Genomic DNA, 102,382 nt, shown 5'->3' with positions numbered 1-102,382 from the left:
CTTTTTTTCAACTCCATGATGCATATTGTCAAATTTTGGGTCGCCAGATTTCATATTGTCAAATTTTGTTTCACAAACTTTCGTTACATCCCTATAAGCTAACCTGTTGTACTACGCTTTCCACATATACATCGTTGAAGAAGTATACTGATAATGTAGGTTTTCTAGGAGTGCAAATTCTTAGGCAGCTGTCTTGTGTTTCCCAGTCTACCTTAGAAATCAGCTCCTTGGCCACGACAGGTGTGCTACAATAGTTACAATATACGCTTAACTGTAACATGAAATGTAGCCAGTGATAGCCGTGATGCAGTATCTTCCTAGGTCTGGACTCAGTGTATAATATATTGAGATGTAGAGTGGTTATAATGACATATTCCACATTAAACTGGATAACAAATGAAGCAGTAGTTGCAGCCCTAAATTACCACGACAAAATGGTGCCACCAACAGAGATAAAAAAGAGTGTGTAATCTGTAGGACTGTCAGTCTGTCAGCGAGCCACATAGATAGTGGGATCAAAGTCTGTAATGTCAGTATGAAGCCCTTCTGTTCATTAGTCCCAGCTCAGACAGTTCGCTGAAATATAAGTGTGTGTAGCCTACTAATTGCAGTCAGTTAATCAGTCACAGACCCAGTCACAACACAGATCCGCGAGTTAGTTAGTATGACTGAGCGAATTCCCGTCTTGTCAGCCAGTCAAGTCAGTCAATATGCATCAGTCAGTCAAGTCAGTCAATATGCATCATCATCAGTCAGTCGGTAGTTCAGCCTCGTTCAGGCAGTGGTCTCACAAGAGTGAGCGCATGTATGTCTGTTCAGTACCTCGGGCAGCTCACTGAAGTCCCCCTGGCTGATGTCTCCAGTGATGCGGTGGTAGGTCTTGTTCATGTACTGGCCCACAAAGTGAAAGGCGTAGGCCGTAGCCAGCAGGGGGAACAGCTTGTACTGCTGGGTTTGGTAGTCCAGGATCTGGGGCTCTGGCTCTCTGCAGGACAGGAGAACACAGGTCTTTCAGAGTTTTCACCAACAGCTTTTGAACAGTAAGGGTTGTACTTTCACTTGATATCCACAGATGTGATCAGGAATCAATCTTTCCAGAAGAATTAGTTGGAAGTGTAATAACCCAAGCTTGAACCTGGGTTGCATCAAAGCCCCTGACGTTGGCCACTGAGACTTGAACTTGTGAATTACCCAATAAATAACAATTGAAAAATAACTTCATTTTATTTATCTCAAAGCTGTTTTTTAATTGGCTAAAATTAAATCCCCTTCCTGAAGCTTCCACTCACAAGATAAGTCACTCCTATCCAGTCAGTCTGTTATGAGAACAAAAGTGAAACTTGTGTTTCTATGCTCCAAACTGATAATTATGATAATTAAATTATATGTTTCTATAGATTCATGCATTTTATGGAAATAATTAGTGTTGATACATGTTTCCATTTTCCATATCTGGATATAGACTACATCTAGAATATAAAATTCCAATCATTTTACAACATTGTCTATTTTTCAATTTTTTTTTCCAAAGGGCTCCTTAAATATTCTGGGGTGCACCTCAAGTTTTGGAGGTTGGGAACAAGTTAATTTAGAGCCCTGTACAGGCATGTTTGTTTGGTTGAGCATGCATAAGCATGAGTGCGTGTGTGTTTGACTTTGTGCAATGTTTGTGTAGCTGTTTGCTTGACTGTCTCTGTGTTTGTCTAGCTGTATGTTTGACCGTCTCTGTGTGTTTGTGTTAATGACTAACCCTGGACGGATTTCAGACTGGTGCCGGACGGAGCTGTAGCGGATGGCGATGGTGCAGGACTTGGAGAGGGCGCGGGCCGACTCGCCTACGATCATGGAGCGGATGAAGACCATGGTGCCGTAGGTCAACTTGGAACTAGGAGGCTTCACATAGCTGCCGTCTGGCTCCACCTAGTGGACAAAATAAACAAAACACAGTCAATCTGACTGCAGCTGCTTGAGGGGCCAGAGTACAAGTCGCACCTTAAGCAAACTCACAGGCATACAGTATACATAGTGCACACTGATCTCACAAACGCATTCAGGGCAGATGAACTGGCAATTCATATAGCAAAAAAAAGAGCAGCACACTGTTAACTACACTGATAGCAATGCGCTCACAGAGAACCAAAACTACAGGACATAGAAGACGAGGGAAGACGTGTGATACACATGCTTCATTAGTTCAATAAACAAAAACTTCAAATCAAATGAATCTAATAAGTTACCAAAACCCATAGAAGCACCTTGTTCTTATCTACTCAAATAATAATGGCACGTTACCTGGGCATATTTCATCAGCATGTTCTCACGTGGGATTCGCACATTCTCTAGTTTCAGGAAGCCGTTGTCAACTTCATGAAAGCCAAACTTGGGGCCGATGTCTCCAACCACGATCCCTGAGAGCAAGAGACACAGAGAGAGAGAGGAAGATGAGTAATGGTAGAGAGACAGGAAAAGTGAGGCAGAGACAAAAGGAGCGACAGAAAGATAAATGAGGGCTGACTTTTCCACCAAAACCACATCCAGAGGGAGAAATAATCAAAGACAACCACAGGGCAGCGGTTACCTGGCAGTGCTTCATGGGTGCTCATGTTGCGGATGGGTACGATGAAGGCGTGCAGACCGTGGCAATTGCCCAGAGTGTGAAGCTGGGCTAGGACTATCGCATGGTTGGATGTCTTTCCAACTGGAGAGGGAGGGAGAAGGTAAAAAGTGGTTAATCATGATTAATAATCGTGATCACAATCTTAAGCAAAATAATCAGGATTATAATTGTGGCCATAATTGTGCAAGCCTATTGCAGAGTGAGGGTACTTACGCCCTCCAGGCCACCATTTGATGGAGCTGACCGTGGGACTGTTCAAGACAAACTCCTGTGTGGCTGGGTCGTATGTGGCGGTGGTCTCCAGCCCTCTGAGGTGGGTGCCTAGAGGAAAGGGAACACATCAAGACCCACCAAACACACACACACACACACACACACACACACACACACACAGTGTACACAATAGCAAGGCAGAAAGCAGGTTATTACTCATTCTAAGGCTGCAGTGGTTTAGCCCATAAATGTTTTTGACAAATCTGACAAATGGTGTCATCCATTCATGAATAAAATAGTATCTGAATTCATTACAATGAAATATATGAATCCAAAGCAGTGACACTTTTCAATTAGAGTTTGAAAATGAAGGAGGAAAGTAGTGTCCCTTGCAGGTGTTTGACAGATCTGAAAACCAATGTAAACTGCATCATATTTTTTTAAGACAATCCATTTTGCACTGTTCCTAGTACACATCACTTGCTTGACCAGCTGGGCATTTGCATCTACTCCAAACAAAATGGGGCCCGAGGGGGAGTGAGAATGGGTTTCCTAATCTGTATTCATTCTGAAAGGCCCATTTCAGATGGAATGTGTGTTGTATCCGGTTCTGGCTGCAGGCCAGAAACGGATCCAACACCGAGCTCAAGGGAACATTCAAGATCAAAGTAATCCAGCGCACACCGGGATTGTTCAAATCGACTTTTTTAGTTTAATTCATATAAAATATTGGGGCGAGCAACGCGTTTCGCATTGTGGCTTCTTCAGGTTCGCTCTTCACTTGATTGGCATCAGGGGAACATATTTCATATAAAAGTCTAGTGAGGTTTTTAGTAAAGCGGCATTTTGCTGGCCAACTGAACATTTGAGTCAGTTGAGTCAAAACAAAATGCGGACAAAAGGGGGCAGGGAGGGAAAGAGAGGGGGTTAGTCTTTAGAGGGCGACCTGACGCAGCCTGGTGGCCAGGCAGCGTGACGGCTGGTGGCAGAGCCCATCCCAGAGGTTGGACATGCAACGTCATGCTGCGCTGAACAAAGTCACGATTTCTGACTGCTGATTTCTACCTGAGAACTTCCAAACCAAGTTTCATGCAGTGTATGTCACCTGGCTACAGGAGATATCAGACAAATTATCAGACCACAGAAAAAGTAGACCAATATTGATAACCCCAATTTATCTTCAGATGTCAATGGCACATTCTTAGAAATTTAACCCCCAATCTGTTTTTGCAGTATGGCGCCACCTGTCGAAACGCTATCACACCACTTCATGCAAAACGTTGCCGAGATCGGGACTGCTGGTCTGTTCAGTTTACCGTGGCCCATCTCAGTCTGAGCGTAGGTGCCGATGATCTCCAGATTCCAGGCCGCCATGAAGAAACGGTCCATCTGCTCTGGGGTGGCCTGGTTGAGCAGTGTGGGCAGGAACATCCCTAGATGGATATCCATGGGCGCCGACCGGTCACGGTGCACACAGCTGAGCCAGGGAGCACAGGGTAAATGGAAAAGAAAAGTAGAAGGAGGAACAGTACGAGGAGAGATGGCAGGAAGGAGATAGGCGGGGGATTTTTGATGGAAGCCCTCACAGGGAAGGGTTGAGCCAACGGAACCACAGATGAAGAGTGAAGTTTGGGTTAAATTTTAAGAAATGAAAAGATGACAGGGATGACAGGAAAGAATTGATATTGTTCAAATCAGAGAGGTTGGAGGAGTAGATAGATATAGATGGAGGTTGTGCAAGCGTACAGTAGAGAAACAAGTGGAAAAAGACAAAACAAAGTTGTGACCATGTCATGCAAAGTGATTGCAAAGTGCTGATTTTGAACACCTTTCATAGGTTGCCTTGAATCCGAAATGGGTGATTATCTTCAATTATTCATCCATAATAACATCATTATGTTTGTGATAATCTCTGTTCATGTCCCGCATGCTACAACACATTCATTTTTTTCCCAATAATCTTTCAATGAGATAAAAAACATATAATAAAAAAAAACATTTGACTGTGGATCATTATTGAATTAAATTTGGGGAAAGCAAAGCATAACATTAAGCACCCCCTTAACGTTACTCCCATAGCAACACATAGCAGGTGTAACGCCACCAAAAAAAAAAAAAAAAGAACACTGAAAAAACATTGTATATTAGCAAGTTTTACATGACAATTACGCAGGGCATGCTTCTACACAAACTAGCATTGAAAACTGGTAGGGACATATTTCTATAAAAAAATATATATATTATTTTTGCCGGTAAAAATTATTCTTGGCAGGTATTTTTTTTAGTTTTACCAGTTCTTGGCAGGTGAGTTAAAAAGCTGATTTCAGACACTGGTGTGCCAACCTCATCCGGCTACTGGTTCCAAGCCTGGAGGAATGTAGAGCTGCAACAATTAATCGATTAATCGATTAGTTGTCAACTATTAAATTAATCGCCAACTATTTTGATAATCGATTAATCGATTATAAGTCAAAATTCTCTGATTCCAGCTTCTTAAATGTGAATATTTTCTGGTTTCTTTACTCCTCTATCACAGTAAACTGAATATCTTTGGGTTGTGGACAAAACAAGACATTTGAGGACGTCATCTTGGGCTTTGGGAAACACTGATCGACATTTTATAGACCAAACAACTAATCGATTAATCAAGAAAATAATCGACAGATTAATCGACAATGAAAATAATCGTTAGTTGCAGCCCTAGAGGAATGTATAAAGCATAATAGCTTTTGAAATCAAAGCCCAATATATTATGAGAGAGTGTGAATGAAGCAGTTAGTCAAGGGCATATCAGGTCATGACAGACGAGGCTCAAGGACCTTGGCCCAGTGTTGGCCCAAAAACACAGGTAAACAAAATGCAATTAGTAAGCCCAGGGCCATCAGTCCTAAGAATGCAACATGGTCATGGACAGATGGGACGGATATCCATAATAATGTCCACTTGGCTGTGTCATAGCAATGCAACAAAAGCACACATTGCTGGCTTGGCCTACATTCTCTCTCTCACCACAGATTTCTCGGCCTCTCAGATAACAAAGGGATATTCAGGAGCTGGAACTCGATCTCTTTATAGGCTCCCAGACTGCATGTTTTTGCAGCACAGCTTGTATCTTGTCTTCCTTTTGAGACAAGATTAGGATGAACAGGAGAAAAAGCTTTGTCTTGACCAGTTTCATCTATTCATTCGGGCATATGACTGCCTACCAATTCAACCTCTTTCCCACACATTGACTTTTGGGGACTAAACCAATGAAGAAGGTAATTTGCTAATTTGTTAAGAGTAGATCCGATTTAGAAATGTCAGAGTTGGAAAGAAATTAAGGCACAGAAATCGAAATACACACATGCTTCATTAGTTACTAACCAGTGACTTTCATTACATAAAAGAGGAAGGAGAAAGTTGTGAGAAGGAAAGCAGTAAAACTAACACCTAAACTAAACTTGTTGCAGTCTAGTTGCAGCATTTTAAGCTGCTACACCAGTTCCGTTCTTGTTCCGTGGCAGTTGTGTTGTGCCTATCTATGTTTTACCTATGGGTAAGTAGGGCTGGGTGATATGGCCAAAAAAAAAAAAAATGCATGATACAATTAAGCAATTAACATCCTATCATGCTCTGTGGCATGTATAAAAATGTTGAGCAGGCCCAGCTGACCTCGATTTTGGATAAAGATGGCAAGAGGAAAAGATCCAAGTGACTTTGAAAGAGGGTTCATTATTGGGGCACGGATGGCAGGAGCTTCAGTCACAAAGACTGCTTAACTGGCTAGTGTTTCAATAGAAACAGTGACTAAAGGGACATCTGCATTTAGATCTATGGGAAAGGCATCAGTAAACGGGGTCGGAAATTGTGGTCGAAAGCGCACATTCGATGACCGTGATGCTCGTGCATTAGTGCGATATGTAAGGAAAAACAGAAGAGCAACTCTTCTTCAGGTGACTGAGAATGTCAATGCAGGACGTGATCAGACTGTCAGCAAGAACAGTCTGTCGACAACTGCATGGAGAGGGATAGATTTACATAGTCTGAGAAAAACAGAAGCCATGCACATCTCAAAAGTTGCGGCTCTGATCTGGCTCCATTTCAGATCCGGCAGCGTGCGGCGTGCGCAGCCAGTGGTAAATGGCTGAAGTAAATGGCTGCATATCTGAACGGACATAACAGAAACACATCTGGGGTTGCTGAGCCTTAACTTATGTTGATGGTTAGAGTTCTTGTAATAAATATGAGCTGAAATTTTTGATACCTTGTCTCCGTTTAGGCTTTAGCATTGAGATTAAGGCTATGAAAAGCTATAATGAGGAACCAACGCATCCTGAGGCTAACCGGGCAAACTATTGTGGCAGTAATGTTAGTAATTCAGCTACAGCTACTGAGCAACTACCATCTCTTGCTAGACCAAAGTAAAACGTAGACACACTCGAAGCAAACAAGTAAGTACTTTCATGTTTCTAAATGATTGAGATCTGTCAAACACCTACAAGATATCACAAAAGCCTACTCTTAGGAACTTAGAAGTAGAAGTATTTGAACAGCTTTCCACACCTGTTCAAATAGGCCTACTTTTCCTCCCCCAAATTGTGGAATTTGTGTATTATTTTGGCTAAACATGTAAAAACACAAATGTCATTTTATAGCGTGAGGATGTGTTTGGAGGCACTGAACAACAAAACAGCGAGTAAGTTAAAGGCTAAGTCCAGGACTGACCGTGTCCCATCTCAGTTTGGGCGTAGGTGCCCAGGGCCTGGAAGGACTCTGCCAGAGGGACCCATTTCTTGAACTGCTGGGGGTTGCACTGGCTGTACAGGGTTGGGATGAACATGACGAAGTGCAGACCCAAGGCCTCATGACGGTTGCCCCGAAACAAACTGGATGAAGGGAAGGTATGAGATACAGTACTGAACTTAAGTCCAGGCTTTGCCTATTGTCTATTTAACAACTTCAGAGGGCCTCAAAACGTTCTTCAGTGTTCTCTAATTTACCTAAATGCTTTGGTGTCAGACAGAAGTGTGAAACAGGGCGAGAGACATTTGCCTTGTCAACCCACAGTCCAGCGAGGTCTGTTACCCTGAGCCCTTCAGCAGGTGAATAGTTTCAGCGCTGAGCATGATGTCATTGTCCCCATCTGGAACATTGCCAGAGTTCGACACATCCCCAAAGATGGAACCGATGTGCTCATCTTCAGTTTTTTTTCCTCTCAATAGCACTAGTTCAATTTCTGCCTCTCTGAAGTTTACACCATTACTGAATATGTTAGCTAACCTCGCTGGAGAAATTAAATTTCATGTTTTCTAATTTATTAATTTGTTATCATGCTCCTCCGCACAGCGGGTAGAAAGAACGTTGGACCAAGGTCCGTTCCAATTGGCAATTTTATTACTAAGTGGTCAGGTGTTCCGCTAATCCACCACAAAATCGCAGTGGGCATGTGTTTGAGGAGGGGCCAAGCATTGTATCTATTTTTATTGGTTGTTGTAATAACAACACGGATCGATAGCGGTCAGCATTGAACCAAAAAATACATGCAAACCTTTTAAGATCGAAGAATGCACGTCCCATTTAAGCGTGGTATTCATCAAAATATGCACGTGAATACAATTGATAAAGGCCCTGTGTTTATCGACACAGATCTGTGTCAGGGACGTGCTGTAGCCTAAAAGTAGTAAAAAATGTTTTATTGGTTTCAGTAAAAAACAGAGCAGCAAAATCCTACAGCGAGAATGTGTCATGATCTGCTCTCTGTCATGATCTGCTCCTCAGTTTTGCTCCTCAGTTTCCTGGTCGGCCACTTCTTCTACTCCCCAGTCCTGTCATCCTCCAGACTTCGACCAGGACTTCCCTCCAGCTCCGTTACCCTGTGTTTTTGCCTTAGGCTGCCAAGACCTGTGTTACCTGTGTTATCCTAGCCTGCCGGTTGTTGGATTTCTGTTTCCCTTCGCCTGCCAGCCAGTTTGTTCTGTATGCCTTTTGGTTTACCGGTTGTTTGCTGTACAATTGCCTCAGTTCTGTTATTAAAGCTTCTTGCTTCAGCAAAGCTCTCTGTCTCCCGACTTGCATTTGGGTCCAGTCCCTGAGTTTACATACGTGACAGAATGATCCTATAATAAACACCCAACTCTTTATATGATATCAATTTCTTGAAGAAATGAAGTGACAAATCAAATTACCTGGACAGTATCTGAACTTGTTTTACACAGCAGTTCGTCACTTTACCATCCCTCTTAATTTCACAATACCTTCTAGTCATGTAGATTAGGGTTGGACTGGACCTTATTACAGCATGTACAGTAAAGTGGCTCACTACTCTTCGCTAATAAGCTAACATACATTCATCCATCTTATACCTGAATGTTAAGATCTTATTCATAAGTGGACAAACACATACAGATGTGGATTCATGAGTCCAGGCGACATTTGACATAACTTCCCAAAATACACTACTGTATGTACGCATTTGTGTCTGATGCAAAAGGTGCTTTGCATAAACACCAGATAAAAGCATCATGCTGCCCAGTACAGCTACAGTAAGCACAGTCAGTACTTACTCAGTAACAATGCGTTGGTTCAGGGTGCTGACACCAGATGCACAAACTAGTTCACTTCACTACACGAGACCTTTGATAAACTTTCAACAATGCAGTGGATTTATTATCAAACTAAAATATTTAAATTAAACAGCTTACACAGTTTGGTTTTCCCAAATCAGCTTTGTGTTAAGATCATCGTACATATTTTATCAAGCATGCAAGCTTTAGAGAGCAAAGATCTTGCATACCCTCTGACACAGTTTCAATGGTGACCTTTGCTCTGCATAGAAGAGTAGCTGTGTCATGCTGTGTTTCATGACTGGCTCATTGTGGAAACTATCGCTGGACGGATAAGAAACCTAAAGTCTGGTTTTGTTCACTACAAGGCCAAACACAGCTAACCAGAACTTGGGACAAGTTATTATTTATGTAATTCATTTTATTCAAGGACAAAATTCATGTGATTCTTTGTATTTTGTTATCATCAGAGGCTATTTCTTTAGGTTAGTTTCAAATTTACAAAACATGTTATTGAACTTGTGCCATGAACATGTGAATTGGTCCAGACCATGGCCCATCTGTGGAAAGAAGCTAATCACTGTCCCTGTAAATACACGTGGGAGGACAGAGCATTGTAAATGCCCCATTTATTTTAGATCAACTGCCATAGTTATTGGATATGCTGATATCATAGTACACCATGGGCAGACCTAAGCCCTTTCTGGACAGGATCAGTACTGCAGGACAGTGTTGTTTAGTACATTGCATGACAGTGATTTTAATTAATGACTGAGATTTCTGCAGAGATGTAGTATCATTCCCTCTAGATAGGTTGAAGAAGAAGAAACACCTGTATCTCTCGGAAAAAAAAACTGTCTTGAAAGATAACAAGTAGTACATTAGCATGGGAAAGCAGGTTGCTATGATGTTTCAACCTGGTGAAAGGGTAAAACTATGGGCCACCACCTACAAGAATGATTAGCCAGCTGTAATGATTTAACAACTGAGTTATGTAAGCCTGAATGGATGATAAAGAATAAAAGGTAACAACTTAAACCAAGGTGTGAGTGATGAAATGTGAGAGGGTAAGATGAATGAAACTGTTCCAGCACAACAGTTAGGAATGCAATGCAGCAAAGTTTTTTGTTGATGTCAATACTATACTTTTAATCGATAAGTCTAGGCACTTAATTGTGATGTAATTTGTTTTTTCACAGGAACTCTGACAGCCACATTGTACTGTTTTTTCAACTGTTTCCATTTGGACAATGGTCAAAGCGCCAAAAGCTACAAAATTTGATTGTAGCTCCATTGATTGCTATAAAAATTAAACAAATCATTAATTTTTGGAAATTTGAGGAGGGTTGTTTTGGCTACAGTCATCCGGCTGTGCACAGTTTATGTGAATGACATGAGTTTTGTTTGTTTTTCTGTAGACTTTGTTTGCTCAGGCTTTTTAATATTTGACACAAATGCACTTAGGTGATACATGTGAGTTCATGTTTTACGCCAAACCAAACATTGCAATGTCAAGCACGAACAACAAAGTACAAAGTAGTTATGTTTCTCCATAGCAATTGTAGGTTGTGATCACAAAATGACTTGGGTGATGAAAAGCCTTCATTTTGTTTTACTTGAAATTAACATATCATTCCCTACAATCGACTACAGGTATTTCCTTGTTGGTGGCATCAGAATTCAGTCTGAAAAATTGCCGTCCATCCTGGATTTCTAAATCACATTATACCCTTTTTGTATCCACTTTACCTCTCATAACAATGGATTTCCACAGTCTGTGAGGCTGTACTTCCTGAGCCTTGGAATCAGATGAATCTATCTGGATCTATGCAGGCCATTTTCACACCAAATACAATCCTGAGTTGACTGCCTCACATTCATCTACCACTCCAGTTCTGTCTCTTGTGTCTCCCACATACCTCTTATAGCAGTAGATCTCCTCAGGGTCTGCAATGCCATATTCTCTGAGCTTCAGGATCATCTGTGCACTTTTTTTGACGGCCAGGTCATAGCGCTCGCTGCGGGACATGAAGTTCGGGTCCTCATGTTGAAAGTCTGGGTCATTGATGACCAGCGACTCTACAATAGATATTGGAAATCAATTCAGAAATGTATTTTTGATCCATACGACTCTTGCCAGCAAAGACACATGGTGGTGAATGGAGTTAAGTAAGCAATAGCGTTGGGTATCAAGAACCGGTTCCAAATCAGAACTTGTTCCAAATTGTCAAGAACTGTGGATTCCTTAAGAAACATTAAACAAAATGTTTGTTTAGACTTCTGTAAAAGAGTGCCCAGTAGGCAGAAGATTGGTTATTTTGGTTAACTAAACATTACAAAGACAATGTTTTTGGATTGGCATGGCAATTATACAAAATGCATAGAAGAAAAACAAGCATTCTGAGATAATTAATTCACATAAACTCAATGCAAATAAGAGTCCTCCTATCATCTTTTTTTAAAATGATGTTAATCCATTATCTAGGCCTAACGTTAGTTAGCACCGATGCGTTCTCCTGTACTGAGAGAAGGTTTACCCAAACTCCATTCAAAAATCTGACAACTTGCCTTGCTTATTAGCTAACCTCCATACCTGGTAGAACATGACTTAAGACCTTAAACGAATCGTGAATGTCTACTGGTAAATTCGGCGTACATTTGATCCAACAAACAGCTTTTCTTTCAATTGCATTTCCGCTTTCAGAAATGGTTCACGTGCACGCAACTGCCCACTACGTTTTGTTTTGGCAGAAGAATGTTGTGGGAATAACAAGTGAAACAGCTGGTTGAAATGTTATTGAAGCACGAGATGCTCTGGTGGATTATACTTATGCCGACTTCAGCAGTGTAATGTTCTAGCAGGTATGTATGTCTACTGATAGCAAGAAAACCTTAAACTGACAGGTTTTTAATGGAGTTTGGCGCAGCATTCTCTCTAAAAAGACGAGAACGACACCCATCACAGCTAAATGTTAGCTAGCTGCTCTAGCCAGCGTTGCTTGTTGGCGAATATTAGGTAATAACAACATTGTTTGGGAACTCGTTTTTTTTGGTTTTCATCACCATTTTCTCTTCACAAATAGTCATCACAGCTATCTCTTGTCGACATTGAAGGTGGCAATAGCACAGAACACTAGTCGGGCAAGGAGGACATTTCAAACTCACCAATTTCTCGCCGCCTTCGGGTCTTTTCAGGTCCACCGTCCAAAATGTGGGTGAGCTTCTCGACGTCAAATGTGGCACTTTGCCGCTCTTTTAAAATGTCAGGATTCATCGCTCAACGTGCCAGACCAAAAGCACCGTTTAACCTGGATGGATACGATGGGAACGGTATTGTATAACGTCCCGAGCCCTCAGCCTGCCCAAGGGTTTAGATGTCAACTTCCTCGGAGGTGTCGAGAGGCGGGACCTGGGGTAATCACGTGACACCTACCGGAAGTACCGAGCCTTCCCTGCTCACAAGGAAGAGTACCAACTATAAGCCAAACTTTCCTTAACATTATTCATGTTTATCAGATTTTGTTCCAGTTTTGTTTGACTGTCTTTTTGGACATTTTGAGGATGCTGCCTGCAGCTGCGGTCTTTCATTACCCCTGGGAAGTGAACTCCGGTGCAGTGCAGGAAGGAGAGTCAGTGAGAACATTTGGCAGGTGGGTTGTTGTGTGTGTGTGTGTGTGTGTGTGTGTGTGTGTGTGTGTGTGTGTGTGTGTGTGTGTGTGTGTGTGTGTGTGTGTGTGTGTGTGTGTGTGTGTGGCTCAGGCTCCCTGTGTGTCCCTTTGGCATCACCATTATCATCACAGTCATCATCAGGTGTTGTCTGTTTGTCATATCTATGTTCTGCCATTTGTGGTGTGAAATGGATTTGCTTGATGCAACACAACTTCAGACTTGTCTGAAAATAAATTAAGCTACTATTATTGTCATAACTGACATCATTATCATGATCGCTCACCAGTGTATGGACATTAAACCTCTTGTTCAATCTTCCAGACTGGTGTGCTATCAGCCTGAAGAGTCCAGGGCTACACTGTCAGCCCAGCATGCTTCAGCACAGCACCAAGTGCTCGTCCACACCTTGTTTGTGGAGCCCTTTGACCCCATAATTGGAGCCCAGTACATAGTTCTGGGTGAGATTGAAAATATGGAGGGTAAGGACCAGTTGATGTTTTCTGAGCTATTATAACTCAGTCATGTTACATATTTTGTGGAATCATTTATCAAGATCCCCAATAGGAGTTGCATATCTTTCTTGGGTCCACATATCAAATCGTCAAAATGAGACACATTCAAACAATGAGCAGCAATCTGAAAGGCCGATTGTCACTGGAAGTACAAATATTTTAAATATGACAAATATAAAAATTGTAATTTTAAGATTTTGTCAAGATTCTAGCTGTATAAAATAATGTATTTTTGGACTGTGTATTTTGCTTCTGCACTTGAATTCTACTAGAACTTGTAATCATACCTGTTGTTTAAATCACCAGTGTTTTGATTCTCCTAGTTAAGTTACTTGCTGTTAGGGCAAAGCCTTTAAATTAGACCTAGCCACAGTCTTGCATGTGAATACTCACTTAATTTCACTCATATTCATTTAATTAAATCTTGATTATCAGGCTCTTTTACATACATCCAGGGACTCTTGTCATGTGGGAACCTAAGAAACAAGCCAGCGATGAATTTTGGGTTCTAGTCTACATCTTAAAAAAAACAGGCTACTGTGTTGAATTGTTGCATGTGCTGTACATTCCTATACCACTATCACCCACCTTATTTTGTTTTTCCTCACCTGTAACAGGGGTTGGTATGATGGTCCGTGCCCGTGTTCTGAACTGTGTTGATGGGGTAAACCTTGCACTTCTACAGAAAGCCATCAATGAACAGAGGAGATTCTTCAAAGAGAGGGAGAGCAAAGAGGCTGACGGTCCACCAACCTGACCAGGGTCTGCACTCATTTCCCAGACTGCTTATTGATAAAAGGACAGGTCTACAGCACTGGCTCTTAACCTGTGTGCCATGGTGCATTCGAGTGTTGTAAGCTTTTCTCCAACAAGAACAACAAACCCTTGCCCATAGCATTTTTCTACCCTTTATGGGTTACAGGCTTTGGCAATTCAAGCCCCATTTACAATAAAGTTTGATGTTTGGTCAATGGAGAATTGATAGCAGATGTTTCATAATGTGCCATGATGCATTTCTATGTATGTGGTGCATTTCTCAGGCATATCTCTCACATGTCAAGACTTCCAAAATGACACAGTTTTTCAATGATGCGATTTTATTTGGTGGGAAGCTATGCACACATTCTGATGTACTTGTGTGGTCTGATACCATTCAACTTAAGTTATGACTGGGCTAACAGATTGACCAAGCAGATAGATGTGTCATATATGCATAAGGAGTTAGCTAGTAATGTTTTCTTACTATGGATTAAAACCAATATATTCCACTGACAGTATCAGTAAAATGGCAAAAGTTGAAAAGTTGAGAAATATAGATTCTGAATTCTATATGTGCAACCAGCATTTTCATATTGTTCATGTGCGCTGTATGGAGCAATGCCCATTGTTCGTCATATGATATCATATGACATATCATATGATGTATAGGGAACACACCCTCTTCCTCCTGACACACTTGTGGTGAGTGTCAGGTGTATTGGGTCAGAAGAATAACTACTTAGCTCTGGTTAATTTCATCCAAATGGTGTGGTTTATGAGTGTTCCTTAAAACAGTGTCGAATACAGTGTTATTTTCTTTAATAAAGCTTGAAAGACAAATAAACTCTCTACTATAAACCAATCTGCTTCTATATTCTATTTTACTGACTTTACACAGCATTGAAAGTGAGGGAGTCCACACACTGTAACCATATAATTTAAATTTATTGATATTTGTTTCTTCATAAAGTATCAAACAAGATTGAGTTTAAAGTGAACAGTGACAAGGAGAACCCATGAATAATACAGTAGGAATCAATCTTGGTAAATAGCATTGCACCATGTCCCAATATCCCTAATAAAACAAAGAATATCAAGGATAAACAAAATATCACAAACCTGTATTTATATTTTCTTTTTCTTTTCTTTTTTTTTTGAAATTAAATCAAAAAATACATTTTCCCACATCAGACATGTTTGGTAAACAAAAGCATCTCAGCAGCAATCTTTTTGGCTACACAGTAAGCTTTGCAGGAGAGTTAGACTTAACCTGAGTCAAAATGTACATTATATTTAATGTATTAGATTTTATTTCATGAGGTTTGTACAGCATATCTCATTGTTATTGTCATTACAAGTAATAGTATCATTTGGTATCTCATTAATCACCCCAGAGACCAGATAACTCTTAAGTATGCTGTAAACACATCTAGTGTCTTGAGTATCTATGAGAAGTGTACATAGGAGTGTAACCACTATCTTTAGAAGAGGCAGGCAGCATCGACAAGCCTGACAGCGGGTCTTTCTTGGAGCGATCCAAAGCCTGTTTGTAGTTGATCTTCTCCTTTGTGATTGGGTCTACAATATCCTTGGCGTAGTTTGTGTCGGCCTGCAGCTCCCTCATCATTGTGCTGTCAATCATTTTGGCCCCAATGGCGTCAAAGATGTTTACTCGGCTGTTGGTGTTGGGGTTGACCAGCCCTCCTGTCAGGTGCTGTGCCTCCATGTAACGAATGGCAGTTTCCTTGGGCATCCAGCCTTTCTGAACAGCCTCTCCCACGGACAACCGTTCCCTGGTCATGGGATCCTCGACACCAGTGTAGGCCTTCTGTGCGTTGAGCAGCCTCTGTAGTTGAGTTGCGTCAATGAGGCCTCTATCTGCTGCCTTGTGGACTGAGTATTTCTGTTTGTTGCTGATATCAATGATGCCTCCTGTTGCTGCCTGAGCTTCGAGAAGCCTTTGGGCTGTGGTGGTGTCGATCAGTTTACGCATGGTGGCACTGCGTATTGTAAAGCAGGTGTCAGTGTTTGTATCCATTATACCAGCAATTGGGTGAATTTCAGTAGAAGTAGGGGGGTTAGAGGGGGCCGATTTCGCAGATGTGGTGGACTTTGGGATGATTGAGTTAAATTGTGGTTGCTTCTTATTGTCACCTGCAACCAGTAGGGCAAACTCCGAGATGGGCATTTTGCCATCTTTGTACTTTTGTAGGTCATACTGAGTCAGCCTGCCATCCTTCAGGGCATTTTTGATGGAGTACTGCTTGCCACTCTTGCGATCCTGGAGTACAGTTGTCTCACCATCAGGTCCCATGGAGGTTATCTCTTCCCAATCACACTCCAGCTCCTGCAGATGAATGTATTGTTGACGGTCAATGAGGCCCTGCAGCAAGGCATCATAAGGAGACATGTCCTTGCCTGTATCTGGATCCAAAATGGTGATTTTAGTGGAGACATTGGTCTCTTTGGTCCTAGTTTCTGCATTTTCCTCTTTCTGCAGGCCCAGTTGAAGCTCCCGGATGGTGCTGTCTCGCAAGTGAATCTTGTCCTTTTCATCCAGGATCTCTCTCTCCAGACGCTGGATGTCAGATTCCATCTTAAGGCTCTTCTGCCTGCTCATCTGCGTTCTCTCACTCATCATCCTGCTGTGCTGCTGGAATGACAGGCTTATGTCATGTCTCTCAGACTCCAGGGTCTTAAGCTCACGATTGAGGTTGTCCCTCTCCCTTTGTAAGGCATCTCTGTTCAAAGTGAGGCTGGTCTCCTCTCTTGAAGAGCTGGACTTGGTAGTCTGCAGAAAATTGATTTTGTCAGAGAGACGTTTGATTTCATCCTCCAGGTCCTGCCTGGCAAATTTCTCCTGGGATACTTGTTCCCTCAGGCGATCCCTCTCTGCTTCCACAGCCTGATCTTTCTCAACACGGACCACCTCCTTGTACACTGTCTTCTCCCCAGACTTCTCTCGCTGTAGGATCTCAAGCTTGACATTGATGTTGCGGATGTCTCTCTGGAGACGGAGGACGTCGTTGGTTTCCTTGTCGATGTCTGACCGGAGACCATTTGTCATCCTCTCCAGTTTTGGGTCTCTCTCAACCTTCAGTACCTCCTCAACAACAATACTCTCCTCAACAGGAGGTGGAGCATTTTCCAGCTGTTTGATGCGCAGCCTGATCTCTCTAAGTTCAGACTCCACTAGAATCTTCTTTTGGTGCTCATCACTCTCTCTGAGGATCTTCTCTTTATCCTGCACCTTGGTTCTTAGCTGTTGCAACTCTAGCTCTATCTGGCGTCGGGACTTCACTTCATCATCAAGGTTTCTGCTGAGCCTCTCATGCTCAACTACCTGCCTTGGGTCCTTCTGTAGACGCAACACCTCCTGCACAACTACCTTCTCCTCAGGTTTCTGTCTCTCCAACAGGATGTATCTGTTTTGCAAGTCGAACACCAGCTCCTCAATGGTGCGCCGCAGCTGTGCCTCCTCCCGCACATCTCTTCTCAAGCGGTCAGCTTCTTTCTCCAACAGTGGATCATCTTCATACTTGATGACATCCCTGGTGACAAGCTTAGTCTCTACTTTGGACTTTTCAGCCTTCCATTCATCTCTCTCTTTCCTTAGTAGTCTCAGCTGGTCCTGGATGGAGTTATAAGTGCTGTGTAGATGGTTCACCTGATCATTTAGCCTCTGAATCTCTCTCTCATTTTCAGGGCTCCTTTCCTCCTTCACCACCTCTTGGAGGACTTCCTTCAGCTCTATTCTGGGCTTCTCAGAACGCAGGACATTCACTTCAGATGTGACCAGGCTGATGTCACTATCCAGATCAGAGCGCTGCTTGCTGGAGTCTTGTATGTCTTTCTTTAGACGCATTATCTCCACCTCTGTGTTCGGGTCTATCCGGTAGATCTCATTAACTATTTCCTTTACCTCAATTCTTGGTTTCCAGTCTTGCACTTCACGGTAACGACTGTGGAGATCCGTAACCTCTCTGAACAAAGTGTTGTTTTCAATCCTCTCTTCTTCAAGGCCTGATCGAATCTTCTTAGATTCATTGATGAGGTCTGGGTCTTGTTCAATCTTTTTCACCTCCTTGGTGATGATCTTAGGCTGGACAGTTGGAATGATCCTCTCCAGCGCATTAATCTGGCTCCTTGTCTGGAAGATTTCATCATTGATGAGCTTGCTCTTGTTGCTCTCGTCAGAAATTTCTGTCTCGAATGTTCGTACTGCGCTCAGCATCACCGGATCCTTTTCCACTTTCACCACTTCCTTCTTAACCACCCTCTCTTTGATGGGGGGCCTCTTCTGCTGAAGAATTGTGACTTCTGTCTTCATTTGAATGGTCTCCCCATCTCTCACTCGAACGTCATCTTTCATCCTTGCTATTTCATCTTTCAACTTTGCTGCCTCTACATCTAACTGAGGATCCCTCTCGAACTCTGTCACCTCTCTGGTCACTAGTTTGGGTGTGGTGTTTTTTAGGGTGTCCTCCAGGATTGTGATTTTCTTGTTAAGAACTTCGACCTCACCCTGGGTGGTGCTGCGCTTCAGGGCCTCTTCGTGCATTTTGTTCTGAAGATCCACCAAGTCACTCTCCAGTTTAGGGTCACGGTAGTACTGCAGCACTTCTTTTTCCTCAACACGCTCCACTCCCCTACGGCTCTTCAGTGACAGCATCCTTTCCTTGAACGTTCTCAGGTCTGTTTCGGTGTGAGCAACCCTCTCCTTCTCATCCTCCAAATCTTTCTTCAGACTATTTACCTCAGAGAAAGTCCTTTGCTGGCTTTCAAGCTGCACTTGTTGCTGTGCCACCAGGTGAACTTTCTCTTCATTCTACAGTGGGAAAAGTAAATGAATGGATGCCAAAATGAATTGTTATTAAATTATTTTGTATGTTTTTCTTTTGTGTTAATGTAAACATGTTATTAAGTTTAAAATGGACTTAAGAAGAAGGTTATTCATGCCCTGTCCTCTTACTTGTGCAATTAGATTCTTAGCCAAGCCCATCTGATTGAGGCGCTGGTTATTTTCCGCTAATGTTTCAGCATAACGGTTTACCAGAGCCTTTTCCTGTAATAAAAGAGACACATTTATCAACCATCGTGATCTTTTAATGAGTTTGATTTATTTGTTATTGTGAAAACATAAAAATGTAAATGTTACCTGCTTCTGAACAGCATCGGCAAGTGTGGGGATATGAGGCTTCTTTGCAACAGTGTCTCCAGCATCATCTAGGGTACTGTTGTATTTATCAACATTGGTGTCATACTCCTGCAGATGTGATAAAGAATTGAGTTATGTTTTCTGGTTTAACAATCAATCAATCAATCAATCAATCAATTAATCAACCAACCAACCAACCAATCAATCAATCAATAATTAAATAAATAATTCCATTCATTCATTCATTCATTCATTTATTCATTAAAGATTCATTCTTTTATTATTTCCAAATTATTTAACAAGGGGGAGTTACTCTCAAGATTTCCTTTAATAATTTTTATAGCCCCTCTAATCACTTTCTTGCCCTACTATTGTATAGAATGTATGGTAATCCATATGAGTCTTACATTAAGCAAATTCTGCAGGTCTTGAGACAGGTCCACCGCTCTGTCCATGTCATCGCCCTTCCTCTTCAGGTCATCCATCACCCTCTACAGTAAAAATGTTTCACAGAAGTTAAGCAGTGTATGGTATTAATATCACTTTTATCATTTTCCTACACTGGTGGATTTCTACAGATTTACATAGAGCTTAACATCACATTTAATAAACCAAATAGTATCATTAGCCAGCCACTCCAGACAAATCATTTCCAAAGGAAGACTGACAAGCAGATTGACAGAGGAGTGGAATGCTCTGATTGTCCTGAAAAAAAAAAGATAAGGTACCATTCCACTATTGTCCTCATGACACTTGTGTAAGGGCAGTGGACCATCTTACCTCTTGGGAGCTCTGCTTGGCATTGACCTGAGATAGATCATCAGTGGGGTTCATCTGGTTTTTAGGCAGATTGTCCAGGAAGGAATTCAGGGATTTGTTTGTGCTCTGGAACTCCTGATTTTTAGCCGCAGCTTCTTGCAAGAGATTTTCTCTGAGAGGATACAGCAATATGATAGGAAATGTAAAATTTGACATTACAAAATAGTGCATATAGCATAGTGACATAACCTGCCATTTTTTTTACCAAATATAATATAATGGTTCTTTATTTTAATTAAGGCATGGGTTATATTTTAGATCAAAAAAGGGGCTGCCATCCCCTGTCATTGCAAGTCAAATCACCCCCTGACCCTTACCTTACAAATCTGTTGCTGTTTTACAATTAATAAAATATTGCTAAATCATGTTTTACATAAGTCCCTGCTTCCCACCCAGTCCAAATAAGATTAGTATTTGAAATGGATTAAATCACCTAAATCCAACTGATTGATCCTGAACTGACTAATTGATCATCTGGTGTAACAGATGTCCGTGAGAGTGCAAAACCTCATTTGGCTTTCTACCCAAGCTAAAGTAAATCCCCAAAGTGGTTGAAATGATTGGTCTGATTTGCACCTCTCCTTCAGCTGGTTGGTAACGTTTGCGTAGCGGTTCTGCAGCTGCTTGACCTGGGTTCCCTGGCGTCGGATGTCGGGACAGTACTCGTGGTGGCCCTGCTGGAGAGAGCTGCACAGCTGCTCTGTGGTCTCCAGGTCCTGACCCAGCTTCTTCATGTCATCCTGGGCCCCTGCCACAGTCTTACGCAGGCTCTGGATGGAGCAAAGAAAACATGCAGTTTGAGATCAGATGGAGTCAGAGTCACTTTAATCTCCAAGCACATTACAGTACATCACAGTACAGGATTTCGTCTTGGTGACATTGGTGCAGATGCATACTGACAACTTATTACACTTTCTTATCTACACTTGACTACTTTGAGTTTGTGTCCAAAGAGCCCAATAGAATAATTCAAACAGGATTGCAATCTCAGGATCAAGTTGTTGAATATATCTTTTGCCTTTTATGGAGTAAGTTTCTGAAAGGATGTGGAATTGCAAGTTCCTCACCTGAATCTCTTGAGCTTGGGACGGGATAGCATTTGGGGCATCAGGGATTGCACCATCTTCACTCAGCTTCTTCTCAAAACCAGAGACGATGCCGTCCACCTTCTTAATCTGACTCTCCAGGTTGAGAGATGCATTAGCTCTGAGGAAAAGGCAGGGGATGAATGCAGTGACAGTTTGTGTGGTTGTCATTTTTATTACATGTTTACTGAGATTTTTCAATGCAGTTGCAGATGAGAAGTACTCAAACTTAATTCCCATCAACCCACCCACCTCTCTTACATCAAGATCTGTTGTATGAGAGGGTACTCAGGATAAACATGTACGCAATAGCTATATCCAGTTATGCCCACACAAAACATAGGCTTACTTCTTGGTGTAGAGGTCGGTGAGGGCGCTGATGCCATCGTGCTTGTTGTTGGCGGCGTTGAGTTTGAGTGGCAGAGCGGAGGAGGTAACGCTGGGGTCTTTGGACAGCAGCGGCTGCAGGTCAGCCTGGGCCGCCGCCTTCTTCTGCTCTAGAGCCTTCAGCGCCTTGGCTGCTTTCTACAGGAGACACATATAGATAGTATGTAGTTACACCAATATGTGCATTTTATTAAAAACATGTAATGCAATGGAGAGTTTTAGTGTCATGTAATGGTCTAAATGCTGTTTCAGAGGCTTTCTGGCATGAAAATGATAGCAGTACATTTCCCATGGTGTTATCTAGTAGAAATTACGGGCATTTAACCAAGAAAGTACACATTATAATTACAATAATTACAATACTTACTCATTATTACCAGAAATTACCAGTAACTTCCTGATAATTTCTATGTAATTACACAGTAATTACCGTGTAATTTGTGTACCATAATGTAAAGTGTTACCATAATGTTTATTGCACATGGAACTGATGTTTTGTTGATGGAGGGCCAAAATAAAATTCTTAAATTAAAACCTATACCTTCTATCTTTGTTTAACATTTGATACTACTGTATCAATATGCAATATCATACTCGAGGATGTGCTATATTGTGGGCATTGGCACTGGTGTGCAGCAGAATGAGGACTCCCTTGTTCCTCCCTCATTCCTTATAGCTTAATTATAGATATGGTATTCATAGAAAGTGTTATTAAAATTTTTCTTAAATGAGATTGATTTTTGTCTTCTCATTCATTTTTGTGAATTCAACCAAACTGCTAAGGCTATTATCAATACCATTGCCTACACATTTTCTCTAAACCTAAAGAGCTAACAAAGAGAATTCTTGCAAAAAACGTGCCAACAAGGACAATGTAATCCTCTGTCATCCCGACTCAAATTGCCCCTGATGTTTATCACTGCAGTATCTCTGCAGTGACCTTGTGATCTTGATTTGTGTCTCTCACCTCCTGCTCCTTCAGCCTGTTGGCCAGATCTGCGGCCGGGTCGCTGTGGTTCAGCGGAGCTCTCAGGCGGCTCAGGACGTCCTGCTCCATCTGGGCCAGGTCTCCGTCCAGCTGGTCTAGCTCATCAGCCAGGGCGGCCACTTTGGGACTCAGTGGGGCAGCGGACACTGGGGCTGATTGAGGAAACAGGACGATTGATTGGTTGACTGATTGATCGATTATGGCCTTAAGATAAATTTCTACTTTTGCAATTAGTAGAAAGTAATTGCCTTGGTTTATGAAAGGAATTAATGATATTGTAGGGTTTTACAATTTACGATTTACAGTTATCTGATAGATAGATTGATAGATTGGTAATGACCTGCTTGTTGGGCCCTGGAGACGTCTGTATTGTGATTCTTCAGGGACGCTAACAGAGCAGCTCTTCTCTTCTTGATGTCTGCCAGTTCACCACCCAGCCTAATCAATTAAAAGCAGAGAGAGAGAGAGAGAGAGAGAGAGAGAGAAAGAGAGACAGAAAATAAATAAATGCTGTACATATCTGCACACAGGGGTACGACTACCATCTGCCCCATCCTGATAAGGGCACATCAAACTCACTATTAGATGAACAGTGCCACTGATATATTCTCCAATAGCTCATTAAAGTCACATAGTGAGGTAGTGTTGCATTACTCACAGGTCCACTTTGTCAATGGCCTCTGGGTCAGGCGGTGGGATCTGGAAGCAAACTCCTGGGAAGGTTTTGGTTGCCCCATCACTGGAAACAACATCCCAGTTCTCAATGTCTGAGTTAGCTTTCAGGGTGAACCTTTCCCCTCTTGACAAAGACGCCTAGAAGAAAAAAACAATGATAAAAAATCATTCTAAATATGCCAAAAGTATACTATAGAAACATTACTCTGGTGAACTTTGAGAGCGCAGAGTATAAAGCCCAGTGCCAGCAGTCTCTCTAATAAAAGGTAAAAGTAATAAAGTTGTGTTGTTCCTTATGCTTTATTAAGCTACTTCACCAGGTTCAGAAACTGATTATTCTACTGTTGCTTTTATTGTAAGATGCTACACAGCAAAATCATACTTTTACTCTGGGAGTGTAAAAACCACCATTATGCCAGTGTTTCTATCAGTCCATCACCCAAAGGTTAAAGGTTAGGAAGCTGCACCTTGTCTGTCTCCCAGTCGCAGAGGGACTCCACTGTGATGGGTCTACTGGGCGCGAGGCGGCGGAGCTTCAGGGGGGCGATGGTGGTGCTGCGCTTCCTCAGGTCGGCCAGCAGCTGCTCACTGCGCTGCACAGCCTTGTCCTCCGCCTGTGGGAAAGAGAGAGGGAGACACATCTTATGAACACAGGAACAAATCCTCTTCTTGTCCTGGATTGTTGGATCAAACATGTTTTTACCTTTCATAACACTTTTTTTTCTTCTCAGAACCCCAGTGCAATATTTTCTGACTTCCATAGCTTACCATTAGTGCAATCAGTCAGGCTCCAATAGAGAACCATGAGCACACTGTATAGATAAGAAACCTATTTCCATTTTTTATATACTACTTATACTTTTTATATACTGCTTATATTTGTATACTACTTTTAAATACTACTTCTAAAAGAGGCCTCTTCCCTAAATGTCTACTTCTATACTACTTTCTATACATTTTGTGCTGTTGTATCTTTAATGTGACCTACAGGAGCAACCCACCAAGTCAAATTCCTTGTATGTGAAAACCTACTTGGCCAGAAAAACTAATTCTGATTGTGATGTCTGTTACACAGTTGTAATCCCTGTGAGCTCCCATGTACCTCGAGCTGCAGCAGTGTCTCTGAGTTGCTCTTCTTGCTGACAGCCTTGGGGTCCAGGCTGCTGTTGAGTTTGGTCAGCGTCTCTGACAGCTGCTCTGTGTCCATTTGGTACTGGAAATGGGATATTAAACATATGAAAGCATTAGGATGTTTTGTTTGTATTATTTGTGATTTTCAGTGACTGGGATATTTCTGGCATTAGTTGTTAAGGATACAGATTGTAAAAACAAATAATGTATACACGTGCAAATGTATGAAGTATAGTATATATACATAAAAAAAAAAGCACACACAAAATGACACACTTAAGTCACTGTCTCACACACACATTGTGATAAAGACAGATTGCGGTGTATTATATGACCACAAAACCACAAATGCAACAAAGAATGCCTGAATAATTAACTAGTTTAATAACAGACAAGCCAGGCCTATAATGTTGAATAGGGTTTAATGTTTAAAGGCTATATGGGAGCTAATCACACTGTTTTTGAACTGATGAAAGAAGTATTTCACCTTTTTGAAATCCTCCACATTGTCCAGATGAGTCTCTTGACAAATACAGATATTGAGGAATTTCTGCCACTCGTTCCGGACGGCATCTCTCTGAGCCTAGGAATGGAAAGAATTCAACATTAGTATAGAGCCAATACTGGAAGCCTGGATCTGAATGCCATTCAAAATATAACTTTAACTGAAAATAATGTTTTGGCTCTCTAAGTGTGACAAGAGAACATGGGGGAAGATTTTGCTATTCACACAGTAGGAGGAACAATGACAGGATTTCTGGGATGAGAAGTAGGGGATTTGTTCGAGACAGGTTTTGGCCTTTTAAGCTTTGCATCTTCTAGGTAATGACCTGTACTGTGGCGCTGGCAGGGTGCTTCAGGTCTATGAGTCGGTCTCCGTCATCCTGGAGTTTGTTCACCTCGGTCTCATGGGACAGTAGGCTGTTGTTCTTGAAGTTCTGATTGAGGTCAAATCAAAAGTGGGATTAGTAATGCCTTTTCATCCCAATACAGAGCAAACATCTGAATATAAATCATTTTGGTCAAGCAACACCAACCCTTTCTATTCCAATAGCTACTTAAAAGTTCACCTTATCTGGAACTATGACCTGCTGCACTGTGGTTGGGAAACCAAACATCTACAATTCAGCTAAGCAAATATCCACCTGGTCATGAGAATTATTTAGACTCATAAAATCACAGAAATATCATCTTTTACTGCTACAGCTGTCATCAACCTGAGAGCCCTGACCTCATACTGCCTGCGGACGTCAGGCGGGTCCACCATGCGGTCGCTCCAGTCCTGCCTCTTGATCTTCTCCTGCTCTTCTCCCAGGAAGCCAAGCTCCTTGTTGCAGCCCTGCATGTAGTCGTACAGGCTGCTCAGGTAGTGGCGACGCCACTTGGAGTTGTCCTGGGAAGAAAGATAATAGGACAGTGTAAAGCTTTAGAGGTCCTGAATATAGACGGATCAAAGCTGCAACCTCAGGGACACTTGAAGGCAATGAAGTGACAAGACATTCCTTAAAGATTTCACAATAAATGTCCATCTACAGTCTTTATAGTCAAGACTTTTTTTCAGCATAAAACTCAAGAATAAGCAATAAGCAATAAAAACTATTAAATGCGAACACCACTTCATTTAATAGTTATGGTCACAACTCACCAGCAGGTTGTTGTATTGCTTCTTGATCGCTGTATATTTCTCCTAAAAGACAAGATCACCAGAATTTCCATGATTGACATCATCATAACACATTTGCCAAATATGACAGCAACACTTCCTATAAGACACTAGGGACTTTTTTCATTTAGATCAAACTGAGTAACAACGACAAGCGGGGCATTAAAACTTAGATTAGCTCCATTCCTGTTTCTTTTTATGCAAACGATGGTAGCGTTTTTGTTTAAGTGAAGACAGCCAAAAACAGACTGGATGTCTTTCCACATGGCCAGTATAGACATCCTGGAGCGTTAGGTCACCTTGCTGCCAGCGGAGCTGACGTTGAGCTGGGAGCTGTAGGCCTCGATCTCCTTGTGGAGGATGTTGTGGGCGGCGATCTGCTTCTTCAGATCGTCCATGGTGGGGCCGTACTCCTCCGTGTTCACCTCTTTCTGAGAATGCACACACCAGAGGGAGACCGTTAAAGGTATGCATACACACACACACAAACAAAAACGGCAAGGGGGTCCTACAGGGTGAAGAACCCTTTTTATTTCCCGTGCCACTGACTTGTTTAACTCTGGTTCATGTGTTTTATTATAGGGCAGTCAGGAGTCTATTGTTGAGGCTGTTTATTTTACTGCTGTTCTATGGATGGATGATGATGTTCTTAATATTTTTATGATTGATTGATTGATAGATTGATTGATTGATTGATTGATTGATTGATTGATTGATTGATTGACAACCATACACAGATTGTTAGTAGAAATAACTAAGAAAAAGGGCTGTGTTCTCCTATGTCTGTAATATAGCACGAAGCAGTTATGACTTATGTACTGTGAGTAGATCAGTAATGCAATTGGACATCTTATGTCATTATGAGTTTTAGCTGTTAGAATAACATCAGACCAGTTGAATTTCCTCAAAAAAAGGGGCACAGTTGTCTCCGCTGCTTTTGAAATACCTATAAGAAACAAAAGTAACACCACTAGTTGGGTCACATGACCATGTGAACGTCACGATGACTTATGAGACAAACTGGTTATCACATCAAATGGCATATGCCACTTGGTGGACACTTTTATCCAAAGCACCTTACAATACAATGAGTGTCAGTTTTCAATATGGGAATCTGTCTTGTTCCCCAGTCATCAGTCCTATTATAGTCCAACCCAGTATTTCACAGTCTAAGCATTGTTAAGCCTACTGCCCAGATGTTTAGGCAGTATTAGTATACATACCTGCTTCTGGTTGATAACAGGAGCCCAGTCGATTCGGGGCATCAGCGACACATCGTCCACCTGCTCATAGACGTCCCGGTAGAAGGCACAGTCCTTCAGCCAGCGCTCATGGAGGTGGCTCACACTGCAGTCACCAGAGGACAGACAAGAAAAAAATACATTTGTTAGTATTAGTGTTAGCTTTAGGATGGATAATGGATGATAAAATACAGGTATTGGTAATCATTGATTAATATCCGGAGCTGCTCTGTTCATAGTGGCTGGGAAACTGACTTTGTGGACTTGGCAATGTTTGTCTTAATTTTTACATCCAAAGGAGCTTAAAGGAAGCTTTTGCCAGCTCTCTGCACAGGTCACTCCTGATTCTCGTGGATTTATACTGTACACAGACTCACTCGTTCTCTATGTCCCGACCCTGCGGGTGTTTGAGCTTCTTGGCCTTGTCGACGTCCAGGAAGAGGTCCTTCAGCAGGCCCTCGGCCTCGCCCAGCCGGTCCGCGATCTCGTTCTGGTGCTGGAAGGGCAGCTCTTGCTTTTCGTTCTCGGCATCCTAGAGAAACAAATCGAACAAACAGATTCGGGGAGTTTAAGAGGAGGCAAGAGAGACATTTGTGCTACACGTGAAAAGCGATGAAGCGGGCTGGGATGAGAGGATGTTCATGCTTGTGTGTGTACGTATGTGTGTGGAACTCTCACCACAGCCAGCAATTCCTCAGCCCTGAGGACGTCTTTCTCCACCTGGTCGGCATTCTGCTGCATCCGGACGATCAGCAAGGCCAGGTTGCTAGCCTGGGTCCTGCAGGGGGGGGGGAGAGCAGGGGGTCAGAAGGTGTTGATAGAGGTTAAGGCTCAGTTTAAGCTGAGGAGGATCTGAAGGGAAACGACTTTGACCAAATGCTTTGGCAGCTTTGAAGCAGAACATTAAGTCTGGGCCCTAAACTTTAAATGCTGAACTTCAGAAAGATGCATAACCAAAAAGACTGGGAAGAGACAGAACAGGGAAGATTTGTCTTTTTTTTTGCATCATCAGTTTCTATATGAACTAATCGGGAAGACTGGGCAGACAATGCTGTAAGTGCTGTGACTGAGAATTTCACTGTCAATTTCCCCGAGGAGAGTCTTAGTTCTGAGGCCGTTGTGATGTGCATCTTTATTTTTCCTGCATTCTTTTTTTTCCCTATACGTTGTCTTTTTCCCACTGGTTCCCTTTTATCAAACGTGTCACATGCCAAGCCATCTTAACGAGCCCGAGGGCTTTCGGGTCGGCCTCGGGTCAAGTGTGAAGGTGGATCACTTCCCCAATCCGAGCCGCACCCTGAGCGTTCCCAAAACGCTCATCATTCCACACCGGCTGACTGTGTCTGTCACTCCCTCTCTGACTGTCTGTATTGTTCTCTGTCAGTGCCACTGTTTGCCAGCAAAAAGGTTCAGTGATGTTTCCGATGTACAAAAGAAGGAGGGGATTCTGCACGGAGGGACGAACCACACCCAAGAAACTAGGCCGATTTGTGGTTTTGGAATCAAAAGATTGTTTTTGTTTTTTTTAATGAATAAGGGTTAGAATGTAAATAAAAACAGAATAGAGTAGGATTGTATAGTTTGAGTAGGAAAGACTTTGATGAATGATAGACCATAACAAGTGCCAGTTTTCTGTGGTAGAGGCTTTGTGCCAACTGAGCCGGTTTTCTGAGTTACAAAAACATAAATGGAAAGTGACTTTTTCATTGATAGATTACAGACTGACAGACTGTGAATGCAAACTATTCAAACCATTTGCAAATGGGTGATAAATCAAATGAGTTTTCACAAGAGACAGTAATAAATTAACATTGCAAAGTGTGATTCATGCGACGTCTGTGGTCCATACAATCTGTCTCCCTTCATCTGAACATTATGCTTTGTCCTTGGTCCAAGTGAGCAAATACATTTGATACATGCCAAGCACACACAAGGAATAAAGCTTGCTGCAAAATGACTATTTTAACACTAGCATAATTTACCCTAAAATCTGTTTCACATCAGCTGGAAAAGGAAAGTGAAGCCACAGCCAAATAAAGAGAGAAACCGTCCTCAAAGACCTCCCTTCTCATTGGGTTTTTATTCATACAAGCAATAAAACATAATCTCCCCACTGAAATATCATCTGTTATTAAAAAATGTACCAGTACAGACTCAGGTATTCATCATAAAAAGCTTGCTCTTGTCCCCGGGTGTATTTTTCAGTGTGGCTTTTCCAACCTCATAATACTGAAAATTTATGACTTACACTTACTAAAAAACGTTGAAGAGCAACACTCAACCGAAGAATGTGGGCGAACCCAGTTAGTTACTTGAACTGCATACCAAACACTACCTCAAAGAGTGCAAAGTCACAGACGTCTCCTATGAGAAAACGAGCGAACGTCATACTTTTGCTGGGAGATAGATTTATGATGATCAAAACTTCCATAGTAGTTGTTAATGGTGGAGTGACAGTGGAATGCAGTAGAGCGTGAGACACCCTGTTACTCATCCCCCTGGCTGACTGACGGACTCACTTAGCGGGGTGGTATTCTGGTTTTGCAGCAGATGGTGACAATGGCCTCCCTATTCCTGCTCATTCAGCAGGAGCGACAGGTATGTGCCTCAGGCACAAACAAGCATCATTCCTTAATGTTTCAGATGTAGATTCACTTGTAAGCTTGTAAGCACAACCCTTATATGAGCCTGCAGCCTAATTTACATGCTCTGTGAGTGTATCTACTGTATGCTGATGTGCCGAAATCAACCTGAACAGTGAATCCACTACCGTATCATTGCTGTTATCAAAAGATCACATCTGCTAAATGTTCCAGAGGCACAGATTATTTTCAGATTGACCACCATGCATTTTTCAGTTTATCCAATGGGGTTTTGAAAGGTTTTCATAAGACTAAAGGTCGTAGAGTTTTCTCAACCCATAGAGGAAGCATGTAATCCTTCATCTCGAATTAAAACTAAATTGAATTAAAATTAAATTGTATCGTCATTCATCACCATAGCAGATCCAACACAGGAGGTCAGTGAATTTCTTGGAGGAGATTAGAGGACAACTCGCTCTATTGGCAAAGAAACCCACCTGAGAAAGAGATAGTGACCAGGACCGATAGAGACCCGAGTGAGAAAATATGGTCTGCATGCTCAAACACCTTCGTATTTTAGTCTGTGTGACCTATAGGAGAGAGCACCAAGGTCAAGATCAATCAGTCTTATCAGTAGTAATACAACCCAGGTCTGATTATGGTACATCACCTGCTCCAGTGACCGACTTTGCTTTTGAAAGGACAATAACTTGAATGTTTTTTTCTATGTCATCCAGTTTGGGTTTTGCTACATTTCCTACCTTTGAAGAAATTAGAACTATGTCTTACTATTACTACTGAGAACTAGGAACCATGGATAGTAAGAGAGGTTGGTCAGGACGTCTGTTCATACATCCATATGTGCGTATCTCTTTGTATGCAGCATGCGTGCGTGTTCCCTATCTTTGATCTGGGGCGTATGCTCCCAAGGAGAGTGTTGATTTTCAGGGGGTGTCAGGAGTGTGAGAGCAGCGTGCGAGCGTTGAGTCCAGGTATTCAGGTGAGCAGAGATGTTGTAGATAGTATGGAGCTCTTCACAAGCAGCACTGGCTCAGAGCTTTGTGCTGGAAGGGTACATGTTCCTTGGAGAATACAGTACAGCCTTGTTTAGCTATACCCTTTAAGAATGAGTGCTGATTAGAGCAGTGATTCTCAACCTTTTTCATATCAAGGAGACTAATTTAGTCCACATTAGAGCCACAGACCCCCATTTGATGAGATTTTGTCTTTCGGACCCAAATCTGAGAATATTTTTATTGTTAGATATGATTTTGTCCAGAATCCCATGACTGTCTGTATTGTAGGTAGAGAGATAACAGAGAAACTATGATCAAAACAGTCATTCTTCTACATTCTCTCATTGTGTTAACTTCTTGTAAATGAAATAACGGTGAAGTTTAACAATTCATCAATTTGCCGGGGACCCCCTGGAACCCCCTCACGGTCCCCGGACCCCACGTTGAGAACCACTGGATTAGAGGAATGTGTTATGAGTCAAAGATGCAACAGTGTGAGTGTACTGACTTTCTTTTGTGTTTCTCTATACTTTTCTCCCGCTGACCATAGATTGCAGTTTCAGTTCTACTATGTTTCTCGGAGGCAGAGCTGCTATTGGTTGAGGTAAACCTCAGTGGGCGGAGCCAAAGAAGCACAGTTTTTCAGAGCGCAAGTTAGCTAACTGGCAAACTTGAATGACAAAGAAGGAGGTCTGGTCAAAATATAAATAAAATGTAAATAGAAACCATTTTTTTCATTCATTCATGACGATGCAGGCTAGCTAACTAACTTACCTATAGGCTAGTATGGCTAGCTTGAACTTGGAAGGTCAGCTAGGCTAACTAGCTATTTTTTCAGTTAGTTGCAGAGCGCAAGGCTTCATAACATTTTAGCTTCCTCCTCTCTTCAACATTATCAGAAAAAATAGTTGTTCTCTGGCTCAGCCCATTGAGGTTTAACTCAACCAATCAGATTATTTCTGCCTCTGAGAAATGTTTGTAGAACTAAAACTATAATATGCTTTATGAACATTTACAGAGAATTCTAAGAAGTTGACCTTGAATGCTGGGATGTCGCTCCAGTCTACCGTCAATGAGTCATTATCAAGTCGCTGTGTCGCCAAACAACACAAGCTGTGATGTAACTGACAGACAGCACCCGCAGAACAAGATGGCTGCCTCTGTAATCCACAGGCGACAGTGCTTAGACATCACGTCACCTGCCCCTATCCACCGTCCCAGCACCCACATGCTCTCTCTCTCTCTCACACGCACACCCCACCCTTCTGAAATGCTAAGATTCCATCAGCTGAATGAAAATACAACACTGTAAGGCACTGCGCTCCACCTTTCCATGTTAATGCAAATCATAAACCACGCTTTTAACTTTAGACTACAGCACCACTCGTCTACATTGTGAGCGGGGGCCAACACTAGATGTCAGTCTATAAAAGTAAAGGTGTAAAGTCCAGCAAAACCATCCATGGCTTCATCAGTTACATTGATGCTGCCTTAATACTTTTAATAGGTGGTTGAGGGTTTTTAACTGCCAAATGAACGGAGAGGACATTCCCTTTAAATGCCAAGTTCACAACAGAATGCATGGTTGGGAGCCATCGCCCACATAACAGAGAGAGAAACCCTCATCACACCTCAGCAGTTAGACAACATGTGCAGGGCGGGAGCAAGGTGAAAACCACCGGCTGGTCACCATCTACCTCTAGATCTTAGATACAGATGAAACTATTAACACATGCAGTATGGATTCGGCAGGTTCAAAGTACATCACTCCAGGTTCTCTCTAATCGCTGACTGGTCTCGTCACAGATAAGGTTGAGTTACAATTAATGAAATCATCTTTTTTTATGTCTGGTCTCAAGCAGGACCTGCCCTGCCCTGCCCTGCCCTCATCACACCCCACTTCAGACAAGAAGAACAGGGCAGGGTGAAACTGAAATACCTGTATCCTTTATTACCTCTTTATCTGCAATTAAGCTCAATAATCTAGTGTTTAATACAGAGGCTGATCATTAGATATTCAGTGAATCCAAGGTGATTACGACACTTCAGCATATTGGTTTTCATGTCTTTTAAAGAATCCCTCCAATAAAGATGACTAACAAAATCTTACTGAATAAGTCCTGCGTGATGAGTTATTGAGAATTGTGTTCTCACACAATGGGAGACATATGAAAGACATGTAAATATTTGCTCTTAAGAAAACTACTTTCAGTCTTGCTGCACACTAATTCACAAAAATTCCAGTAGTCTGTAAGTCGCCACACCTCAAAGAAAGCTTTTTTTTTTGAAGTTTCACACTCACTATAGCTATAAATCAAGCTACGAGCACGTCGACATGTCTCTCCAATAGCAGTCACCTTTCTTGCCAAGTTGTATTAGTGTCACTCATTCCTGCATTATAAACAGTTGCCAGAGCTGACAGCGCCCCGGGACCCAGAACAGGCTCACGGAATGCAAACTGCATGATCATCATTTGATTTTCAAATCATGACTGGCCCTTTAGTGGACTGGAGATTGTCTTGTGTTTTTTCTCATTGGATAATAATCACTAATCAGAATGTGTTTCTTGACCAGGGACATTTCTCTTGCTTTGGAACATCGACGATAATTTGCCATATGACATGACAACTTTATCCTCTTTCCCGATCAGATACAAGAGGATTCTCCCGAGTCTCAGCTATAGTCCCGAACACACACATTTCAGCAGCTCCAACACACAGTCTGACCTCATGTTTACAAAGTAAACCTGGCCTCAGGCTCTGTAACACGCTGGCAAGCCTCTCCGTAAACCGGAGCCATGATCCCAGAGGATTAACCTGACATAACTCAACGCCTGAACACACCTGAAGTCCCTGAGCACATTCACATCAAATCTCTTCAAAAATGAATGAAGCAAGAGGGAATCATGCAACAGACACACACACACACACATAGAGAGAGGGAGAGAGAGAAAGAGAAAGAGGCCAACAACAGTCACACGAAATATGACACAGTTCTCGGCTTGGGAACGAGAGGAGGGGGGAACATGACCGAGATAGCACCACACACACACACACACACACACACACACAAAAACACTCACTTGCTGATCTTGCCGGAGACCTTCAGCGTACTCTCCTTACTGTCCTTTTTCTTAAACATCCTGGAGGTTGTGTGTGTGTGGGGGTCGAGCCGAGGTCCCACAGAACACACTCACTGTCTCTCTCTCTTACACACTCCTTCTTCGTCTCTGTCTTCCTCACCCTCTGGCTCCCGCTCTGCCTCTCCTCTCTCTTTGCTCTCTGGACACACACACTCTCCCCACCTTCTTGTCTTCGGTCGGTGTGTGTGTGTGTGTGTGTGTGTGTGTGTGTGTGCGCGCGTTGCTCACGTCAGTGCTAGTGTTAACAGCAGAGCAGCTTCTCCACCCCCCACCCCCCCACCACCACCAGCGGGCCCCTCCCAGACAGGTACCAGGTGTGTCACCGCCCAGACATCCACCTTGTAGAGGAGGACCGGACCGACCTGTTCCACGCACTCCTCCTTCCCTTCTCTTTTCCTCTCCCTCCCTCCTTCCTTCCTTTTGTCATGCCCGGCCTTTTTATTAGGGCCCCCTGTCACACACTCAGGCCCTCCCTGGGAGCAGAGGCCCTTTAATTAGCACAGATGTGGAATTTCGAAGGGCCTGGATGGACATTGAGGGGGACATCAAATAAAAAAGGCAATGGTGCATGGTACCCAATCATTCACTTATATGGGAAACATCATAATCACAGACTAATGGCATTAATAGCTACCATTGTAATTTGTAGGGGGGGGATGAGTTGAAACTGCAGGATAACTCAAAACCTTATGAACAGATTTCCATGAAATTTGGTGGACAGATAGGCTTTTTTGGTGGCCGCATTTCAGACTTGATTCCAAATGCTAATGGAATGTTCGCAGGGTCAAGAAATCATTTGAACTTAAAATTGAAGCGATAGGAATGAGTGTTTTGCTTATCCACAACTTTACACTGGTTCTGTCCTGCAATGAACCCTGAGTCAAGACCTTGATAAACCTTAATTACTTTACAGACACATCCACAGCCAACAGATCAAAAATTGGAGAAGGGCCAAAAAAAAGATAGTCCACCACATAATGCCTCCATATAGAGACGCATGCCACGGCTGTGACTGAAGACAGCTCCATACGTCTGCATCCGTGCCAAAGCCGGAGAGGCGTGAGTCGTTCAGGATAAGGGCGTCTCTCTGTGTAGCATATCAACAAAGGGAGAGCACGGCGAGGAATGCAGCGGGGCAGCTTTCATTGCAACAGACTGGAGAGGGGAGCAGAGCAGGGAGCACACATTTTTGATGAGCCCGGTCATACGTGTGTTTCTGGGTGCGTCCGCTTGTCGGGCACGGGACATTCTGATTTTAGATGGCAAAAAGATTTCTGTTATCGGAGGAGATATTTGGGAAGCATATTCGTCTAGAATGCAAATAGCCGGAAGTGAAACCTCAGCTTTAAACAGTATCAATCCCATCAAGGCTGATATTTCTGCCTTCAACTCCTGCCAAGTAACCTGTGGCTGTGAAGCTGCGTGGAAGTGATCTCCTTCTGTTTCCTGACTGAATATTTTGGGGGGGGCAAGATGTACTGATCCTGTTTAAATGTCAGAAGAGAACCCTCTCACTTACTGACTGCACTGACAAAGCAGTTTGTGCGATATACTTTCTCTCATGGGTTCTTCTTCCTCGGGGGCAGCAGTAGCCTGAAGGTTTGAACCAAGTTTGTAATGGGAGCATCACTGGTTCAAATCCCTGGAACGATGGGTTCAAATTGATACGAATCAGGGGGCAGGGGGAAGGGAGTGAGAAACGCACTCCCTTTCTTTAATAATGAACTCCTGAAATACCCATCGAGCAAGACACTGAACCCCCAGCTGCTCCTCCTTTAGATAAAACTGTGTGAAACATTACATAGAAACACCTGTAAATCTAGATCTAAGGTTGCACCCAGGTTCATGAGGGCTTTACAGGTCAGAGATGTAACTGGAGGTCAAACCTCACTGGGCTTTCAAAGTGATCTGCAAAATCTTACAGTTGGGTTTTATGGCCCAGTATGTAGAGATGAGGGCAAGGTAAACCTGGCGAGAAATGATCCTCATGCTGCCATATTCCATAACAGCAACAATTAAAAGATAGAAACACAAGAGTAAGGGTGTGTCAGATTGTCTCATTCACTGTATACACAACAGATATAAACACAGGATGGTTGCCTGGTTCATAATAAATCTGATGTGACAAAAACCTAGAAGCTTGTACTTTTCTTGTACTTGAAAGTGCTGTTTAATTCACATAAGAATGTATAAGAATGTATAAAATAAGCTGTTTTCACCTGCCTGTGTGGTTTTAGCAAAGGAATGGTGTACAAATCTTTCAACAGCATTCTTGAGCAACGCATTCAGCTGTAAGTAAGCGGTACTGTACATGTTATCACCACCGTCTCTTTAAGTCTCGTCCTGCAGATGGGGATTTATCTGTTTGGAGTGACAAGGAATGTGAAGAGAGAGGAGCGATGACAGGCCGCAGATAAGACATCAGGCGGAGAGGCCATGAATAGGGGGAGGGACAGCTAATTCATTATTATTAAAAAGATACTTGTGATATTGTGTTGTTGAAATGTGGCGGCAAGTCTCGCAGGATGCCCGCCTGTGTTGAAGTAACAAAACACACCTATGCAACTGATTCATTCCTATGAAAATGCATGTACAGCAAGTTAAACCAAACACTCACACCCTGCTGAGGCATCCTATGCACTCCTCGCTCATCCACACCCACAACAGAACTGCACACACACACAAACATCTTAACTTGTGTCTCTAACAAATCACTTCAGGATTCACTTCCTTGATTTAATGATTTTAAAAATACATCTAACAAAATTGAGGATGGCAGTTTTCATTTGAGAAGTGAATGAAGGAGGATAAGGCCAAGGATGGAATAAAAAAAAGACAGGATACAAGCAATGTTTGGTGCAAATGTGTTTTTAATTAAGAGGCCTGGAACCCAAATCAAATCATACATTCTTATCAGTCATTTCATCGCTGCTTCAGTTCACCCTCACTCTCATTTTCCAATATTACTTATGAGTAATAAATCATTTCCCAGGCCTTTCGAGGTAAAGTGCGTGGAAGTACTCCAGCACGCCCGACTTAACCCTGTTTAACATAGAACACTGGAGGGGGGAAGAAATCTAAAACAAGAAATTTGATTTAAAAAAAAAAAAAAAAAAAAAAAAATTAGTAAAGCTTACATTAAGAGTGTGTAGTGGGTAGGCGTGACACTGAAACAGTCCTCCAGCTAGCATATAGCCAGTTATCACAGGCAAATGAGGTCAGTTGAGGATCTTCAGAAACCGGTGGCTTTGGTGTGGGGATACGGCTGAAGAGGTGATTCACATTACTGACTGCCGAACCGTTTTTCAACAGCAGCGGATCACAAAAGTTTGTATTTCCTAGCAATTCCATATTCCTACAGAGACTCTTGTTGATAATGACCTTATTGACCTTTTATACTATTGATGGCAATGGACAAACAGGCTTGGTGGCATGGTGAATGGAAAGCTACTAAAAACTCTCGCTCGATGGCTGTCTGTGTTCTGTGGCATAATGATGGATATGCCTCGGCTCAAATGTAAATAACGCATCAAAAGGAAAATATTACATATCTAATGTACTGTGCCTGCGATCATACTTTTCCCCCACCTCGATGTTGATATAATCGGCTCCTCGGCCAGTAGCGCCCTTGTAGATTGCACTTCCATGTGAAATTTAAGACCGATTGATAACTGGGAGTGCCTTGAAATCCTTCCATTTAGACAGTTGGACACCATTAGTATCATGATGCTCAGAAGTTCAAGCAGTTGGGAGCGTTGTCTGACATGATAGTGTTATGCCAATGGGTAGATTATTCCTCAACTTGAGAACTGTTGTGGATGATATTGTTATTTTCTACAGTTTAAAGAACATTGGACAGTCCAGGTAAAGAACAAAAAAAAAAATTCACACTGGGACTCGAGTGTTGGTAATGAGGCGGTCATGTGACGGCATGGCTTTGTCGTGCGTCATCCTGTCCCTGCGCTTTTTAGTCACTGACACTTCTTTCTGACACTATCATGATTGATAAAACGCATGGGCCAGGCTTTCTCCAACTACAGGTCAGGACTCAAAACGGATCGCAGGCTTATTTCTGGTGGTTCCCCACATTACATGAGCACTACTGTGTTTTATTCATCAAAGTGGGTCCAAAGACGAGACTGCACTCACTAAATCAGGATCCTGGGTTTCGAAAGGTTTAAGAACCTTAACACAGATAATTGGAACCTCTCTCATTTACACACACAAAAATGGAGACTTAATTACATGAAGGCGCTTACATATGTTGGAAAGAAAAATTAAAAAGCTAACAATTATGCCAAACTGGCGTAGTTTAACTTAACAGAATTATGAGATTGAACTTGGCTGTGTAAGCCAAAAGAACAAGGCATAGAAACCTGTAAAACTTGAAGGTCATAGAGCCATCTCCATAGCTCAGATGGAGGAGGGAGCCAGTATGCTAGGAGCCCATGCAGCCTGATGTTATTACTAACGATGGCAGTTAGACTTGGGTCATATTGCTACTTGAAACGGATTCAATTACTTTTCTACGATCTTGCCTGGAAGACTGGACCCAATCTGACTGCCTCAAAATTGCCAACTCCGCCCATCTTGCACGTTAGGCAGTGAAAAGCAAACACTAAAAGTAACTGAAGTGATTCTAACTAACAACTGACCCAAGTCTGGTTGTTCGCGGTGGGACTGAGGGCCTTGTGGTCTTCCTCTGCAGGCCTTGCCAAAGCCTGGGGCTCGATTTAGCTGCCAAAGCCAAAGATGCCCTTGATGTAGCCGGTCAGGCCGCCCTTGCCCTTCTGCTCCACCTTGTCGTCCAGGGGCGGGAAGGCCACGTGGTTGAGCGCGAGGTCGAAGAACAGGGGCTTGCAGGGGATCGGCTGGAAGTCAGGGGGGAACTGGACCAGATTGGGCTGCTTGCCCACCAGGGCGGGGTCAAGCCGGAAGGTCTCCAGGCGGTCGCAGAGGCGCTGCAGGGAGGGGAAGGAGTGAGAAGGAGAGGGGGTAAAGGACAAACACCGTCACATCAATATATCATCCACTTCTTTCAGTGATGCGAGAAGGAACTGGCTTCCTGCTTCTAGTTGCTCAAGTTGCAAAGGCCTTGAACGCCCAGGGCAACACTTAACTCTGCGGATGTCTGCAGACTGTACTGTCTTATCTTTTACACTGATGTTGTTAGTTTATCGTCTTGTATTCAAAGATATTTGTCCATGTCTGTTAAAGCCTGTTCTGATGTTTCTTTTAACAGCAGCAGCACGAGACAAATTCCCCTTTGAGGGACAATAGAGTTCATCTTAATCTTAGTGGTGTGGAGGCACCAAAACTGTCAACTGATTCCCACTGGCTGTAATGAGGTTCTAAATTTGGACTTATTTTTACCAAGGACCATCATGATGTTTTGTCCTCTTACCGTGTTGTCTTTCACCTGTTGCTGGGAGGGAACTTCAGCCGTCTCATCAGTGTCTAAAATGAACAAATGAACGCATAACCTCAGGGTCACTCACACACTCAAAACAAGCAGAACGGTAAAAAAAAAAAACAGAGCAGACGTCTAAACATTCAGCTCAGTTGAGGTTCAAGTGTGCTCTCACCCAAAATGGCAGCAGCCTGAAGGGAGTATTTCTCGGCGTTGACCTCAGCGATGAGTTCCTGAACATCAGGGAGATCCTGTAGGAGCAGTTAAGTCAGTGGTGAAATACAGACACCAGCACTGCTTTGATCCCATATCATTCAGGCAAGTTTCAAACTGTTCAATTCCCAAATACAGTTAAATAGAGAATCTTAATGCATGAATGTATGTGACATTTGAAGAAGTAGAGAGCATTTAAGGTGCTGTTTGTGTGTGTGTGTAGATGATCAACCTTGAGACTGCTGTTGAGGCTCTTGGCCTTAGACTGGACCTCCCTGGCGTACTTCAGCACCCTCTCATACAACACCAGCGCCTCGCTCCACTTCTTCACCAGCACATAGGACTGGGCTATGAAGAAACACCTATGAGGGGGAACAGAGGAACGGCACAAAACATGAATCAAGATTTTTTTTTTTTTTTTTAAAAGAAGGGAGGAGAGCAGGGACAAGGGGACAGAGAGAGAAGATGCTAGTTTTTCAGAGAACTGAATAGTCAATAGTCATAATCTAGAGAAATAAAACAGAGGATAGCAGTGATGAGAGGAATACAGTGTGTGATTGTCTGAACAGCTAACTTGGCGCTACATTTCAGTAAGTAAGTAAGCTTTATTTATATAGCACTTTTCAAAAACAAGTTACAACATGCTTTACAAAGACATAAAAACACAAGTAGTCACTGGTAGCCTGGCCAACTGGTAGAGATGATGCTTTATGCAGCCTTAAGAGTCCAATCATTATCACTATTTGAATCGTGTATGTAGCAGTTGATTGGGCGATGCAGATAAAGCATTTAAAATATGTGCATGCCTGACCTGTAGGCCTTGTAGACCAGCATCTTGAGAGCCACCTCCTTCTGGAAGGTGTGGTCTTCCTCCAGACCCTGCAGGGTAGACAGCTCAGCCAGACTCTGGAGAGATGGAGGTTAGAGGGCGAGGGGGGGGGGATGTAAACATAAATACACCGAAACGAGTGAAAGACATTCATCCAAATCCTGCTTGAAAGTTACAGTTTGTTACACTGTGACAAGGAGGTGACAGAGTCCGTTAAACGAGGTGAAGTTCTCAGCCTTTACTGTTGACACAGATCATACATCAACACAGATCAGCTCATCACACTTAAGAGCTGCTGTGAACCTGTGAATGAGAGGCTGTGACTAACAGCAGATTCCTACTGAAGCGTTTATTAAACTAACCACTGCCACGTGCCACTATTATGGATGAGTATTTTAGACTGAGGTGCAAAACTCATTAAACTTTGCTATGACATGAGCTTGGAATTATAAGGTTCTATCTGCCTTTTTTTAGCCAAGTTATCCTCATATTCATGATCTTCCAAATCTCAGACCTCCACTCCATGCAGACAGAACCTTCTAATTCAAAGGTCATGATATATCTACTGACCGGACAATTTTGTTGTGTGTGTGTGTGTGTACCTGCAGGATGATGTCATAGAGGCGGATGAGGTCCTGTGGGCGGGGGCCCCTCTTGTTCTCGTCGGCCTGGGGTTCCTTCAGCTTGGCCTGCAGTGTGTGGGCCATGCTCTCGTTCCTCTTCACCACCGTACACAGCTTGATGTAGGTCAGGTAACTGGGAGAGAGAACAGCAAGGACTGAATTATTCACTTATTAAGGAAACCTCAGGGAGGAATAGTAGGGGAGGGGAAGAGTCTGCAAATAACTAAAAGCCAAATAAGTATTCAGTGTTATCACAGGCAAGAACCTACGTCTGTGGATGATGCAAAATGTATCGAAAGAGTTACTGCAAAAACAATAAAGAAAAAACAAACAGTTTTCTCTGCAAGATCTCTTGATCCATGCTTCATGTGCAATCATAACCCAACACTTCTTGATGTGGTTGAATTATGTAAATGCTTTTTTTTTTTTTTACCTGTGCAGGAACTGCAGGTTGGACACCTTGCTACTGTCTGCATCAGAGCCCCTCTCTCTCTGCTTCTGCAAGAACAAGCAACAGAAAAAAATAAAACTATCTTCACATTCCTGTTTGTCAGCCCATACCCATACATCTCAACTCCAAAACTTAAATGCATCAACTCTTCTGGCCTCAGCCTCGCTCCTCTTACCGCCTCGGTCTTGAGTTCCTCTCTCACGGCCTGGATGGTGTCTCTGCACTCGGCCAGCAGGGTCTCATACAGATGCTCTTTGGTCTCCTCGTTAGCTGCCTGCGCAACACAAACGCAAAATAAATCCCATTACTTGATAAATACTTGTGTTAATACAAAATGTTAGCTACTATTTCTAACAGCATTTATGCAATTTCTTTATATTTTGTACTCAAATTTGCACAACAAAAGTGACAAAATCATGATGTGATCAGTGCTTTATGTACAGCATATCTGCAATTTTGTCACTGACATGAACTGACAGACGACTGATGACTGGATTATGAGCAACAGAGACAGCGATTCAGGTGCTGAATCTCTTTTTTCTCTTTTTTTTTTTATAAACAGCAAACCTGAACTGTAGTCTCTGTTAACTGTTGAAGTTAGCAGATAAGACAAAATCAGGCATATTTACAGGGTCTAAATAATGTCCCCTGTGTTGAGTGGTTGGACAAACAAAGCGGAAAAAATGAATTATTCAACTTTAGTTCAAACCACACTACATTAAAACACATACTTGTGCCCCAAAACCTCTAAGCTTGTAGACAATGGTCTGATTAGTTGACTGTCGCTACACTTTCAACCCATTTAAAGCTACACTTTACACTAATAAACGTCAATCATGCCGATACGATTAAATGTTTCACCCTTTTAAAAAGACAGATACAACCGAGAGTAAAACAAAGCAGGAATGTGATTGTGTCCGAGTGGCGGAGCCAGAGGTATGCAGCTGAGCAGGTTGCAGATGCATTCCTGTATACAGCAGATCAACAGTCAGAGGCTCTAGAGTTACACAGCTCAGGTCTGTGAATAAGAGGATTGTTCTTTACATCCCATATACTTTTCTTCCATCCACACTCTCACAATAGGCCTGTGTTGCCCTACTGTAATCCAGTTTATGTGGTGCAATATGGGAACATTAAATATGGCTATGTGCAAAATATATAAATACACAGGAGAAATGTCAGCCACTGAATGTGAGGAGAAGGAATGTTGTAATCAAGTTTGGATGATGCAGCTCATGCATGAGTCAGTCAAAACTATGTAATATTTTGATAATGACACTGCTGATGTTGTCACATCTTCAAAAGGGGCAGAAAACTCTTAGGCAATAACACCGTGGAGAACAAGAGGAGGAATGCTACAAGAAAATTCCACGTAATAATATTAATTAACAGGCAGGTTATAAGGCATCTCTCATCCACCCAGAGGGTTGCTGTTATTAAGTGCCACATAAACTCATGCCAACACCCTGGCAACGCCTAGTGCGACTGGCTCAACCTGCTAAGCATCTTCTGTTGTTCAGAGGGAGGGCTGGATGGATAGACCGATTATTGGAGGGAGGAGTAGAGAAGTCTCTGAACGGGCCGATCTATGACCCAATAAGGCATTTCCTGTCCCCAAAGGCCAGAAACTGATGATCATGTGTAACGCACAAGGAGGCTTCAGCACTTACTGGATCATCCTCTGACTTTCTACTTTATAATCCAAGCGAAGTGGCAACCAAGTTTGCCCTTTTGCTTTTTTTTAAATCTTTTTACTGCTTGCAATGATAGTTAATGAGGGAATTATTGTATATTGCGCATTTAGGCCTGCAGATGATAAAATATAGAAGCGTACATAAAAATGTTCATGTATGAGACATACATATGCATTGTTTGGCAGGAGCTTCAAAGTGGCTTCCCAAACAAAGTCCGTCTCATCCACCAGTGGCTTAACAATGGCCTGAAATGCTACAGGTGAGCGCCACAAAAGGAACTGAAAGGCATTTAGCGATGCTGATGCTAATCTGTCCACAGAGACCTGCTGGGTGTAGTCCCGTATTCATGTGTGGGCTGAAATGCACAGAATGCAGTCATGCGATGAGGGGCTGCATGCCAGAGCCCTGAGTAGCTGTGGGTGTGACAGGTGTGTCTGCAGGGTGAGGCGAGCCTTCAGGTGCAGGAACCCAGGAGGGATCGGCATTATGGCAGTGGGGGGCCACAGCTGACTACTGTGATGAGTGTCACCTACTGGAAGTTTAAGGAAGTGCGCAATTTAAGTTACTACTGTTGTGAGGAAGAGGTGAAATGAGATGTGAACATTTTACCCCGTAAAACTGAAACTTTGGCGACACCTTGAGTCCCTTAGTGGTACTGTTTTACATAACTGCTGTAAAGATACTTGCTACTAAAATAATATTTGTACATTTTTTACATTATGATATGGAGAATTGGCCAACAAGGTGAAGAAAGTCATTTTTCATCTCTTTGTGACTTCAACTTGTTGAGGGCAAAGCAGTGGCTGACCTGAGCGATGGTGGCCTCATTGTCTGCCAGACCCAGCAGGAAGATGCGGGCCTTGTCGATCTTGACCGGCACCGTGCGCCCCCGCCACTCCACCTCACTCATGGTGGCTGCCTGCTTGGCTCTCGTCCGGGTGATCAGGGTCTGCCGGAAAAAAAAAACACATTATGAAAGACTGTTTTATGGAACATTATTGATTTTCCAATAAACAAGCACCAAAGCATACAGGACAAAAGTGTAAAATGTGTTTTAACATCCAATATCTTTGGATTTCACCAATTACAAAAGACAACTTTTATAAAATCAAGAGCGCATTTCTGCCCATAATTTACAAAGGTTAGGTCCTTTTTCTTTTTAAATCAAATACACATACGCATAAAATTAAGTGTATTTAATTTATATTTAGAGCCAGCACGAACTGTAGCCTACATACAGCTGATATTTCACAGAACCTTCCTCACGATGTCTTGGTTTTGTCTCAGCGTGTGCTTCCCATTTGAGTGACACATGCTACTGCATTCTATGCGGAAAGAACTTGAAAGTGTTTTTTTCTGGACTGCGAGGACTTGTACTATAATTTAAAATACAAAATGCTTTCAATTCCTCAGTTCAGACTGTTCACCTCTAGCTTCTCAGCCATCATGCCTCCACCCCCTCCAGTCAGTCTCATCTGCATCAGGTCATTGATGGCATTCTGATCACCTGCAATCAGGAGGCGGGAAACAGTCACATATCATATACTGTATGTGTGTGTGTGTGTGTGTTCTGTGGGACATGTGCTGTATGCATGCTTGTGTGAGAACTGTGAATGATTTACTGTGATGTTTATGGGATTCGGTTTGGGTTTGTAATGCTCACCAATGTTGTAAGCACAGTAGCGGATGTTGGGCGATATCTCCTCCACACGCTGATGATACAGCACCGCTAGCTCCTCAGTGAAAGCACTGGCCAGTTTCTCATAGATGGTCCTGACAGACAAACAGAGCATTGACTGGCAAAGAATCTAATTTGTGTTATGTGTGCTTGTCAACTGTTTGTGAAACATTGGCATCAGGACAAGGTAAACTGACAGATGTGAGGTCGAGCTGTCCTACAGCCCTATTAATAAAGAGGTAGAATTTACAAGACTGATTTACAGAAAAGGGGATTTTAAAAAAAGCCATCCTATGTGCATTAAATCTCTTCAAAACACACAATACATTGGTGACTAAATATACAACGGGGCCAACTTCATATTCTTACACCGTATAAAATCCACACCAGCCCAGAAAATTAAGTAATGTCAAAACTCACTTGCACTTGTTGAAGGCCTCCATGGCAGGCTTCCACTCCTGCAGCTCAAACTCCACCATGCCAGACAGGTAGGCAGTGTAGGCCTACAGTAAACAACATTAACCTCTGGTTAGTGGGGGTCTTAAGAATGAGGAGACAAACTCGGGCTAAAATCACTGCCCCATGTCCCTTCAGTTGGATCCAGACCCTTCTAGGTTGAGCTGCATCAAATTCAGGTAATTAAGACTGAATAAATTACGGTTTTGTCCATTGCTCTACATGCTCCTCGGAATACAGTCATATATGTAAATACATTAGGTTCTGTATATCGACAATGTCAAGGATTTCGCTTCACTAGAGGGCAGACAGTGATGGGTGACAAGAAAAATGGAAGAGACATGGGATGACATGACAACAGTTGTGAACCCTGTTTGAACCTGTAGCATTGTATGCCACTTATTCCATGCAGCCACCAGTGCCTCAGAGTCCAATTTAAAGGTGACCTCCCTCCTGTGTACCTGTGCCTCCAGTTTGGTCTTGGCGTCCACACAGGGGCTATCGCACAGCTTCTCCAGCCTCTCGCCGTGCTTGGCGGCCTTACGCAGCCGGGCCAGCAGGTGGAAGCGCTTGCGGGGCTCGGTGTTGGCCTCCTGCTTCAGCTGCATGGCGTAGCTCCACGCCCGCTCCGCCTCCATCAGAACAAGCAACAGGTACCTGAGATAGAGAGGTGGTCGCAATAGTTATGTACAATTTTACAGTGACATTTCAGGCATTTAGACACAACAGGTGTCTTGTGTTGCTTAAGTTCTATTTATTATTTAAATTCCTATTTGTGTCATTCTTGGTTCCAGCAGCTACTCTTCCTGGGGTCATAAAGGTCACTTCTCATGAGACTAAGTCAGGGAGATGCAAAATAATCAAATGTGTCACAATTCTCCAAGTGCTTCATTGAAATACAGACACTTCATTTACTGCTCAAAGTCTTATCAGAAAGAACATAATCATGAGACAGAGGACCATACTCAAATAGTGCTGAATCAATTACTCAATTAATCATTCAACAGAATTATCAACCGATTATAATTTTGATAATCAATCATTTTAGTAATTTATCAAGTAAAAACACCAGCCACTTGCCGCTTACATCTTGCTACAGATTTTTGGCTGCTGGTCAGACTAAGTAAGCTATTTTAAGAATCACTTTGGGCTCTGATAACTTGCAATGGGCATTTGTCATTTTTTACATTTTGTAGATTAAGTGATTAATCAAAAAAATAATAGATCAATAATGAAAATAATTATTTGTTGCAGCCCTGCAATGAACTACAAACATGCCAGTTTGTCAGTGTAAGCGTTATCCATAACATTATTGTGGTAGAATGCCCTGCCCAGCCTACTGACACCATCCACCCCTCACCTGTTGTCAGAAAGCATTTCCACGGTAATTTTCTTCCCAGTGAACTTGTGTCTGTTGCCCATCTTGAAGCCCAGCGTCTTGCGCAGACGACGCAGGCGGCGGGAGCAGTATCCCCTGGAAGGAGTGATACAGACATGATGGCATTACAATTCACAGATTTATTTCCAGTGTGTTCCTTTATAAAAGTACTATCCTAAAATTATGCACATCTTTATCCTCTTTTCAATTATTATTCATCATCCGTATAGAATTTAGACTTGGGCCTATCTAAAACAGCTGAAATGCTGATAATGATAGAGTGTAAAGAACACCCCAATACTTTTTGGAATACACATTAGTTTCCAGTGGGTTTTAGTCCAGTGAAACAGCAGCACATATGTTTCACATGAAGCACGTGGCAATAGCTTCCTCCAAGCATAGTGCTTGTTCTTGAGGTACTAAACAAGAATTTTGGTCTGCTTGATAAAAAGTATGAATATTTGACAGACACTGATGAATGTTGAAGGCCTTCACAAATCACCCAAGACCTCTGAAGATGTTCTGGACTGTTGTGACTGTTTTGACTGTTAAATGACTTCACGTTCTGCACTTCTAAGCTACAAAGACCCTACACCCAGATAAGTCTCTGTGGCCATGGGGTCCACACAGTGGGGTAATGAGGCTCCGGAGGCAGCAGTCTGCACCATTGGACCATCTGTAGCCATAGCTCACCTGTATCTCTGGTAGTCTCCGTGCCTGAGGCCATGCTGCTGCTGGGAATCCTTGATGATCTGCAAAACTGCAATTCATTGTTAAGGGACAAGCTTGGCTACAACTTGTTCATCACACATATGGGACTCCAGGGGAAGTTTGTTATTCACAAAAGTGTGCTGTCATGGCATTTTATGGATAGCTCGATACAGTACAGTACGAGTCCACTGCTGTGACATATTATTGCAGGTAACGTTAACGGCAATGTAATGTTAGCTAGAAAAACTCGCTGGTGACAACAGCTGGCAAAAGCTTTTAGCAGGGGAGTGGGCAAATGAACACGTGTATCGCTATACAAATCAATTCATATCCTGACTGCAACAATTAATGAACATTTATTTGACAAACTACATAGGTTTATCCGCTTTTCATAGTTGCTACCGACAGGGTAAGCCTGCTACACTATGACACGTAGCCTAAGTTAGCTATCCTCTATGCTAGCTCGCTAATGTTAGCTAGCGTTCAGCCACTGTCGTTGGGGCAAAGATGCCAACTAACCGCACAGCGGCGCTGAGCGTACAGTCTGTTTTTGAGAAGGATACTTTCCAGTCCAACTCCTCCGTCCGTTGAATTTTCTTTATTTTCGTCCATGTTGGCTAATTTCGCCTCTTTTTGCTTGTCTGCGGCCATGTCCAAATGCTAACGGCAGAGCAGCACACATGCCCTGGAAGAGAAGCCAGGGACCAATGACTGTAGAGGGAGGGGCTTATGTACACCTACGCTCGCGAGATTTTGACCCGTCATCGTCAGAAGTAAAAAACATTTGCGACTAGCGCCCCTGCTGTTGGTCTCCTAAAGAAAATCTCCAATCATTCCAAGTATTTTCCCCATTGAGAAATACACAATTTGGCAAGGGAATGGGGTCCTTACCATGTTTCCATCGAGTATTTTTTATAGCTTATTTCCCATAGAGAATTCAAGCTTTCTCACACAACTTTGAAAGCAGCACCAGAGGGAGACAGGACGATTTACCACAAAGATACTGGAAGAGCTTTGCCACGTCATTCCCCTCTACTCCCTACTCCATTCTGGCATGATTCATTGAATTATACTTGCACAGGGAAATCACTATAATTAGAATTTAACCTCTGCCATCATCCCAATCCATCACCCTCTAAAATGACATAATACTAAACTCAAAGACACAATAAACAGCACTGTCCCACACATTATTTTGAAGGGCTATCGTGCTTTGCTTCTGGAATCACATTACAGACTCTTATATTGCTTACCTCCCTATTCAAAACCACTGTCATACTTGTTTCATTGTTTAGAAAGTGTGGGATGATTTGAAGCACAAGTGTCATTCATAATCAAATGTAATCCACAACAGCTACCGTGAAGCACAAAGACCATCACCACAAAAAAAAAAAACAATATTAAAAAAGCGAGATATTTTAATGGAAAACATATACTTTGAGATATTCTTTGCAAAAACAGACAAAAAAAAAAGACACCAAACTAGACATCTTTCCCCATCCTCCACCCATACGACCAGCACTATTTAACACTGCAGAGTACAGACGGTGATGTAGTTCTTATCACATATTATACACATTACATAGTTCAGATGTTGTCAGCAGCAGAAATGTATCTGCTGAGGAAGTTCTTGATCTCGGAGATGTGCATGGTCTGCATGATGGTGGTGTCTCTGCTGCGGACCTGCAGGAGGCCGCTCTCCAGTGTGTTCTTGCTGATCACCACAGTGAAGAGAACTCCCATCTCATCATACCTGGAAAACACACACACACACACACACACACACACATACAAAATGAGCCCACAGGAAGAGGAACTTCCATAATTTGCTCCTCATGAGCAATCTACTTGCCACAGAGCCAATCTATGTAATTGTTTTGAACCCTTAGAGAGGTTTTTAATCAGTGTAGCATCAAAACGCTGAGCAGCACTTTACTTGGCGTTCAGCAGCTCCATGGATGTGGATGTTGGCATGGTTTCCAGATATCCAGGCCATGCAGAGATCCTATCCTCCAGGAACTCCTGCAGCAGGCCTTCACAAACCTACAAATGAAGTAATCGCTCATTATTCCACCTGGAGAAATGCCCACACAATCAAAAACATAAGTTTAATTGTATAACTTTATGCTGACTCTATTGCATTCACGTGAATGTTTGTTTTCTGCACAGCACTTGTATTAAGTTTTTAGATATCTGTATTCACATGGAGTTAAGGAAGAAGAAATTAATGTAACATTATCATCAGGGCCGGCGCTCCCTCCCTCACGCAGCCCTTTTTTTTTTCTACAGTCGAAAAAAACCCCAGTTCTTATTGGATAAATGACTTGCAAGTGATCATAAAACCAATCAAAGCACTGATTCTGCGGAACCATTGCAGTGGCATTTCAAATAATTGTGCATTTACACTAATTTAGTTGCTTCATCTGCAGATAAGTGGTAGCAGTGCAGTTAACACTACTAGCTATAGACATTAGTTCCCTTGCTATGCAGTGTAGGCTAATATAACAGGAGCTTTGTTTAGCTAGACAGCAAAATATTCAATCAATCACTAAATTTAGTCCAGGGAAGTTTGAGATAGTAACGAAAATAGATGCGAATTCGAGATGGTTCCTGGCAGTTGGTTTAACTGATTTGTACTATTGTGTTTTTTGACTGCATGTGGAGATCAAAATAATGCAGCCTTGTTCAAGGAGATGTAATTGCAATTTAAGTTGTAATGGTAAAATTAGTTTTCTGTTAATATTTTACTGGATTCTAGTCTCAGAACTTTGTCCATGAAAATGCTAAGTTCATTTAGGCTAGTTGTAGAGAAGGTAAAGTATGTAATGATTTCCAGTTTAGAGTTGTATTATGTACAGTCAGTGGAATTTCACTTTTTGCTCTCCAGTCTGTTATTTTCTGATATTTTAATGTTGACACATATGCTACATTTCGTAGGAACAATGTTGAAACTCTTAGACAGAACTGAGGCAACAGAACCACAAGCCACAAGGACAGAGAACCCAGACAGCAATAGTGAGCTGGACAAAACAGTGCCAGTATTGGTCAAGATAAGTGACATCAACGTTCATCTGTTAACAGTTCTAAAGCCACTGCAGTCTTGAAAGTCCTCATTTTAAGCTCATGTCCACACAAGAGGAGAGAGCCACACTCACCTTTGTATTTATTACATTTTATTTTGATATTCATGTGCTATATCTTATAATAGCTAACAAAAATACAGTGCTTAAACACACATTTTTGCCTCAGTCTTTATTGCTTGATGGCGGGGAGGATTCGTCCCAAAATGGGACCTCCAAATAAAATTTTGCCAAGGGCCTCCAGCAGTTTAGAGCCGGCCCTGATTATCATTTATGTGTTCAGTCAACACAAGCTTCCTACCCGTCTCAGCTCCATATTGGCTCCCCCGCCCATGTCCAAAGCCACCTTGACTGGAGCCAACACGGGATGCAGCTTCAGAACCTGAAATCAATGGTGAACCAAACTCAGTGAAGAGTAATGCATAATCTAGGAAGACCCTTATGAAAAATCACAATAAATGAGAAGTAAATGAGAATGTCATAATTTCCCCTGCTATTGTTCTGTATACAGGCACAGTTGGTATGGATCGTCACCTTTCTCTGCAGCAGTTTCTGCTTGCTCTCTTCTCTCTTCAGCTGCTGTAGTGAGTTGTACAGATAGGCCTTCACACCACGGTCCATGTTGCCGGTTACAGAGACAACGTGAGGAACCACTGCCTTCTGCCCATCCCGACACTGAAGCATGTTGAGAAGGACATAGGTGCTGCTCAGTGGGACTCAAAAACAATGCAACTGCCTGACAATGAATATCAGAGCGGGTCATTTCACCATATGATTGACTTTGTGTTTACATAATGTCAGCTTGTTAGCTAGCTAACTATCACTGTCTTGTCGCAAACACATATGGTTTGCTACTTAACTTATCTAGTTGAAGCTAGCATTAGCAGTGGCCAGTAGTTTCATGTTAGCATTAACAGCAGTTGCTTTGCTACATTAACAAGCCTAATTAGTTAGCTGGCTAACAAAGACAAAAACTAACAGCGTTACAGAATGGACCTACTCTGACACCATCACAATCTTTTTTAACACATCTCTATTTTTCCAGCCTGGTTGTTATATATTTAGGTGTTATTTGGATATAGTCATTTGTCCAGTGGACCTCCATGACGGCACCAGCTGTGGTTGCTAGAGGTATGATGCAACTGCAAAGCCTCTATAACCTCAAACCTACTTTTCAGCAATGGCTGCTTAACAGCTGCAGTGCAACAATGGCGTGCAGATGCATCACCAAAAACACATCCACATTAAAACACTGAGCTGAGCGCGCCTGCTGACCTGCAGTTTGTTGCGGACTCCTCTGTGCGCCTGCACCAGCTCAGTGTGTCCTCGGCTCAGCAGCGTCTCCAGCGGCTCCTGTCCCCACGGGAAACCGTAGAGGATCCTCACACCGCGGGACGCCCCCGCTGCCAGCTCGTCCTCTGGGATGTCACTGCTGCTGAAGTCTGATGGACCCAAGGCAAACTGTAGTAGGAAGGATGGATGGATGGATGGATGGATGAACGCATGCATTGACGGATGGACACCGGGATAGAGGGGTGGATTGATGAAGGGAGATGATATAGTGGAAGAAAGAGGGATGACATGATTTAATCTACTGAAGTTATGCTGATGTAATTTTAATCTTAAGTAACCACAATAAAAACCAAAGATGGGAACCAATACTTTAGGACTGAGGCTCAAGACAATATAATGCTGCTTATTAGATGGGGAAAGCCATTCCACAACCCATTCTGTGTTCCAGCTACTGATGCACGATATTGATACTAATACTTAGGATTTTGTCAGTTTAAATAAAATGAAAGACTTTCTCTGACATGTAACTTGATTTATAGACCAATTCCTTGTTTACAAAGCTGCCTGAAACCCTCAAAGAAAAAACTGCAGCCTAGTTATGCATAAATTGAAGAAGTCAGTATTTTGATACAGAGTAGGGATGCATAGAAGCATGGTTCACTGATGTTAATTACCAAAAAAAAAGAAAAGAATCTGTGTTGCTTTAAAAGGAGACTTTTTGTGTCATAGATCTGGAGCAGGATTTTTGACATATTTCTGTGGAGACGCTGCCTCACACACTCACCTTCCTCCACCACTGCAGCCTCTGTTGTGCCCAGTGGTCCAGCCACTGGGAAGAGGTACGGGGGGAGCAGAACCACACCAGAGACGTCTGGGTGATTTCACCAGGGCTGGCAGAGACAGACACTTTATTATATAACAGTTAGCTATTAGTTTAATGTTTACCAATTCACAGGGTTTGATGCAACGATCACTTGTGTCATTTAGATGTGATAATATTACATTTTATTCATACAGAAAATGGTGTAAAGTATGATAGAGGTTACTGTTTTAACCTATTGCAGAAGCCATGTCCAGTAAATATGAATTTGATGTTGATCTGGTCAAATTAAGATGATAATTGAATGGAATCCATTCTGTAGCCATTACCACAGACTTTGTTTGCTTAGCACAGACAAAATAGAATTAACTGCTGGAAATATTATTTACACTATGAATAGTGTATAATATCCTAAAGGCAATCAATTAGTGACATCATGCCCAGCAAAACTGATGATGACTGGTAGATCAGCTCATCTACTCTATAGGGGGAACCTGTGGTGTATGAAGTTTCTATCGTGTATTGTTCTTGAGTTATTGTGTCTACACACAGACAGACAGAGACACAGACAGACAGACACCATGACAACATAACTTCCTGTATACCATGTACCAGGGTGGAGGGACAGAAAAAGGATGAAGCAGATTAGAACAACAGAGAGTAGAAGAAGCCTCACCAACCGGAGCCATCGGAGGGCTGGAAGCACAGACCGGTCTCAGCCAGGCCGAAGGGTAACTTTCTGTTCACCAGCTCCAGTGAGGGGACGTACTGCTCCAAGGCACCTGGGACGACACAAAGCACAACACATGTAAATATTAAATATGGTTTGATGTCATTTTTCCCCAACAAAAAGGGGATACGCGCCATCAATCATGTTAACAAATGTATGGCCATCCCCTTTCATCCCTCTTCAAATTGTGACTTACAGCACACCTGTGAAACCATAGCATAATAATCCTATGTGCCTACTGTGAATGCTTCTAACCTCTGACATGTGGTGTATACAGCACTCTACCTTGCAGAAAGCTTGTTCTCAAAGATGCCGAGCTCTGAAGAAGCAGCTGCACCTGCTGGATGAGCTGGTCCTTGCTCAGCTCTTTCAGGTCAAGCACTCGGTTTAAGCTCTCCATGTCAACCACCTTCAGCTGCCCGTCTCCCCGCACAGCTCTGTCCTTGCTGCAGTTCAGGGTGCTCGTCCCAAACACCTGAGCACTGGACCGGGTTACAGAGAGCCACCACTGGTCCAGGAGGTTTTCCCTCAGCTCCATGCCCAGGGGCCCATAGCTGCAGCTCATCCCACGTTGAAATGAGTCTGTGTGAGTCTGGCCGGGCGAGATGTAGTACCTATCGGTGCAGAGCTGTAGTAATGTCCTGGCCTGGTCATAATACTCTTTGGTAGCTCCTGCCGTACTAAAGCGTCGCCTTATGTGTTGCAAAGCCAGCGCGACCCCGCACTGTGAGCTTTGTAGTGTGGGTTCACGCCTCGTTAGGAAGCGTCTGACACAGTAGGATAACATATCTACGAGTCGTTTATCCCTGAGTGAAAGACACAGCTCCACATGGGTCAATCCAAAGATTGCCTATTTAAAGATGAATGACGCAATAGTAAAAACATGGCCTGCCATCTGGTATGCAAATGTGGTATTATGGTTTTGACCATACGGTATTAGCCCTGACGAATACGTTGTCTGTAACACTAAGTCGACTCTGGTAACTTTTTCTTTAACTTCACTGAGAGAAAACTGGTCTGCGAAGTTCTGTGGTACCCGAAAATATTGGCAGAGTGAGAGGTCGCTTCTTCCCCCTCTTGACGGATGGCTCTTTAGCTAGCTAGTAGCAGTCTCTGGATAATCTTCTTGCGAGCCGACCAGTACGCCTGTCGTTACATGTACAAGAATTTACACTCGCCTGACAACGCAACCAAGAGTAATGTCCACAACTGTGAAACTTTCACACCGCAATGGACAGTTCATTTGGCATTAGGCAAACGTGAAAACATGACATGAACCCGGAACTAAAACCTATACCTCCGGGTTACAGTCGATTTTTTTCCTGTGAAATATGCTTTTTCAATAATTAAAATATATATGTAAAAAACATTTTTGGGATTGAGCAACAATTTAAGTACGTATCTTATCATTTCTCATTATGGCTTTTTTTCAAAACGCACTATATGTAGTCTCACAATGTTGGAGCCAAAATTATGATTTTGATATTAACTTTATTATTTGATGAATTATGCATAAATACAACGAAATATGAGGAGTGGAAATAGACTCATTATAAACTATTGGAATGTGTTAATAAATTGTGCCTGCTTTTACAGTTCACATTAACTAACAGTCTAGAGCTTTATGAGTAAATACTGTTAATCATTCATTAGGGTGCATAAGGCAGCGGTTCCCAAAGTGGGGTGCAGGGACCTCCAGGGGTCCTTGAGCAAGTCCCCAATAAAATGTGGAATGGTTTCATGCAGTATCGTGTCGTTTCTCAGTCAGCTCAACACCAGATGGAATGCATGTCTTTTTCGATCATGGGTTTCACACTCCATCTCCCCACCAACAGTAAGCCTGACGTGTTTCTGCTCTAAATTGTGTAACATCAAAAATTGTTTTCAGAACTGGGTCTCAGGGCCCTGATGTGGTTTGGACATTGTAGTTTAGGGCCGCCAAGGTCCACATCAAAAAGTCAAATTCCAGCAATTCTTCCAACCCAAATTTCCCACAGTGACAAAAGGACACAAGATTTCCATTTTCTTCTTTTATTTAAAGGGCCATGCAAGCCCTTTATATATGATCTTCATAACATCACTTTAAACATACCACAAACTCAAAACATTGCATTACCTAGTAAAAATAAATTACTGAGGAATGTAACAAATAAAAACAGTCAAGGAAAAGTGCAGCAATTATAGTTGCACTACAGGAGACCTGTCTACGGCTCCTTTTAATGCTCTGGGTTTACTGAATACTTCCAACCCTGCTGTAAGCAAAAAAAAAAGTTAAACAGTACAAAGGATAATAATAATAATAATAATAATAATCATACTGTAAGATACCAAGACAAGAGAGAAACAAAAATCAAGTTGGTTCCGTATATTGTGCGTATATCATATCTACTGTGGGAAGGGCGGTGGCATGGGGTAGGGCACCATCGGTGGCGGGGGTGGAGGCTGCTGGGCCTGTGGTGGTGGTGGCTGAGGGTTGAAAGGGAACGGCGGGTGGTTCATGCCGTTCTGAGCGGCCCTCTGCACGCCCCCGAACTGAGGGGGGCCCTGGAAGCCCTGGTTACCAAAGGCACCCACCTGGTTTGCGGGAGCACCGAAATTACCCTGTCCGTTGCTGTTGCTATAGTTGTTGTTGCCATAGCTACCACTAGAGCTACCACTGTTGCCTCCATAGCTTCCGCCATTTTGGGCCTTATTGCCGCCAAAGGCACCCTTCGGTCCGCTGCCGAACCCCCTATCGTTGTCCCTGTCCCTGTAGCTACTACCACCAAAGTTATTGCTCCTCCCACCCCCGGAATACCTATCCCGACGGTCGTCCTTGTAGCCACCTCTTCCCCCCCTTCCTCGACCTGTGTGAGAAGAAAGAAAAGAGAGAGAGGGAGAGAGAGAGGGAGGGAGGGAGGGGAGAGTGGAAATGGGTTCACATGGTTACCACTTTGATGTGACAACTGAAACAACAAAACGACAGTGATACTAAACCATTGAGAAGGTCAAGGTTACATAATTCCAATGTTGAAAATGCATCAAAACCCTCTAAGAAATCCACATGATAAAGAGACATCACATCAGATTTGACCTATAAATCGAATCAACAGTGGACTTGACGAACCCCCAACCTCACCCTTGTTCATCTAGTCTGAGAATGAAATCCCTCATTAGATACTAAGTAATGCATTGTATCTGTCTCATTAACGTTGGACAAATATGATGGGGAAAAAAACAATCCTTATTAATGTAAACAAGTAACTCCGTTTACCTCCTCTGTCCTCTGCCATCTGGATCAGCTTAGGGTTAATGGCCTGGTTGGCCTCGCGGAGCACAGAGATCAGGTCGCTGGCCTGTTTCATGTTGTTGGGGGTGAAGAAGGTGTAGGCCGTGCCCGTTTTTTGACTGCGGGCCGTGCGTCCAATGCGGTGGATATAATCCTCGGAGGAGTTAGGGTAGTCATAATTGATGACAAATTTCACATCCTCCACATCTGTGAAAGTGTTGCAGTGTGGCAAAACAAAAGGAGGCGGCCACATGGGATTTTGCACACCACAACAGCCAGATCAAAGGGACAACAAGTTAGCAACACTGGAGGCTAGGGGGAGGAAGTGGTCATTAGGCTGCGGAGGAAATGCGTTAAACAACATAGTAAAGAGTACGTACACAACTACTCCATGGGAATACTACTGTGGGAAGAGAGAAACGATGCACACTCCAATTGCTTACCATAATAAAAAAAGATCCAAACGACATTCACCCTCCCTTTTTTTACCAAGGGAGAAGAAAAAAAATGGATTTGAAGTCTTACCATAAAGGAGTATGCATTCACTAGTCCTTTCCCAATGCAGCGAAATCCCCCACAAATTGTCAAGTGACATCCAGGAGCTTCTACGCAGTTGGGCCACTATGCACTGGGGCCTCCTCATGTGCCAATATAGGACCGTTCAGTGGTACATTTCTGCAGGTCCTTTTTTCCCAGTACACTCTCATAAGAAGCTTGATATTAAAGGCCGCACTGCGCGTCTTGCCAAGACCGAATAGACCAAGTACTAATTTGACAGGAGCCCCGAAAAAAGAAAATGAAAAAGGCCCAAGTATTGATCCCTGTGGCACCCCTCAGAGAGCACAGTACAACCCCCCTCCCCCCCTTCCCTCATCAGTCTCGTCAAGGCAAGATCTTCCCAGAAGCCAGTGTTCACTTGAGAAAATGTCTCTCGTTGGCAGGTCTCGACATGACTTTAAAACGCAGGCGAGGGAGGAACTTTGGTTTGAGCTGTCTCACTCTCTTTCTCCTCTCACTAGATGTCCCCACAACCCCTTAAACGCATGTGCCAGGTCTCCCCAATTTCAATGACAAATAAAAGGGATTTAAAACTGCTCTCTCCATTTCAAGAAAACCAGCGCTTTGAGGGGGGAAAAAAAACAACAACGGAAAGCTTAGACAGGCTCGCAAACACCCATGCTATTTGGTACAAGCTCCGACAGGTAACAATTGTTCCAAATCTCAAACAAGTGACTTGCAATACAGTGCTCTCTAACACAACAGCATGCAAGGCAAAAGTCACAGCATCAAGCATATCTTTTTTTACGTTTGAGTTGGAAACAGCTGGCTGGCTGGATGGCATTGGTCGGGTAAAGTCCATGGACAGAGAACAGATGTGTGTGTAAACAACTTATCAGAGACAAAGGCTTAGCCACACCGCCTTTTGAAGATCACTGGCACACAAGAGCTTTCACCTCTCTAGGCCCACTGGGTGGCAAGCCAGTGGAGCACTTCCAATATGTCCTCCTTCTCCCTCTCGAGGCCTGGGACTGTCATGCCTAGCGCCTGCCACAAAGACTCCACCTTTAGGTGAGAAAAACTCAGAAAATGCATAGAAAAGTTAAAGAAAGCAAAAGCACTTTCTTTAAAAAAAGTGTAACATTGAAGAGATATTTAGTGGGGCTAGTCAAAGGCATACTGACCTAGGCCACGGGAGGCCACATCGGTAGCGATGAGGATGGGGGCCTTGCCATATTTGAACTCTGAAGGGAGGGGGATAGGATTTAGTTTGATTACAGAGCACAGTGTATAATGACAATGACAGATCCCTGAGGTGAATGTTGTATTAAAACACAGCTTGCAACGTGATTAATTAAATCTTACCATTGAGGACCCAATCCCTCTCTTGCTGGCTCTTGTCTCCATGAATGCCCATTGCTGGCCACCTGTGAGACAAAAATAAACTTTATTTGTATAACACTTTTCTAAAAAAAAAAAAAAAAAAAAGGGTTTGTTTTCAAAGTGCTTTAGTTGCTTTAGCTACAGTGGCCTGTAGTAGTTAGGGATCTACGTCAGGTTTCTTCAGGAAGGGTTGGACTCTTACGTATTTTAAACAGGATGGAAAGAAGCCGGCAGCCATTGAGCTGTTGATGATAGACAGAATGGAACGGCTAACAATGTCTAAGAGACAAGCGGAAGGTTTCATCTCCCTACCATTCTTTGCCACGAATGGTAGGGAGATAGGATGTAAAGTGGGCAAATTGAGCCGAGATTACAGGAGATATAGATAGATCATTGGTAGTGGTACAGATTTGTAGCCTTATATTCAACTTTCTGGGTGAAGAATTACAGGAATTCTCCACACATTAGTGAGGATAGTTCTAGAAAGAAACTGGGAGAGTGGTTGATGACAGAATTGATGTCATCTCTTGGAGATAAGATTAGAGAAGAAACACGCTCTAGCTTCCGTAACCACTACCTGACATTTTAACATTTGTTTTCTCAAAATTTCATGGACTTGTACAGGTGGAGCTGAAAAGAGTGACTAGTTCCTCTGTGCCCATATGCAGTGGGGGAGAATTCATAATCTGGGTGCTGGGAGATCCTATGAAGGCCTCTGAGAAATACAGAAGCAGTGGCTGAGGCAAGGAAGCAAGAGCGCACAGGTGAACAAAGGGTAGGAGTGGACTGATACAGAGGCTGGTAAAAAACAATTGCCTTGTGGTCAGACATGCAGATATTTATCATTTCAAGTGAGTGGGGAAAGGCCAAAAGACAGAACTAAATCAAGAGTATGACCTTTTGACATAAAAACTGATTGAATGAGGTGGAATGATTCAATTTTTCTTTTTTTTTGTTGGGGGGGGGGGGGGGTCTTGCAGTGGGGTCTTGCCCTTAACCAGGAAGCAGAGTGATTCAAAGGAGAAGAAGGAACGAGGAGAGATGGGTGAACACTTAAAATCATTACTGTGGATCACTGCTGCACCACCACCAGAGATTCTAGGCTAGCGGAAGTGGACAAAATGGACTCAGTAATCTTAAAGAACTTGAGCTTGAACAAAATATTCTATGAATGTGACCAAAGTAACATTAATAAGTATGAATTTGCAATGGGAACGTTCTGTTTTCATTTGGTATAAATGTGAGCCTCACGTCTGAAAAAAGGAGAATTCCCTCTGAGTAAGAAAAAAACATGGGGTTGGGATGAAATAGAGGACCCTTACCCATCTCTTCTCATCCTCCGGGTAAGCTCATCACAGCGCCTTTTGGTCTCCACAAAAATAATGGTCTTGTTCTCCTTCTCGCTCATGATCTCCTCCAGCAAACGGATCAGTCTGATGGGTAGGAGAAAAAGGAAAAGAGTGAGACAAAACTTCATCAAATTTAAAAAATAAGAAATCTTTACATCAGTCTGTCACAGCCACAGACCTAACGATTGTATTGATTCGACAGATTCAAGATTCAGTGAATAATGAAGGTATTGAATATTATTCAACAACTGATGCTACAACATAGTCAGTAAAACAATGTACAGTGAGATGTTTTTGCAGTAAGGAGTTGGGAGCCATGTACTCACTTGTCCTCCTTCTCCATGTCATTGCAGACATCAACTATCTGCAGGATGTTGTGATTGGCGCTGAGCTGCAGAGCTCCGATGTTGATCTGGACATAGTCCTTCAGGAAGTCCTCAGCCAGCTGGCGAACCTCCTTAGGCCAGGTAGCGCTCCACATCAGGGTCTGACGGTCTGGCTGGGAGGAGACACAAAGGGCAGCAACACCCAAGTTGTCATTCAATCCAATGTTTGGGTTTTTTGCAGCTTCAAGGTACATTTAAGACTCACACTTGGTGGTTAAAAATTATTGTTCCACGTGTCACAAACTTGTACTGTAGCAATGTCAGCAATGTACTCTAATGTAATAATTATCTCCCATGTGTAAGGAAATAACATAGCTGCTACATACCCGGATTTGGTCCACTATCTTGCGGATCTGGGGCTCAAATCCCATGTCCAGCATGCGGTCAGCTTCATCCAGCACCAGGTAGGTGCAACGCCGCAAGTTAGTCTTACCACACTCTAGGAAGTCAATGAGACGACCTGGGGTAGCGATGCAAATCTCAACACCTTAAACAAAATCAGAAAAAACACACAAACATGCAATATGGGATAAGCAAAATAAACTGAAAAGGACAATTGCAGAGTATCAAAACAAGAAGAGAAAAACGTTCTTCCAAGACAAATGCCCTGTAGCAAAGGAATAGTCAAAGTGCATTAAGCAAACACACTATTCACATGTGCAAAATTAAACATACCTCTCTCAAGGTCCCTGATCTGGGGTCCTTTGGGTGCTCCACCATAGATGCAGGTGCTCTTGAGGCGGGAGGCCCTGCCGTATTCAGCAGCCACTTGTTGCACCTGCTGGGCCAGTTCACGGGTCGGCGCCAGCACCAGGCACTGAGGGAAGACATACAATTTGTATAAGGGAAACGAGTGCACCACATGCAAGAAGTACAGATTTATTTAAGTCAAAACACAAAGTCTCAGTCACATTGTATCCTTCACATGAAAGAAATGGATTATGTATGGATAACAAGAATAATAAAATGAGCAGTAACAACAACTTCACGTGTTCATCAAGTCATATGGGACCTTCCACAGAGCCATACAACTTGGCAACAATCAAGAAAGAATGGTCCATGCAGACAGGGATTACATGAGTAAATATTTAGTCATATTACAAAGTACTTACAATAGGTCCATCTCCATGCTCCAGGAATGGCTGATGTTGGATGTGCACAATTGCAGGCAGCAGGTACTAAAAAAGAAAAATAAAAGATCCATAATAGGTCAAGATCCACAATCGGCTACAGACCTATTTCTAGTGGGTTTGCACATGGCAAAAGTGGTATTACTGTATGTCTAAATGGCCCTGGGGGCAAAAATTTATTCCATCCGAGTGCCAGGTAGAAAAAGTTTGAAGAACCCTTAGTCAAAAACACTTTACTTACTGCAAGGGTTTTCCCGGACCCGGTTTGAGCGATGCCAACCATGTCTTTGCCGCTAAGTGCAAGTGGCCACCCCTGAGACTGAATTGGAGTTGGTTCGGTCCAGTTCTGTTTGACGATAACATCCATGACGTAGCCTGAAGGACAAATTAGATATGGCAGTTAAATCATTCAGTCAAAATTAAAATAATCCACATTCGTTTGGCAATGAAACATTAATTTCAACTCACTTGGGAAAGTGGCTTCATGGAATTTCATAATTGGCTTGGGGCAATCTCTGCCCTTCACTGTCACTTCTTTACTTCTGCGGTACTGCTCAACCTCTTGCTGGAATTGGAAGAAGGTAGGTATTAATAACTGTAAACACACACACACACACAGTACACACAAGCACAAGAGGCATTCAGGTCTTACAATTGCTCTGCGAGTGACATCGGGGTGCTCCTGGTAGAAGTTCTTCTGAAACTTTGGAAGCTCGTCAAGGTTCCAGTGTTTCTTTCGCAGCCTCTCACCGGGGTTGCCAAACTTTCCTGGAGGAGGTCCACCCCTACTGCCTCCACCGCCGCCACCAAAACGAGGTGGTCCTCCACCATACCTTGTGTAAAAGAGAGGGCAACATCATGTAATGCACAGCCAGAAATGAGATGGCATAGTAAAGAACACTGCCTCACAAACCATATGTACCCCTTTCTAGATTGAATCCCTCCACTCATCTTACCCATTGTCTCCATGAAGCAAAACACTGAGGGGAAGATGCTGCATAACATTTGTATGAGCTTAAGACAGCTGAATCACTATTGTGAATGAGAACAACTCTCTTCCAAAGCCAGAAACCAGAGAACTAAGGTTTGAATCCAATAAATTGGGAGACTGACTTTGTGGGCTCTGAATATTTATTTGAGCTTTTACATCCACTGATCATCTCTAGCATTTTAGCTTGATGACTGACATGACTCTTATTTCTAGTTAGAGAGAAACATCATGCATCTCTTGTATGGAGAAAACGTCACGCCAACCTCAGTTAATAAAATTCTGGCAGTCAATTCTGTGGCCTTGTTTATCGGCAAAGGTACATGCCTGGCAGAACCTGTTTGCAAATCGTTAGGGCCTTATGGTTAATCCGGATACAGATGAACCATCAAGCAGCACATGACTAAATAACCAGATTTTTTTGATTTGTCTCACATTGCTCGGTATCGCCCACCACGTTACATTCTGTCGTAAAAAGACTGATGCGATAACAAGCGTATCAACTCTAAAAGTTGCCTTTTTATTGAAATAAGTGCTGCTCGGTGTATTGGGAGCATGCCGAATTGAAAAGAGGCTTCGGAGGATCCAGAAGAGGTCTTGAGCAATATTTCATAAGCCGTGTATCGTTTGACAACAAACAAAGCATCAGTAAAGTACCAGATTATTGAACTGAGTTTGGCGTTAAGTCCTCTCTTTACAAGAGAAACGAACGTCTCAATGCTACGTTTCCCACCAGTGCAATGTAAATGTCAATACCAATTGAAATCCAGTATTAAAGACACTAATGATGCTAGAGAATTGTTCAGGGATGCACATCCGCAAGTTTCCTCTGCGTCACATGTCTAGATCGGGAGTCAGGCATACAAACTAGTATGCACGGCCACCGACATAGCTGCCATTTTAATTCTAACCGGCAGAGAAACTGAAAACATTTTAGATACTCCAGGAAAGCCTAACCGCATCAAAACACTTACTCGCAGTTTTCAATCAACGACAGTAGTTCATTGCCACCATATGGCTGCATCAACAATTTAATAATTTTCTTTATTTTGCAAATCAAATCGATATCGCCAGAACAGCTAGCTTGATAGGCTACAGCGGCCGTTAGCTCTTTAGCTGAGCTAGCTGACGACCTAGAATCGACACTTGACTTACCCCCTATCTCTGCCACGATCTCTGTCGGAAAACCCAGGCATTGTGAAGCAGACTGTCGTCGCAAAAAAGTCAGCTGGTTAGAAAACGTTCTGTCGGTCAATACAAAACACAGACACTCTAACTACCAAAATCTGCACCCAGAAAATAAAAAGAAAATGCCGGCAGACAAAAGTCTGGCGAAGCGGATGTGAGGTCAGACAAGGCGGTTCACATTATTGTATCAATGCGCGTCATACCGTACTACTTTATGCCGGCTTTTGGCCGATAATGGAAATATTAATATGGCATGTGGGTGAACATGAGATGTGGCAGTTTAGTACATCATTGATTAACTGTACACGCATACATCTATGGTAGAGATGGTAAAATCCTTCTGGTCCTTCAGACGTCACTATTTAGCTAAATTCAGCTCAGTTTATTTCCAATACCAATGTAGCCTAACCAACATGAAATTAATCAATAATTTTACCCTTATAATATTTTGCACTTCTACTCCTCTGTTATTATTGGGGCACATAAACAAGAGAATGTCATAGAAAACTGAGACAGACTGAATGCAGCAACTACATTACATTCTTAAAATATTAGAATATAAAGGCACAAAGCAGTAAATACAAAGTTACAATAATTTGCCACTGTTTCCTAACATTGTTATAGTTGCTGCATTTTTTTCACACTAAAACTGAGGTTTAGGCTTAAGATATTAGAGTGAAAACATTTATACACAAAACAGAGCAGGGGCAGAAGTACTTTTGAGCTTTTCAAACATGAGAAAGTTTTTCACACAAGAAAAAGTGCATTTCTGTCTCAACCTCAACTATGACAGTGACTTCCTATTTTGTTTATCTTCTCTCTTTTCTCTTTTGGTTGATTTCTTATAGGCTATTTTTTGATTTTCCATTTGCGAGTAAGAGGCCACCGAACCTTGTGCTTAATAACCTCTGATTAGTGAAGTGACCACAGCTCAAACATCATCAATCATCAAGCAGATCTAGAAGAGGGAACAAGGAGAATCACTTGTTTGTATAATTACATTTGACTTCCTCTTTGTCTGCACTTCCCTTTTTCATGCAGACTGTCCAGTCTGTCTGCCTCACACACACATTATATACGCACATTGAAATACTGATTTATTAGAGGTGGAGTAAAGAACAGCTAAGACAAGTCAAGTGCCAAAAAAAAATATTTTATTGGACAAAACAAGAATAAGTGTACAGTAATGTCAGACGAGCTGTACAGTGAGCTGGACGACGTCAAGAGGGTCCACTTTGATCAGGATGAGAAGGAGGAAAGGACGGTGGACATCTATGTCAGCGCAGGCAGCCTGACAGTGTATGACAACCCCTGGGTGGAGGAGATATCGCCTCCGAATATACCAGGCTCTGCAGGGAATCAACACCAGGTAGGCCTGCAACAAGCATACTGTGCACATAGTCTTTCCTCTACACAGGGCTGGTAGAGTTTGGGATTTTTCCATTAGTATTTATTGTTATATAGTAGTTATGGCAATAGTTATTTCAGTTTAGGTTTAGGTAGTTTTCAGTGTGGGTTTGGTAGTTTTACTTTAGTTTTTATTTGTTTTGTTTTTTGTTTTTGTTTTTTTTTTTTGCAAATATTAGGCCTAGTTTTAGATTATTTTTCTTGTATCAGTGCTATTTTTGGTATGGGTGGCATTTTTTAAAGGTATAATGACAGAAGTTCACAACATGTATTGTGTTTATGTTTGCAACAGGTATTGTGTAATACAAGCAATACAATCAATAATTATTTTTTAAATTTATTTGGATACATTTTTCAATTACTGTTGAGTAAAAATAGACAGAAATTCTCTGCCAAAAAGTTATTCTCTTTTTTACCCTACACATGAACAAAAAGAGGAAAACTAAAAACCTTTCATATTCTTATTTTATTTTCATTAGTTTTAAAAGTAGACAAGGTAGTTTTAGTTCAGATTTACTATTTTTTCAGTTTTTATTTTCAGTTTCTGACCTAGTTTTCATCTTATTTTTACTTTACAGTAATAACCTTCAGACACACACACACTCACAAAGACATACATAGTTACAATCTCTTCATCTCTCTCTGCCATCAAACAAACATGCGCTCACACCTCAACCTCTCTAACTGTCTCTGATGTTGTCACTTCATTTTCAAAGCGCCCTCAGTTACTTCAGTCACAGTAAGCTCAGAAAAGAGGAATCCTTTCCGAGCTGCTGCAGTGTCTCTGGGGCTGCTGTGTCTTCTCCTCCTGGCTGGGATCATCGGCCTGGGAGTCAAATGTGAGTTTAACTCATTCAGTTTGCTGATGACTCCAATGTGTTGCTTGCAAAGTGAGGAGCGTTCTACATGCTATTTTCTAATAAACAAATGAGAGTCTTTAGTCGCTGTTTGTTGTTCGCGTCGGTACGACAGCCATTGAAGACAAAACCAGCTGGAGTGAGGAGAGAAACCAGCTGTGGGTGCACAATGCCAACCTGACCGAGGAGAGAAACCAGCTCCAGTCTGAGAAAGACCGGTTAGAAGCCACTAACGGTCAGCTCATCCAAGAAAGAGATGAATTGCTGGAGAAGCTTTGCAGTGAGTGAAATATCACCACTTTTACTTGCATCTTTGTTCTCAAGATTCTCATCTTTGTCCAAATTGAGATATTTAGTAGAATTCCTGTGTTAATTCAACGCAGCCAAAGCCATTTCAGTCAATATTATTGATCTATTGTTTTACCCAAAGAAGTCATCTTAGGTCCTGTTCACCATCACTGTTCCCATCTATTCAAAAACAGAGCTGTGCAGCAATGTCGCATCACACACAAACTCCTTTGTATTCTGTCTATTGTAGAGCCACCGCAGCAGCCGCAGGGCATTGTGATAACATATTTGAATACTGGACTCTTTGACCGCTCTCTGGGTTGTGTTGTGCTGCATTGTTGTATTGCAATGTATGTTATAACCATGCCATTTTGTTTTGTCCATCAGAGGAAATATGCGGCTCCTCCTCCTGGCAGAGGTTGGACTACAGTTGTTACTCTTTCTTCAAGTCAAAGAAAACCTGGAGGCAGAGTAAACAGCATTGTGAAAAGAACAATGCACAGCTGGTGATCATATCTAGCAGACAGGAACAGGTGAGCTGGATTAAAATGGAAGCTTGTACACTGGTTTTTGATCTACCTCAGTTAACATCTCTTATTTTAATTTACTGCAAACAATTTAAGACTCTCACAAGCTACAGATAAGTCCCTCTCAAGCATCCCCCCCCCTACACACACACACACACACACACACACACACACACACACACACACACACACACACACACACACACACACACACACACACACACACCTTGCTGCTCACCTCAGTTTCTTCTACACTACTGTCATTTTCAACAATAGGGTCCCCAGTCTCACCAGTAGGACTGTGGGACTTTAGAAGATTATCCTTTGCAGAAGTTGTAAAATGCATTCAGCTTCATTGCCAGCTGCCTGTGAAGCTTCTGACTGTCTCCACCCTGTGGCCTCTGATGCCCTCCAGGACCTTCTTTCTGCTTCGAAGCTCCTCCAGCCTCTGCTCCTTTGCACCAAGCTCCAGCTTCAGTTCACCCCTCTGTTTTAGGCTTGCTCTTGGTAGAACCAACAGACCGGTAGATCTCCTCCAAAGACCTGGGAGAGCTCGCCGAGACATACTCACTCTTATCTCCTCCAATGGTGCAGATCATGGGATCAGAGTTTCCAGTGGTGTCAATACCAAGCATGGTAGAGAGTTTGTTTGAATGCAATTATTCCTCAGAGAGACAGAGCTTGCTTCTGCATCCTTAGCTTAGAGGAATGAAGAGTTTGCATCAAATGCTGCTGGTTACAGTCTAACCAAAACATTTTGCATTCAATGCATTCATACATACATATCATTCAAAAATCATTAAAATTTGAATTAGTCAAAATGAGAACATAATGCATTACCACGTTTCATTCCTACTTCACTTCCATAAGTTAAAATGTCTGAATAGGCTCTGGAATGGTAGTCATGTTTAAATCATGTTCTTATAAAAGACATATCATGTTATGATAATCTGATGTTATCACTAATCTAGCTGTAATGTCACACCTGTGTTATCTCTAACTTGTATTCATTCCAGCTTGCACTATTTAAAATGTCTACACAACCCTGAGACTTACAGCCTCAAGAATAAGATATATTCACCTGATGCTTATATTTTCCTTTCATTTATTCTTCCATTTATTCATTTTATTCAGCACAAATCCCTCATGGATCACTGGCTCTGCACTTCTGGTCACTTCCAACTCTTCCCTCTGCAGCTCTCACCATACTGTATGCCACACTAGTCAGACGTACTGTACATATCTATAGAACATTGTCCTTGTACCATTTGTGTCAGCATGTAAGGTGCATGTACCGAAATTCATTACTGAGGTGAATGAGTAGTAATGAGTAAATAACAACAAATATTGTCAATCATTGTGAGTGAATCAAATGTCTGTCCATTTGAAACACAGGAATTTGTCATCAGTAGGGTTCTCCCTACTGATCCCAACACGAAAGCCTGGATTGGTCTGACCCGACAAGTTAAGGTTTGGACATGGCTGGATGGGACACCGCTGACCACAGACCAGTAAGAGGCTTATTAGCATTACTATTCCAGGACATTTACTAATGATTTATTTTACTGGGTTCAATGCTTCTGCATTGAGAAACAGTCTTTTTAATTTTTAATTTGTTACATTATGTATCTAGTGCTAGTAACCATTACAATTTTGTTGCTTTTATTGGATTGGTCTGTCATTAAGTGGGGGGGGGGGGGGGGGGGGATGATCTCTCTTTATTACCAAAGATGTCACAATAAAACATACAGATCTGTCAGATTACCCTTTTTACAGTCTATGGTTAGAACATGCATTAATATATTTTGTTCTATCATGATGATAGTGTGTAATGCTTGTCTGAGTAGTTGTTGCTTGTCCCTGTAGGTACTGGCATAATCCACAGCCTGAGGATGACAGTACATCACAGCGGAAAACAGAAGACTGTGCTGTGATAGCAAAATCACGGATTGAACCTCTGCATCAGGAAGACTGTATGGAACGTAAAACCTGGATCTGTGAGAAAACAATTCAGTGAATACAACCAACCACCTTTGTCTCTTTCTGTCTACTGTATGTCCTAATGACAGTTTTTTGCCTTAAATTGGTACACCGTCTGTAGTAAATCGCTTCACTAGGACATTTTGAACAATTGTGCTCCTTTGTGAAATGAATGATGATATATAATGTGGTGAAAATGAAAATGATAGCAGAAACAATAGTCAGGCATTATACAGGTTACAACAATCCTGTATTGCAGTGTCACATTTTATGAAAAACTTTATAGCACATATCACAATTTTGTTGTCTTTCTGTGCACCTACATGGTTTTCCTGATCTACTCAGTCTTATCCAGTATATATTCAGTGTTGCTTTTGGTAGATTTCAAATCATCAAATGTAATGGTTTCGAACATGTGCAGCTTTCCACAGCCAAATGTTCAATATTGAGACATTAACATTTAAGTGAAGTCTATAATTGGTGGTTAGACTGATCTAGTAATCTAGGAGCCACGGATCACACCTTGTTATGGTTGAGGATGAATTGGAGGTGGTAAGTGTTTCTCTGCCCGTGTTTCTTCAAAAGGTCAAAGAAAAGAAAAAAAAAAGCCATACAAATTCCCCCCCACACACACACTGTGGGGCCTGTCTTTTGAAAGCCAAAGCTCAGTGCACTCCACCCTAATTGAACTTACTTTAACAGTGATTGACAACAGAGGAGGAATTCTTATAGTCCATTAAATCAAACCCACCTCAGACAAGAGCCTCTCGTTGTATCTGACAAGCTCTTTAGCCTGAAAAGTGGAAGGAGAGGCTGGTACAAAAACATTGCAGCAGTGAGGGTTTCTTCTAAGGTTCACCAGAGGAACTGAAAGGTGGATTTGGTGGAAAGTTACACTGATATCTTTAGTAATGGCCATTGAAACTCTGTGAAGTGAAGGAGAACTCCAAAGAGGGATGGGGCTAAGGTCGGTCCAGGACATATAGGGGGACAGGGGTCAGTGTTTACATGTGAAAGAGCAGTGAGATTGTATGCAATCCATCTGGTTGTGTTCAGTAACTTTACAATCAGCTTGATCCAAACCCACTAGCTTGACTGTGGAATGTAGAAACTATAGAATAAAGTGCAGGGTTGCAAGTTCTTGGACCGATCTAGGAGCAGCAGATCACACCTTGTTTGGATATAAGGAGGAATCCAAAGTGCCTTTACTGCATTTATTTGATTTGCCAGTACAAGTACAGAGAAGTGATGTAAGCTGGTAACAGTTAAGAATAAGCATAATTAATAAATGTTGAATTTATAATTTTTTCATACTTATTCAATGGTTAACAAAGAGCTAGTTGAATATTATTTTGAAATTGTTAGTCAATGAATAGTATAATCATATATAGTCAATTCTATTCAATGTCATAACTGTTTACTGTTCACAACTTATCTGTGGGTTTAAAGCTAGAAATACTTTAATAAATATTTGTAAACATTAGAACTTGTTAAAATGTTGTTTAGACCACATAGTCATTCAGTCATGACCTTGTCTTTCTCTCTCTCCCTCTCTCTTTCTTTCCTTTTTTCTTTTTCTTATACCAGGTGATCTCTCTCTTTTTCTTCTCCTTCTCTTTCTCTTTCTAATATACTATCTTTGGTATTATCTGTCTTATGTTGACAGTGTCCTTTTGTGTGTGTGTTCTATATCTGTTGTATTCTATATCTTTTGTAAAAAAAAAAACGTTTTTACAAAATTGCAAATTAGCTCAGGCTATAAATGTTATGATATGTGACATCAGACTATTTTCAATAAAATGCTTTATGTCTATGTATCTGTCTCTATTCAAATAAACATTGAAATGAAATAATAAAGTTACAAGGGAACTGTACAATACATAGTAAAAGGTTAATCGGAGAATGTGCGTGTGTGTGTGTGTGTGTGTGTGTGTGTGTGTGTGTGTGTGCGTGTGTGTGTGTGCGCGTGTGCGTGTTTGGGTGTGAATGTGTGTACATATCTGTGTCTTACAAAACTCTATATCTATAGGCCTCAAAAGACCAAAGCATGTGTTACTGGCTGCTCTAGTTAGTAAAGACTAGTCTCTAATAGTCTCTAATTGCACAGCATGACTGCTTCACACATCAAGCTATTAAAGGACAGTATTTAGTCAATTTAACAGTATTCTTTTACCCATGTTTCAGCCAGTACAGGTTAAATGTGATTACAGTTCAGCTGAATCTCTCAGATAAAGGCATCTCCCCACATCGCATTTTGTCCTGGTTCTTCTATATTCCTGTCTAGTGGCTTTACGGAGGAGCCGCCTTTTCGCAGACCCAGAATCTGCGACTTTTGCACGTTTCGTCGTTCCAGCTGTTTTCCAACGCGTAGAACCTGACTTCCGCGCAGTCTTCTTCCACGCCTAGGTAGTCGTTCGGCTCCCCGCGGCCCCAGTAGCTGAAAACCAAAGACGAGATTGAGGATTACAGCAGGCCAGTCTGGTCTCGTCTGATTAGGGATGACGTGAAAGTGGATGACAGGTTTATCTCAGCACTAGACAATGTTACCTAGTATTCAGCGGTGAGCCGTCCACCCACTTCCATATCCGCTCTCTGAAAGTGAGTCCAATCCAGTAATGCTGCCTGAAATTCCCCAAGAACTCCTGGCATGGAGGCACAAAAACTGTAACGGACTCTATCTGGATGTCAGTGGATTTATTCATTTTGCCCCCTAGCCTCAGATGATGCTCACACACACACACACACACACACACACACTCTTTCCTCCCACCTGTTCCTCTCTGCTGTTGATGATCACCAGGTCCGCTTGCTTGCTCAGACAGTCCTGCCTGCTCTCCTCCCAGCTCTTCTTCTCAGTGGAGAGGTAGTACAGCCTGAAGCCAAACCGCTGCCAATTTTTAGGGCAACTTTTCTCTGGAAAGAATATGTTAAAAACATCTTTATGTGTCAAACATAAGTAACACGTCATGGCGAGAGCCCATGTCATTATAACTGAAGAGAGGTCTTCGCTACTTACTTTCGAAGCAAACTCTGATGCGCAGATCATCTCTTTCCCACCGTAACTGGTCTCTCTCTTTAGTCAGGTTGTTATAACTGGTCTGTAACTGGTCTCTCTCCTCAGTCAGGTCGTTGTAACTGGTCTGTAACTGGTGTTTCTCTTTAGTCAGGTTGTTGTAGAGGGTCTGTAACTGGTCTCTCTCTTTAGTCAGGTTGTTGTAACTGGTCCGGAACTGGTCTCTCTCCTCAGTCAGGTTGTTGTAGAGGGCCTGTAACTGGTCTCTCTCTTTAGTCAAATTTGTGCAATTGTTCTGCAACTGGTCTCTCCCTGCAGTGAAAAGTAAATAGTTTGTTCACAGAAGATGCAAAAATAGCAGCAATCTTTTTCCATAGACGTCCACACTTCTGTTACCTTGAGGCAGACTTCATATCAGACGCCCAGCGATATTTTTATCTCCTTTTTCTTGCTCTCCCTCCTCTCTCTCTTTCTCTCTTTGCTCTATTTCGATTCAGCAGCTCTCGGTATTTCTGTCTAGAAGATACATGGATTTGGTCTGCTCACACTTGGATACAACCCTATTACACACTATATATTTCTTTTCAAATCCTGAGCTTCCATTCATTTAATTTATTTTGACTGAGAAAATAGTTAGGGCTCACTTTGAAATGAAACATTTTCAAGATGTAGAGCAGATTTGTGACACTTTGACCCCGTGACGTGTTGGAAGCACCATATCTTTTTTTTTAAATCGGTTCCAGTGTGTGTGTGTGTGTTTGTGTGTGTGAGAGAGTGTGTGTTTACAAAAAGCTTAATACAAGCAGTTTGCCAGAGTGACAAATATCATATATGGCTGTCTCACTCCCACTTTTTAAAGATATGGCTGCATCATATCTGTGGTTATCTGTGGTTCCATCTGTTATAGCTAAGCAACCAAAAAACTATGTGTACAGGCAACAACAACAACCACTTCCGTATTTGGTTACGTTTTGGGTCATGGACAAACGACTTTAGTTATAGTTAGGAAAAGGTTTGGGTCATGGTTAGACATTTGTTTGTTAAAAGACAATTTAATTCTTGTGGATGTTGAAAAGCATCACTGAAATGGGGCTTGACACCAGGGAGGCAGGAAGGAAGTGTGTCTTTGAAGACAAGTGTAAAAAAAAAAACTATGTCAGCAGAGGAGGGGAATCGCACAGTTGTGGCCAGATTGAACACACACTAGTACCAATGAAATGCCGATAAAAGCATGATCCATAATCTAAAGATTTTATCCTATTTGAGGTTTTATGTTTAAAGCAATATTGCTCTTTGGGGTTATTTGGCACTTGACCTCCATGAAAACCAGAATATAAACTAATCACTCAAGATCAGATGCAGCTGAAGGAGTTTGTAGCATTCTGATTTTTACTTCCCATTCATTTGAATGAGGCAAGAAAATAGCCTGAAAACTGACATTTAACATGTTGGTGAACAGATTCCACAACAGATCCTGCTTTTAAGACAACAAAGCAGTCCTGGGTCCTTCATCCTTTACATTAAAATTTGTATTTCAAAATAAAAGTAGATCCGGTCTCCCAAACAGGAACTATCTCTCTGAAATGGTATTCCTCCACTATGTTCTCTTCTATCAATAAAAATGCTATTTGGTGAAATTATGTTCTAAAACGTTGGACCAACAGTCAGTTGAAATAGCAGGATCTGTTGTTGAATCTGAGTCTATTTTCATGACCTCATTCAAATGAATTCAAAGTAAAAATCTGAATGCTACAAACTTGTCCAGCTGCATCCAATCTTGGTGCGTAGTTTATATTCTGGTTTTAATGGACAATAACCCCCATGTTAAAACTAAGTGAATATTGCTTTAACTGTCTCAGATAAACAGTATGATGGTTCAAAAATAATTAACTGGTGTTGAGCTGGGTCTTAAAATGTGACTTCTGATTGGTGGAGCTCACTACAGACTTGCATACCCAAAATGGCATCAAAGTGACAGGAACAAACTACATTAGAATGGCTGAACACAGCGGTAGAAACTAGATGTAAGACAGGATAAGATTAAAAAATGAACTACAGCATTATGAGGGTGTGCAAAGAAAACAGCAGTAGAACATACTGACATAAAACACAAAATATGAAATATCTGCATCAATCAATATGCTGGAAAAATGTAACATGTATGCCAAAATTTACCAGCGTCCAAGATGCTTCACACTGATTGTATTACTTTTCCCATTCAAAGTTCTCATTCAGGTTTACGTCACGAGGGTAATTTACTTTTAAAGCTATTTCTCATTACTATAAGAACAAGCTGTTTTTTTTTCCATGTGACTGGAAACTTGTTTCACACTTTATTCAGGGTGTTATAAGTTCATTACTGGCTTCTCACTTTAATGGGGTTGCTGCATGTGGTTTTTGCTTTTTCCTGTTGATAAACTGAAAAGGAAATTAAGTTGACAGCACAGATGGTGGTTTATCACTCACTATCAAAATAAACGCATGAACTTTACCCTAAATGTTCAGAAGCCCATGTACAGTATGTACTGTAAATCAATAAGTATCAGTATCAGTAAGTTCGCCGTTTAGCTATTTAGGTACAGGGTGGAAGTAAATGACATTTACTCTCATTACTGTAATTGAGTAACTTTTAATTGAGTAATTGAGTAACTTTTTTGCATACTTGCACTTTTTTGAGTACGTTTGGAAATCAGTCATTTAACTTTTGCCTAAAGCTGCTGGGTGTAGAAGATTTACTTCAATGTATCATTCTCAAAATCATTTTAATTTCACAGTTCGAATAATGACATGAATTTCATAATCTTATTTTTAGAATACTCAGTATAGTCGATCCCTTACAAAAAGGTCACATGTGAAAACCCACGTGAATTCAAAACACATGTGCTTTTTGGACACATGTTGGTTTTCAAACGTGAAATTATTTCCCTTTCCCTATGTGAAAATGACATTTGCACCTGTGAATTGTCTCTTTGCCTATGAAATTAAGTTTTCACATGTGAAACAAATATTGTCTATGTAATGGCAGGTGAACATGTGGAAAAAAATGTTCACGTGAAAAAAAAAACACTTTACAACTATGAATTGAAATGTTCACATCTGAATTAAAAACTGTCACACGCGATGCCAGGATACAATGTGAAAAAAAATGTTAACATATGAAATCCAACATGTGTCCAAAAAGCACATGTACTTTGAATTCACATGTGGGCTTTCATATGAGGGATAACATGTACAATATCACATGTTGATCTCTCTGTCCTCTTGTCCTTTTTACATTGCATGGGAAAGATCATTGGTAACAATGTCTAATTTTGTTCAAAGTAACTCACCCAGGACAAGCTCCAACCACCTCCAATATTGTCATTTAAAAACCCAGCATAACAAATTGCGCAAATTTTTCATTTTACTTTCATCATTTTCTGTCACGACACAGAAGCCAAACCAAATGCTTCCATCTGAAGCTGGACTCACTCACAGCAGGCAAAGCGCAGGGAGATGGTGAGAGTGGTTTGGAGGATGCACAGCAGTCCAAAGCTTAGGAGAACCGCTTGAACCACTTTTCCACCTGCATAAGCAAAAAGGAAGTCACACATACACACACACTTGTATGTACAGCTAGGTATACGTGACACACAGACAACTGTACATGGCGAGGCTGAGTAAATTAATCCATGAACTCCTACAGCAACTGAATGGACGTTCACAGGTATTACCCATTACTCAAGGGTTAGGGTTAGGGTTAGGGTTAAAAAGGGAAGAAAGGGTTAAAAGGACTATAGAGAATAATACAAGATAGAAGTAAATCAAAGGGAGAAAATAAAATGAAGGAAGAAAAATAACAAAAAAAACATGACAACCTATGCTTAAAGGAGGAAAAAAGAAATATTAAATACAGGAAATAGAATGATTGCATACTTACTGTAGCATAATCATGTAGATAAATAAACAAAGACAAGAATTTACAGAAACCTTGACATGAATGCACTCATGTTTAGAAATAAGGCCTATGGGACAGTGGGACATAAGCAATATTGATTACAAAGGTCAATAAATATGAGAGTCCAGTTAGTAAGCGTTTCATTTTTAGCACCATTGATCTTGGCTATAGAACTTTTCAATATTGTCTTTTTAGCAGCCGATGATGCAGCCAGAATTATACGTTTATCTTGGTAGGACAGGGTGATTTCAGGATTAAAGTCCAAAGAAAAGAAGGGATGGACATTTTCCGTCGTTCCTTTATGAGGAGTTTCTTCTGTAGTACTAGAACATATGCATGAAATGAGAATGGACGTTTGAAGCATTGATATGAGTCTATTCTAAGTCTGTGTGCGGGGGTAAAGTAGGCTGTATGAGCAAATTTAAAGTGAATTAGGTGGTGAGCAAGGTTTTTGGAGGAAGAAAAGAGATCCTTAAAAACCTGACATCACTCAAATTACAATGCAAGATTCCCTTTTTCCCCATTTCATGGCATTATTCATGAAATCTGGATGGAATATTTTTCCATCAACACCGGCTGTTCTTCAGTTTCCTCAAAATTTTGTGAAGCTTTGTGGGAGATGGTGTGAAATTTTGCGTCTAATAGCATTTTTCACTGACCAAGACATTTCTGCTATTGAAAATGTATTGAAAGTGTTTGCAATGTGAATGCAGTCATATAAAAAATATTGTCAATTATCAGAGGTGATGTTCAGAATTACTGCATTTTTCATGTAAATGAGTTTAAAAAGTTACTCCTAAAATCTGCTCAAGGATAATATTTGGTGTAGCTTGGCTTCCACCTGTGAAAGTCAAGCAGCTGTCTTCTTACCACAGATCGGTGCTGTCCGGTGCCTGCGCTCCACTGTGTTGGTCTCCATGTCATCATCACCGGCTGAACCTTTAGGAGAGTTTATAAAAGTCTGTATGATTTCTGACTCTGCTGAAGGAGCTGACATGGCCATCTGCTGTTCACCTGTCGGAGCTTTAACTCTGCCCTTTCTAACCCAGCTGTGGAAAGGAAGGAAGCAGTCAGATTTACGCTGACACTGTGCTTCTTCTTCTATTTCATCTCCTGGTTCTTCTTCATCAATCTCTTCCATGATGAGTTCATTTTACTTTGCCTTGACATGGGTAAGGTTTTGATAAATGGAGAGTTGGGACAATCATGATAATAATAAAGTTTATTTGTATCTGTTTTTCAATAGATCAGGATTTTGACAATCAAATAAAAGAAAAAATCATACAAAAATAAAAATAAAAAGTACATTAAGTAAGTAAAGTTTATTTATATAGCACCTTTCACAGAGCAAAGTCACAAAGTGCTTCACAAGAGTAAAATATTTAAAAACAAGAGGGCAAGATAGACACAAGAATGCACAAGATACAAAGATAAGGATAGAGGGTAACAACAACAACATAATAGCAAAAATAATAAGATAAAAGACATATAAAAAATAAATTAAATAAAAAACAACAATTGACAGCATGCGTAGATGAGACAACGTAGTAGGTTTTGTTGTACAAAGATCAGTCAATCAGTTTTGTTGTTAAATTGGATTCTGAATTTTAAAGGCAGTAAGATGGCAAATCTATGTAATCAAGCAAAATGTATTTATTCTGAGTGAGACTGATAGAAATGTAATTCTCCTTCCTATAAATGCATACATCTGTTATGCTGTCTTATAATAGACGGTATGTTAAGTCTGCATAAGAAATAAGTAAAACTTAAAGAGTAATTAAACCCCAAACCCAAATCTGTGTAAAACCTGACAACTAATGATAAAAAGCATTCTACTTAAATTGCCATCTGCTATTGGCTGGTCTTAGGTGCCGGGTGATTTCACCTTGTATAGAGTACATGACCACTTATTATGACAAACATAATAAGTTAAAAAAAACATTGAATTGTTCTTCTTGAAACATAAATTATTCAATATGTTTAGGATCACCACAGCGACAGAAACAGCCTGTTCTTGGTAAGGCTCAGAGAGATGCTGGAAAATGGATTGAGAGTGTTTTTGGTACATGACACCACACACACAGCTTTGAATGGACCTCAAGACATAAAATAAAACACTGCAAAGTGTAGACCATGGGACCTTCAAAAGTATTAAGTGTTAAAGGTAAAAGTGGACATGATCGATCATGATGAAGTGAAAATAAATTATTTTCAGCAACAAATATTTATGAGTATAGATGCATCTTACAGAGGCCTTTTAGCTCAGATGTTTATTCATACCTGAAAAATCTAATTTATGTACAGTAAATTTTGCTGTGAGAGACAGACAGAGCTGTGGAAGTAGACACAACAAAATGATTTCATAGAATGTTTTTCTCGCAGATCCACTTTCTTCGTGCCTTGCAGCTTAAATCATTCCATTGCTTTAAAACATTATATGTGTTCGCAGTCTCTACACAGTCTTCTTCATTATGCCAATTATCAGGCTGATTATAATACCAGTACCTACAGAGATAAACAACAACTGTCAGACAATCACCTAAATCATTGCCTCATAAAACTTTTAAAATCATTAGAATTGACTTGGTATAATTGTATTGCTTGGAATCATACGGTTCTTTCTGAGTTTTTTTTTTTTTAAATCAAAATGTAAAATAAATATTTATCTACATATTCATGACTTTTAATAAAGAACCTTTTGTGGTTAAATATTTAAAAAGATAGAAAGCACATAACAGTTTTGCCAGCTGGAATGTCAAATTTTGATGCTCATTATCTCAGAGCTGCACTCCACCCAGGTAGAACCTTATAAGTTCACAATTTCTCATTTTGGTGTAATACGTATAGTATAGCATAGGACAGAAAATCTCTTCCTCATCTGTGTTGTTCCCTCTGTTGTTTCTACTTTTAAATATAGTTTGGAGGAAGGAGTGTGGTGAGAGTCAGTAAAATACAAATTTGAAAACGTCATACCCTGTGGTCAGTGCAGTTCCATCTACCCATTTCCAGGTATCTTCTCTCTCTTCATCAGTCAGACCAATCCAGGCTCTCACGTTTAATGAGGCGATAAAGTTCTAGGTTTCAAATAGACAGACAGTCAGTTTGCTATAAATAATAGAAAATTATAGGATTTGTTGACGGTAAGAAATGCATTAAGAAACACCAGCGTTATCCTTTAATTTTTCTCTACTGCCCTCCCAGCCACATTGGATAAAAAAAAGAGTGTAATGTCCGGCCTTCACAATATCACTATTCTTCATGAGGTGAGATACTAAAGAATGAACAGAGATGACCATGGGAAAAACTCATCAATAGCGTAAAGATTTGCCATCCTTTTCTATAACTGCTGCAAAATTATATAAGGCTCAGTGGAATAAATATGTAATGAAATTTAGTGTGATTATCTAGGGAGAATAGTAGCAAGACGGTCTGACCTTTACTAATTATGAATATCCCCTAATATTCACTTCATTCATTTCCTTTTATTTCTTACGATGTTATTATTCTGTATCCATTATTCATGTTGTACACAGTGTACAGTGCATACACTTTATAGGCAGCAGCTTTGTGTAATTGTGGACCCCTCTTCCTTTCTTTGATAAATTCAGAAAGCCAAACAAAAAAATGCATTGTCGTAAAATTACACATTTCCCTTCCATCTTTTAAATAAGGAATTCGTGTTTGATAAGAAGGACGATTAGTGGTTAGATTATTCAGGCTACAATAGGTGCAAGAAAAACAGAAGCTCTTGATTGTTTAATCCACCATTTGACTCAAGCTCACCTGTTCCTCTATGCTAGATATGATCACCAGCAGTGCGCCTTTATTTTCACAGTCAGTCCTGCTGTCTTTCCAGTTTTTCATTTGGGCGGAGATGAAATAGCAACTGCAGCCAAACTTCCACCAGTTGTCAGGACAGCAAGCTTTCTCTGTTGGACAGCACAATATGACACATCCTGAGTCACACTATACAACACCAGGACAAGATAAAACACAACGCAATACAATACAGGAGAAACATCACTCACTGGAGAAACATCACTTTCAGCTTTCAAATATGTTATCCCTCTGTCCCATGGGGGTTCGGTTGTAATGACTATTCCTGTCTCTCATAGCGGGAAGCAAGAAAACAGACTGCAACCTTATTGAGGTGGAGGGGTTTGCGTGTCCCTGCGACCCTGAGAGCTGTGCTGTCTGAAGCATCTGGCTCCTTGTAGGGTCACCCATGACAAATTGGTCAGACAAATAGCGGTTCAGAAAGACTCTTATGATGGCCGAGCATAAAATTGAGAGAACCTCGCCCAGATTAGGGACACTGGAGCCCACTCATGGAGCCATGCCTGGGAGCAGTGCTCATAGGTGAGCACCTGGTGGCCGGGTGACCCCCGTAGCTCGGCTGGGCTCAGCCCTAAGCAGTGATGGGAGGCTGCTGCCTTGTGGGTCCACCACCTGCAGGGCAAAGAATAGGTGTCATGGTGCCTTGCTGATCAGGCAAGAGGTGAGAGCGGAGGAGGTCCAGGGTCTTGGATCCTGACAACCAAAACTGGCTCTTGGGATGTGGAACGTCATCTCGCTGGAGGAGAATGAGCCGGAGCTTGTGCAGGAGGTTGGGAGATACCAACTACACATAAATGAGCTTACCTCACACACAGCACCGATTGTGGAACCAAGCACCTTGACGGAGGATGCCTCTCTTACTCCAGAGTTGCCCAAGGTGAGAGGTGTGAGAATACTCACAAGCCTCTGGCTGGTTGCGGCACAGCTGGAGTTAACCCTAACCTGGTGAATGAGAGGGTTGCCTCAGCGTGACTTTGAGTTGCAGATCGGAGGACTTTGACTGTTGTTTGCATACACACCTAACAACAGCTCAGAGTGCTTAATCTTCTTGGAGGCTGTGGGTGGGGTATTGGAAAAGGCCCCATCTACGGACTCCATAGTTCTACTAGGGGACTTCAACACTCATGTGGGAAACAATGGGAAACCTTGAGGGGTACGACTGGGAGGAATGGCCTGCCCACCATGAGTGGTGCTTTGTTGTTTCTGTGCAAGTCACAGACTGGCCATAACAAACACCATGTTTGAACATAGGGACGCTTATAAGTGTACATGGTAGCAGAGCGTCCTTGGCCAGAGGTTGATGATAGACTTTGTAGTCTCTGGGATCCCCCAGGAGGAGTTGGTGGAAGTTGCCAGGAAAAGACAGGCCTGGACTGCACTGCACTACTGGCCCTGTTGCCACTGCAATCCTGAAGGATCAGTGGGTTGAAAATAGGTGGATACATTTGGATACATTTTCAGATTCATTTGGAAGTGCATGGCTGCAATGAATTCACAAAAATGCCCCCAAATGTTTCAATAGTGGCTGAAAATGAGAACCTCAATAAAAACATTTAAAATAAAGTCACTCACCACATAATTGCTTTTGTAATTCATCTCTTTCTTTGGTGAGGTTGCTGTTAATGGCTCTTAATTGCTCTTCCTCATTCTCTAACTGGTTCATCTTTTGGGTCAGGTTTTGGTTGATGCTTTTCAGTTCATTGGCCGCTTCAGCCGCAATGCTGTAATTGGTCTGTAACTGGTTGCTCTGGTAGGTCAGGTTGTTGTAAATGGTCTGTAACTGGTCTCTCTCACTGGTCAGGTTGTTGTTATTGGTCTGTAACTGGTTTTTCTCACTGGTCAGGTTAGCATTGTCCACCCACAGCTGATTTCTCTCCTCGTTCCAGCTGGTTTTGTCCTGAATAACTGCCATAGCAGGTGAACGACATGTTGGAGGCTCATATGTTTATCATTCACATCACTTATTTAGGCGAGCTATAATAGCCATCACCAAACTGAAAACTCACATTGGACTCCCAGGCCGATGATCCCAGCCAGGAGGAGAAGACACAGCAGCCCCAGAAACACTGCAGCAGCTCGGAAAGGATTCCTCTTTTCTGAACTTACTGTGACTGAAGTGACTGTGGGCACAAATTAACTGTGTTGGGGAAAGTTGCTTTTAAAAGTAATTAGTAAGGCACATTGTTACTAGTTATGGTACAAACTTGCTCTTTATTAAACTTGTTGGAGTATTTTTGCTTTCCACACTTCAAAAGCATGTGATAGCAATATAACTTGCACTGCCAATCATTGTTTTAAAATGCAATGCAAGATGACTGCTCTGTTTTTAAAACAGTAAGCCATTGTCATTTATATCAAGCAGACTTAGCTTGCGCTTTTCCAATTAGTGGCATGTTGTCTGCACAAGATGCTGTGAGATTTTTTTTTTTTACTTTTTAAATATTTGCTCTCACAAAAATGGAACAAAATGAACAAAAAGTAAAAGAAACAACGTTCTAATTTTAAAAAGTAACAAATTACAAAAACTGAAAAAGTGTGTTAAGTCACTAGTTGCCACAAAAAAGTTAGATAGATAGATAGATACTTTGGTGTTGACCCTCAGTAGTGTCCTGTAGTTTCGGTGGCGTACTCTCCTCCACCCAGTGGTTGTCATAAATCTGCAGGCTGTCTGCACTTTCATAGATGTCCACAGTCCTCTCCTCCTTCTCGCCTCCCTGAAATCGAACTTTCTTGGTGAGGTCTGGCGTGGCGTACAGATCCTCAGACATCGCTGTATAATCACAGTGTTTTCTCACCACACTTCAGCTGTGTGTACCTGAATCAATTCAGATGTACTCTACTGTAGGGTGCTCTATTCCTCTCTGCGCAACACTACTCCAACTCACTGTTTTTCAACGTTCAGGAAATAGAGAAGTAGCTAGAAACTTACACCTTAATGTAACCAGTAGAGTTATTCGTGTGGGTGGTGTTGGCAGACACAGAGTTCCACATACCCAATTCCTCAGAGCTTCACACAGAGTGCTACCAATCATTCAATTAGCAGGTGTGTGTGGTATAGATATATACCTCCCCAGGTAGAAGCACTACCAGAATGCTCTCCCCTTTTGCCCTGGGTGTTGTGCTCTGATGTCCCTCATTGAGAGGTATGTTTTACTGTGTAGCCTTTGTTTCCTGCAACTGTTTCACTGCTAATTTTAGTGATTGTTACATTGCTGTTTCAGAGGTTCCAGTACTGCTGCATTTGGTCTTCCATCATAGACCCGCCACAATAGGTTCCTGGGAGATCCATGGTTGATAGGAGACACAGCAAATGTGTTTGTGTCCACTGAGGTAACCTCCACATTAGTTAATCTCACTTAGTGTACAGTGTGTGTGGATGTGCTCTCAACAGAGCAACTAACAAGCTTTTTGTATTTTGTAGGATGTCTGCCACTGCTGCTTTGCCTTGTTGGTGGTTTTTCTTTTTTTTATCAGTTGTCTTAAATATTCATGCCTGTAAAGCGTGGTGATCACAACGGTTTCGGAGTGATCCCACGGCTCTGATTTCCTATCTCTTAACAGTTGTAAGTGTTTGAGCGGTTGTGGCCGTACACGCTCTGGGGTGGTGAAATTACCCAAATGTCAAACACCACATGTTGTATGCTTCCTTATTGAAAAAGGGTGGTAGCATCTGTGTGCACGTGTGTTGAATTCCACCAGCTGCGGCCACACTGATCCATCGGATAACGGACAGAATTATTGATGGATAGATTTCTGTCCATTGGGCTGTCCAAACACCTCAGGTGGAATACTTTGGTCTATAAAACGAACCGAGCCAGTAGTTTAAGCTCCTAAAACAGGTACAACCACCGGTACTACTCTGTATTTATTTTTTCAGAACCGGAACGCATGTCGTCAAATTCACTCCCGGGAACAGCGTACGGGTGCGTTTTGGCCCAATGACCCCCTGGATATAGCCTAGATTTGTTTCCTCTTACTCAAAGACGCCCTCTAGAGGCCATCCTATGAAGCGACATCTCACTAAGCGTTACCTGACTGACTGCCTGACTGACCTGAATGCTCGGCTGCGCTGTGGGAAAAAGATCTTTTGCAACAGAGCTCCGACCAAAATGGAAATACCAGCAGCCACACACAGCTGCAATGGTTAGCCAAGGTAAAAGTCATCTAAAAATATACATATCACCTGCCTCCATTTCCTGTTAACAAGTTAGTCACATACATGGGCAGTATGTTACTGTCTGTTTCATAAGGTCTCACTTTGATTGAGCGAAGAGCAGGCAGCACGTTCCGCTGATAACTTACCATTTGAGGATTTCAACAACACTCTCTAGACTTTGGGGGTCTCAGGCAACATATTGTGCTGTAGACCAAACTGAACTGACAATACCGATGAATGCGATGGGTCAGTTTGAGGATATCTATGTCAACGTAGAGAGATACTCAGGTAATAATACCAACAGACAAAGGGCACAAAAATATAGAGAAAATATCGATGCAAATGAGGATGAGGAGGTCCACTCGCTGGAGCCAAACAGAACTGGAACTGCACTCTCAGGTAATGGACATGTATGGAAACAAATATATATGCATGCTCATAATGGAGAGTATATTACAAATGCATGCACACACACGCACACACACACGCACACGGATAGACTGTATATTCTAAAACAACTTGCTATTAGGAAAACAAATAAGTAATACGAGTAAAATGACTTCAGTAAGAACCAATGTGGCGAGAGAGTTGAAGGGTGAGAGAGTAAAAAGTAGATGGAGAGAGAGAGGTTTCCTGTCCATTGGTGGTTTTAGCTAACGTGCAGAAGAAAACCACATTGCCTGAATGAATGTCAGCAGTTAAATGCATATCTGCCCTTATGCCCATGTATGCTTATACACTCAAACATGACAAATATTGCCCTCTACTTTCAGGTGCTGGAAATGTAAAGAAGAGATCCTGCAGAGCTGCTGCAGTGTGTCTGGGTCTGCTGTGTCTTCTCCTACTGGCTGGGATCATTGGTCTGGTGGTCCAACGTACGTTTTCCTCATTTCATCCAGTGATGACCGACTGTTATATATTGCTTGAGAACAGCAATCAGAATCTGTAAATCTGCACCTTATGTAATGTTCAAAAACAGTGTCATAAAAGTTAGTCTCTATATTCACAGGGGGCTCGTGTGTGAATTCCTGAATGAGTTCGATTTATGAACATTAAAGCTAATGACAACTAAAATAAATAATTTGTCACAATATTTGTTTATCCACGGTTAACAGGCTTTAAAGACAAAACCAAGTGGGATGTGGAGAGAAATCAGCTATTGGCTAACTATAACAGCCTTACCACAGAGAGAGAGAACCTGAACAACAGTTACAACAATGTCACTGAAGAAAGAGACCAATGTAAGATGATCAGCCACAACCTGACTGAAGAGAGAGGCCAGTTACTGACCAATCACAAGAGGTTTGTAAATAAAGTTTGCAACCACCTCATGCTGATGGAAAACGGAACGAGTCTTCTGGACAAACTTATGGGTCAGTGAGATATTTTGTCCATGATGATTATCAAGTTATTAATGGTTTTACTGTAATTAATTGCAGTCAGAAAAAATAAATTAAATTCAACAAGGTCAACCATTGTCCTAAAACTTTAATATAGATAATATGCAGTTGATATTTATTACAATTGATTCTTAAAGCTAAATCTATGTATCTGTTTATATTTGAAGAGTTGCATTAAATACATCAATTCTAATATCTTCTGCATGTGATAGTGATTCCCCTGATAGTGAAGCAACTATCATGTCAAAGTTTCAGTAAAAAGCACTGGTTACATTTAAAAAATCAATTTGGGCTGTTGTTGTTTTGCTCTATTTATGTGTTATTGAGAGATGTCATGCTGTGTTATAGAACAAATAATAGGTTGTCCTGAAGGCTGGCAAAGATTTGGCTGCAGTTGTTACTACATATCCACTGAGAAGAAGAACTGGGACCAGAGCAGACAGGACTGTCAGAGAAGAGGAGCGAACCTGGTGATCATCAACAGCACAGATAAACAGGTGATTGGGAGGGGAATCATAGCTCAAATAATCAAGGTCTGTACCCACATAATCATTCATGCCTGAAATCAACTCCGTCTTCATCCCCTGTAGACGGTAATTCATTATTGACATGAGCAAGTGGGGATACGTTTTGTCAGTTATTTTGGATTTAATAGAATGCCTCTTGATTTCAAATGCAGAACTTTGTCCAACGTTTCAACAAAAGAGTTTGGATTGGTCTGACTGAGAAAAAAAACTCCTGGACTTGGGTAGATGGCACCACACTGACCTCATCAAAGTAAGAGATTTCACTATTTCAAGAAAGATTTTAAATACACCTGTCACAGCCCCGGTTCACCGCTAGATGGCACCATTGAACTATTCATGTTCATGTTCATATCGTCACACTGACGATAATTATGGCTTAACTGTTGCCACCTGTGTTTAATTGCCCTGTCCTTTGTCTTGGTTTGTTATTTCAGTTGGCTTCCCTCAGTTGCCCTTTTCTCAGTTATCCTGCTCCTGTGAGTTCTCCAGTTGTTTGACCTGAGATACTTGTTTGATTAAAAAGTTGGATTTTTGTTCTGCTGTTTTGATCACCAGCATTTTTGCAAGTAAAGACTCTTTTCAGTTTATTCTTTTGTCTTGAGTTTTGTGTCTCTGCACACATACAGTCATTATTACAGCAAGACTGAGCCACTCTTGGACCCAGCAGAGGCCGACCAGATTCGTTCTGCCCTGGCTGACCAGGGCACTATGCTTGGGGAGCACCAAAGACTGCTATAGGAATTCTCCCAGTCCCCACAGTCCAGACGCCACACCAGAGCCAAGCTCTTTCCCAGCCAGTGCATGACAGTCCAGCTCCTGCATCAGCTAGCCACAGTGAGCCACACTTACCAGCCCCAGAGAGCTACAATGGCCATCCAGGCAAGTGTCTGGCTTTTCTCACTCAGTGATCATTGGCTTTTGAGCTACAACCATCAATGTTCACCACAGACCGTGTCAAGGTGGCATATGTCATCTCGCTTCTCTCGGGGAGAGCTCTGCATTGAGCTACTGCAGTGTGACCATCATTTGTCAATCCCATCAGAGCTTCTGGCAGGAGATGAGAAGGTATTTGATCACCCAGTGAGGCTCCCATTCCCACTGACAGGGAAGACACTAAAAGACTGAGGCATTATTATCCATGTTTATGAACTGCCTTTATGACGACATAAAGGATGAGCTGGCCTCCAGAGCCTTGAAGAGCGACCTGGAGCCACTCATCACATTTGCCATTCAAGTTGACAACGGGATAAGAGCCTTCCCCATTCTGATCAGTCCTGCAGTCACCCAAGGAACCTTGACCCCCTCAGCAACCTCAGTTAAAGAGCTGATGGAGCTGGGGAGGACATGTCAAATTCAAGACAAAAGTATAAACTGAAAAGACTCTGCTGGTGATCAAAACAGCAGAACAAAAATCCAACATTTCTTAGATCAAACAATATCTCAGGTCAAACAACTGGAGAACTCACAGGAGCAGGATAACTCCAAGACTAAGCAAAGGGCAACTGAGGGAAGCCAACTTAAATAGCAAACCAAGACAAAGGACAGGGCACAGGTGAACACAGTAATCTAATTAAACATGAGTGACAACAGTTGAGCCATAATTGTTTTTCAGCAAGAGGTCAGGGTCATGAACAGTTTAATGGTGCCATCTAGTGGTGAACTAGGGCCGTGATAAGACCCATGCTTCAGTCCATAATGCATGTCTCATTCCAGCCATCTTTTGCAATAGTATTATCATATAATATATAATAGTTTTTATATGTTGGCAATGGTAATAGTCTCAATATGAAGGACAACCCTTTTTTTCCTGCACTATTAGTATCTGTTATCTGGATGCAAACTGGAAAACTTTGAGAACCATGATTTGTGATGAGGTCTTACAAGCTGAGCGTGACACTATACATGTATTTCATAGGTTCTGGGCAAAAGGCGAGCCTAATAGTCCAGATGAAGACTGTGTGGAATACAACCCTGAGCTGGGAGGCTGGAACGACCTAGCTTGTAATGTGAAATTATATTTCCTTTGTGAGAAGTTCATTTAGTTGTCAGGAATGCTGTTTTAATGTATTTGCTGTGGTGTGAATGAAACCATAGATTATTTCTTGCAACGATCTCTTCACTGCTCTAATTTACTGATCTCATTTGGCTATTATATTTTTTGCAACTGTCTTCTAATGTAGAGAGTAATGAAATCCAAGATATTTAATTCCACAGAATCAAATTTTGAATGGATCGGTACTAAAGGCATCAAAGGATAATACCTTGACTAGTGAAAGGAAACACTACAATGCATGAGGTGTAGGAGAATGTGGTGTATGAGATTTTGCCCATATATACACACTCCACTAATGAAAACACACGTCCAGGGAAAATATTCAAAAGGGTCTGTTCTTAAAACTCTTTCAAACTGGGGCTGGAGGAAAGGTCTACAACATAATTTAAGGAATCTACAATGTAAACAAATGCTGTGTTAAACTAGACAATAAACTAACTTTTTTTTTTAACCAGAACAGAGGGGTAAGACAAGGATGCAATTTGAGCCCCACGCTATTTAACATTTACATCAACGAATTGGTAAGAACTCTGGAATCTTCTGTATCACCAGGACTCATTCTCGGAGACCAAGAAATTGAATGTCTGCTATATGCAGATGACCTTGTTATACTGTCACCTTCTGAGCAAGGATTACAGCAAAACCTGTCCTTGCTTGAAAATTACTGTAAGGACTGGGAATTATCGATAAACCCAGACAAAACAAAACAACCAGATCTCAGAAAAGCAGATACCACTTCAGTCTTGGAGGGAGACTCACACACACACTACCAACTACACCTACCTTGATGATGAAGTTAATCTGGGCGGTTTGAGATGGCCATCAGGACGCTGACAGAAAAGGCACACAAGACTTTTTATGCCATTAGAAAAACTCTTTACAAATTCAACCCCCCAATTGGAATCTGGCTGAAACTTTTTGATTCCATTATTCAACCAATTATTTTATATGGCAGTGAAATTTGGAGGTCGCTGCATAATTTAGACTGTAAAACCTGGGCCAAAAGCCCACTCGAAATTCTTCACAAATTCACTAAAAACATCCGAGGAGTTCACAGAAATGTCCCAAACTTAGCCTGCAAATCAGAACTAGGAAGATTCCCCCTCCTACTCCCAATAGACAAGAGAGCCTGTAAAATCTGGAGTCACTTGTCACAAAGTGACCCAGACTGTTACCTCCAAAAAGCCTTTACCTGTAAACACCAGAACCCAGAGAGTGACCCGTTAGCACGACTAGCTCAGAAACACCAGCTATATTCAGCTTTTCAACCCCCAACCACAAAATTAAAAGAAATTGTCATCTCCAACAAACATGTAAATGACGAGTATTGGCAAAATGAAATGAAAGCAAACAGCAAATTACAATGTTATGACATTCTTAATAGAGATATCAAATTGGCAAAATATCTTATAATTAACAATTTGAAAAAAAGGAAAGCATTAACAATGTATAGACTGTATGGCCACAGTCTTGCTATAGAGGGACACCCAGAGAGATACATATTTCCCTAAATTTGCTGAAAAAATACCACCATTCCATGATCTGTCACATGAAGAGAAAATCTGTATTCTTTTGGGAGAAAACATCCAAACAGCTGCAGACTTTGTCCTCGCCTGTCATCAGTTCAGAGACAGTGGCTCCTCCATGTCCGCAGCCTGTAAATCCTCTACATGATTTGTTACATTTTCATCTCTTTCATTGTTATATTTTATCACTTTATGCTCTGTTATCGTTGATTATTATTTGAATTATCCTATCATTATATTTTGACCATTATTTTATTATATCTTTGTATGTTACATTTATTTTATTGTTTCTACACAAACACAAACATTCGCACAATTCACACACACACACACACACACACACACACACACACACACACACACACACACACACACACACACACACACACACACACACACACACACACACACACACACACTCTGTTACAAGGGGGAAGGGATTTTAATGTGAAAATGTTGATCCATAACTGATGTACTGTATTGCTTTGGCAACATTGGTTTCTTTCCTGTCATGCCAATAAGAGAGAGAGAGAGAGATTGGAGTGTGATGCACTGAGGCCAAACACATTTCTGAGGATTTAGGTTAAAAGGAATAAACTATAGAGAAGTATAGAGGAGTTCAGGAGGGGCCTGAATAAGGTACTTTGGTGTGATCTCTAAAATATTAAATGATTATCTGTCTCAGTTACCTTTCAATGTGCATTCCTGTTTTGTATTCCTTTTACTGATATAAGGGCATATTTGAAATACAATACATTTTCACAAAGTACATTTTCATTGTTCATAAAAGTGTGTGTGTGTGTGTGTGTGTGCGTGTGTGCGTGCACAAGAGGCAGGGACTAAAAGCACCCTAATGGCTGCCTAATGGAGAGGGAAATTTGACTTTGTTTTGGTACCAAAACAAAAGACCAGTTACAGACCAGTTACAACAACCTGATAGAAGAGAGAGACCAGTTACAGACCAGTTACAACAACCTGATAGAAGAGAGAGACCAGTTACAGACCAGTTACAACAACCTGACAGAAGAGAAAGACCAGTTACAGACCAGTAACAACAACCTGACTGAAGAGAGAGACCAGTTACAGACCAGTTACAACAACCTGACAGAAGAGTAGACACAGGATATGAAGCCATGACCAAAGACAGAAATTATTTTCAGAGGATGCTCCATGGTAATATCACATGTCCTTTATTCCTGCTGGCCAATTTATTTTGGAATAGTGCAAGATTCCTTACTTGCTAGAATGTGAATGGGAACCTCATGGGGGAAATATGGCAATAGCAACTGGACCAGAACTTCCACCCCTAAACTTGCTGCTGTTGAGAATAAACAGTGTTGCATTCTAATTATCAGTTCCTATCATTTGTTTCATGTTCTTGATTATGGTGGCTGTTGATGATCACTGCTATTTATGATAAAACTATTCTTAAAGGATAATGGCCCCTTTTTTAAGTTTGTGCCAATGGTGTAGGTTGTCCCTCTCCTTACCATTCTTCCTGCTGGTGTCTACACAGTCAGCATAGTTGGAGATATCAGGGCTGGTTTTCCTCCCTTCAGAAGAAGCCATTTGCTGTCATTTATTCTTCAAAGATCATTCTTGCAGTGAGCAGCACTTCATCCAGAGAAAGCTGGACTCACCAACATTAGATCTTTTCCTCTCATCCCTTTAGTTTCCTTTGGTATGAAGCATCACAGACCAGTTGGGTTTGTAAACATGAGCGTGCTGTGTGCAGTTTACGGATGTCACCTTTCAGGATTTCTGGTTATTGAAGTTCAATTTTTTCAAACTGTTTGTCTCACTGCCATTTGGAGCCGCCAACTTGTGAAGTTGCTTAGTGAAGCTTTAACTAAAACGGAGAGCTCTTTAACAACAATAGATACACAGTAGAGCTTTCTCTAAAACCTCTAGTTGTGGTGTCTTAACACCGTCAACTGCACTTAAGTGGCCAAGTGACACAAGCTGGCTAGTTTTAGATACCAGGGGAGGCTAAAGGGCATGGAAACTAATGGACAATGTGGCACAATGCAGTTCATTATTGGAATACCTTAACTCAGGCTTTCCCAACCCTGGGGTCGTGACCCCAACTGGGGTCGCATGGAATTCAAATGGGGTCGCCTGAAATTTCTAGTAATTGATCAATACAAATAATTATTATAATAAAAACACCACACACAATTTAAAACAACTAAACGTATCCTACGTTTTCACCCCTCATAAAAATCGAGTTCAAATAAAATGCAGGATACTGTTAACTGAGCTCGGCATATCTTGATTCACGCGATCACACGTGACCAGGCTATGTGCATTCCCACGCTCAAACATAAACAGCGCGCAATTTAATTTGAGTCATTGTTTGTTCAGCATTAATTTGCAGCCTTGTAAATACAAGCTCACCTGTACATATCCTGCGCTGGAAAAATAAAATCCTCACTTTGTGCAGTAATCTGTGGCTCGTCCTGGCTATTCTGCCTCCGGCTGCCGTCCACAATAATATACATGAAATAGCCTAAATGTGGACTAAAATGAACATTTACTTGCAACATAGTATTACAAACTATTACATGATCAAAAACAAATTGATTTTAGCAAAAATCTGTGTGCACATGTGTTGAATTCCACCAGCTGCGGCCACACTGATCCATCGGATAACGGACAAAATTATTGATGGGTAGATTTCTGTCCATTGGGCTGTCCAAACACCTCAGCCGGAATACTTTGGTCTATAAAACGAACCGAGCCAGTAGTTTAAGCTCCTAAAACAGGTACAGCCACCGGTACTGCTCTGTATTTATTTTACAAAACCGGAACGCATGTCGTCAAATTCACTCCCGGGAACAATGCTCGGTTGCGCTGTGGGAAAAAGATCTTTTGGAACAGAGCTCCGACCAAAATGGATTTACCAGCAGCCACACACAGCTGCAATGGTTAGCAGCTATGTGATTATAGCTGTGTGGTTATCACCTGCCTCCATTTCCTGTTAACAAGTTAGTCACATAAATGGGCAGTATGTTACTGTCTGTTTCATAAGGTGTTACTTTGATTGAGCGAAGAGCAGGCAGCACGTTCCGCTGATAACTTACCATTTGAGGATTTCAACAACACACTCTCTAGACTTTGGGGGTCTCAGGCAACATATTGTGCTGTAGACCAAACTGAACTGACAATACCGATGAATGCGATGGGTCAGTTTGAGGATATCTATGTCAACGTAGAGAGATACTCAGGTAATCATACCAACAGACAAAGGGCACAAAAATATAGAGAAAATATCGATGCAAATGAGGATGAGGAGGTCCACTCGCTGGAGCCAAACAGAACTGGAACTGCACTCTCAGGTAATGGACATGTATGGAAACAAATATATATGCATGCTGCATGCTCATAATAGAGAGTATATTACTCAGTTCATGCACACACACACACACACACACACACACACACACGGAATAGACTGTATATTCTAAAACAACTTGCTATTGGGAAAACAAATAAGTAATAAGAGTAAAATGACTTCAGTAAGAACCAATGTGGCGAGAGAGTTGAAGGGTGAGAGAGTAAAAAGTAGATGGAGAGAGAGAGGTTTCCTGTCCATTGGTGGTTTTAGCTAATGTGCAGAAGAAAACCACATTGCCTGAATGAATGTCAGCAGTTAAATGCATATCCGCCCTTATGCCCATGTATGCTTATACACTCAAACATGACAAATATTGCCCTCTACTTTCAGGTGCTGGAAATGTAAAGAAGAGATCCTGCAGAGCTGCTGCAGTGTGTCTGGGTACAACCCAGACACACACACACACACACACACACACACACACACGAAATAGACTGTATATTCTAAAACAACTTGCTACTGGGAAAACAAATAAGTAATACGAGTAAAATGACTTCAGTAAGAACCAATGTGGTGAGAGAGTAAAAAGTAGATGGAGAGAGAGAGGTTTCCTGTCCATTGGTGGTTTTAGCTAACGTGCAGAAGAAAACCACATTGCCTGAATGAATGTCAGCAGTTAAATGCATATCCGCCCTTATGCCCATGTATGCTTATACACTCAAACATGACAAATATTGCCCTCTACTTTCAGGTGCTGGAAATGTAAAGAAGAGATCCTGCAGAGCTGCTGCAGTGTGTCTGGGTCTGCTGTGTCTTCTCCTACTGGCTGGGATCATTGGTCTGGTGGTCCAACGTACGTTTTCCTCATTTCATCCAGTGATGACTGACTGTTATATATTGCTTGAGAACAGCAATCAGAATCTGTAAATCTGCACCTTATGTAATGTTCAAAAACAGTGTCATAAAAGTTAGTCTCTATATTCACAGGGGGCTCGTGTGTGAATTCCTGAATGAGTTCGATTTATGAACATTACAGCTAATGACAACTAAAATAAATAATTTGTCACAATATTTGTTTATCCACGGTTAACAGGCTTTAAAGACAAAACCAAGTGGGATGTGGAGAGAAATCAGCTATTGGCTAACTATAACAGCCTTACCACAGAGAGAGAGAACCTGAACAACAGTTACAACAATGTCACTGAAGAAAGAGACCAATGTAAGATGATCAGCCACAACCTGACTGAAGAGAGAGGCCAGTTACTGACCAATCACAAGAGGTTTGTAAATAAAGTTTGCAACCACCTCATGCTGATGGAAAATGGAACGAGTCTTCTGGGCAGTCATATGGGTCAGTGAGATATTTTGTCCATGATGATTATCAAGTTATTAATGGTTTTACTGTAATTAATTGCAGTCAGAAAAAATAAATTAAATTCAACAAGGTCAACCATTGTCCTAAAACTTTAATATAGATAATATGCAGTTGATATTTATTACAATTGATTCTTAAAGCTAAATTTATATTTGAAGAGTTGCATTAAATACATCATCAATTCAAATATCTTCTGCATGTGATAGTGATTCCCCTGATAGTGAAGCAACTATCATGTCAAAGTTTCAGTAAAAAGCACTGGTAGTCTCCTTCAGCTTACATTTAAAAAATCAATTTGGGCTGTTGTTGTTTTGCTCTATTTATGTGTTATTGAGAGATGTCATGGTGTGTTATAGAACAAATAATAGGTTGTCCTGAAGGCTGGCAAAGATTTGGCTGCAGTTGTTACTACATATCCACTGAGAAGAAGAACTGGGACCAGAGCAGACAGGACTGTCAGAGAAGAGGAGCGAACCTGGTGATCATCAACAGCACAGATAAACAGGTGATTGGGAGGGGAATCATAGCTCAAATAATCAAGGTCTGTACCCACATAATCATTCATGCCTGAAACCAACTCTGTCTTCATCCCCTGTAGACGGTAATTCATTATTGACATGAGCAAGTGGGGATACGTTTTGTCAGTTATTTTGGATTTAATAGAATGCCTCTTGATTTCAAATGCAGAACTTTGTCCAACGTTTCAACAAAAGAGTTTGGATTGGTCTGACTGAGAAAAAAAACTCCTGGACTTGGGTAGATGGCACCACACTGACCTCATCAAAGTAAGAGATTTCACTATTTCAAGAAAGATTTTAAATACACCTGTCACAGCCCCGGTTCACCGCTAGATGGCACCATTGAACTATTCATGTTCATATCGTCATGCTGACGATAATTATGTCTTAACTGTTGCCACCTGTGTTTAATTGCCCTGTCCTTTGTCTTGGTTTGTTATTTCAGTTGGCTTCCCTCAGTTGCCCTTTGCTCAGTTATCCTGCTCCTGTGAGTTCTCCAGTTGTTTGTCCTGAGATACTTGTTTGATTAAAAAGTTGGATTTTTGTTCTGCTGTTTTGATCACCAGCATTTTTGCAAGTAAAGACTCTTTTCAGTTTATTCTTTTGTCTTGAGTTTTGTGTCTCTGCACACATACAGTCATTATTACAGCAAGACTGAGCCACTCTTGGACCCAGCAGAGGCCGACCAGATTCGTTCTGCCCTGGCTGACCAGGGCACTATGCTTGGGGAGCACCAAAGACTGCTATAGGAATTCTCCCAGTCCCCACAGTCCAGACGCCGCATCAGAACCAAGCTCTTTCCCAGCCAGTGCATGACAGTCCAGCTCCTGCATCAGCTAGCCACAGTGAGCCACACTTACCAGCCCCAGAGAGCTACAATGGCCATCCAGGCAAGTGTCTGGCGTTTCTCACTCAGTGATCATTGGCTTTTGAGCTACAACCATCAATGTTCACCACAGACCGTGTCAAGGTGGCATATGACCATCATTTGTCAATCCCATCAGAGCTTCTGGCAGGAGATGAGAAGGTATTTGATCACCCAGTGAGGCTCCCAGTCCCACTGGCAGGGAAGACACTAAAAGACTCTTGAATCTGTGTCAGGGTCCTTAGAGCATTGCAGATTATGCTACTGAGTTCTGCACATTGGCTGCTGAGAGTGGGTGAAATTCTGAGGCATTATTATCCATGTTTATGAACTGCCTTTCTGACGACATAAAGGATGAGCTGGCCTCCAGAGACTTGAAGAGCGACCTGGAGCCACTCATCACATTTGCCATTCAAGTTGACAACCGGATAAGAGCCTTCCCCATTCTGATCAGTCCTGCAGTCACCCAAGGAACCTTGACCCCCTCAGCAACCTCAATTAAGGAGCCGATGGAGCTGGGGAGGACATGTCAAATTCAAGACAAAAGAATAAACTGAAAAGACTCTGCTGGTGATCAAAACAGCAGAACAAAAATCCAACATTTCTTAGATCAAACAATATCTCAGGTCAAACAACTGGAGAACTCACAGGAGCAGGATAACTCCAAGACTGAGCAAAGGGCAACTGAGGGAAGCCAACTTAAATAGCAAACCAAGACAAAGGACAGGGCACAGGTGAACACAGTAATCTAATTAAACATGGGTGACAACAGTCGAGCCATAATTGTTTTTCAGCAAGAGGTCAGGGTCATGAACAGTTTAATGGTGCCACCTAGTGGTGAACTAGGGCCGTGATAAGACCCATGCCTCAGTCCATAATGCATGTCTCATTCCAGCCATCTTTTGCAATAGTATTATCATATAATATATAATAGTTTTTATATGTTGGCAATGGTAATAGTCTCAATATGAAGGACAACCCTTTTTTTCCTGCACTATTAGTATCTGTTATCTGGATGCAAACTGGAAAACTTTGAGAACCATGATTTGTGATGAGGTCTTACAAGCTGAGCGTGACACTATACATGTATTTCATAGGTTCTGGGCAAAAGGCGAGCCTAATAGTTCAGATGAAGACTGTGTGGAATACAACCCTGAGCTGGGAGGCTGGAACGACGTAGCTTGTACTGTGAAATTATATTTCCTTTGTGAGAAGTTCATTTAGTTGTCAGGAATGCTGTTTGAATGTGTTTGCTGTGCTGTGAATGAAACCATAGATTATTTCTTGCAACGATCTCTTCACTGCTCTAATTTACTGATCTCATTTGGCTATTATATTTTTTGCAACTGTTGCAACTTCTAATGTAGAGAGTGATGAAATCCAAGATACTTAATTCCACAGAATCAAATTTTGAATGGATCAGTACTAAAGGCATCAAAGGATAACACCTTGAGTAGTGAAAGGAAACGCTACATTGCATGAGGTGTATGAGAATGTGGTGTATGAGATTTTGCCCATATATACACACTCCACACACTAATGAAAACACACGTCCAGGGAAAATATTCAAAAGGGTCTGTTCTTAAAACTCTTTCAAACTGGGGCTGGAGGAAAGGTCTACAACATAATTTAAGGAATCTACAATGTAAACAAATGCTGTGTTAAAGTAGACAATAAAACAACTTTTTTTTTTTAACCAGAACAGAGGGGTAAGACAAGGATGCAATTTGAGCCCCACGCTATTTAACATTTACATCAATGAATTGACAAGAACTCTGGAATCTTCTGCATCACCAGGACTCATTCTTGGAGACCAAGAAATTGAATGTCGGCCTTCCTTCCATCATGGCCACCTAATCATCCCTCGTTACCTAATTGGCTCTTTCAGTCCTCTACTCTCCACTGAGACAGCTGATGTGTGGTGAGCGTTCTGGCGCAAACTGGCTGCCGTGCATCACCCAGGTGGGTGCTACACTTCGGTGGTGGATGAGTTGAGTCCCCCCCCCCCTCCCCCCCATATGTGAAGCGCTTTGAGTACCTAGAAAAGCGCTATATAAATGTAATCAATTATTATTTATTATTATTATATGCAGATGACCTTGTTATACTGTCACCTACTGAGCAAGTATTACAGCAAAACCTGTCCTTGCTTGAAAATTACTGTAAGGACTGGGAATTATCAATAAACCCCAGACAAAACAAAACCAGATCTCAGAAAAGCAGATACCACTTCAGTCTTGGAGGGAGACTCACACACACACCACCAACTACACCTACCTTGATGAAGTTAATCTGGGTGGATTGAGATGGCCATCAGGACGCTGACAAAAAAGGCACACAAGACTTTTTATGCCATTAGAAAAACTCTTTACAAATTCAACCCCCCAATTGGAATCTGGCTGAAACTTTTTGATTCCATTATTCAACTAATTATTTTATATGGCAGTGAATTTTGGGAGTTGCTGCATAATTTAGACAAAACTTGGGACAAAAGCCCACCCGAAATTCTTCACAAATTCACTAAAAATGTCCTAGGAGTTCACAGAAATGTTCCAAACTTAGCCTGCAGAGCAGAACTAGGAAGATTCCCCCTCCTACTCCCAATAGACAAGAGAGCCTGTAAAATCTGGAGTCACTTGTCACAAAGTGACCCAGACTGTTACCTCCAAAAAGCCTTTACCTGTAAACACCAGAAGACAGAGAGTGACCCGTTAGCACGACTAGCTCAGAAACACCAGCTATATTCAGCTTTTCAACCCCAACCACAAAATTAAAAGAAATTGTCATCTCCAACAAACATGTAAATGACGAGTATTGGCAAAATGAAATGAAAGCAAACAGCAAATTACAATGTTATGACATTCTTAATAGAGATATCAAATTGGCAAAATATCTTATAATTAACAATTTGAAAAAAAGGAAAGCATTAACAATGTATAGACTGTATGGCCACAGTCTTGCTATAGAGGGACACCCAGAGAGATACATATTTCCCTAAATTTGCTGAAAAAATACCACCATTCCATGATCTGTCACATGAAGAGAAAATCTGTATTCTTTTGGGAGAAAACATCCAAACAGCTGCAGACTTTGTCCTCGCCTGTCATCAGTTCAGAGACAGTGGCTCCTCCATGTCCGCAGCCTGTAAATCCTCTACATGATTTGTTACATTTTCATCTCTTTCATTGTTATATTTTATCACTTTATGCTCCGTTATCGTTGATTATTATTTGAATTATCCTATCATTATATTTTGACCATTATTTTATTATATCTTTGTATGTTACATTTATTTTATTGTTTCTACACAAACACAAACATTCGCACAATTCACACACACACACACACACACACACTGATACAAGGGGGAAGGGATTTTAATGTGAAAATGTGTGAAAAGTGTGTGTGTGTGTGTGTGTGTGTGTGTGTATGTGTGTGTGTGTGTGTGTGTGTGTGTGTGTGTGTGTATGTGTGTGTGTGTGTGTGTGTGTGTGTGTGTGTGTGTGCATGCGTACGTGTGTGCGTGCATGCACAAGAGGCAGGGACTAAAAGCACCCTAATGGCTACCTAATGGAGAGGGAAATTTGACTTTGTTTTGGTACCAAATAAAAGACCAGTTACAGACCAGTTACAACAACCTGACTGAAATTCCTAGAATGTGAATGGGAACCTCATGGGGGAAATATGGCAATAGCAACTGGACCAGAACTTCCACCCCTAAACTTCCTGCTGTTGAGAATAAACAGTGTTGCATTCTAATTATCAGTTCCTATCATTTGTTTCATGTTCTTGATTATGGTGGCTGTTGATGATCACTGCTATTTATGATAAAACTATTCTTAAAGGATAATGCCCCTATTTTTTATTTTTTTTTAAGTTTGTGCCAATGGTGTAGGTTGTCCCTCTCCTTACCATTTTTCCTGCTGGTGTCTGCACAGTCAGCATAGTTGGAGATATCAGGGCCGGTTTTCCTCCCTTCAGAAGAAGCCATTTGCTGTCATTCATTCTTCAAAGATTATTAAAGACATATAGTCTTTAGCCAGACAGATAATCCATAACAGTAAACATGAAGCCTTAATGATTCAGTTCTTCAAAAGAATTAGCCCTCATGAGATGATCCTCGTTGACCTCCATTATTTCAGGTTCATGTCGTCGGACAAACCTCGCCATTTCTGTATCTCTGTTTGCTTGTGACTTCTGTAGCTGTTGTTTGACTGTCTTAGACTGACCTGATCTGTTTGTTAGCATTTGGGTGAACCACATCTAAAGGACAGCCTGAGGCAGGAAGGAAGCTCACTGTGCAGCTAGTCTCCAACACAGAAGTGTAATGCCACACGAGGTTTGTCCGACGACATGAACCTGAAATAATCGAGGTCAACGAGGATCATCTCATGAGGGCTAATTCTTTTGAAGAACTGGACACAAATGTAAATCCTTCAACACAAACAACTAGTCTATCCTGGGCTGTCTCTTGTTTGTCTGTTCAGCAAAATCTTCTGTACTAATCTTTTTATGTTAAATAATAAACTTAAAAATACATGTGGCTTACCAAGATGGGAATCACTCTCCATGGTTTCCTTTCTAAAAGGCAGATGTTGTTGCTGATGTTTCTCCAAATGAATGCAATGTGAGTTTTCTGTCTCAATGTGCAGGTGAACCGCGATCAGAGATGAAACTGTGAGTCTGAGTCTGTCTTCACGTGAATCTTCCTTTATGACACTGACATTCTAAATTCTATGAACTCTGCTGCATTCTGTCAGCTGCATTATGATTCATCAGATGAAGCTCAGGCCCTAGTAAACTTTGATGACAGAGATTTCTCATCCTTGTATATAGTCTATAACCTAAACATGATTAAAAAACACATACCTGAATATTTGGAATTTGTATTAAGTTACCCTATTTTTTATGCAGGAAACATCTTTGACTATTTAATTGCTAATTCCTATTGCATTTCACTGTTTTAAGCCACAAGTTAGCTCACTCTAATCCTACCTGCTATCATATCTACTTTAGGAAGGATACTTTAGGAAAATCATTTGATTTTGCTGAAGTTATTAATCTTCAAGTACAAAAAAACCTGTGCATCAACCCATGCAGTTAATAGAAACCTGGGTGGCACTTTACAATGGCTTTTTCTAGTGTATTAACCTGTGAATTGACCTATGGAAAGGTATCGTAAGCACACAATATTACTGATGGAAATCTCCCTGATACATAATGTACTTACAGCAGCGTAACAACACAACTTCAAAGTTGACAAACATAATATACTAAACTAAATACTCACAAAAGAGTTCAGCACCTGATACAAGTATTGCTGAGTTATGTGAGTTATGTATTTTCCCACTCTTTTCTTTGCTGAATTGATGTTAAATTGTGCCTCACTGAGCACTAAGATGATAGCTTATAATATATGACATAATGTTTGACTATTTTCCTACAGAAAATTAAGACCCAGTGCTTCTATAAATTTGTTTTCCAAATTATTCTGGTATGTTCAAGTTCAAAATTTTGGGCAACTGGGCAACTTGCCAACTGGTTGGCAAAATCTATTAACCCTTTGAAGCACAGTGGTTACTGGGAGAAACACATATTCATGGCTTGCTCCTAAACTCACATTATCATTTGCACTAGGAACATACTGTATATATTGCTAGAAACTTCAAAGTTTTTCCCACCAAAAGAAAAAAAAAAGTAACACAGCAAGTGATGTACTGTGTGTAGTTCCTCTCAGAAGTTGGGTCCTCATGCGGTTTGCGAGTTCTCTGCACAATTGGGTTCCCATATGATCCAGGTTTATTTTCTTGCAATTTCTATGTTTGTTTATTGTGTATTGTTTATTGTAGAAAACATGTTGAAGAATTGTGATGACCAAAAATAATTGTTAAAATAAATAAGTATTGATTTTATAGAGACAAAAACAGGTGGTTTCACCCACCTCCCTTAAGGGGGAAAACATAGGTGTTTTCCCACAGGGACCACTGTCCCTCTGGGGCTCTTTTAATGTTATATGTATTCCTATGAGGAATAAACAATATACAGGAAAATTGCAGCCTTGAGTATCTTTTCTGTTCTGTATAATATTGCAGGGAATTATGGCAAGGAAAACATTTAGTGCTGCAGAAAGTAGAAAGATTGTTTGTGAAAGATATTCTGTCAGGGTCTTCTTCATCAAGTGAGGAAGTGAGAGTGTGAGAGCCATGATGAGGAAGACCAGTGCAGTAGTGAGGCAGACCAGGACAGTGATATGAGAATAATGTGGGAAGTGAAGAGGGCCAGTGGTTACTGGGAGTAACCATCTCCTAAATGACCTTTGACCCTAACCCCAAAATATTTGACCATGAAATTATGTTAAGTAGATAACGTGTAACCCAGTGATGTCAATAAAGTTTAAGTTTTATCAAAATGTATGTGTATGTCCTTCAAAGGGTTAATGGTTACATCAGCAGATATCTGTTTTGAAACCAAGGTGATTGTTGAGTTTCAGTGGTGAGAGCTTCCATCCGGCAGAACATTTTCATGGTCCTCTCTTTGCAGAGTTAATATGGACCTTCACACAGGAACAGGATTTTGGGTTGTTAGTGTATTGGTCTTGTTCAAAATATTCAGCACTCTACTTTTTATTATAAAACTATAATGTACATGTACAGGAAAAATATGTTCACAGCACAATGTGGTACTGGTTGTAGGATAATCAAATCAATGTTACCGTTAGTCTTATGCATTAAAAAATGACAAACTTACCACAAAATACAAAACGAGGGAACAGAAATACTAATGCATTTTATTGATTGACAGACAGTGAATTGAAGTGAATTGAATTGCATTTGATCGGTCCAATCACAAACTTCATATTGAACTTTGTTGAGCTACGTCCAATCAAGGAATGGAATGTTCAACGACTGAGCGTTTAGTTTTGTTTTGCAGGGGTCAAAGCACGTAGTGCAGGAACTGGTTTGCATGAGATTCTGGTACATAGGCACTGTGGGACAGGCTCTCGGAGCAGTAGAACTCAATA

At 41.6% G+C, this 102,382-nt stretch overlaps 8 protein-coding genes and 1 long non-coding RNA gene across 10 annotated transcripts; 3 read left to right on the top strand and 6 right to left on the bottom strand.

Annotated features, from left to right (window-relative positions):
* Positions 1–822: 822 nt before the first annotated feature.
* On the bottom strand, positions 823–12,755 carry acox1 (acyl-CoA oxidase 1, palmitoyl; the record flags this gene model as incomplete). The annotated part of the gene is made up of 8 exons (XM_071527428.1): positions 12,541–12,755; positions 11,295–11,454; positions 4,147–4,307; positions 2,831–2,938; positions 2,579–2,698; positions 2,293–2,408; positions 1,751–1,920; positions 823–985 (listed from the first exon to the last, which is right to left on the bottom strand). Coding segments are annotated over exons 1-8 (1,107 nt in total), but the record flags the coding sequence as incomplete, so codon positions are not given.
* A 63-nt stretch (positions 12,756–12,818) lies between these two features.
* On the top strand, positions 12,819–15,090 carry ten1 (TEN1 subunit of CST complex). The gene is made up of 3 exons (XM_071527433.1): positions 12,819–13,025; positions 13,366–13,523; positions 14,174–15,090. Exons 1-3 carry the CDS (start codon positions 12,937–12,939, stop codon positions 14,311–14,313), a joined length of 387 nt encoding a protein of 128 aa, XP_071383534.1. The 5' UTR covers positions 12,819–12,936; the 3' UTR covers positions 14,314–15,090.
* A 385-nt stretch (positions 15,091–15,475) lies between these two features.
* On the bottom strand, positions 15,476–34,374 carry evpla (envoplakin a). The gene is made up of 22 exons (XM_071527432.1): positions 34,143–34,374; positions 28,141–28,240; positions 27,840–27,994; positions 27,445–27,568; positions 26,521–26,652; positions 26,204–26,245; positions 25,790–25,951; positions 25,389–25,496; positions 25,046–25,141; positions 24,530–24,640; positions 23,895–24,041; positions 23,411–23,565; positions 23,093–23,190; positions 22,732–22,904; positions 21,727–21,902; positions 21,360–21,498; positions 20,869–21,062; positions 20,254–20,404; positions 19,881–19,964; positions 19,474–19,581; positions 19,288–19,380; positions 15,476–19,143 (listed from the first exon to the last, which is right to left on the bottom strand). Exons 1-22 carry the CDS (start codon positions 34,199–34,201, stop codon positions 15,745–15,747), a joined length of 6,006 nt encoding a protein of 2,001 aa, XP_071383533.1. The 5' UTR covers positions 34,202–34,374; the 3' UTR covers positions 15,476–15,744.
* Positions 34,375–37,061: 2,687 nt separating this feature from the next.
* Positions 37,062–48,336, bottom strand: srp68 (signal recognition particle 68). Its single transcript, XM_071527429.1, has 16 exons — positions 48,209–48,336; positions 47,628–47,694; positions 46,917–47,030; positions 46,018–46,213; positions 45,521–45,603; positions 45,086–45,195; positions 44,850–44,929; positions 44,231–44,371; positions 41,904–42,002; positions 41,711–41,775; positions 41,257–41,410; positions 40,637–40,731; positions 40,058–40,187; positions 39,788–39,863; positions 39,607–39,659; positions 37,062–39,163 (listed from the first exon to the last, which is right to left on the bottom strand). The coding sequence occupies exons 1-16, from the start codon at positions 48,294–48,296 to the stop codon at positions 38,936–38,938; spliced, it is 1,779 nt and encodes a 592-aa protein (XP_071383530.1). The 5' UTR covers positions 48,297–48,336; the 3' UTR covers positions 37,062–38,935.
* A 698-nt stretch (positions 48,337–49,034) lies between these two features.
* polg2 (polymerase (DNA directed), gamma 2, accessory subunit) lies at positions 49,035–54,834 on the bottom strand. The gene is made up of 8 exons (XM_071527435.1): positions 53,854–54,834; positions 53,515–53,620; positions 52,803–52,908; positions 52,001–52,186; positions 51,260–51,400; positions 51,027–51,107; positions 49,582–49,688; positions 49,035–49,398 (listed from the first exon to the last, which is right to left on the bottom strand). Exons 1-8 carry the CDS (start codon positions 54,353–54,355, stop codon positions 49,233–49,235), a joined length of 1,395 nt encoding a protein of 464 aa, XP_071383536.1. The 5' UTR covers positions 54,356–54,834; the 3' UTR covers positions 49,035–49,232.
* Positions 54,835–55,589: 755 nt separating this feature from the next.
* LOC139650686 (probable ATP-dependent RNA helicase DDX5) lies at positions 55,590–63,897 on the bottom strand. Of its 2 annotated transcripts, none has more exons than XM_071527431.1 (13): positions 63,726–63,897; positions 62,235–62,415; positions 62,051–62,147; positions 61,824–61,957; positions 61,565–61,630; positions 61,128–61,269; positions 60,779–60,939; positions 60,393–60,565; positions 60,040–60,150; positions 58,700–58,761; positions 58,519–58,578; positions 56,813–57,043; positions 55,590–56,414 (listed from the first exon to the last, which is right to left on the bottom strand). In XM_071527431.1, exons 1-13 carry the CDS (start codon positions 63,764–63,766, stop codon positions 55,954–55,956), a joined length of 1,920 nt encoding a protein of 639 aa, XP_071383532.1. In that variant the 5' UTR covers positions 63,767–63,897; the 3' UTR covers positions 55,590–55,953. The 2 variants fall into 2 exon arrangements, with proteins under 2 accessions (XP_071383532.1, XP_071383531.1); XM_071527430.1 differs by having other exon boundaries at positions 56,822–57,043.
* A 1,047-nt stretch (positions 63,898–64,944) lies between these two features.
* Positions 64,945–70,630, top strand: LOC139650683 (CD209 antigen-like protein E). The gene is made up of 6 exons (XM_071527427.1): positions 64,945–65,104; positions 65,882–66,004; positions 66,138–66,302; positions 66,698–66,843; positions 68,233–68,348; positions 68,704–70,630. The coding sequence occupies exons 1-6, from the start codon at positions 64,945–64,947 to the stop codon at positions 68,852–68,854; spliced, it is 861 nt and encodes a 286-aa protein (XP_071383528.1). The 3' UTR covers positions 68,855–70,630.
* A 476-nt stretch (positions 70,631–71,106) lies between these two features.
* LOC139650682 (uncharacterized) lies at positions 71,107–82,372 on the bottom strand. The gene is made up of 10 exons (XM_071527426.1): positions 82,234–82,372; positions 81,600–81,724; positions 81,260–81,540; positions 80,094–80,216; positions 76,638–76,816; positions 75,306–75,395; positions 71,875–72,142; positions 71,588–71,825; positions 71,365–71,459; positions 71,107–71,254 (listed from the first exon to the last, which is right to left on the bottom strand). Exons 1-10 carry the CDS (start codon positions 82,370–82,372, stop codon positions 71,107–71,109), a joined length of 1,686 nt encoding a protein of 561 aa, XP_071383527.1.
* A 10,998-nt stretch (positions 82,373–93,370) lies between these two features.
* Positions 93,371–94,390, top strand: LOC139650681 (uncharacterized). The gene is made up of 3 exons (XR_011695652.1): positions 93,371–93,456; positions 93,697–93,822; positions 94,335–94,390. It is a non-coding gene; the product is annotated as an uncharacterized lncRNA (long non-coding RNA).
* The last annotated feature ends 7,992 nt before the right edge of the window (positions 94,391–102,382 follow it).

This window comes from Centroberyx affinis, unplaced genomic scaffold (genome assembly GCF_046629955.1).
Source record: "Centroberyx affinis isolate AG114_WGS23_722 - 3 ecotype Tasmania unplaced genomic scaffold, CSIRO-AGI_Caff_v1 ptg001530l_1, whole genome shotgun sequence".
NCBI classification, from domain to species: Eukaryota; Metazoa; Chordata; class Actinopteri; order Beryciformes; family Berycidae; genus Centroberyx; species Centroberyx affinis.
The sequence above is the reverse complement of the archived record's forward strand: the minus strand, read 5'-3'. Positions and strand labels throughout refer to the sequence as shown.

Coding starts and splice junctions, on each gene's coding strand:
- ten1 (XM_071527433.1), top strand. CDS start 12,937: ATGCTGCCTGCAGCTGCGGTCTTTCATTACCCCTGGGAAGTGAACTCC. Junction 13,026..13,365: donor TCAGTGAGAACATTTGGCAG/GTGGGTTGTTGT, acceptor TCAATCTTCCAG/ACTGGTGTGCTATCAGCCTG. Junction 13,524..14,173: donor TGAGATTGAAAATATGGAGG/GTAAGGACCAGT, acceptor CACCTGTAACAG/GGGTTGGTATGATGGTCCGT.
- evpla (XM_071527432.1), bottom strand. CDS start 34,201: ATGTTTAAGAAAAAGGACAGTAAGGAGAGTACGCTGAAGGTCTCCGGC. Junction 24,641..25,045: donor ATGTGGAGGATTTCAAAAAG/GTGAAATACTTC, acceptor TCCCATTTCCAG/TACCAAATGGACACAGAGCA. Junction 23,566..23,894: donor GCGACTGGGAGACAGACAAG/GTGCAGCTTCCT, acceptor TTTTTCTTCTAG/GCGTCTTTGTCAAGAGGGGA.
- srp68 (XM_071527429.1), bottom strand. CDS start 48,296: ATGGCCGCAGACAAGCAAAAAGAGGCGAAATTAGCCAACATGGACGAA. Junction 47,695..48,208: donor CGGAGGAGTTGGACTGGAAA/GTATCCTTCTCA, acceptor AATGAATTGCAG/TTTTGCAGATCATCAAGGAT. Junction 39,864..40,057: donor GCCTCAACAGCAGTCTCAAG/GTTGATCATCTA, acceptor CTGCTCCTACAG/GATCTCCCTGATGTTCAGGA.
- polg2 (XM_071527435.1), bottom strand. CDS start 54,355: ATGTTATCCTACTGTGTCAGACGCTTCCTAACGAGGCGTGAACCCACA. Junction 52,909..53,514: donor CCCTCCGATGGCTCCGGTTG/GTGAGGCTTCTT, acceptor TGTCTCTGCCAG/CCCTGGTGAAATCACCCAGA. Junction 49,399..49,581: donor ATGGAGCTGCTGAACGCCAA/GTAAAGTGCTGC, acceptor TGTGTTTTCCAG/GTATGATGAGATGGGAGTTC.
- LOC139650686 (XM_071527431.1), bottom strand. CDS start 63,766: ATGCCTGGGTTTTCCGACAGAGATCGTGGCAGAGATAGGGG. Junction 61,270..61,564: donor AGCATGGAGATGGACCTATT/GTAAGTACTTTG, acceptor GTCTTCCCTCAG/TGCCTGGTGCTGGCGCCGAC. Junction 58,762..60,039: donor CGGAGGATGAGAAGAGATGG/GTAAGGGTCCTC, acceptor TTTGTCTCACAG/GTGGCCAGCAATGGGCATTC.
- LOC139650683 (XM_071527427.1), top strand. CDS start 64,945: ATGTCAGACGAGCTGTACAGTGAGCTGGACGACGTCAAGAGGGTCCAC. Junction 65,105..65,881: donor ATCGCCTCCGAATATACCAG/GCTCTGCAGGGA, acceptor TCATTTTCAAAG/CGCCCTCAGTTACTTCAGTC. Junction 66,005..66,137: donor CATCGGCCTGGGAGTCAAAT/GTGAGTTTAACT, acceptor TCGGTACGACAG/CCATTGAAGACAAAACCAGC.
- LOC139650682 (XM_071527426.1), bottom strand. CDS start 82,372: ATGTCTGAGGATCTGTACGCCACGCCAGACCTCACCAAGAAAGTTCGA. Junction 81,725..82,233: donor CAACCACTGGGTGGAGGAGA/GTACGCCACCGA, acceptor TTGTGCCCACAG/TCACTTCAGTCACAGTAAGT. Junction 72,143..75,305: donor CTCCCTGCGCTTTGCCTGCT/GTGAGTGAGTCC, acceptor TTTTCACTGCAG/GGAGAGACCAGTTGCAGAAC.